The 144,179-nt window shown below is 32.4% G+C and overlaps 1 protein-coding gene and 1 long non-coding RNA gene across 2 annotated transcripts; both read left to right on the forward strand.

Annotated features, from left to right (window-relative positions):
- The first annotated feature begins 2,128 nt into the window (after positions 1-2,128).
- Positions 2,129-4,666, forward strand: LOC126878790 (uncharacterized). Its single transcript, XR_007695783.1, has 2 exons — positions 2,129-2,495; positions 4,476-4,666. It is a non-coding gene; the product is annotated as an uncharacterized LOC126878790 (long non-coding RNA).
- A 2,360-nt stretch (positions 4,667-7,026) lies between these two features.
- LOC126878791 (dnaJ homolog subfamily A member 1) lies at positions 7,027-66,682 on the forward strand. Its single transcript, XM_050641683.1, has 4 exons — positions 7,027-7,544; positions 55,036-55,268; positions 55,324-55,743; positions 64,028-66,682. Exons 1-4 carry the CDS (start codon positions 7,267-7,269, stop codon positions 64,300-64,302), a joined length of 1,206 nt encoding a protein of 401 aa, XP_050497640.1. The 5' UTR covers positions 7,027-7,266; the 3' UTR covers positions 64,303-66,682.
- Positions 66,683-144,179: the final 77,497 nt, after the last annotated feature.

Here is a 144,179-nt window from a genome sequence, read left to right on the forward strand (position 1 = left end):
CACGGTTGCGTGAAGCGTGGCTCGCAATCGTGAAATTTACGAGACTTGCTCGACCTGTAGATTCTTGTCTATGGACTCAACCACGGTACACAGAGAACCGGTATGCCGATTGTCGTCGCTAAATTTGGTTTCGGCCGCGCAGTACGTCACGTGGGAACCTAACAGATATTTTTTGCTTATTGTTTGGATGCATTATTTCGTATGTGGTGGCGTTGAAAGTGAATAGATTGAGCCGGTTTTAAAATATTAAGCTGTTAACGATTGAAGTAATTCTATATTTTAGTTACAAATTGTTGTGTATTTTTAAATACTTTTTAAAACTATTATAATATAACTATTAGTTTTATAGTAATTTATTAAAACCGAGACAATAATGCCATTTGAGGTGATATTATGCATGTGCAGAACACGAACATATATTAGAATGAGGGATATTAACAGAAAAAAGTTTTAAAAACTGCCAGAGATCACTTGACAAAAAGATATCTAAATTTTCTAATTTTAAAAAATGATTTTATTTGTAGATACTTTATAATTCTAATATTATTAATAACATTTTTCCCGCAAATTTGTTTTTTTAATAATATACATAATATGTATTATACATAGTATTAATATAGGTACATAATTGATTTAAAGTTAAACCAGGTTAGAAATCTAAAAGTTTAAAGTGCGAACATTTTATACATACATATACAGAGTGGGCCAAAGAAAACAGTCCACCTCGATATTTGGCAGTATTTATTAGATTCTAAGGAAATGAAGAAACAGGTCGATTTTTAATCTAAGGGGTATGCATTTTTACGGTACATACATCTGTCATTTGTCAACCCCCTCCCTTCCATTTACCCCACCCCTTATTTTTAAATAGGGAATACGGGTCGTGTGCTACCTCATTTGAAATGTTATTAAATTCTTTATTCAGTAATATTAACATTGACATAATTATTTATACAGGGTGTCCAAGAAAAATTATTTTGAATTAAATTAATTGGCACAAAAAGAAGAATGTATGCAATTTATTGAAATCAAAATACATTCTACTACTGACAGAAAACAGAGAAAAATGTTTATTTGATAAATAAATATTGTTTTTCGCTTAAATTCAATATTCAACCTACCAAGAGGCAGATGGGTGGCAGCTTGAATATTGAAATTAAGCGAAGAGCCATGCTTATTTATCAAAAAACATTTTTTTCTGTTTTGTGACAGCAGTAGAATGTATTTTGAATTAAATAAATTACATACATTCTTCTTTTTGTGTCAATTAATTTAATTAAAATATTTTTTTCTTGAACACCCTGTATAAATAATTATGTTTATGTTTATATTGCTGAATAGAGAATCGAGTAACCTTTTAAATGAGCTAGCACACGACCCCTATTCCCTATTTAAAAATAGGGGTGGGGGAGTGGAACGGAGGGGGTTGACAAATGACAAATGTATGTACCGTAAAAATGTGTCCCACTTAGATCAAAAATCGACCTGTTTCGTCATTTCCTTAAAATATAATAAATACTGCCAAATATCGAGGTAGACTCTTTTCTTTGGCCCACTCTGTATATTATGTATGTATATTACAGTCTAATAAAATGTTCGCACTTGAAATTTTTAGATTCCTAACCTGGTTTAACTTAAAATCAACATTTTTCTATTTTGTAAATCAAATTTGAAAGTCATCAAGTAATTGGTTATATTCATCTAAAACTTCAAATTTCTTAATTGATTTGTGGTTAAGTTTTTATTTTTAGTCAAATATTTTCCAACGATCTAGAATAACAGTAAGTAGACACAATTTTATGTGAAACATTTTTACAGACCCAGTAGTAAAGTGAATGTTCATATTATTTCTGTTTTATTTTTTTTAATATACTATGTTGAATGTATATTAGACAACAGATACCTAAAATCTTTATTTTTCAACGGAAATTCATGTTTAAATTAAATGCACATTGGAAAATGACAGTAAAAAGAATATACAATACAATTACTTATTTAAAAAGCAATGATAGGTACATAATTCTAAAATTCGAACAATATTACCGCTTCATTTAGCATTGCCGGATAAAAATTAAGGTTCCCATATGACGTCACGCGTTCGCCTTCCATGCGTGCGAACATACCGGCGGTGGGATCACGATCAGTAGAATGGTAGAATGCTGACGTCACAAAAATAATTCTACAATCGACAATTTTGGTATCACGTTAACACGCTTGGGAAAGTAGAATCGGTGCTCGGCAATGTTCGGATATTCTACTAGCCGTGTTAAAAATATCGCTTCTTCTTCTTAAAAATATTGCTGTTTGACGTGCGGTTGTCTTTATTTTGTGGTGGTTGTATTCAAAAAGCTAACCTAAAGAAAGATTATTATTTGTGATTATTTTCAATTTGTTTATTTTTGTCTTGTGTTGTTTGGAACTATTTTATTAGAAATCACTAAATTTTTGGATTTTACCTGTGACTAGGGAACATTGTTATATTAAGGTATTTTTATGTAGGTATTTTTTCTATAAATTCCTGTTACTGTAAAGGAAAAATAACACATTAATAAGTTGTAGGTTCATATCACTTATTAATTATTATTAATATATTTTGATGTTTATATTAAATACCGATATAGTTCGACGTTCAGATGCTTCCTGCTCGGATACTTGGTCATATACAAAGAAATGAGCAATTAAGAAACGAAATAAATAGGTATAATATAGAGGAGAATAATGAGAAGGGAAAGTGATGCATTTACTTTAGGAGTTTTTAGATCTATTTATATCAACAACAGACATAGTGAACTATTTAATTATCAATTATTAATATATTTTGATGTTTATATTAAATACTGATATAGTTCAATGTTTAGATGCTTCCTGCTCATATACAAAGAAATGAGCAATTAAGAAACGAAATAAATAGGTATAATATAGAGGAGAATAATGAGAAGGGAAAGTGATGCATTTACTTTAGGAGTTTGTAGATTTATTTATATTAACAACAGACATGGTGAACTATTTTTTTGAGAGGCTTATACCTCATAATATGTGATAATCCGTTCATCCAAGCAGTGTTGAGCCTTCACTGTAAATTTTTACCTCACTTATTTTTATGCAATAAGTTCCTATCAAAGAGTAGTCGGTCAGAGCTATCAGTTATTTTCCGTCCGCTATAACTTTTCCCATGTGTAGCGATTCATTTTCAAACAAATTAAGTCAAAACATAAAGTGAAATGAACATTGATGTGTATATACATTTTGTATACTAATATACTAAACACATCGGCGTACGTTTCACTTTATGCCTATATATAACTACTATATCAATTGCCCAAAATACTGTTAGCAACCGTTTAAATGATGTAACAAATTTAACAATTGAACATCTAAGTGAAGAGTCGATTATCTTTAATACTACATTCGTTCAAAAAGAGAATTTTAAAAGAAAATTTATGCAGAAGTTTAACTTTCCTGGCTGTGTAGGGCCATAGTTTGCACACATGTTGCTATAATTGCTCCAACGGAACGGGAACATAACTATCTTAATAGAAAAGTTATCTTTCTAAAAATGTAGAAATTGTAACACTCGTTATATAACACTACTTACTTGTAATATTATATTATGTACTATATGCTGCCAATAATCAATTTATAAAAATAATGTATTATCACATAATATATTATATTGCAAATATCGCAAAAATTTGTAGTATTTGTTGATATTTGTGTTGAAAAAACTTTGACTAACAAAATAAAGAATAAGTAAAAAATTACAATCTTTTAGGCGTGTGATCCAGACTTAAAAATTTTAAACATCGATGCTAGATGGGGAGGTGCAACACATGATGCTTCATATGGAGAAACTCAAATGTAAAACTTTTTTGCAGCAGATCGTTTAAAATAGAGATCAAAGCATTTTCCATTTCTATTCTGGCAAAGATTACTTTCACTTCTTAGTTATCTTTGCTGGACGGTGAAGCTTTATATCTTATTATGAAGTATTTTGAACATAAAACTTTTGTTTTATGGATGCATTGATCAAATATCTTAAAGAAATGTTTATTTAAAGTTTCATAATAATTTTTATAAGTAGTTTAATATTATTACTTATTTTTGCACTAGAAATAATAATTGTAAAGCTTCATTGACTAATGGCCAGTTTCACCAAAGATGAAAAGTAGTTTATTCGATGAATAAAATTATTCAACTGATAAAACTGACACAACTATGTTTCTCTAACGTCAAATACTTAGTACTTATTTTATTTATTTATCAAATAAATATTTACTCTTCAAATGAATTGACAAGTTAATCTAACTTTAAATATCTATAACAAAGAAAATTTGTCAATTTAATTTTAAATTATCAAACTATTCACTGATTTATTTGTTGTTGGTGAAACTGGCCATAGAGAGTAAAATTGCATTATTTTTCAATTTACATAAATTTGTGGTTTATTTGTGATTTATTCTTTGTTCTTATTTTAGTCTTGGTATGAAACAACGTTAAGACAATACTGTGTGCTTTTTCAGTCCTATGAAAGAAAATGTTTTGGATGTAACAGAGAAGTACTACAACTTTGTTATGAAGATTTGTCTTTATGTTATTTTTATAATGTTCATGGATTATATTTGTTTTTATGTTTTCTTCAGTTTAAATAAAGTTTATGTTTTACCCATTATTGATTTTTATTTCAACCTGAAAATTATAATGATAATAGTAAGAGGATTCTGAGGTTTTTCTGCAGAAACAATGCATTTTTTGAGAAAAAATATTTCACAAAAATTAAGGTTAATTTTGTAAAAGTCAGACTGTCCTCTGTAGTTAATTTACATATATTTTATATTGTTCTGAAGCTGCTTCTTGGTGATATCGTATGCAATATACTATTTTATTATGAAATATTCACGATTTAGTTAAAAATAAAATTTATTAACGTTTCAACTTCCAAGTCGGAAATCGTTATTGAAATACAAAATCTTAATTAATATTTTAGTACTCATTAATAAGTTGAATTAAAATTTATTATATTAATTTATATTTTATATTTCGATAACTGCTTCCGAAGTGGAGGTTAAAACGTCAATAAATTTCATTTTTCACTTAAATTGTGGCTTTTTTCCCAATAAAATAGTAAATCATATATTTTTATTAACTAAACTTATGCCTAGTAGCACCAACAAATCTTAAACTCAGCTCAGCTCATAGATATGGCCGCTTTAAGTTTCACTCACGTTGCACCATAATTTTCGATTCTTATCTAAATAAATAAATAAATTAAATAATCCATTGTACCAAGCTGAAAACTGATCTAAGACATGCCATATGATGCCACACGTACATATATTTCGCAATCTGAGCTTAAGGCACCTATAAAGTTGAAGATCTGTTGGTGCAACCAGGCATTAAACATCTTTATATAGGTAAGCTTTCAGAATACAAATAATGTGCAAAAGAATAAGCATTTTAAATTTTAATCAAAAGATTAAATTCAAACAAATTTTTATAAAAAAACTACAAATAATTTAAATAACTTATTAAAAACAATCACAGTGAAGGTCAAACTTTTTTTTATCTGCATCAACCACTAGGGTTATTAGTGGTAGGTTTATTAAACAAGTGGAGAAAATATTATTTATACCTAATGAATAAATTATATTTACTATAAGTATGGGTTGTTAAACAGTATATAAAATCAAAATGTACCTACAATTATGTAGAAAAAAGTTTTATTCATCTAAGAAACATACAGTGTAAGTAGATACATTCACCAATATATTTTGAGAGAAAATTCTATTCTGTAGAGGTTTAAGGTAATAGTATCACGAAGAAATAAAGTTGATGTCTCCAAATAAAGGAAAGCCAAACATGTTATTTAGGTTTGTTGCTTCGTTATCCTGCTATTAGTTATCTCAAAATAAAAACTAATTGTATTTTTGCAAAACAGTCACTATGAAAAACCACGAGAAACTTTCTTTACATGTCTATGAGGAAAACCGTTGATTAAAATATTATGTAAAACATATTAGTGAACATAAACAATAACAATAAACAAGACAAAAAATACGGAAGCGGGAAAAATAAATATCTGTCATATTGCCATATTGGTTCTGTTTTTGTTTATTAACATGAGAAAGAAAGAGATTAACCGTCCTTTCTACAGCTAAGAAGTGGTAGTTTGAGGAGGATTCTTATTCTACAAGGGTGGGGATAAAATTCGACTGGAAACGACCATTCTATTCATCGTGATACCAAATTTACGCTTGCAGGCGATAATCGACGGTTGCTAGGCAACGTGACGTCAGCATTCTACCATTCTACCGATCGTGATCCCACCGCGGTTCTCTGTGTACCGTGGACTCAACCGGGTTCACAACTCACAACCGGTTAGATTTTTAGATTTTATTTAAAAAAAAAGGGCTGTAATACAGTCACCAGAGTATCATCTGTAATATTAAAAAATATATGCTATTCTTTTTCTCATGATCATCTTTCAGTGCGTCACAGTTTTTCGATTTCTCTCTAACGCATTAAATTGTATGTGACAGAAAAAAAGGCACGTCTGGGAATACTTCGGTAATTATTCTAGTTCGGTGATTATTCTAGTTGTCGATAGATGGCGCCATAATCAAAAAAGAATTATTTATTAAATAAAATAATAATATTATCAATATAATCTGTACAATTTATAAGACTATACAAATGAAAGAAAATACCATTTTATAAATTCAATAGACACAATTGATTTGGTTTTATTCCAAATTGAAAATAAAATTTGACAACTGTCAGATTTAACTAAAATGTCACGTTAGAATAAATGTCATAAATGTGTATTATCACGGACTTACCTTTTTTTCTATAATTTGTGACGCACTGAAAAATGTTCATGAAAAGGAGAATATTTCTAAATCTAATGTGTATTTATCTTTGAGTATGTAAATAAATATGGATGGTCAAAAAAACAAACAAAAATATGTAAAATAACCTTGACTGATGTAAAAAGGAAAAAAATGACGTTTCTGACGACAGCGACAGCAGACAGATTATCGATAGTTCTAGAATCGCTCTTTCCCTTTCCTCTTTGTTGTTTCCTTGTTCTCACATTCGACATTAGGATATTTTGTCGATTAGTACAGAAAATTCCAGACTTCCTTAGTCCAATATTTGCAGTTTAATTGCAGTGATCAATTTAGAATCAAATATCTAGTCGAGAACAGTGTTTTTAAAACTATATACATATATTTTAAGTAAGTAGAAAGCGTGCAAGTATTAGGAAGCATGGTGAATGAAACTAAATTTTATGATATTCTGGGTGTCAAACCAGACTGTTCACCTGAGGATTTAAAGAAGGCCTACAGGAAACTAGCCTTAAAGTACCACCCTGATAAAAATCCAAATGAGGGAGAAAAATTCAAGCAGATCTCCCAAGCCTATGAAGTCCTTTCAGACCCGGAAAAAAAGAAAATATATGACTTAGGAGGTGAACAAGCACTCAAGGAACGAGGAGTTGGCGGAGGTTTTTCGAGCCCCATGGATTTATTCGACATGTTTTTCAGGTAACAATACATATATGCAAGGGAAAATTTTATTCTATATTACATGAACACTTCATCTTTAGTTAGGCAGTAAAAAAGTTGGAACCTACTAAATTTATTTAAACTGATCAATGAAATAATTTATGTTAAACTATACCTAATATCTACTCTTATAATAACTTCCTGTTAACTTTTTTTTAGTTATTTTCACAATCTCCCTACAGTTGTTTTTCAGAACAATCAGAATTAAATATTCTATAACTAGGGTTATCATACGTTCGGACAGTCCGGATTTGAAAGACATGTCCGGATTGGCGTCCGGATATGAGAAATGTCAAAAAAAAAACAACAAAAAACAAAACAAACAAAATGTCCGGATTTTTTTCTTTACTAAAAAATATTTAAAAAAACATATTTAACAAATTACTCGCAGATCTCAAAGATACAAATTTTATTACGGTTACAATTGATAGTTCAAACTGAAACGAGATCAAATTGACTCCAGTATGTGTTTGGTATTTTAAGCAAAATGAAGGTGACTACTCTATTGATTCAATTCCAATCCAATATTGACTTGGTGGTACTCTATTGGGTGTCAAAAGGCCAAATCCGAACAGGGGTAGTCCAAGGAAGAAAACATATCCTTGCCCTTGCCTTTTGGGACAACTTACAGTTTAGGGTATTGTACACTAATGAGGTACATCACAACATCACCCAGCGGTTTCACATCAGTTGTGAAGTGTTTGGTTAGAAATACAGTAACACCTTGATTTACGCTACCCCGACTTACGCGAACCCAGTTCACCCAGATTAGTCATTCGAGCGCCACACAATCACTTGATTATCGATGAAATAGAATTATTGCCCACATATTCATATTATTGCTCATCCAATGTAGATATTTGGACTTTTCGCACAAAATCAGCACATTACTAGAATTTATTTTGTACATTTTATGCAGGCTCCACACTCTCGGTGAAGTTACTTCGCCAAAGTTGACCGAAGTTCGAAGTAACTCACTACACACTCGTTCTACTTCATGAGGAAGTGTGATACTGACAAAGAGCGGTGCGATACCGTCAAAGATCCTTTTGATTTTAGATGCGCCAGACCGACAGAGAATGGAAGTAGAACGAAGTGAGGTAAAGTTGCACAAGGTGGTCGTCTACAGTCTCGTATTTAAACAAACGTAGACAAACTTTAACATAAACAAAACGTCTTTAGACAAGGCAAAAACGGCAGGTTCGTTGGAAAAATATTCCCATAAGAAGTCGCCCACGCAAAAATTGGTCCACATTTTTTTTAACATTTTTTTTTAATACAATTTTAAAAATAAATATTCTTGGTCCATACAATTTTTTTTGGTTTTTTGCGTTCTGCGCTCCTTTCAACTTCTCCCATCCATACAGTATGCGCTCCTCTACATATAAACCAACACCAATTGGAACGCCGAGGCAGAGCGCGCACTGTTGCACCGTGCACTGAAAACATAGTCCGGGAGCGCCAACCATTCACTATGTTCACAAACCTCTTGCGCTCCGCACTCCTTGCAACTGGTACCATCGACAAGACATGCGCTCCTCTACATATAAACCGCCACCTATTGTACCGCCAGGGCAGAGCGGGCACTGTTGCAAGGTCCGGGAGCGCCAACCATCCACTATGTTCACAAACCTCTTGTGCTCCGCGCTCCCTGAAACTGCTCCCATCGAGAGGGCATCCGCTCCTCTACATATAAACAGCCACCTATTGGACCATTGAGGCAGAGCACACACTGTTGCACGGTCCGAGAGCCCCACCATCGACTACGTTCACGAACCTCTTGCGATCCGTGCTCCCTGCAACTGCTCCAATCGATAGGGTATGCGCCCCCTTACATATAAACTGCCACAGATTGGAAGCCGAGGCAGAGTGCGCACAATTGCACAGTCTGGGAGCAGCAAATGTATCCACTATGTGGAGCAGTTGCAGGAGATCAGAGCGCAAGCATAGTGGATACGTGCTTTTACACCTTTTACACATAAAAATATCCCAACAAATTACTGCCTGTGCGTCACCTTGAAATTCCTGATCAGACAGGATTATAAGTCGACTTTCGCCAATGGTTCGTTATCGAACCATTATTTTCAAACACGAGATTTGATGACTCGGAATTTTTTTTTTTATTTTTATAACAATTGATGTACAAACAGGTTAAAAAAGTTTAATTTATTTGACCACAAAAATATTATGCCAATAAAATTACTACAGAAAAAATAAAGTTGTGTCGAAGGTTTGAAAATATCGGACATTTCGAAAATATTTTTGTGATAAAAACATGAGTTTGGAAATTAAACAAAATTAAATTTAGTTACACTTATATCTTCTGGTTGCTTAAAAAAATAAAAAGATTTAAAAAAAATTAACAAATTGTCAAAAAAAAAAATTCTACAAAAAAATGGTGCGTTTTCACACCGTTGTTGGCGCTAAATGGGTTAACAGCAATATAAAATTTGAAAAACGTTAATATGGCCATTTTTAAGACTTAATAATAACTCTGTTAAAAATTATTATTATGAAATTCAGAAAGTGACCAAATCAAAGATTAAAGCCTCCACTACATGATCCTGAAGAAATTTGTGTCATTAATTTATTACTAAGCTGTTATTTTTAATTATTAATAATGAGCCGTAAGATCTTATTGACGCAGCTGTAAAAGTGAGTGCGAGTAAGATGCACCATTGACTGTTGGAATGGCATCTCTCTTGCACTCATCATTGCCGGCCGCCTAATATGTGCATGCCTAAAATAACAGTTTAGTGATAAAATAATGACAAAAATTTCTTCAGGATCTTGTAGGGCGGGCTTTAACTTTTATTTGATCACTTTCTGACTTTCATAATAATAACTTTTAACCGAGTTATTAAGCCTTAAAAATCACCCTTTTTCGTTTTTTTTTTTAATTTTAAATTGCTTATAACTCGAAAACGAGCAACTTTAGAGAAAAATTATAAGAGACCTTTTTTGTCCAGAATGGTCCAAGAAACCTAAAAAAAAAATGTGTTCGGGTCGAAAATATTGATTTTTTGCAATTTGATTAAAAAAAATTGAAAAAAAAATTCACCTTTTACGTGGGCGACTTCTTGAACCTTATTCTGGGATGTCTCACGAATAAAAAAATCTCATGGGAATATTTTTTCCAACGAACGCTTGTCTACTCGCCTAATTTTTTCACCTTGTCTACTTATATTTCTTAACAATGTATTTTTCCATAGGTTATGTGATTATTATTGATTAATTGGGTTTTTATGCTCAATAAGTTGATGGTTTTAGCATTGCGCCACTACCATTTCATACAGATTAAGGAAGTATCTTCATTATAGAATAGAAAGATGTTGAATCATTCCAGTTTTGACCCTCAAACTTTACTCATATTCAACAATGGCTCAATCTTTTAAGTTTTTCCAATACAACTTCACTATTCTAGTTTTAATGTCCTTGAGCAAAAACTAATCAAGCTAACTAAGTAACTCTAGTTTGTGATGACCTTGTCTAAGTCCTTATTCATAAATCAATTAAAGTTACTATTAAATATAATATACAACACCGGTTTATAGCGTCCTGCACCTTCTGGTGCCTATTCTCCAGCCGTGTCGATCTGTCCAATCTCCTGGTCGGAGATCTCCCTCAGACATGGCTTTGTGGATTCCACTTATCCAGGTTGTTTTCGGTCTGCCCCTTTTCCTTCTTTCCGGGGGTGCCATTCCATTATTAGTTTTGGGAGTCGATGTTCCTCCATTCTTTGTACATGGCCATACCAACATAGTTGGTATGTATTATTAATACATAATTATTAATAAATAAATTATTAATTATTATTATTATTAATTATTATAATAAATTATACGCGGTATTATTAATAAATAAATAAAATAAAATAAATAAAAAAGTTGTTTTTGTTGGACTTCTTTATGTTTTTCATTTCATAATATGTCGTACCCGTTCATTCGTTATATGTGAGAGTCTGGAGATGCAGGCCGATCTTTGCCAGAAGTCCATTTCTAGTGCAAGCAACTTCTGTCCTGTTCGCTTATTCAGTTGCCAGGTTTCACATCCATACAGTACCACGCTTTTAAAGACGCTATTATAAAGCTATTTTTTTTTTGTTTTGATATGGTTTTTGACCTAAGTAGTGAGTTCAAAGCGCCTATTACCTTCTTTCCTTTCATAATTCTTTCCTCTATTTTGAATTCTGTCCTTCCACTTTGTTGGATTCTCGTTCCAAGGTATACATAATCAGAGCTTGGCTCGATAACCATATCAACCTCTAGTTATAACTCTTACTCTTACGTCTATTACGCCAGATCATCCATTTCATAAGTCCATATTTGGAATAGTTTCATATTTTTTTGCTAATTTTTTGCTAATTTATTACCACAAAAACAAATTTTTTGCTCCACCCCTAACCGAGAAACAATGGTTGATGTAGCGTAATATTACGTCACATCAACGATAGCCATATCTCGCGAACCTAAAGAGCTAGAAAATCGTACTACGCGGCATATTTTTTTGCTAATTTATTGCTGTCGATCTGCATATGCAACATACCCCAACACCACCTCTGCTTCCCTTACAGCTAAACAACACCCCCAAAAAACAAAGAAAAATCTTGAAAAATTATTTTTGTGATATAGTTGACGGTTGATATTTAATTGCTAATTTTTTGCTGCCATTAGCCGCAAAAAACAATTTTTTTGCTCCACCCCTAATCGAGAAACAATGGTTGATGTAGCGTAATATTACGTCACATCAACGATAGCCATATCTCGCGAACCTAAAGAGCTAGAAAATCGTACTACGCGGCGTATTTTTTTGCTAATTTATTGCTGTCGATCTGCATACGCAACATACCCCAAAACCACCCCTGCTTCCCTTACAGCTAAACAACACCCAAAAAACAACGAAAAATCTTGAAAAATGATTTTTGTGATATAGTTGACGGTTGATATTTAATTGCTAATTTTTTGCTGTCATTAGCCGCAAAAAACAATTTTTTTGCTCCACCCCTAACTGAGAAACAATGGTTGATGTAGCTTAATATTACGTCACATCAACGATAGCCATATCTCGCGAACCTAAAGAGCTAGAAAATCGTACTACGCGGCATATTTTTTTGCTAATTTATTGCTGTCGATATGCATATGCAACATACCCCAAAACCACCCCTGCTTCCCTTACAGCTAAACAACACCCCCAAAAAACAACGAAAAATCTTGAAAAATGATTTTTGTGATATAGTTGACGGTTGATATTTAATTGCTAATTTTTTGCTGTCATTAGCCGTAAAAAACAAATTTTTTGCTTCACCCCTAACTGAGAAACAATCGCGAACAGCCATATCTCGCGAACCTAAAGAGCTAGAAAATCGTACGACGCGGCATATTTTTTTGCTAATTTATTGCTGTCGATCTGAATATGCAACATACCCCAAAACGTATTTCCCAAATTATTTCCCATTTAGAATAGTTGATTATAATAATTAACTTACGTATAAAAATTATTTTAACAATATTTTGTACGTGTTATGTCAACTGAATACATATATTTATTTTGCTAACCTAAATATATACTTTTATATATACATTGATTTATTACAATTAAGTTTAAAACATCTGAATAGTTCTGCTTCCCTTCCTTTAACAAATATTTTTATATCAAACAAACACTAAACATATCAAAATATCTTGTACCAAAATATACAGTCACTGCCCACGCTAAATAATGACGTCACTGGCTATCTGAATAGTTCTGCTTCCCTTCCTTCAACAAATATTTTTCTATCAAACAAACACTAAACATATCAAAATATCTTGTACCAAAATATACAGTCACTGCGCACGCTAAATAATGACGTCACTGGCTTGATGAAGTTTAATTCGCGTGTATTTTTTTCATACCTAACTTTTTTTATTGGCGTACACGTTAGCGTGTACCTAGACACAGCGAAATATACCCATAATAATAACTAATGTAAAACTATGTGACGTCACGGGTCGTTTGAACTATTTTATACCGAAGAAGACTTTAAATATGTATTTCTAAGTTATTACGAGTTTTTGAAGCGTGAAATTTTGGAAATCTCATTTTTAAACAAAACTGAACATTATTATGTAATAAAAAAAAATTGTGCAAGTTCCCTATTGTTCGAAAAAATTTTATAACAGATTTCGAAAGCTTGTTGCTTGGAAACAGACCGACGCTGTAGGCGGAGGTCTGTTGCCTGTAAGCAACAAACTTGAGAAAGTTGTTAAAAAATTTTTGAGCATTTATCAATGTTCGAGGGTTATTCGGATAGAAAATTTTTTGCTGGTTATGAAAAAAAAAAAATTAAAATCGACGCCAATTCTTCCACCGTCCGATTTCCATCTAATTCATATTTTCTATCATTGCAAAAGTCCATAAACGCTTTCCATACAAATTTTTTACTGTAAACAGTATTCTTTGGTATATTTTTGATTCGATAATTTCATTAATATTCTCATCAGTATTACAACCAAACCGTGACATTTTATTATTTATTATTATTTATTATTATTTATTTACGGACCGAAGTCCATTAGTACATGATACAATTAAAATTTTTTACAATTAAAATGTCACACAAATTAGAAAAATAAGATCTAGTAGATACAAAATTGGTAAATACATAACAAACAATAATAAAGAATAAACTTACTTGCTCTCATTCAACAATTGAGAGCTAGAACATTTTGAAATTGACAAATACAACTTATCCTAGAACAAAGACAATAACAGTAGTTGACAAATCAGTCTTGAAATTAGAACATTAAGTTAAGTATAAATATAATTGTGGGAACCGTGTTGTTTAGCTGTAAGGGAAGCAGGGGTGGTTTTGGGGTATGTTGCATATTCAGATAGCAATAAATTAGCAAAAAAATATGCCGTGTCGTACGATTTTCTAGCTATTTAGGTTCGCGAGATATGACTATCGATGATGTGACATAATATTAAGCTACATCAACCATTGTTTCTCAGTTAGGGGTGGAGCAAAAAAATTGTTTTTTACGGCTAATGACAGCAAAAAATAAGCAATTAAATATCAATCGTCAACTATATCACAAAAATCATTTTTCAAGATTTTTCGTTGTTTTTTGGGGGTGTTGTTTAGCTGTAAGGGAAGCAGGGGTGGTTTTGGGGTATGTTGCATATTCAGATCGACAGCAATAAATTAGCAAAAAAATATGCCGCGTCGTACGATTTTCTAGCTCTTTAGGTTCGCGAGATATGGCTATCGTTGATGTGACGTAATATTACGCTACATCAACCATTGTTTCTCGGTTAGGGGTGGAGCAAAAAAATTGTTTTTTGCGGCTAATGACAGAAAAAAATTAGCAATTAAATATCAACCGTCAACTATATCACAAAAATCATTTTTCAAGATTTTTCGTTGTTTTTTGGGGGTGTTGTTTAGCTGTAAGGGAAGCAGGGGTGGTGTTGGGGTATGTTGCATATGCAGATCGACAGCAATAAATTAGCAAAAAAATATGCCGCGTAGTACGATTTTCTAGCTCTTTAGGTTCGCGAGATATGGCTATCGTTGATGTGACGTAATATTACGCTACATCAACCATTGTTTCTCGGTTAGGGGTGGAGCAAAAAATTTGTTTTTGTGGTAATAAATTAGCAAAAAAATATGAAACTATTCCAAATATGGACTTATGAAATGGATGATCTGGCGTAATAGACGTCTTACTCTTACTCTTTTGGATATTTTAATAATAATATTTTAATGAATTTTAATATGTAGTGTAATTTTTGACTGCTTTTACAGAAGATTCTTCTTCTTTATGTGCTATCTCCGTGATGGAGGTTCGCAATCATCACAGCTTTTCTGATCTTAGATGCTGCTGCTCTGAGTAGTTTGGTTGATGTGCATCCATACCATTCCCTCAAGTTACACAACCATGAGATTCTTCTCCCTCCTACACTTCTTTTGCCCTGAATTTTCCCTTGTATAATTAACTGAAGTATGTTGTATCTCTCATTACTAGTGTGACCAACTCCAATTTAGCCGAATTCGGGACAAGGCTGAAAAAACTGCCTAAAATCAGGGACTTTTCAATGAAAATGTCATCATATTGATTATTTCACATTTTTATGTTGACAAAAATTTTTTGGTGGAATGGGTTGTAATGATAATTACATTTTTGTTAGTTTTTGACGTTTCAACTTCCAATCCGGAAATCGTTCTCAAAAAATGAAAAATTAGAAAATAAACTATTTAGGTAATTTTGGATTCATGTAAATTGAACCTTGGGTTAAAATATAATTATCATTATTTGATATACATGTTTTTAAATTGTCTTTTCAGAAGACGATAATTAAAATACAGAAACTGAAAAAAGTCCATTTTAGTTCATTTGACTTTTCGTAGAACTATAATACGACGATATAAAATGCATGCGTTTTGGATGTGGTATGAGTATAATGTTGAGACGGTCCTGGTAAAGAGACAGTGAGGTCGATGTGAATCTGCTTCGCAATTTAGCTTCAAAATTACTGAGGTATTGCGAACAGATAAATCACCAAAGTCTTACAAAGTGTAAATAAGTGAATTAAGTAATTTAGAGTGTAAACTAAACAAGAATTTTAAAAGTAAGATCCAACCATTATTAACCTAACCTAGTTTTAATAAAAATATATTTTAAACTACTAACAGTAAAACAATAATTATCATGAAGTTTTTTGGCACTGATAAGAAGTCACGGTCCGCTGGGGCGACTAGCCGTTGCTTCTTTTCGCAGTGTTAATGACTAATAGATAAATTCAAGTTTTTTTGCACCTATCGAAAAATACAGAGTCGAAATATTATTGTTGATATAAATAAATAACCGATAATTAAACAATTTTTAAATAATTTTAAAAGTAAAATAAAAATTTAAAAATTAAATAATTAATAAATAAAATAATAATATTAATACATAGTAATAAGTAAATACAGAATGAGGTCTCTAAATAAAAACACAATGAGTGAGCATAGAAGCGAAACTGGAAGCGAGGTAGAAACAGATGAAGAAACTAAACGGAAGAGAACGGAAGGAAACGATGACAGTTTTGAAAGAAGTAAAAAAGCAAAGAGAACACAACAGAAAAATGAAGCAGACAAAGATACAAATGCAGTCATGATCAGAATGATGAAAGAACTTATGGAGAAAAATAAAGAAATGATGAATGAAATAAAACAGGTCAGGAAGGAACAAGCCGAAAACAATAAGCAATTAATGGAAATGAGGCAAGAGAATCAGAACTTGAAAAGAGAAGTAAAGCAACTACAGGAAAGAATCGAATACATAGAAAAATACAGTAAGAAGAAAAACCTGATAATATCAGGATTAAAAATGGACACAAACGACGATAGAAACATTAGAGAAGAAATGGAAAATTTACTAGTCAGAGAACTGCAAGTTAAAGTGAAATTAAGGAACGCCACAAAAATTGGAGAGAATCTCTGTGTTATCGAAACGGAAACAATGACTGAAAAAATGGAGTTATTGAAAAACAAGAGAAAGTTAAAAAACCACAACGAACGCATTTACATAAACAGTGACCTAACGATGAAAGAAAAAGAAATACAGAAACAATTAAGCAAGGTGGCGAAAGAAGAAAGAGAAAAAGGAAAAATGGCAAGAATTGGATACAAAAAGTTCATAGTAGACGGTAGAGAATGGAGATGGGATGAAGAGAAGGAGCAGCTATATGAAATAAAAAAGTAGAAGCTGCACCAGGGGGGTCAAAAAAGTAAAAAATAATAATCAACATGAGAAAAATGGTAACGACATGGCTACAATAAGGACGATGAATTCGGAAAAAGGAAAAGAAGATAAGAAAGGAAATAAACAAATTGAGAATGTACTGAAAGTGGGCACATGGAATGTAAGAGGGACCTACGATGAAGGAGCATTAAGAAATTTAGATAAAATACGAGAGAAATATAGAATCGAAATAATGGCCTTGCAAGAGACAATGGTGAGATAGTAAAAGTTGGGAAAAGTACCCTTTTTAAAAGCGGCGGGCCAAATAGATACCTGGGGACTGGTTTTATAGTATCAGACAGAATAAGACGAGTAGTAACTGACTTCCAAGCAATATCAGAAAGACTGTGCTATTTAAGATTTCTCGGGAAGTATAGAAAAATTAGCATAATTAATGCACATGCTCCTACAGAAGAAAAAGACATGGAAACAAAAAATGAGTTCTATGAACAACTCAGTGAGCTAATTGGGAAAATACCAAAATATGATATAAAAATAATTGTGGGAGATATGAATGCGAAAGTAGGAAGAGAAGAAATTTATATGAATATAACAGGAGGTAAAAGCCTACATAAAGAAAGTAATGACAATGGCAAAAAACTAATAGAACTTTCAATGGAACATAACCTTAAGATAGTAAGTACACAATTTGATCATAAAGATATACACAAAATAACCTGGATCTCTCCTGATGGAAAAACGAGAAACCAAATAGACCATGTCCTCATTGAAAGAAAACACAACAAATCTGTGACTGATTGTAGAAGTTACAGAGGAGCAGACGCGGATAGCGATCATATATTGACAATAGTCAAACTTAAGCAAGAAATTCCCAAGCTAACAAGAAAAGGAACACAACGGAAAAAATACCAATTAGAGCGACTCCAAGATAAAGAGGTAGCAAAAAGAACAGAGGAAGAGATAAACAAGAGATTGGAAAGAATCACGACCGGGAACCTAGAAGAGGAATGGGAACAAATACAAGCAGCTGTGATAGAAGCGGCAGACCTTAGCATTGGGAAAGCAGAAAAAGAAAATAGAGAACAATGGTTTAATGAGGACTGCAAAAGAATTCTAGAGCAGAGAAACAACGCAAAAATGGAAAATATTAGAAACAACACAGAAAAAAGTAACGAGTATTATAAAGAAAAGAGAAGAGAAACTAAGCGATTATGTAGGCAAAAGAAGAGAAAAGCACTGGAAAAGCAACTAGAAATAATAGAAGAAAACTATGTCCAAAAAGAAGTTAAAAATTTTTATCAAGGAGTAAAAAAAACACGAGGGACTCAAAATAAATGCATAATGTTTTGCAGAAATAAAGATGGTATGTTGCTGGGAGACAAGACAGAAAAATTGAATAGATGGGCAGAATACTTCGGAGAATTATTAAACGATAAAGCCCAAACAGAAACAGAAATGCAACAGCGAGGGCAAGAAATCGAACAACAACAAATACAAGAAGCGGAACCACAACAAACACAAGCACCGACAGAAAGGGAGATAACAGTAATAAAGGACCTAAAAAATAATAAAAGTGCCGGAGAAAGCGGAGTTCCAGCAGAAATATTAAAGGTAGGAGGAAATATACTGCAGCAAAAAATAGCTGGACTTTAAAGAAAATATGGGACAACGAAAAAATGCCGGAGCAATGGAACACAGCACTCATCTGCCCAATTCACAAGAAAGGTGATAAGACCATATGTGAAAATTACAGAGGAATCGCACTGTTAGAAGTGGTGTATAAGGTATTAGCAAAAATTATAAGAACTAGATTGAAAGCTTATGAATCAGAGATAATAGGAGAATACCAGGCTGGTTTCAGACAGGGAAGAGGAACAACCGATCAAATTTTTTTGCTAAAGTTATTGCAAAACAATAGTTATGAACAAAATCTAGGATTACATATGCTTTTTACCGATTTTAAACAGGCTTACGACTCAATCTCACGAAACGGGCTATACGAAGCAATGAGAGCACTAGGAATATCGGAGAAACTGATACGATTAGTTAAAATGACGTTAACCAACACAGTCAATAAAGTCATGATAGAAGGTGTAATGTTATAATGTAACACGTGGTAGGGTTCCTAGGTTAACTTTGGAGGATAGGTTATAATGAAACAACTTGTATCTATCGTGTCTAGATTCAGAATGGTTTTATTTCCGTTTCACTGTCCTTGTCACTGTCACGTCACTCTTACAATATTACCAACTTGAGTGCGTTCCGAATACTACCTATTTACATACATCACATCCCCCTCTTTTTATAATGACAAAATAAACATAACTTTCTTTAACAAATCTTTAAATAAACATTTATAAATTTCCACAATTGTTTCATTCACCCTTTACCCCCTTTTATTTTATAATAAAATTACTTATAAATCTAGTCTATCAGGTTTTTTAACAATTCGACCTGAAGAGGTTTGTGGAAGTAAGTTTATTGGAGAGTGATGATCAGAATGGTTATCAGAGACACTTTCAAAATTTTGTGACTCACTAGTTTCAGATTCGTTATCTGAATGTTCATCGTCAGAAGTTGCAGGAATGCGAACTAAAAATTGTCTATTTCTTGCAATTTCTGACCCAGAATCTCTTAATTTAATCGAGTAGGTTTTATCTCTTAATTTATGTTGATAAGACCTTCTCTCAATTTGTTTTTATCTTTAATATAAACTTTTTCATTATTTTTAAGCGGTTTTAAATTTATTGTCCCTCTATCATAATAAGCTTTTTGACTGTTTTGTCTTTTCTGAAAATCGCTGATTACTATTTTAGAATTACATAATTTTGGTTTTAGAATTTTGTCAGTGGTGGGAATCTGAGTTCTAAGTACTCGTGACATTAAAAGTTGAGATGGTGATGGTAAATTTGAATCAATTGGTGTATTTCTAAGTTGTAGCAATGTTAAATATGTATCTTTACCATCTCTAAGAGATTTTCTTAGCGCTTTTTTGTAGGTTTGAATATATCTTTCACTTAGACCATTAGATCTACGATTTTCTGGGCTTGACTTTATGCTTTTAAATTCCCATTCTTGACAAAATTTAACAAATTCATTGGCTGTGTATTGTGGTCCACCATCAGAGTAAAATATTTTTGGTATTCCATGACGAGCAAATATCGATTTTAAATGTGTAATTATAGTTGAACTGGTTGTATCGTTCAACAGACAAATTTCTGGATATTTACTGTAATAATCTACCACCATTAAATAACTTTTTTGACCTATGTAAAATATATCAGAGCCAACTTCCTCCCAGGGGAGTTCTGGGATATTTTGTGGAGTCAAAGGTTCTCTCTTTGCATTTTCAAATTGTGGGCAAATTGGACAACCTTTAACTTCATTCTCAATGTCAGCTGTCATGGAAGGCCAATATAATGATTGTCTAGCTAACATTTTACATTTATTTATTCCTTGATGGCCATAGTGAATTCTTTTTAACATTTATTTTCTCATTACATGAGGAATTATAATTTGACTATTCCTCATCAACAAACTATCAAAGAAGGTTATTTCATCTTTAATCTTAAAAAATGCTTTTAAATATTTATGTACATTATTTAATTCTTTTGGCCAACCTTTTTTTATGAAAGTCTTTAGATCAATTAAAGTTTTGTCTTTGCTAGTCTCTTCTTTGATTTTTTGCAGTTGATTGTTTGAAACATTAATGTTTAATCTTACTAAACAAATTTGTGATTCTAGTTCAATATCTAAATCATTCTTTATTACAGGCAATTCCGAACAACATCTCGATAGCGTATCAGCTATATATAGTTCTTTACCTTTTTTATACATCAGATTATAGTCATACCTCTGCAATTTAAATAACATTCTTTGAAGTCGTGGTGGCGCATTCATTAAGGGTTTCTTTACTATGGATATCAATGGTTTGTGATCAGTTTCTATATCAAACTTGGAAGCATATATATATTTATGAAATTTCTCACATGCCACCAGAACTCCAAGAAGTTCTTTTTCAATTTGTGCATAATTTTGTTGTGTTAAAGTTAAAGCCTTTGACATGTAAGCTACTGGTTGACCTTTTTGTAAGAGTACAGCTCCTATTGAGTCTTTTGAACAGTCAACCGATATTAAACACTTTTCATTTATATCAAAATGTCTTAATACTGGGCTTTTTGAAATTATTTCCTTAATTTTACTAAAACATTCATCATGTTTATGTGACCAATGCCATTCTACATTTTCTTTAATTAATTCCCTAAGAGGTGCGGTTAAGTCTGACAAATTTTTTATGTGTTTAGACAAATACGTTATCATTCCTAATAATCTCTGTATGTCTTTTTTATTTTCTGGCTTTTTCATATCTTGAATGGCTTTAATTTTATCACTATCAACACTTTGACCATCTTTATTGTAATTAAATCCTAAAAATTTTACATTTTTTACACCAAAACTACATTTTTCATAATTAAATTTGACATTATTTATCCTAGCTCTTTCTAAAACTTGATATAAACATTTATTATGTTGTTGTTTTGATGAGCCATAAACAATTAAATCATCAATATATGTTTCTACACCCTCCATATTAAATATTTTACTGAATCTTTTGTGAAACACTTCACTTGCTGAACTAATGCCATAAGGCAGTCTTAAAAATTTATATCTACCATAGCAAGTGTTAAAAGTACATAATTTACTACTTTCTTCATCAATCTTTATGCTCCAAAATGCTTTTGAGGCATCAAGCTTGCTGAAATAAACGTTACCTTTTAAATTTGCAGCTATTTCATCAATCGTAGGGAGTTGAAAGTGCTCTCTTTTGATAGCTTTATTCAAGTCTCTAGGATCTATACAAACTCTTATGGAATTACTTTTTGGTTTTCTTACCAAGACTATCGAGTTGACCCAATCTGTAGGTTCATCAACCTTCTCAATTATTCCATTTTTCTCCATTTCAGCTAATTCAAGTTTTAGTTTCTCCTTTAATTGTAGTGGAATCTTTCTTGGAGGATGTATAACTGGTTGTGCAGTTTCATTTAGCATGATTTTGTATGGCTCATCCAAGCAGCCTATACCTGAAAAAACTTCTTTAAATATTTTTTTCACATCAGAGTAATCATTTTTAAATGTAACTTCTCTAGAATTCAAATTATTTTCAATTTTTTCTATAGTATTGATTCTTTTTAAAATATTTAAAGCTTTACATGTAGGAAGACCTAATACCGTTGGTGAATTAATTTCTACCACATAAAACATCATGTTGTACATGTTATCTTTATACTTGCATTCTAAACTACATTTTCCAATGACCCTAAGTGTTTCATCCGAAAATGTCGTTAACCTGCAGTTTGTTTTCTGTAGTTCAACATTAACTTCTAGAGAATTTAACTTATTTATTGATATTACGTTTGCCATTGCCCCTGTATCTAATCTACAGCTTAATTTACGCTTGTTAACTTCAAAATTTATCATGAAATCATCATCAAAACTGCTATTTTTAGTATTTACCAAGCCTATAAACAAATCATCTGATTCTGAATCATCTACATCTACATACTTAATTTGTTTTTGAAAACATTTTTTTGCATAATGCCCTATTTTATTACATAAATTACACTTAGCTTTATATGCTTTGCATGGTTGGCCTCTGTGCTCCATTCCGCACCTACTGCACCCTGAACTGCTTCCAGATTTACCATTGAACTGGCCGTCTTGGGACTTTGAATGAGTTGGATTCACTCTTCTGTCTTCCCACTGTTCTCTATTTACATATTTCTTATTGAAGTTTCTTTTCTTTATGTAGTGCACCTCCTCTGACTTCATTTTTTCAGACTGGATTTTCGAACTTTCTATACTTTTACACAGATTGATTGCTTTTTCCAAGCTCATCTCATCTTCTTCTAATAGTCTCTGTCTCATCGTTTCATCTGCTACCCCACAAGTTATGCAAGTCTTAATCAGACTGTCCTCCAAATTCTCTAGCTCACAATTTTTTGCCTTGTTTATAATATCTGTTATAAATTTGTCTACTGACTCACCTTCTTCTTGTTTTCTGGTGAACAGGCAATACCTTGCATTTGACACGTTGCTTTTTGGCTTGAAATGTGCTTCAAATTTTTTTATTAACAGTTCTAACTTGTCTTTTTCTTCTGTTGAGAACTTAAACGTGTTATATATTTTGAACCCTTCGTCCCCTATTAACTGTAATAGCTGTGCACACTGGGTTATTTCAGGTTTCTTTGTTAATTCTGTAGCTTGTAAATAGTTTTTGAATCTTTGTATGAAGAATTTCCAATTTTCATACAAGTTACCTGACATTTGCATCGAGTTTATAGCTGCCTTGAATTCCATTGCACTTATATCTTTTCTTAACGTATTCGATCTAGTTCGGCACCATGTAATGTTATAATGTAACACGTGGTAGGGTTCCTAGGTTAACTTTGGAGGATAGGTTATAATGAAACAACTTGTATCTATCGTGTCTAGATTCAGAATGGTTTTATTTCCGTTTCACTGTCCTTGTCACTGTCACGTCACTCTTACAATATTACCAACTTGAGTGCGTTCCGAATACTACCTATTTACATACATCACAGAAGGCAGCCTTTCAAATCAGTTTAACGTCAACAGAGGATTAAAACAAGGGGACCCCCTGTCAACAGACTTATTCAATCTAGTACTAGAAAATATAATTAGAGGAGCCAATATCCAGACAAGCGGCACGATTCTTAACAGAAGACAACAGTGTATAGGTTTTGCAGATGACTTGGTGTTTCTGACGCGTTCAAGAATAGAACTTCAAAAAATGTTCAAGCAATTTGAAAAAGAAGCAAAAAATATGGCCTGACTATAAACCAAGGAAAAACCAAGTACATATATGGAAATGAGAGGAGAAAATGCTGAAGAAAATAAGTGGATTACTCTAAGGACAAATGACAAAGATTATAAATTTGAGAAGGTAACTGAATTTGAGTACCTTGGAGTCACAGTTACAAATAGAGGAGACGAAGAGAGAGAGATAGATAAACGGTTGTTAAAAGGTAGCAAAGCAGTAGGTTCATTAAACGCACTGTTGAAGGCAAAAAACGTGTCCAGGGCAGCCAATATCCGAGCGTATGAAGCAATAGTGAGACCAACGGTGCTGTATGCATGTGAAACTTGGACAATGAACCAGAAAGTAGAAAAGAAGCTAGAGATTTGGGAGAGAAAAATATTGAGAAAAGTTTTTGGTGGTATAAAGGAGGATAACGGGGAATGGCGCAGAAGAACAAACCACGAGCTAATGGAGATGTATAAGAAACCTAAAATAACTCAGAAAATCAAGGCACAGAGAGTTAGATGGTTGGGCCATGTTTTACGAATGCCACAAGAAAGAAACGTCCTAAGAGTTTTATCAGCAGGAGAACAAGGAAAGAAAAGAAGAGGGAGACCACGAAGGAAGTGGTTTGATGCCGTCCGGACTGACCTAGAAGAAATGGGTACAAGAGACTGGAGAGGACAAGTACAGGACCGCAAAAAGTGGAAGAAATTAGTCAAGACTATCGAAGCCAAGGGCCTCTAAGGCCTGTAGGGCTGTTATATATATGAGTATAACAGTCTAGAAATTGTCGACTTTTTTTCGTCCCACCAATTCAATTTGATGTGAATTCTTAGAAGAATAATGTATTAAAAATTTCAAAATGGAATTTTACCAAAACGTTGAAAATTCGGATGGCCCGGAAACCTTGTCAGGGATGCTGGGACACGACTTCGTAATTCGGGCCATGTCCCGGATTTTTCGGGCTAGTTGGTCACACTACGCATGACATGCCCCAGGTATTGCAGCTTTCATATCTTGATGGTGTCGAATATTTCCATTATTTTGTTGACTCTTCTCATGACTTCATTCTTTGTTACATGCTCGGTCTATGATATCTTCAGGATTCTTCTATGCACCCACAGTGCAAATGCTTCTAACTTTTTAGTAGTCAACGCATTAATTGTCCATGCTTCTATCCCATAAAGCAGAGTCGAGAAAATATAACACCTTGCCAGCCTAACTCTCATACAGAAGATTCTACTTATTTAAAATATTAAAAAAAATGGCGATTGGTGGTCAATAGAACTACCTAAGAATGGATCTAATGATTTTTTGCGCTGCTACATTTTTTACAACTTTGTTTTATGGATCTGAGCTCTGGACATTGAAAAAATTAGAGATTAAGAAATTGGAAGCTTTTGAGCATTGGTGTTATTAAATATTGAAGTCATTGATGGGGTTAACAAGAGGGAAGAAATTATACAAACAATTAAGAGGCGGAAGCTTGAATATTTTGGTCATATAGTAAGAGGTTCTCGTTATAGTCTGCTGTATTTGATTTTGGAGGGCAAATAAAAAAATTAGAGGTAAAAGAGACACAGGAAGAAGACAAACCTCCTGGTTATAAAATCTAAGAGAATTATTGAGTCTGAGCTGTATCCAACTATTTAGAGCTGCTGTAAGTAAAATCAGAGTTACCATGTTGATATTCAACCTTCGATAGAAGATGGAACCTTAAGAAGAAGCATTACCTCTCTGATTTTTTTACATCTTTTGGTGTGCTTCAAGGCCCCATACAATACCGTCGAAAATGGAAGTATTTTATGATTCTGTAATACACTCCTGGCCAAAAAAATCGGGACATCTTAAAAATGGGTCATTTTTGATGTCTCGAATCTCCTAAACCTGTTGTCCGATTTTAGTGATTTTTTCAATATGTTATAGCCTTATTCTCTAAGAATATCGATGTAGTAATAGTGTTGTTAAACAGGTAAATGTCATTTTATACCGGGTGTAACAATATCACTGTGTAATAAATAGTGTGATGTTAATGTCTTTTTGGTCGTAATTAATTAAAACTCTATTGTTTGGTTCAAATACATTATATTTACAATCACCTCCATCAACGACTAACCATAACAATATGTTTACATTTAACAGTAACGACCTACTACAACAATAATTACTAACTGAGTACAATAATCTTTCTCCACCGAGTTAATGTTTATATACACATTTAAATAATAACAAAACATGACAATTCAATGTTACTTGCGGTTATTGATACAAGAACAGATACTACATGGATTAATGACTTTGAATGAGTTTTAAACATATTTTGTACAGGGTGATATTATAATACTACACCTCCCCGTTTTGTTAAAATTACATATTTTTAAAATAAGATTGATTGTCTATCATCGCCGTTTTTAAAAAAAAAAAGAAAGTCCTAAGAAGAGAAGAAGAATATCTGAGTGTATATCCCTCTTTCCCTTTCACAGAGTGTTTATGATTACCTAATACTATTTTCAAAAATTAAATTTCCTAACTATCCTAACTAACTGTAACATGGTACATTTCAGATCAATCGATTTTTCCCTAAACATGTATATTCTTTTTCCTATTTTACACAAAAGTTCATATTTTCCCTATACTAAAACTGGTATGTTATAACCTATTACTAGTTCACGTACTTTCACGTCGTGTCTTTTCGTCCTTTTTTTTTCGTTCACTAATTCACTTCATCAAAACAGTGTCCACAGTGAATGAAATTGATCCTAACTTTTAAATAGTCTTTTAGTGCCTATCAGCCGTAACTAATCTAATTGTAATAAAATCTCGACTTTAATACTTCCTAAGCTAAGCTAAATATTACCTAAACTTCTATTAAATGGTATATAAAAAAAGAATTTAACGTTACTTTACTATTTCATCTTATTATTTCAGTCTTATTTTGATTTATTTATATACGCCTTACTAACTTTAAAATATTGTACCTATAATAAAAATGTAATCTCTCTAAGGGCCGGTACTTTATGTCTCCGTTAACAGCCGGTTAGTTAACCGAGGTTTAATCGGGACATAAATATATGCAAAACATAGACATAAACGCAATTATACTTATTATTATATTCATAAATAATTATAATAATAATTATAATTGCTTTTATTACAACGCAAGAGGCCCTATGGGGTACTTTTCTGTCCCGATTAAACCCCGGTTAGCTAACCGAGGTTTAACCGGGACATAAAGTACCGGCCCTAAAACTTTTAATATGTGTCTCTAAAAAAAACTTCTAATAACTCTCTTGTACCTATAATAAAGATTTAATCTCTCTAAGAACTTCACTTTTTGTGTCCCTTTGCTTACTATCTACTAACACTTATTGTAAGATATTGTCTATCCTTAATTCAAATACTTCCATTTTCCGCGAAAATTTAACCTGAATCCATTATATACATTTAAAAATAAGTTATTTATAATTTACATTACTTTAGAGAAAAAAAATTTACAACTTTAATTCTTAGACATAATTCAATGATTAGCTACTTATTTGATATTATTCTTAATTCTGCTTTATTTTGACATTTCTGACAAATTTTATGTTCCTTCTTCCATTTTTCCCACATATTTTAATAAAATTATTTTTTCTCTCTCTCTTCTTCTTGTCTGGTACTATAACTATATTTCTTCATTTTTCTCCACATAATAACACTTCTACAGTGTACATAATTCATCTTCATATACATATTTCATATAACAATCATATATCATTTATCTCATATATCATTTCATATAACATCATAATCATCACTTCATATACTAGCTCCGATACCTTCGTTTTACCTTAATAAAAGAGGTTTCACTCGGATGTCTTAGTTCTCCGCCAATTACCCCGAATTTTCGCCCTGATCTGTACGCACCATTAAGGTGGTATAGTTAACTCAAAACACGAAATAGGTATTTTATGCGGTTCAAATTCTTCTAAAAATATCACAACCTCAATCCCTTGCTTTGAGGCCGTTGTTTATTCACGAATAATCATGAATAAAATAGGTACTCTCAAAACACAGAGTGGGTCTCCAATAAGCTTTCAAGCTTCTATAAATCACTTAGTACCTTCCCAATTTGACAAGAGCAGTGGGTTTCTTATTGTCTCAAGTTGTCTCATAATATTTAGCTTATACTATTGTTAGTTCTTCTTCTTATCTATATAGTTCTTCTCCAAATTCCTTATCTCGACTCATCAGGTCGGTTCATTAAAAGTATATTTCTTGCTTACAGCAATGTTTATCTTAAGCTCTTATATCAACGTATGTCATCACTAATCATTATTTATTAAAAAAATCATTTATATATCATTAATCACACAAAAATTATTAATTCAGGTTCATATCATACAAAATTTAACACAAAATCGATTAAAATGTATCTATTGAATCAATAAATATCAATAATAAAAACAAAATTGCTAATAAAAATTCAATAATAGTATACATATTCGACAAAAATTCAATAAAATTCAAAAATAGCATATGCAAAAGTTAGATAAAAATATTCAAAATAAGTTTATATCTCAAAATTCGATAGAAATTTTTGAAAAAAAAAAAAATTCGAGATTCCATAATATTCAAAAATAACCGTACTAAAAAAATCGAAATCGGATAGAGATTTTCAAATAAATTCAATAAAGATTCAAAATTCAATAAAAATTCAAGAATAGCATATATAATAAACTTCGATAAAAATATTCAATTCAAAAAATCACTTCATATTTCAAAATTCATAGATATTCTTAAAAAAAAATCGATACTTCATAAATTATTCAAAAATCAGCAAAGATAAATATTCAATTTTCAATAATAATATAAAAACGAGGGAAGCATTTTTAATAAAGATAGACATTCTTACTTACATTTTATCACTTGTGTCTTTTTTCACTGGGTTCTCTGCATTCTTCCTGTCCTGGTCTGGTCCATTTTCCGCCGTCGGTGTTTCCAATTTTTGTCGCCCATTTTCAGAAGATTCTCCCAATTAATTTACAGGAGCGCCATGTAATAAATAGTGTGATGTTAATGTCTTTTTGGTCGTAATTAATTAAAACTCTATTGTTTGGTTCAAATACATTATATTTACAATCACCTCCATCAACGACTAACCATAACAATATGTTTACATTTAACAGTAACGACCTACTACAACAATAATTACTAACTGAGTACAATAATCTTTCTCCACCGAGTTAATGTTTATATACACATTTAAATAATAACAAAACATGACAATTCAATGTTACTTGCGGTTATTGATACAAGAACAGATACTACATGGATTAATGATTTTGAATGAGTTTTAAACATATTTTGTACAGGGTGATATTATAATACCACAACTGTATTTTTCCTGAAAGTTCGTAACACCTTGTGGAATATTCTAGCTTTAAAAAACATTGAAATTAAAACTCAATTGTAGCCTTAGCCTTTCTTAACATTCTACTTTTTGACTCATTCACCTATGTTGGATAATGAAAATGTTAGGTACTTTGACAACTAGCCATGTTCTTCATCAATACAGGGTGTTTCTAAATAAGTGCGACAAACTTAAGGGTTAATTTTTCATGAAAAAATAATGACAGTTTGCTTTATAAACATAAACATATGTCCGCAAATGCTTTGTTTCCGAGATACGGGATGTTGATTTTTTTCTTACAAACTGACGATTTATTTATTGCTCTAAAACCGGTTTAGATCTGCAAATGAAATTTGGTAGGTCTTAAGAGGTAGTTATTTCCCTTTTTTTGACATACAACTAAAATTTTTAAATTCGCCATTGGCGTGCATACAGGTAATATGACCGGGTAATATGACCCGTATGCACACCAATGGTGAATATAAAATACATAATTGTATGTCAAAAAATGCGCAATACCTGCCTCTTAAAACCCACCAAATTTCATTTGCATATCTCAACAGGTTTTAGAGCAATAAATAAATCGTCAGTGTGTAAGAAAAAATTTAACATCCTGTATCTCGGAAACGAAGCATTTGCAGATATATGTTTATGAATCAGACGGTCATTATTTTTTTCATGCAGAATTACCCGTTGAAGTTTGTCACACTTATTTAGAAGCACCCTGTATTGATGAAGAACATGGTTAGTTGTCAAAGTACCTAACTTTTTCATTATCCAACATAAGTGAATGAGTCAAAAAGCAGAATGTTAAGAAAGGCTAATGCTACAATTGAGTTTTAATTTCAATATTTTTTAAATGCTAGAATATTCCACAGGGCGAACTTTCAGGAAAAAACACAGTATTATTGTTACATCCGGTATACAATGACATTTACCTGTTCAGCAACACTATTACTACATCCATATTCTTAGAGAATAAGGCTATAACATATTAAAAAAAAGAATGTGTGTGTACTTTGTACGCACGTAAGAAGATATTCTTCTATTATATAATAGGTAATTTAAACGAAGTAAATATACTTAAAAGGTTATTTCGACACCTGATATGAAAAACATTGTATCTCCACTTACAATGTTTTTCAACTATGGCTTAAATAGCATCTATAACCGATAACCTTCAATTTGGTCTAAGAACTTTTATCCTATCTTATGTAATTATAAAGTTATTTAACAAAATAACCTCATTGTAAGTGCAAATTTTTGATCACTGGGTGGAAAAAACATTGTAACCAATGTTACAATATTAAATTTTTTTATTATTGATGAAAATTTTTTAATAAAACATTGTAACATGGGATACAATGTTTTTCTCGAAACATTTATTGAGTAAGTTTTTATAACTGCATTGTAAGTTGTGATACAAGAAAGCAAGGTAGTGGAATATTACGATGAACAACATTGTAAGTCAATATAGTCAGGAGGTAAATTCTATATTATTAACTGCTGAGCATAGTAAGCATGCCTCAAATCGTAAAAACTCACATAAAAATACTAGTTTAGAATTTCAAACAAAAATAATAACACCTATATCATTCACTGCTGAACTAACTTCTACTGATGAAACTCAGATATCAATGGTCACAGTGGATTGCACGCTCAAGATACATCGACAGTGGAAAATTCTACATGCACCGAAGATACAAGTTCACCATTAGATACGTCTGCTAAGAAAAAACAATACCTCAAGAAGAAAAATCTTGGAAGGAAGAGACAAAGGGATCCTAGTGTTTGGAAAATAAATGTCTTGAAGAAACTGGGGAACTCTGGCCAAGAATATACTGGCAAAACTGGAATATTATCGAAAATTAGAGAACTAGGACCTGGATGTAACGATAAATGTATCAGAAAATGTTAATCGAAATTATCTGAAAATGATAGACTCAATTTATTTAATAATTTTTGGGCAATGGCTGATCATGACCAACAAAGCGAATATTTATGTAGATATGTTCTCGGACAAGAGATTAAAGTTGCAACTAAAAGAGTCCAGAAGACACTGGACATATGAATAAAATTTGCAGTTGGCAGAACACCGACTTCAATTTTGTAAGAAAACATTTTTGGACACTTTTAACATAACAGATATGTGGTTAAGGCCGGCCGTTGTATGAAAGAGAGGTCCCCAAATGCCGGCGCAACAGAGAGAAAAGATTCTTTCCCGAGAGATGCTGCCTCTATCGGAGAAATAACGCAATAGATATCTAAGCGAGGCCTCAAACGGCAGAATTTTTAGTGAGTCGATAGTTTAGTTAAGTACAGAGAGTATGCAGGTGCGGCCTCGCTAAGATGACTCGAAATCGTTTTATATATCAGGTGCGAACTTTTAATTTTTTAGTAGGCGGTTTAAGGACGGGGTCTCGCTGAAAATTTTACTTGGATAAATACTGTGCTCGTATCTCGTGGTAAAATCTAAACCAAAAGTATTGGAGAAATCTATTTTAGTCCATGTGGTGAGACCGCTCCCGTCTGGGAAAATTTCTGATTCGGTTTCTTTGTGGATTCCTATTCAAACATGTCCCCTCTAAACAAATCTGAAGGGTGCCGGGCGGAATTTTTGGGCAGAAACTGTTTAAACAATTTTTATAAACAAATAGAAAAGATCACGTTTTTTTGCCCCGGAACATATATTTTTAAGTTTAGTGGGTCATTCTAAACAAGAAAGGTATCTTGTAATTTTTTTCAAAAATTGGTAGTTTTCGAGTTATAGGCGATTTAAAATCTGAAAAGTGCGAAAATGCTCATTTACGAGGCCTAAAAACTCATATTTAAATTAGAACTTTTGAGGTTGCCAGATTCTTAAATTGAAGTTTAAACATTCAGCTTGAAGATTCTAAAGAGTGATTGTGTCTAACCCTAATTTAAACCGTCGTGTTTTAATTGTTAAATATACATGTCCATCCGATTTTTTTGTCGGTGCGGCGCGCTCTATTTCAAAAATCTCCAGTTTTCCTCCAAAAAATATTTTTTCTAGATTTTTTGGGACATTTTAAATAAAATAAGTTTCTTGACATTTTTCTCAAAAGTTAACAGTTTTAAAGTTATAAGCGATTTAAAATCCAAAAATGCGTTTTGGCATTTTTCGGATTTAAATCGCTTATAACTTTAAAACCATTAACTTTGGAGAAAAATGTCAAGAAACTTATTTTATTTAGAATATCACAAAAAATCTAGAAAAAATATTATTTGGAGGAAACTAGAAGATTTTTGAAATAGAGCTCGCCGTACCGGCAAAAAAATCGGATAAACATGCATATAACAACTAAAAAAAAACGGTATAAATTAAGGTTAGACGCGATCACTCATATGTGGACCATATAGAACAATTTGGTGTTGCAGGAAAACTTTTACTTCGGATGTCTGGGTTAGGCCTTTTTTGGACCAATTATAACATACTACCTCCGTAACTTTGGAACCGTTCATTTTAGAAGGGTTATGCATAGGACCTTTTTTTTTCAAATTTAATGTAGAACAATTTTGTATAGAAGGTTGTTCATGCTAAATCGCATAGTTTTAGAAATATTGACGAAAAACGTAAAAAACTACGAATTTACCGATTTCTCCCCCCCCTCCCCCCCAAACCCGACGCTCAAAATGGTGTGACTTTTTTCTGAACATTATGTGGACCATATAGAACAATTTGGTGTTGGAGGATAACTTTCACTTTGGATGTCTGGGTATGGGTCTAACTATACCATACTATATTCCCTAAAATAAAATGTTTCATCATAACGGCTGACCTGAGTAAAAATCACTTATTTATAAGTTAAATTTGAATTATAGGCTTGGATCTCGCGTACAAAAAAGAAGTTGATTAATAACAAGCTGAAAATTTTTAACTTAACTGTGTCTAGTCGGACAAACTTTGATGTACGGGAACATTGAAACAGGCGAAGTTTTAATTGTGGAACAGGTTAAAAATTTGGAACATCAGACTACGAAAACGTTCCATGTATTTTGTCTGACAGAACTTCCAACTGATTTGTTACGATTTCATTAAACTCTTATGCAAAAATCAGACTGGTATTATCACCAACTGGGCATTTTAATAAGTTTAACACGAAGAACATGTCAAATGGCAGGAATTATATTTTTGATAAATAGCAATATGATTTTTGCATGAGAGTTTAATGAAACAGTAACAAATCAATTGGAAGTTCTGTTCGAAAAAATACATGGAGCGTTTTCGTAATCTGACGTTCCAAATTTTTAAACTGTTCTACAATTAAAACTTCTCCTATTCTTCTCCTGAAAAAACTTCTCCTGAAAACTTAGTGAAAACAGAGAAAATTTAGTGAATTGCAAATATTTAATTCAAAAGAAACTTTTTATTTATTCTAAGGGACTGTCGGCCCTCGGCAATAACGTTTTCTTTCATTCTGCGTTTAATTTTTTTAAAAATACTTATTAGTTTTCTCAGTATTCGAAAAAAATGAACACATTTAAAACACAGGAAAATTTTGAGAGGCGACATTTTGCGTCTTTCCCCTTAAATTTTTTTTGCAACATGAATGAAGCACCCTGTGTATTAAATTAAAAATATACATTCAAGTAAATAAACAATAATATTTTGTTATATCAAAGTTTTCAAACAAATTTTATATAGGGTGTCTGCATAACTAGCAACCATATGGTTTCATATTAATTTTATTAATTATTAATTTTAATTATTATTAATACATTATTAATTTTACGGGAAAAGGTAATACCCAAGTTAAATACATAATCATAATTCATAGAGTATGTGTTTACTTAAGGGTAATTATCATTAGAGTAAAAGATTCACTTTATAGGAGTAAAACTGCTAAGTTGCGTTATGGGTACTAATTTATGTTTCTAGTCGTCAAGGAGTGTGATTTGATGTTTGATTTTCATATGGCAAGCGTAATTCAATCTATCTACATACTTCAAAGAAAAAAATTAGGAAGGGACAATAAAATGTAATATATTTTAGACGGAGTACGTTCAACATTTCAGGACGGGAATAATAATCATTTTTTCAGTAATAACACAATATTTGATTTTTGAGATTTCTCTAGCTGTTCATGAAATAAATAAAATTGTATATAAAAAATGATTATCTCATTTAAAATAAATATTTCTTATTTACCAATCCTTCGGTTTGGCGCCCCATTGGGGTTACGCACGCGTGCACCGCACGCGTTGCACGCCCGGTTACGGGGCCCTGATATTATTCCAAGTACGCAATAATGAACCACCCGCATCCCTCAAAACGGTATTACTCTCTATACAGTACCGAAATTTCCAAAGGAAAGTTTCAAACGGGCCATACCGCTCCTGAATTTTGCACATGTATATAATATTTTTCGTAGCGCCATCTTATACATAATGGCTACATTAACAGAGCTTAGATTCTTACAGATTCCTATACTGTATTCGTATTATATGTCGAATATTTACGTTTCACATGCCAATTTCTATTAATTTCAGAAATTTATTTTAAAAGTACACCACGCAAAAAGTACTTTATTAATTCACATTTTTTTAACGTTATATCCTTCCATTACTTCTACTGTAGTGCTAAACGGAATTTTATCATGAAATTCATTTAAATACTTAAGTAATTTAGATATAAACGCACTTATATTTATTGAGAAAAAAGCAAAACTTTCACATTTTTTTATAAACAATACACAACAGGTAGGATAACAAAAATATGGCTGGAACTAGCGACATATATTGTTAGTAGGTTAAGCATTTTTCGGTATACATATATGCTCTAGATTATGAGTGGTGTACTTTATAAAGGTGATGGGATCGGCTATACTTATAACATTACCAATGGCCGGCCTTAACTACAATATTCAAAAAAATTGATAGTCATGAAGGCGGAGGCCGTATACCTGGAGATATGCGTGGTCGCCACAAGAACAGGGAAAATGCTGTAGACGAAAATATTAAAAATTCTATTCGTGCGCATATTAACTCTGTTCCAGCAAAAGAATCACATTACATAAGGCAAAGAACAAGTAAAATGTATTTTGATGAGTCTTTAACTTTTCCCAAATTGTATTCACTATATAATGAATGGATGTTAGAGAATCACCCATGCGATAAACCAACCACCAAAAGTCAGTACAGAAACATATTCAATACTGAGTTTAATATCGGTTTTTTTGCACCAAAAAAAGATATGTGTCTTACTTGCAATATACATAACACTAAAGCAGAGAAAGACCAAATAGAAAAAAAATATGCTTTACATATTGCAAATAAATGTGTTGCACGTGAAGCCAAAAATCGCGATAAAGAGGTTTCTAAGAAAACAGAAACGGTTGTAACTGCCTGCTTTGATTTGCAAAAAATATTAACTACGCTCCAATCAGAGGTATCATTGTTTTATTATAAAAGGAAGTTTAAAGTGTATAACTTTACTATCCTTGATCTTGGATCTGCCGAAGGCTATTGTTATGCATGGGATGAAACCACAGGTAAAAAGGGGCATAATGAAATAAGTAGTGCGCTATTTGATTTTATTAAGAGAAAAGCTGCTGGTGGAGCATTAGAGATTAGAGTTTATTCAGATTGTTGTGGAGGACAAAATCGAAATCGAATAATATTTTTAATGTATATTTATGCAGCTAAGATCCTGAATATTAATATTACACACACGTTTTTTGAGGTGGGCCACTCTCAATCTGAGGGTAATTCAATGCACGCCCTCATTAAGCGAAGAAAAAAGAACCAAGTTGTTTATGTACCACAACAGTGGTATACACTGATAAGGTGTGCTAAAGTCACAGGAAAACCATACGATTTGAAAGAACTAAGTCAAAATGACATCTTGGACTTTAAATCAATGTTAAAGAAAATGCCGAATTGGGATTTAGATATAGATAAACGCCAAGTTTGCTGGTCGAAAATACAATACGTAAAAATATATAAAGAAAAACCACATATTATTAGTTTTCAGTACGATCTTAGTTCTGATCAATTATCGTTTATAAACTTAGAATGCAAACCAAAATCGAGCAAAAGGACTACCAAATCCAGGAATAAAAATATACACGATTTATGGGAAGTACAAATTCCTTTAGCATATAATGGGTTACTTCCCATAACCACTTCAAAATAAAAAGATCTTGTTGCTTTGTGCTCTGGTAAAGCTACACCAGAGCAATATTGCAGTTTTATTTAAATCTTCCACACTCTCAACAAACGGAATATTCGGATGATGACTCTGAATAAAAGTTTGCAAGGGGTTAATTTTGTTTATTTTTAAATAGAATATAAACTGTTTTATAATTTGTAAATGTTCATTTTGTAATAAATAAATCTAAAAGATATTATTTTACCTACTTCTTGTTAGTATGTATGACGTAAATTCTTAAATACTACTTGTCTGAGCAAAAAAATCACGTTTCAAATAAAACCAATAAAATAAATTAGTCATAATCTCTTTATTTGGATATTTACTGATTAGTTACAATGTATATCCACCTAACCAAAGAAACACACTGTGTTGAAATATCATTGTATGAACCACTTACAATGATTTTCACCTAAAATTCTGAAAAAATTTGCTATTGTAACTCGACCTAAATCAGGACCAGTAATGTTGACAACAATGTGCTATGTAAAAGTGAAAAGCTGAGAAAAAGTTATAAAATATGGATTAAGAACATCACAAAAAAATGTAAAAGCTGACCCAGTAAAAAATAAAATGTTTTAGAAATTTCTTTAAATCGCTCTCCTGTAAACTAAGCAAAAGTGAGTTACAATGTTTTTCATATCAGGTGTCGATTTGTACTTATTTTATTTAAAAATCAAACTAACTTTCTTATCTACGACTTTCAAAAAAGAAGAATATCTTCAAAAATTATATAATAATATACTTACAATCATAAAATCTATAAAAAAAAATAAAAAAATAATAACTTGCTTGGGGCTTGAACCCACTTCACGTCTACCGCGCCGTACGAAAGTTGACGCCATTTCAAACTGCACCAAACTCTCGTATACGTCATGTGGGAATATACACAAACTAAACGTTTACACCATAAATTTATATGAATTTAATAAAATTATTAGTTTGATTTTTGTCGAAATAAAATACAACAAAATATAGAGTAAGAAAACGATATATGAGATGAAGATTTGTAGAAAGTTTGTTCGTAATCAGATTATGTAAATTAAAGCATTGCCTACTAATAGGTAACTATATTATTTTGTTTACATTTTCCAAATAGATAGGTATTGAAACTATTAGGTATTTCCAACTGAAACATTTAGAATTACGTACCTGCAGCTTTTCAAAACTATTTAAAAAGTCACTATAATTATAAATTTGATTTTATTTCTGTCTACACATCAATAAAAACTAATATTATACAATATTTTTGTTTACCGATAACCTCCATATTGAACAATTATTGACAGATCATTTCAAAATTTCAACACCCAATCAGAGCCCGTATAACAACTAATACCATACTGTCGGTGTGCGCATGCGCGCGGATCAATCAAATTTTACCCTCAATTCGCCGCTAAAGAAGAATATCTTCAAAAATCACTAAAATCAGACAATAGGTTTAGTAAATTCGAGACATTAAAAATGACCATTTTTAACGTGTCCCGCTTTTTTTGGCCAGGAGTGTATATGAATCTTATGCTTGGCTTGTAATTAACGACGTTCTACACTTTCGGCAAAGAATTAAGGATTTGCATGAAATTTTAGTATGTTATAGTTTACTTAAAAAAACTAAGACTTGATTTTTTAAAAGTTGTTTTACCGTGCTGTTTAATTACTATTAAGGGTCAAAGTTAAGTTTTAACATGGGCTCTTATGGGAGTTCTTAAAAAGTTAATAACTTTTGACCCAAATTTACAATTTTTAATTATTTGTGCTTAAATTAAAGGTTTTTTTGTAAGGAATAACATATTAAAAAATGAGGATTGTTTACCGTACCAATTATTTTTAATTTATTTATTATAATTAATTCCGTAATTTATTCCGTAATTTATTATAATTTATTTTTATAAAGTATTCAATACTGAAACATATGATTTGAGTATTCTGCTATAAATGCATTGTTACCAACTTTCGCTTGCATATAAGTTTCCCCCCCTTTCCTCTGAGAGGCATACCCCGCAAGGAAGGTGTAGAACGTCGTTAATTTGATTGTCAGTATTGACTACTCTCCTTTGCTAAATTTTTAAACTCTGGCATCAGTAGTTTCATACAATTTACTGAGTAATATATTTTTATGATTATTTCATTCATAGGAGATTCTGACCAATAGAAAGCTACAGAAATACAAATTAAACTGATAATTTTTGATAATTTCCCGTCGTCAAGTATATTACGTCAGATGCCCTTCGTTGCTATGAAAAAATACATTCAGTGACGTTAATGACAATCAGGGCCGGTTGTTCGAACGCTAATCAACAATGATCATTATCAAATATTTAATTACTCTCACCAAAACTGTCAATGTCAACTTTGTTTGGGTTGCTGAAAACATAATTAATTACAGTTATGAGATTTATTATTAATTATGTTAATAATTATTGTTATATTAATTGATTATAGTCTCAGAATTGTAATTAATTATGTTTTTAACAACCCAAACAAAGTTGACATTGACAGTAATTAATTATTTGATAATGATCATTGTTGATTAGCGTTCGAACAACCGGCCCTTAATGTTTTAAAAATTATAAAAGTGATGACTTTCAACCGTCAAATATTTATAATAACTGTGTGTTTAATTGTACTAATTTGTACTTACATAAATAAATTACAATAAAATTTTGGTTTTGAACAGTTTTATTCATGAAATAATCGCAACAAATTGCACTCGATCTCTAAAATTCATATAGAATTTTTTCCCTCGTGACACTTTGACATAATAAATAAAAATTCAATAATTTTAGAGCTCTTGTGCACTTACTACTGATAATTTGTATGTAAGTATAGAATAATTATTAAAAAGAATGATTTTTATTTTAATTACTCATGCATCACAATTGAAGGGTGTCCAATATCAAACATTCATTGTTCATATCAGATATTGAACAGTATATTTTTATCACCCCGTATATCACATGAGCCAATTTGTTATGGTATAATACATGTACGGGTTTCTAATTTAGTTCACGAATTGTAAATTGTAAACAATAATTCGGGCAATTGCATTATTTAATTTAATGATCAAATATATTTCTTTGTTCTCAATATTTGTAAATATACTCAGCGCGTGGCTTGACACCAATACTAAGTGCCACCGCTGAGAAAGAATACACACTTTAGAATCATTCTCAAGAATCACTTCAACCAGGCCAGATGTGCCTTAAACTTCAGTCAATATGTAGCATCATAGAGTCTTCCACTGAAACGCGAATAAGTCATAAGTCAATACTCAAAGTTCTCCCGGGGTGTAGGTCTCATTAATAAATTCTCGCATTACTATTTGGTGTTTCCATTCTCTCTGAAGAACTGAGCTCACTGAGACCCACGAAATTTATACAAAGGGTTTATTTCAAAAACAACCAATGTCAAAAAAGTACATTTTCAGAAATGAATACAAACTGAATAAAATAATAGTACACATATGTCCAAAAGTTTGGAATATTGGAATATTTCGTCTTTTTATTGATTTTTATATATAAACTTTTCTGAATAGTTAAACATCATTTTTGTTTCAATTTTTAACAATAATAAAGACTTAGCTTCCATTCGTCGTGGTAGTCAGACGTGCGTAGGAAAGAAGCTTGTTTTTTAAAACCGGTGTCTATAAATTAGATATTTAAATAAATATTTTGTGAACTTTAAAAGTAAATTAATTACACCAAATAAAAAAGCGAAATCGGAATAAAAACATTAAAAAGTTATGAGTGCAGTTAGCGGGGGCGACGCCCCCGATAAAAATGTTTTAGAAACCCAAATGGATACAGAACATGCAACATCTTCAAAGGAGGAGCTATTAGGATTCCAAAATCTTGTTCCAGTTACACAGATAAGTACCACAAAACTTGTTAATAATAAACCCATTATCGATAATGACTTTGCTAATGTACACACTTCAATAACAAATAACATTAACAAAGAAGTAGGAACAAAAAGGGAGGAATTTCTTTACCGACAAAACGACCTAGGACCTTTTTACGCGTATTTAGAAAATAATTCACCCGATTTTAAAGGCAGATTAAACGCGTTAAGGATAGGTGACATTATTATCACAAATTTTAAAGAAATTGATGAAAAAATTGTAAGCATTGACGCAGTAGGAAGAAATAAAATACGTATAAAATTTAAAGATTATAAATCGGCTAACTATATCATATCTAAAAAAAATGAAGCAATATTTATAAAAAATAATCTAGACATATACATTCCTAAGTTTCTTTTAGTTAGACAGGGCGTAATAAAAGATATTTCCACAGAATTTTCAGTAGAGTATGTTAAAAACAGAATAAAAATGTACGATTTACACTGTAAATTTGAAATCCTTCAAGTCACAAGATTAAATCGAAGACAAGTAGATGAAAACGGTACTCAATACATTCCAACAAAAACATGCGTAGTTAGTTTTAAGTCACAAGTGCTACCAAAATATATAACAATCAACAAGGTACTAAAGGAAGTCGAACCATACAAACAAAAGGTGCTATTATGCTTTAATTGTCTTCGATTTGGACATACAGGTGGGCAGTGTAAGAGCAAGGCTAGGTGCGATAAATGTCAAGAATCCCACAACTCAAAAGATTGTAAAAAGACCGATCTCACTCCAAAATGTTTTAACTGTTCGGGGGATCATTTTACTACAAATTTAAGCGCGTGTCAAGAATTTCAGCGTCAAAAACTTATTAAAGACGCTATGTCTTCCAATAATATTAGTTATCAAGACGCAAACAAACAGTTCCCCAGAAACTCCTATGCAAAAGTAACATCCATAAATACGGAACAAACTACAAACCTCTCCTGCCTCAAAACTTTCCCTCCATTAAATCCCAATAATTATACACCCACCCAATTCCCATCAAATCCAATTAACAAAATGTCAACTAATAATATATTCTACAATAATAATTCAAATAGGACAAATTCTCGAACATTCAAAAGACAGAGACCAAATAGTCCAGATCCAACATTAATTTTGCATAATGAAATTATATCTTCCCCTAGATCTCAATTACCTACGGGAGGAATATTAGACAGCATTAACTATAAGGGAAATATTAATAATAACCCAGTTGCATCTCCTTCAGACTTGAGCATGATAAATTCAATATTAGAATTAGTTATAGAAATTGTCACAAAAGTTTTAGTAACAAAAAGTATAAACATAAATAAGGAAGAACTCGAAAACTTAGTCAAATTAACTATAAATGGAAACACGTCATCACATTCTCAGACCTCAACCATGCAATAAATATCCTTCAATGGAACTGCCGTTCGGCAGTTTCTAATAAAAATAACTTAGAATATCTACTAGATAGGGGCAACTACTCCGTTGCACTTCTATCGGAAACATGGTTTAAAGCAGAAAAATACTATAATTTTAAAGGCTTCAACAATATTCGCTGTGACCGGGACGACGGGTACGGCGGCTCTGCCATTTTATTAAAATCAGACTTAATATACCAAGAAGTCTCAATTCCAACTACAATCAACTTTGAGCATACTTGTATCTCGGTAAATTTTCCATATATACATAAAAAAATTTACTTTGTTTCAATATACCTTAAACCGAGAACTAGAATATCATTACAACAGTGGATTAACTTTTTGGAACAAATTCCAAAACCATTCATAATTGGGGGCGACTTTAACGCACATAGTTTGGCATGGAACGATGGATATGACGATATCTATGGCAAGATTCTTTTGGAAGCTATCGAACAATGCAACCTAGTAATTATAAACGACGGATCACCTACATTAGCAAACAATAAGAAGTCAGCTGTAGACTTGACCCTCTGTACACAGGATCTGACACAACTAATTACGTGGTGTACTTTAGAAGAACCTTATGGCTCTAATCACTTACCAATACACATACAATTTGGAAGGAATATCCCACCTGCGCAAATTAAACAGACAAAACATAATATATGGAGACTCAAGGCTGCTAATTGGGATGTATACACCGCTACCCTTGAAGCAACAGAACCAAAATCATCACTAATGGGCATTATCGACAATATTAACAAAGCTGCCGACAAAGCAATTCCGTTACGAAAATCAAACGCACAAAATAGAAATCATTGCTCAAAGGACTGGTGGAACGAAACCTGTAACATAGCTGCTAAAGCAAGAAAACAAGCTTTCTTAACCTACACACAGGCTCCAAATCTTAATAATCTAACAGAATATAAAAGACTTGATGCAGTAGCTAAAAAAACTTTTAAAGAAACTAAGAAAAAAAGTTGGATAAATTACTGCCAAAATCTAAATCAAAATACACCAATTAAAGAAGTGTGGAACAAAGTAAACCGATATAAAAACCGAAAACAAGCGAATAAACCCCTAATGGACCCCAAAGAAGACTGGATAAGCGAATTCCACACAAAAATCTCACCTCCATGGGTCGAAAACAACATTACTCAACAAATAGCTACTGTAAATAGGAACACTTCTTTCCTACAATCGTTATTTCAATTATGGGAACTCGATCATTGCATTAAATCAACAAATAATAAAACTCCCGGGGCGGATAACATTTCATATAATATGTTGCATAAAATGCCCTTAGACCATAAGAAAGCCCTGTTGGAATTGTTCAATTCGATATGGATAAATAGGATTCCTTTTCCACCGATGTGGAAAGAATACATCATAGTACCTATCAAAAAACCTGGAAAACAGAATGGAAATGCAGATTCATATAGACCCATAGCTTTATCATCGTGTATATTTAAAACCATGGAAAGAATGATAAAGAACAGGCTTGAATATTGGCTAGAAAATGAAAAAATATTACCTGACTCACAATATGCTTTTAGAAAGGGAAGATCTTCCTTGGAACCCCTAACGATACTAGTAAATGACATCTATCTAGGATTCACACACAAATACAGCACTTTGGCCACATTTTTGGATATAACTTCAGCATATGATAATGTTCAAATAAATATACTAGAAGAGAAGCTCATCAATATTGGTCTACCAACCTCCTTTGCCAACTTCATAAAATCAGCTTACTCTAATCGATCAGTTTCCTTAAAGATAAATCAAGAAATTTCGGAATCAAGAATATGTAGATCTGGATTACCACAAGGTAGTATCCTGAGCCCAATCCTCTACAGCCTGTACACAATGGATATAGAAAATGTTATATCACAAAAGTCTAAAATCATTCAATACGCTGATGATGTTGTTATTTACACCAGTAGCAAATCAGAGGACAAATGTATAGAAAATATCAACACTGAATTTATAAAAATCCAAAAATACCTAGACAACATGGGACTTTCCATATCCGAGTCCAAAACCAATATATGTATTTTCTCTAGAAACAGAAACAACTATCAAAGACAATTAACAATAGGAAAATATAAACTCTGTATTAGTAACTCTGTAAAATATCTTGGTCTGCATCTAGATAGAAAACTATTATGGAAGGACTGTATCCACCAAATTATCAAAAAAACAAGTAATTCTATAAATATCCTAAGAGCGTTTTGTAGAGCAAAGTGGGGAGCAGACCCAAATACGGCTTTACTATTCTACAAAACAATGGTACGATCAATAATGGATTATGGAAGTCAACTCTATGGAACAGCAGCAGATACACATCTAAATAAAATCGAGATACAACAAAATAAATGCTTAAGAGTTTGCCTGGGATATCTTAAGTCAACGCCCATAAACATTATACAAGCTGAAGCCGTGGAACCTCCTCTTAAACTAAGAAGACAACTATTGAGCAGAAAATTCATGATAAAAACCATTTCAAAAAAAACTTCTTACCTCAATAGTGTACAGTCACTAACAGTTCAAGTTTTGACCCATAGATACTGGCACTTCAAGAAAACCCCCCTCATAGTAGAATCTTTCTCAGAAATAGCTGACATTACAGATATACTCTATTCCAACCAACTCCCTCCAGTTTTAATTTACTCACCTGAACAAATTTTTTCACGTGAAATTAGAACCTACTATTTTGAAAGTGAAGAAGTAGAAAGTATCAATCAAACAAAGTTCAACGAAACAAAAAACAAGTACTGGCCAAACTATGATTCTATATTCACTGATGGATCAAAGTCAAAAGAATATACCAGTTGTGCCTTTTACCATTTTGAGGAAAATACTGACAAAAAATTTATTTTACCAAAGGAAGCTTCCATATACACTGCAGAACTAACAGCAATAGTGCAAGCTATGAAATACGTACTCGGCTCTAACCACGACAAATTTATAATATGTACGGACAGCAAAAGTGCAGTAGATAAACTTAAAAATGTTAAAATAAATAGATCAGTTAATCATATTGAAGCAAAAATCCTGTATTTACATAATGAGATACACATCAAGAATAAAGTCGTCATATATCTATGGGTAAAGGGACACGCAGGTATAACAGGTAATGAAATGGTGGATGCCTTAGCAAAAACAGCTCCAACATCAGGAGAAGAACTAAATCTTAAACTACCCCCGTCCGATTTATTCTTAAATCAAAGGAACAAAATAAATGAGATGTGGCAAAACCTATACAGTGCATCAACAACTGGAACAAACTTTTGTAAACACCAGCCAAGGATCTCCAGAAAACCATGGTTTCACAAAATACCAAACAGAAACTTTGTCGCCACAATAAATCGAATACGTGCAAACCATGCACTAACACCTTATTATAAGCACAAAATAAAAATTACAGACGATCCACTGTGTAGTTGTGGTAAAATGGGTACATTGGTACATGTTTTACTTGAATGTCCAATAAATATTGTAAACATTAATAATCTATATAAAAACTTAATTCACTACAAGATAAACCTTCCAATAGACCTAAATTGTATTATTTTTTCAGGAAATAATAATATACTTTATGTACTTCATCAACACATCATAAACTGTAAACTAAAATTGTAAAATTACTAACCAATTTTGTAAGCAATTCTGCAAAACAAACTAAATGTAAAGCATTAAAGGAAAAAAAAAAGGTGAATACAAAAAAAAAATAAAAAAAAATAATAAAAAAAATAAACCAAGTAAAAAAAATGAACCAATTAAAAAAAAAAACCAAAAAAAAACAAAAAAAAAACAAAAAAAAAACAAAAAAAAAACAAAAAAAAAACAAAAAAAAACAAAAAAAAAAAAGAAAACAAAAAAAAAAGAAAACAAAAAAAAAAAGAAAACAAAAAAAAATAAAAACACACACAAAGAGGGCTAAAACCTCCGCGGCGTTGAACCGGGTTGATGCTCTAGCGCGGAAGGAAAAAAAATTAAACACCTTACACTTTACTAATGCTACATATTACTAACAAAACAAATGAATACATCATGCTCAGGTTTGATACTATGAAACAATTTACACAAACTATTTATACAATCTAACATAGTCTGGCTAATTGGTCCACACCAAAGCCATAAATTCCACGAAAAAAAAAAAAAAAAAAAAAAAAAAAAAACAATAATAAATAAATCTCAAAACCAGATAAACGATAAATATGCAAAAAAATATTTATTCTCTTGGAGTGAAAAACTTAGAAAGTACAACTTATATTTAAAAATAAATTAGTAAAGAAAAAAATAATTTTCAATATAACTAATAATTAGTATTTCCTCAATTGGCCTTTATGCAGGCCTGTAGGCGATTTGGCATGCTACCGATTAACTGGTCGAGCTGGGCTTGCGGAATTCTCTCCCATTCTTCACGAGCAGCATCGTTTAGTTCGCGAAGTGCAATAGGGGGATTGTTTCGCTTTTTGATGCGTGTTTTGAGAATGTCTTAAGCATGTTCAATAACGTTCATATCGGGGGAATTCGAGGGCCACTGTAATGTAGATATTCCTTCTTCTTTCAGAAAATTTTGTACTGCTGCTGTTCGATGAGGAGGCGCGTTGTCATACATAAACACAAATTCATCACCTACTGCCCCTCGGAATAGACGTATGACAGGATTTAAAACTTCCTCGATGTACACAGCTGCAGTGACAATTCTTTCCAGAACCAGCAGTGGCGTCCGTGTACCACTCATAATACCACCCCAAACCATAGTACTGCCACCTTCAAACGGGACACGCGGTTGGGCTGTTTCTAGTCGGATTTGTCGTCCTGGGGCCCTCCAAACCAGTGTTATTTGCGAATCAGATACCAAGCCAATTTTTGACTCATCAGAGAACATCACCTTATTCCAGTTAGGACCATGTTGCACCATTTCTCTAGCCCATTGCAACTTTACTATTTTGTGTTGGTAGGTTAGTTTAGGAACATGCAAGGGCCTTCTACGATACACATTTACCGCATTTAGTCGGCGTGTTATTGTTTGCCGTGAAATATTCAGTCCTTGCAGCCTAGAAATTTCTCTGGATATACCAATTAATTGTTGATTCCAGACGATTTCTTCGAACTATCAATGTTATTTGCCGATCTTGTGCTGCTGTTGTACATCGACTTCTACCACTTCTGGAACGATCCTTGACGTCATTTGAAACAAAGCAATTACTCTAGATCTGTCAAAGTGAGATATCACGTTTCTAGGCATTTTTAAACGGCTCAATTCAAATTTAAACACAGACTGAAATAATGTGTAAATACGCTAATCAGTTGAATGTGATAAAAATGGGCAAAATGATACAAAAACGATTCAAAGTTTTTATCATTTTCATGTAAAAACGCTCTAAAATGAATATCAACAACAGTTTTGAAACCACCATAGGCGTAGATATATTATTTGTACGTATTCCAAACTTTTGGACATGTGTGTATTTAAGTCAATGTTTAAGTCAAAATAATTTTAGGACTTTAATTTTAGGACTATGGCGGTTTTTGTCACGATAAGTTTCTGACAAATGTAAATGTTAATATGCTATCAAGTAGTGCCAATAATTAAAAATTTCATAAAATTGACATTGGTTGTTTTTTGAAATAAACCATTCAATTGTTTATTTAATAGTTACAAAGATTAAATTAAACTTAATGCATATTTTCATTTCACATGTGAATTTGAAAAAATAAAAAAAAGAAAACAAAAAATGTTGCAAATATATACTAAGTAATTGCAAAGTTGTAAATATTGCAAAGTTGAAATCTGAACATCCGTTTAATTATCTGATACCAGTTATAATTTGCAAAAACACCATATTCAATTTATATTTGCATCAATGAATCAATCAAGGAGCGAAATCGGGAGTAAGTTAAACACATTTTTAAGGGAACTGTAGATCTTGGGGTAAGAGTTCAAGAAAAAATTCTGCTTAAATTTTTTTTATGGGTAGATGCTAACAAAGGCTTATTTTTTTAAACTCTTGAGTAAGGCATGTTGGCAATGGAGATCCGTTGGTTGCATGTAGTGGCCATTCAGATAGAGTATACCTATAAGTCCAAGAGCTGAAAATCATATCTGATTATTTTCCTGTGTTGTTCCGCAGAGTTTATGTATAATGTTTCAGATTCCTAACCTTGCTGCAGTATTCTCCAGATGTTTCTTAAACGAAAGTTCTATGGTTCTATCCAGAATGATGCCTAGGTATTTGGGGTTATAATTGTGATTAAGCAGTTTGTTTACATCTTAAGTTATCTGGAGGCCATTTTGTTGTTTAAGTGAAAACAGCTAACCTTAGTCTTATTGGGATTAGGTTTGTCTCCATTATTTGAAGCACTTAACCAGTTTTTGAAAATCATCTATTAGAATATTCTGAGTTTTAAGTTGCAAGTACCCAGTCAACTGCTTATTCAAATTTTTTAGATCTACGGTCCAAGGAGGAGGATGTTGTTTAAGGTTTTCTGTTTGCTTTTTTGCATTTTCTGTGGTTAGACGAAAGTTTCTACTGCCCAAAATGTTCTTTAAGAGGTCGAGAGGTTGTTCTGCGGGAGATTCTTTTGAGAAACTTTAGACCTTATACTAGACCAACTTTACAGACCATGTCATATGCAACCGATAGGTCAATAAATGCCACAGAGGGTTTTAGATTACTTTGGTAATCCTCTATGTGAGTAGTTATAGAGAGCCCTTGGTCGTTGGTGCTTCATTGTGGTCTGAATCCTATTTGTTGAATTACCATTTCTTAAAATAGCTTTGGATTAATTTGTCTCCATTATTTGAAGTACTTAACCAGTATTTGAAAATCATCCATTAGGATATTCTGAGTTTTAAGTTGCAAGTACCCAGTCAACTGCTTATTCAAATTTTTTAGATCTATGGTCCAAGGAGGAGGATGCCGTTTAAGGTTTTCTGTTTGCTTTTTTACATTTTCTGTGGTTAGGCGAAAGTTTCTACTGCCCAAAACGTTCTTTAAGAGGTCTAGAGGTTGCTCTGCAGTAGAGACCGACCGAATGTGACTTTTTTGGCCGAAGCCGAAGCCGATGCCGAAGTTCGGCCCGAAGGATACCTTCGGCCGAAGCCGAAGCCTAAGCCGAAGGTGACTAAATATTTGCATTTACAGTAGGGATAGTCGATGGTCGATGTTTTGCCATTAATATTTAGGTAGTCAAAACACCAGTATTCTTGAGTTTTAACAAATACAATAAAATTATTATAGTTTCTCAGAATTTTGCTACGTGAGAAATATCCAAATGAAGATCTTTGAGACATCTTGGCCTATTGTTAAAATTTATATTCTACTTACTACCTGAAAGTTTGTAAAACGTTTTGGTTTATTAGGGTATAAAATAGGGTGTAAATATTATTCAAAGTATCAAAGGCTCGCCGAAGCATATTGTTTAGAGATTATTTATATAGTATAGTATACTCGGAGCATTTTATTATTCCACCTTCGGCGAAACCTTCGGCTTCATTTTGGCCGAAGCCGAATTTTGGCCGAAGGTTTAAATATTGGCCGAAGGTGGCCGAAGCCGATGCCGAAGCCGATTAATCGGTCGGTCTCTACTCTGCAGGAGATTCTTTTGAGAAACTTTAGACCTGTTACTAGACCAACTTTACAAACCATGTCATATGCAACCGATAGCTCAATAAACGCCACAGAGGGTTTTAGATTACTTTAGTAATACTCTATGTGAGTAGTTCTAGAGAGCCCTTGGTCATTGGTGCTTCTTTGTGGTCTGAATGGTATTTGTTGAATTATTATTTCTTAAAATAGCTTTGGATCAATTCTAATAAGGATCAGTCTTTCGAGGAGCTTACAAGCTGAGCTACTTATAGTCCAGAGAAATAAGATTTTTCTCGTGACACATCCCCCTCCAGGCCGAAACCAAATTTTTTTAGTAGTATGGACATCTATATTAATAACCTATATGTTTCCTGCAGCCGATTTTGATGATATACATAGTTATAAACAAATGAAGATCAAAAAACGCTAAATTTTCGCTTTTTTCGTCTATTACTAAAAAGTGAAGCATTTTAAACAAATTTGAGAGTAATAAACTGATAAATCATATAAAAAAACTTCAATATGGCGTCCGCTGCATATGTCTATGCTTAATTGTTGCTTAGAAAATTGGAAAATAAGTCATAAATTTTGAGATTTTATAAATGTTCATAACTTATGTAAAAATTAAGGTAGAACTTTCTTATTACACAGAATGCTGTGACTACTGGTGCTTAAATTATATTCTAAATTTCAAAGCAATTGGTCAAATAGTTTAAAAGTTATTTAATTTGTTTATCCCAAATTAATGTTTTTTGCAACACTATAAGTCAGAAAACGATGAGGTTATAGTAATACTTCGGACAGTTTATGAAAGAAGAAGATTTATGCTATTAACCTAATTAAAAAAAAAATGACAAAAAATAATTTTAAATAGTTTAAAATTATTTTGCAAGAACATGTCGATTTTTTGCTTATAAATAATTAGAATAACTTTTGAACCGTAACCTGTAGAAAAATTATTTTTCCATATTTAGAAAGACTGAATTTTTATACACATTTATAAAGAAAAACAATTGTCCTATGACAATTAGGGACGAAGTTAGCACCCTTCTTTTTTTAATTCACAGCAGCTTTGTTAATAACAATTAAGAAATAAAATTAGCCGCATTTGAAAGAACATACATCAAAGTTTCAACTTATCAAGTATACAAAAGATTTCCTTTCAAGAAAATCGTCCACAAAGCTTAAAATTTTGGCCCTTAAAATCGGCCAGCGTTGAAACTTGGGTTAGCGATGAGAGGGGGGAAGGAGCTGTTAACTGTATCTCTGGTTCTCGATTATTTATTTCGTTGTTTCATTTTTTAATTTCTATGTACTTTTTACCTACATTACGAATAGGCGTTATTTAAATAAACTAATTGTTATATACACTATCAAATTTGTTTAAACAATTTTTTTCAATTTTTTAAATAATATTTGATGTAACTTTTATTGTAAAACGTACATATTAGTTTTACAGGGCGTAACAAAAATACAGGTCATAAATTAAATCACATATTCTGGGACCAAAAATAGATCGATTGGACCTAACTTACCTTTATACAAATGTGCACATAAAAAAAGTTATAGCCCTTTGAAGTTACAAAACGAAAATCGATTTTTTCCAATATATCGAAAACTTAGAGATTTTTTATTGAAAATGGACATGTATAATTCTTATGACAGGAACATCTTAAAGAAAAACTATAGTGAAATTTGTGCATCCCATAAAAATTTTATGGGGGTTTTGTTCCCTTAAACCCCCCAAACTTTTGTGTACGTTCCAATTAAATTATAATTGTGGCACCATTAGTTAAACTCACAGTTTTAAAACTTTTTTGCTTCCTAGCATTTTTTCGATAAGGCAGTTTTTATCGAGTTGCGGCTTCTTTTTTAATATGTTTACATAAAGATTTTATGGGGGTTTTGTTCCTTTACACCCCCCCCCCCCAGTGTTTGTGTACGTTCCAATTAAACTATTACTGCGGTACCGCAGTTAAACACAATGTTTCTAAAACTTTTTTGTCTCTTAGTATTTTTTCGATAAGGCACCCCTTATCAAGATTTGGCTTCTTTTTTAATATGGTTCAAAACATGCCTAAAAATGTAAATTATAAATAAATTTTCATACGATTACCAAGTCTCCATAATCGTACTTAACCATATTTAGAAATATGTAGTGGATTTGACTAATATTCAAAATATCTCAATAAAAACTGACTTTTCGAAAAAGTACTGAGAGGCAAAAAAGTTTTAAAAACATTGTGTTTAACTAATGGTACCACAATAATAATTTAATTGGAATGTACACAAAAGTTTGGGGGGTTTAAAAGAACAAAACCTCCATAAAATATTTATGGGGTGTCAAAATTTTACTATAATTTTTTTGTAAGATGCTCCTGCCATAAAAATACCACATGTCTATTTTCAATAAAAAATCTCTCGGAATTTTCGATATATTGCACAAAATCGATTTTCATTTTGTAACTTCAAAGGGCTGTAACTTTTTTTATGTGCATATTTATACAAAGGCAAGTTAGGTTCAATCGAACTATTTTTGGTCCCAGAATATGCGATTAAATTTATGACCTGTATTTTTGTACACCCTGTAATTTGTACACTAATCCTATTCAATTATTCCTAAATCTAACATTGGCTTATAATATTGAATTGAAAATAAAAAAATCTCAAATAAACTAGGTTTTATTTATTGATAAACATGCTACTAGATATAAACGAAAAATTAAATGTAATAAAATTAGAGAGAGGATAAAAAGAACAAAATTATTTTCAGAAATTTTCTACAATATTGTAATAATTGTATCTTACAAGATTGAAAGTTATAATTTTAAGATTAAAAAAAAAAACAAAAATTAAGATATTTCATACATTTTGGTATTATAACAAGACTATTAAAATAAAATTAGAGGAGATTTATTTAGGAATACTTGTATTTTTATGAAAAACGTAGCAATTATCAGTTAACCATTTAATATAAGTTATTGTAAAGTCAAGTGCATATGCAAAATATCGTAAAAGAATTTCCAAAAATTGTTTACACAATTTACATAGTTATTTAAATAACCACTTTATTAAAAAAAAACATATCCGTAACGTACGCAAAGAGTACATACAGATTAAAAAAATAAACTCCAAAATAAATAATAGTGAAAGATAGAGGTTTTGGTTATCGAAGTCCATAAACTATTTATATCTCTGTACTAACAAGTACTCGGTGCAACCAGTTTTGCAAGAGCAGATAGTTTATTTTAATAAAATATCTGGTATAAAGAAGATCTTTTGATCGAATCGGTACTAACGGTTCTTAGCTTAATTTCCAACCCCAATCAATTACGTTTATCTCTTGTTTGGTGGTTCTGTAACTTCAGTTTTTCATTCACCTAATAGCATGTTTACCAAAAAAATAAAACCTAGTTCATTTGAGATTTTCTGATTTCTATAGACCAATACTATTTTTAGAAACAATTGAATGGGATAATTTGGTTTTTCATACTTTAAATTATTACTAAGTTTAATAAAAAAACTATGTATTATTATATTATTCATAAATATACATATTTTGTGATTAAAATTACTTCAAATATTATTAAAAAAAATTGAAAAAAAATTGTTTAAACAAATTTGATGGTGTATATAACAATTAATTTATTTAAATAATGCATACTCGTACTGTACGCAAAAAGTACATATAAATTAAAAAAAAAAAACGTCGAAATCCGTAGGCGAGAACAAGAGATACAGCTAACAGTTCCTTCCCCCTTCTCATCGATCTCCCAAGTTTCCCAAAGCCGGCCGATTTTAAGGGTCACATTTTGAAGCCTTGTGAACGATTTGTTTGAAAGTATATATTTTTTATATTTGGTACATTAAAACTCTGAAGTATGTTCTTTCAAATGTGACTGATTTGATTTCGTAATTGTTATAAAGAAAGCTGCTGTGACTTAAAAAAGGGGGGCGGGCAACTTCGTCCCTAATTTTCCTAGGACAATTTTTTCTTTTTTTTGAATTTGTATAAAAATTCAGTCTTTCTAAATAGGAAAAAATAATTTTTCTACGGGTAAGGGTTAAAAAGTTATTCTAATTGTTTATAAGCAAAAAATCGACATGTTCTTGCAAAATATTTTTGCGATACTTAGAATTATTTTTTGTCATTTTTTTTTAAATTAACTTATTAGCATAAATCTTCTTCTTTCGTAAACTATCCAAAGTATTACTGTAATTTCATCATTTTCTGACTTACAGTGTTGCAAAAAAAATTAATTTGGGATAAACAAATTAAATAACTTTTAAACTATTTGACCAATTATTATGAAATTTAGAGTATAATTTAAGCACCAGAAGTTCCAGCATTCCGTATAATAAGAAGGTTCTAACTTAATTTTTACATAAGTTATGAATATTTATAAAAACTCAAAATTTATGAATTATTCTGCAATTTTCTAAGCAACCAATAAGGATAGACATATTCAGCGGACGCCATATTGAAGTTTTTTATATGATTTATGAGTTCCTTACTTCCAAATTTGTTTAAAATGATTAACCTTTTGGCAATAGTCGAAAAAAGCGAAAATTTAGCGTTTTTTTATCTTCATTTGTTTATAACTACATATGTATATCATCAAAATCGGCTGCAGGAAACATATAGGTTATTATTATAGATGTCCACACTACTCAAAAAATTTGGTTTCGGCCTGGAGGGGGTTGTGTCACCAACATGATATTTTTTTTCCTTATTTCTCTGAACTATTAAAGTGATAAGATGGTAACTGGGACTTATTTGTAGCTTTTCTGGTTTAAGGTTAGCTATGATCTTGGTTTGTTTGTAAAGGTTTGGTGGTTATCTGATTTAAGTATATCTGTATTAAAGTCAGAGAACCAAATTTGTACAGACTTCTAAAAATGGATCATTAATTCTGGGAGTATGCCATCTGTGCTAGGTGCCTTGCCAGGTTTAATGTCTAATAGCATTTGAGTGAAATATTTACATTAAATTTTGTAAAAAAAACTGGTTATTGAAAATATAATGGTAATATCTTTAAGTATACTTCCAGTTTGCCAGGGAATCTGAAATATTGCATTGCTTAATATATCTTGTTGTGTTACACTGTGGTATACTCCTTTAAAATCTACAGATTGTGTTCCTGTAACTACTGAAGGTGTTTTCTCATATTTATAGAGTTTTGTGGGAATTTTATCAGTTCCTGACGCTTTGTTTTTTTTAGTTTTAGGGTTGCTTCACTTCTTTCCTGTACGGTTGGAGGATTGACTTAACTGTACATATTAACATTATACATGCACATGTTGTCCAATTTTTAATAAACAATAAGCAATTAAAAACCTTTATTTTTACTATAATTCCTGATATAACTTTAGGAGTTTCTCTTGTTATCAAGAATTATAAAGACTTGGTCCTTAGAGCTCAATATTATATCAAAAAATTATTTTCAGTGGTGGATTTGGTGGTGGTCGACGGAGGAAAGAACATAGGGGCAAGAATGTCATCCATCAACTTACTGTTACTTTAGAGGAACTTTACAAAGGAGCAGTTAGGAAGTTGGCATTGCAGAAAAATGTTATTTGTGATAAATGTGAGGGTAGAGGAGGCAAAAAAGGAGCAGTTGAACAATGTACAACATGTAGAGGTACAGGTGTACAAGTACAAGTGCAACAAATTGGATTAGGTAGGTTTTAAATTATTTCAAGTTACGCATTTATTCATTACATCTGTTTTTTTAGGCATGCTTCAACAAATTCAAACAGTATGTCCCGATTGTAGAGGACAAGGTGAAAAGATTAATCCTAAAGATCGTTGCAAGCAGTGTAATGGTAAAAAAGTAGTTCGTGAACGCAAAGTATTAGAAGTACACATTGACAAAGGCATGGTTGATGAACAGAAAATAGTATTCACTGGTGAAGGTGATCAAGAACCCGAATTGGAACCTGGTGATATAATTATAGTACTAGATGAAAAAGAACATCCAGTATTTAAGAGATACAATGTGCATGATTTATACATGAGAATGGAAATACAATTAGTGGAAGCTTTGTGCGGTTTTCAGAAAGCTGTCAAAACATTAGATGATAGAGAACTGGTGATTACTGTTTTACCTGGTGAAGTTATTAAAAATGGGGACTACAAATGTATTTTAAATGAAGGTATGTACTTTCAATCGTATATGTTTCAGCCCTTTTTAGTCATAGTTGGTTGTTGGGACATACATATACAGTGCGCTGGAATAAGTGTTACTCCCCTCCCATATTAACTTATTTATTTTTAGCACGTAAGCAAAACGCTCAGACAGGTCGATTTTTAAAATAATAGTATTATATTATTCGCGGTGTGCAAGTACTTGGAGGGGATATAAGAAACGATCGTGCGCGAATAGCAGAGAAATCTTGCAACTTTCTTAAATAATTCATATTGTCAATTGGAATCATCAAATTGACATATATTTCATATCTACCGTCAATGAAGAAGAAAAATAATTTTTTCAACATATAATAATTATTATATGTTGCCCCACAATATTGATATGATATGCAATTGTTTTTTTTTTTTTTTTTATTAATGGCTTTGACAGAGCCAGTTAGCCAGACTATTTGTGTTTTTTTGTATGGTATTACAATAACAATTTTAAGTTAATATCTAAGCCTACTTATTATCTAAATTTACAGAGTGTTATACTATCTTAATGGATACATTTTTCAATTTTGTGTGATATTTTTACAATTTTATAATTTTATTATCTAAGCCTATTTAAAATTTAAATTTACAGGACGTTACATATTCGTAAAGACATTGTAACGTCTGCTTATTTTTTGGAAAAATAATTTCGTTTAAATTGACAGGTAAAGGACAATTTAGATCAATTAACTTTTCATACATTACTTTAATATTTTGTCTGTACAGTCCACACTCCAATATGAGGTGCTGTAGATCTCCCATTCCACCACAGGCGCAATATGGGTTATCACTGATACCTATGCTGTGTTTGTATGCTGGGGTTAGTGCGTGATTTGACCTCATTCTGTTTATTGTTTTTATAAATAGCCTATTTGATTCTTGTTTAAACCATCTCTCATTGGGAATTAGTGGCTGGCAATTTCTAAAATTTATTCCCGTTGTACTTTGGTTATATACACGTTGCCAATTTTGTTTGCAATGGTTTTTACTGATATTATCTATATCGGTTACTGGTAGAAGTATGTTGCTTATGTTTTGTTTGGTTAAAGCTGCAGATTTAGCTAATTTGTCGACTTCTTCATTTCCTAATATTCCAGAATGTCCTTTCACCCAACAAATAATAATTGAACTGCCCGAGGAAGTAAAATCATAATATAGACTCTTAATTTCTATCTCAATGTGGTTTAGATTTTTTGTCGATTGGATAGAAGTGAGTTTGTCCACAATACTTCTACAATCCGTGAAAATGATATAATTGTCCATACCAACAGAGGCTATATATTTTAACGCAAGTAATAAAGCTGATAATTCGGCAGTATATATTGAAGCTTCATTAGGCAAACGGCATGATTCTTTGTATTCAGAATTCCAGTGATATATTGTACATCCGGTTTTATTTTGAATTTTGGAGCCGTCAGTAAAAATATATTGAAACATAGGCCACCTGTCTTTAATTATTTTGTTGATAATATTGCCTGGAAGGTTTGAATCCATGTAGTTTGTTTGTATTACCTTGGAAAAGAGAGTTTCAGGAGGTTTAGTGTAAATTAAAGGTATTTTATTTTTGTACATTTGGTTTTCATTCATTGTCAACTTCCTGTAGCTTTCAACGTATATGGGGGTTTTTTTAGTACACCAATATTTATGGCTTAAATCTAATATATTCAAGTTACGAATAGTCCTTAAGTAGCTGACGTTTTTGGAGATAGCTCTAGCTACAAACTTATCTGTACAAAACTGTCTACGTAGAGTAAGTGGTGGTTCCTTAGCTTCAATCTCAATAATAGTAATAGGAGTAGATTTTAAGTAACCGAGACAGAGTCTCAAACATTTATTCCTTTGGATTTCAACTTTATTAAGATATCCTGTTGACGCAGACCCATATAAATGACAACTATAGTCGAAAATTGGTCGAATCATTGAGCGATAGAATAGCAATGCAATATTCGGGTCAGCTCCCCAACCGGTTCTACAAAAAGCTCTAAGGATATTCATAGAATTTTCTGATTTCTTTATAATAGAATGAATTTGATCCTTCCATAACAATTTACGATCCAAATACGTCCCAAGATATTTAACACAATTTTTTATCGGAAATTCTATTCTACCTAATTTGAAGGTGCCTTGAGGAATTTGGCGTTTTTTGGAGAAAAAACAAATTTCAGTCTTTGTGGTTGATATGGATAAGCCTAGAGAATGGTAATCATTTTTTACACAATCTAATGTAAATTCAAGTTGACGTCTACAAATGTCTAGGGAAGAATGGGAGGTGTACAACACAACATCATCTGCAAATTGTAAAATATTAGAGTGTGGAGGTACTATATGTTCTAAATCTATATTGTACAATGAAAAGAGAAGTGGACTTAAAATACTACCCTGTGGTATACCTATACTCGTTAACCTTGGTGGTAAAAGGTTCTCGTTTATTTTTAAGTAAGTCCATCTATTCTTGTACAAGGATACAATGAAATTTGAAATTTTAAGTGGCATTCCAAGATCTACTAATTTTTTATAAAGAATATCTAAATTTATGTTATCAAACGCTGAAGTTACATCTATAAATGCTGCAGCTGTCGACGCCTGATTTGTAAAATTGACCTGTAAAGAAGAGACTAGGGAAGTGAGAGCATCTTGTGTAGACCTGGATTTTCGGAAGCCGTACTGAGATTTGGGAAGGATATCTTCGGACTCAAGCCAGTATTCAAGCCGATTTTTGATTAATCTCTCTAGAGTTTTTAGTATACAGGAACTTAAAGATATAGGTCTGTAAGATTCAACTTTGTTATCTGGCCTTCCTGGCTTTTTTATAGGTAATACAATATAGTCCTTCCATGCTTTGGGAATTAAATTTTGGTTTTGCCATATAGTGTTAAAAATTTGTAGTAATAATAGTTTATATTCTGTAGGTAGAAAATATAGCATAGAATATGATATACAGTCCATCCCTGGAGATGAACTATTATTTTGCTTGAGTCCATGATTTAATTCCCATAATTCAAATGGTTTCTCTAGATTGAAGTTTTCTCTGGGTACGGTAACTGTAGCTTCATTTATCTGACTTGGAACCCAAGGAGGTGAAATCTTGAAATGGAACTCTTCTATCCATGCAGCTTCGGTGTTTATCGGAAGTTGATTGGACTGCTTTCGGTTTTTGTAGCGATTTACTTTCTTCCAGACGTCGCTGATTGGAGTGTTGGAGTTTAAGCTTTCGCAGTAATTTATCCAAGTTTGTTTTTTTCTAATTTTAAAAGTTTTCTTTGCTAAGGCATCTAATTTTTTGTATTCAATTAGATTGTGAACATTAGGATTTGTTTTATAATGTCTATATGCTGTTTTGCAGTTATTTGCAGCTGATTCGCAGTTATTATCCCACCATGGTTTTGGTATCTTGTTTGTAGGATGTTTGTTATTGTTGTATGATCTTGGAATTGAAATGGTTGCGCATCGGTTTATTTCGGTAATTAATTCTTCATAAGTTTGTGGTTGTTTTCCCGAATAAAAGTTCGATGAATACAAATTCCAATCTGCTTTATGTAAATTCCATCTTTTGTATGTATTGTCACCAGGTTGTATTGCTTGTTCCGAGTTTTCCAAGGCTATGATCAAGGGTAGATGATCAGAACCATGTGGATCTTGAATAACAGACCAAGTTAATTTAGATACAATATCCTGGGTACATATTGTTATATCGATTGCTGATGGGCTGGAAGTTAGTGCAAGGTTGGAGAACCATCATTTAAGTATAATAGATTACATTGTTCTATCGCCTCTAATAAAACTTTACCGTGAGTATCATTATTTTCGCAACCCCATGCCATGTTGTGAGCGTTGAAGTCCCCTCCAATGATGAATGGAGAAGGAATGTTTTGAAAAAAATTGACCCATTCTTCAACCGTTACTCTAATACCTGGTTCTTTATATACGGATATTATATGTATCGGTTTCTTGATACACGAAATTTTAACAGCCATGCAAGTATAAGTAAAATTATAATTATCCAATAAATTTATCTCTTCTGTAATTATTTTATTTTTAATTAAAATTGCTGTGCCTCCGTACCCATCAGGGCGATCAGACCTAAAGCAATTATATCCTGAGAAGTTATAAAATTTTTCTGGTTTAAACCATGTTTCTGATAACATGGCCACATATACATTTTTTTGAATAAGTAAGGCTTCTAAATTTGGTTTATTAGAAACTGCTGAGCGACAGTTCCATTGTAAAAAGTTTAAAGGGTTAGTTGTGTCTGACATGATGTTTGAGATAGTAAGTCTTCTTGTGAGATCGCTGCTGTACTTAAGTATCTATTAATTTGTTGTATAATCTCTGTTTTTGATTTGTCTAAATTTTCAGTGAGTTTTAATGAACTAATTATATTAAGAACCAATTCTAAAATTACATTATTTAATTGTGATGGTACTCCTTGTGTTTTCAAGTTTGTTGTATGTGTATGCTCTGTATATTTAGACGTATTATAAATACCACCTTTTTGTCTAGGAATATTTTCTTGAGAAAGTATTTCTTTTCTAGCTGATTCCAAAGTATTGGGAGAACTTGGCCGGTGTCGCTTAAAATTTATTTTTTCTGGGTTATTACTGCTGAAGAACATTTGTGAGGAGAATTTCTTTGCGGATGAAGCTGATTGATTTGGAGTTACTTGATAAGATTGCTCATTCTGATTAGAATTGGTTGGCAAGGAAGAACTACTATTTCTGGCAGCAATATTGGCATATGAAACTTTCGGAATTTGTTTACATGCATCAAAGAAATTTAGATTTAATGATGACATCGTATTCTTAATTTGTTTCTGTCTAGAAAATTCAGGACATGAACTTAGGTGTGTAGTCAAATGATTACCTTGACAGCTGAAACAAGTTGGAGTATATTCATTTACTGTGCAATCTTTTGTATTATGGAAATCATGACATTTGTTGCACCTGGGACGTGCTTTACAATTAAATCCAAGGTGTCCAAAACGAAGACAAGAGAAACATAATAGAACTTTTTGAACATAGGGTTCAACGTCTTTGATCACTTTATTAATTGTGATATATTTAGGAAGAGTCTGTGCTTTAAAATTAACAATACATGATTTTGTTGGAACTTTGTCTATTATTGTTTTATCTTCGATATGTTTCTCTACCTTTCTATTTATTCTTCTAACCGAAACTACTTCGAACTTACAGTGCATATCGTATTGTTTAATTTTATTTTTGATATATTCTTCTGAAAATTCTATATCTATGACCCTAATTATACCCTGTCTATGGAGTATAAACTTCGGAACGTAAACATCTAAATTGTTGTTTGTAAACAATGAGCAAGTTTTTTGATTGATTAAAAAATTGGCTGATTGATAATCTTTAAATTTAATTCTAATTCTATTCTTGCCTATTGAATCAATACTAGTAATTTTGTTATCTAAATTCGAAAAATTAGAGAGTATAATGTCGCCAATTTTGATAGCATTAATCTGACCTTTAAAGTTCGGAGTATTATTTTCTATATATATATGGAAAGGTCCTACGTCACTGCTTTGATATAGGAAATGTTCTCTTATATTGTCTGTAGAAATATCAGATTTATTACTTACAGTTTCTCCTTTATTTTTTGATTTACCGTCCCATGTGTTATTTATATTGATGTTACTTTTCTCTATATTATCATCTTGATCCATCCTGTTAATATCTGGAGGTTTATCTGGAGGTCTCCCTGCATAGTCCATATTAAATTTTAAAGTTTTTAATAACTGAACACTTTGTCACTTCCAATTATTGACGTCTCCAAACGGAAACCCCAAATGGGGTAAAATAAATTCAAATACAATTAACTTCTAGGTTTTTCTTGGTCACGGGGAATAAAAAACTATTAAGGATGTAATAGATCGAGTTTTACAAGCCCAAAATATATTATTTCACTATTTAAATAGTAATTTTCAGGAGCTGTTTTTTATATGACTGTAATTGACGTCTATAAAAGTCAAAGTCATATGCAATTGTTATATAAAAGTAAATTTAATTAATTGTATTTTGCTTGTAGTAGTGCATTTTAATAATTAATTTTATTTACTACATACAATTGTTTACCTTTTAATAACATAACCTTAATATTACTTTTTCTTCTTATATTTTTTTGGGCTATGGCCTTGACAATTATCCAGTAACCAGGACTAATATAATTGGCCAATATAATTAAAAGTGGTAAAAAAGTTGCTGAGCAATGAAACCAGGTGTAGCTTTTTTGAACTTGCACAGTCCCAATAGCATTAATGTTTCGAACTTTACGTGATTACTCTTCAGATGACAGGCATAACTTTTTTTTAAATGGGAAAGTACATTATGTGACACCTCATTTAAAAGCTTTTGAAATATTGATTACAAAAATTTATACTTGCGCAAAATTTCGGTCAAATGCTTTTTAAATACATTCATTTTTTTCCTGAAAAACTAATGAGTATTTTTGAAAAATTTAATCGCAGAATTAAAGATTACATTATTACCGAGGGCAGAAAGTCCCTTAGAATAAATAAAAAGTTTCTTTTGAATGATATATTTGAAATTAAAAATCATAGATAATTTTCTCTTTTTTTTCACCCCTGTAACTTATTAAGTAAAATAAACATTATAAAAGTTTTCAGGGACTTTCGGCCCTCGGTAATACTTATATTAGTTTTCTCAAGATTAAAAAAAATGAATGCATTTAGAAAACATTGGACCGAAATTTTGCTCAAGTATTACACATTTTGCTTAAGTATTACACATAAGTATTTCAAAAGCTTTTAAATGAGGTGTCACATGATGTACTTTCCCATTTAAACAAATCAAAGTTATAACTGTCACCTGAAGAGGGATCACGGAAAGTTCGAAACGTTGATGCTATAATAGACTATGATTATTTTAAAAATCGACCTGTCCGAGCGTTTTGCTTATGTGCTAAAAATAAATACCATTGTTGATAGATGTAGTGCTTACATGTTGACAGTTATTTTTCAACTATTTTAATTCGGTTACAATGTTCATTAGTTACTTTATATTAAGCATTTACTTTACAAAATTTATATTTGGTTAGACTAAACAAAGATATGTATGTGTATGATTTGTGACTGACAGCTATCTTGGCATCTTTTAAAGGTTCTTCTCCGTCTTTTGCCTATTGGTTTTAAATTTAAGAGGAACGGAGCAAAATGTAAAATTGTGACGCCTGTCAAAATTTTCAATGTGTTTTAAATGTATTCATTTTTTTCGAATCCTGAGAAAACTAAAAAATATTTTTGATAAATTTAAACGCAGAATGAAAGATTACGTTATTACCGAGTGCTGAAAGTCCCTGAAAACTTATGTGATGTTTATTTTGATAAGTTACAGGGGTGAAATTATAAGAGAAAATTTAGTGTGATTTTTAATTGCAAATCTTTCATTAAAAAAACCTTTTATGTATTCTAAGGGACTTTCGGCCCTCGGTAATAAAGTATTCTTTCATCCTGCGTTTAAATTTTTCAAAAATACTTATTAGTTTTCTCAGGATTAAAAAAATGAGTACATGTAAAACACATTAAAAATTTTTGCTCCGAATTCCTTAAATACATTGTTAGGGAACGTTCAAGTATTACGTAACGCAGGGTGGGGGGAAGGGGGTCAAAAATCTTCAAAAATTGCGTTACGTAATAGTTAAACGCCCATTACAGTGCGTTACGTAGGGGGGGGGGTCAAAAATCTTAAAAAATCGCGTTACGTAATACTTGAACGTTCCCTTATACTCTAATTAGTTTCTTACTATCCATTCATGTAACTTGTTAGTTCCACTCCCATCTTCATTGTCTTTTAATTGCGTTTCATATTTTATTTATGTCTTCTAATATTTGCCTTTTTCCTTGTTTATTAACTTCATCTGGAACTCTTCTGTATTATTTACTCTTGTTTTTGTGCTGGGTTTTATGATGCATTTTTCTAGTTGTGTGTAGTTTAAGCGTGCAGTTCATTTGGCAGTTACTGATTGATTAAAAATATACGTATTTATTTTTATAATCTAGATCGGAACAATTTTAACTTTCAAATTCATTGATTTCTTGGCACCTTTTTGCCATTCTTCTACCAGCTTGTAGTGGATACTACTCCTTATAATAAATTCTAACGTTTTAAAATATTTAGAAAATAGAATTATATAACTGTAATGAAATATTGTAGTATTTTATGTTGCAGGGCTTATTTAACATTCCTTATTTTATTCAATTAATATAATTTAATCTTTGTTTAGGCATGCCACAATATAAGAATCCATTTGAAAAAGGACGTTTCATCATTCAGTTCTATGTTAAGTTTCCCGATACACTTCCTCCAGAATTAATTCCTGATTTAGAAAGAGTTCTACCACCCAGAGAAGAATCCATGATCTCTGACCATGCAGAAGAAGTGACATTGGTTGACTTTGATCCAGAAGCTGAAGCCCGGAGAAGATCTCACAGGAATGCATATGATGAAGATGATGACATGCATGGGCAAGGTCAAAGAGTACAATGTGCTACAAATTAAATACAATTTTAAACTACTTTCCAAATTAGAGATATGTTAACAAAGGGGGACAATATATTTTTAGAATAATCAGTCAGCAAATACAGATTTTTACTAATATAAAACCAAAAAATGTTTGGGAGTAATATTCAAGGTTGGCATTATTGTTAAGAAATTGTTATTAGTTTGTTTAAATTTCTAAACATATTGTAAAGCAGTATTAATTGTTTAATTCACTTCGTTTATTGCAGGCTCAATCCATCAAGATGAATTAATGTAATATTGCAATAAGAAGTTTTATCATAGCTCTCAAATGACAATCATATTTGTGAATATGTACTGTGTTGTAATATTTTCAGTCTAATCTTTTTAATTTCGTTATTAATCTCGATTTAATTTGTTCCAATTGAAATATATTTGAATTTATCTTGAATACTTATTTACCAGCTATGCCTGATATGCACTATTGATTGAACTTTTTATTAAAAAAGATAAATTTTTCTTATATTTCTTATCTTTCTCCAATGTAATGTTGTAAAGGGGTTACAGCTTTTTAGTTAAATTTTCAGGTGTTTTCTTATTTAGACTTTTTTGTGGTACAATATCTTCTAGAATATTCCTATAAATTGTGCCAAAAATTTAGAAATGTGACATATGAAGAAGTATCTTGAGCTCTGCAGTTAATATTAAACAAAGATGCGTTATTGTGCCTTTTTTCCTGATTGTATAATTTTTAATAACCAAGGTATAAACTTAATTCCAATAATAACGATTGATTCTAAACTAAATTATGAGATCTTGATTCTAAACCAAATTCCCTATATTAGTTTCATAGTAGTTCATATTATCTGTTAATTTGAGTGTTACTTTACTTCAATAAACTATTAAGATTTCAAGATTTCTTTAGAAGATCTGGCGAGAGAGAAATAGGAAAAAACTTTTTTACATATTTAAGATTCCATTCCTTAATTTACAATCATCTTAAATATGAAATTATATGCGTGCTGTTACTTTATTTTATAGCGGTAGAAATTGTAAAGCATTTATTAATTTGTTATAGCATCACATCACTCTTCATCATAAATAAGTTTATATTTAAATTGTAAGTTTATATTATGAACATAAGTTTTGAAGACTACTTTATTGAGTTTTAGACAATTGAGGGGCTTGGAAGTAAAAGGGTTTAAGTGCACTTTTTTCAAATTCTGATTTAAGTACAGATTCGCATACCTAAATGGTATTATACCTTGGTGGTAAATTGATCTAAGCATATTTCGGGTCGCGGACGTTTCCCCAACTGTCATCAATACGACTAACATCACGCGTAACTTTGATACTAAAATATTTGATACACTTTGATACTAATTATAAAAAAAATATGCATTGAAATCCAGTTCCCGTAATTCGTTAAACGTGATACAAGTGAGTACAAAGACATACATATTTGTTTCTTTGTAATTACAGCTTCAAATTACCGTACACTTCTCGTAGACTCTGCCGATAAGGTAGAATCGTGTTAGGGAAAAGTCGCGCGCCCACATATTTCGCCCTACAGGCGCCATCTATCGCCATTATATTTTGTTCAATGAAAACAATTGCAGTTTGCTTTGGTAGTAAACAGGTTTATCCGTGCTCTTGAACCGTTTTACCACAAAACTATTTTTAGTATTCTGTAAAAACAAATAGTAAGAAACGGGTTTAAGTGAGCTTGAACCATTTTACCACAAAACTATTTTTAGTATTTTGTAATGTGTAAACACATGTTAATACAGGATATTTTAAGTAAATAAATATTAGATTTGTGACCAATTTTGAAGACTAATTAAGTATTATGCAACGTGCCAGTTGTAGTTACACTGTGGATAACAGCTGGAACAAAAATGATTAGTAATATGTAGTTAACATCTGCAATTGAACCGTTTTACCAGTAACATTTATCAACACCATGTACCGATTCAAGTACATTTTTTTAATAATTGAAAAAAGGGAAGGATATAGTAAGTGTAATACCCTTATATTTTTATCACTTTATAGTACATTGTACACTAGACAAAATTTAGTCTAATGACTCCTAGAATTTATAAAACTCAAACAACTTTGAAGATGATTATCTCAGAACTACAAAAACTGCACTTAAACCCTTTTACGTCTGGCCCCCCTCAATTATAATATGGTGTTAACAAATTTAATTTACCTTTCTAACGTGACCTTTCTTATCTACTAAAATCGAAGTGTGTGAGGTAATACCTCTGAAATATATCACAAGTAGACATTCTTCTTATATATTTTGTCCCTCTTTGGTACTGTATGCATTATAATTCCTCAGCAAGTTGTATAACAGGCTGTTTATGTCGTGTTAAATTAGGTAATTTATTTAAATACACACATATATACAGACTAATTATTTATTATTCATTTTAAATACAAGTCAAAAATATGTTTAGCTTTCTGGACGTCTCCACACTCGGACAACCGGACAATTGAGAGATCTATGGAGAATTAAATAACAGAGTTCAAGATTTATGAATCGTAAAAGTGAGAAAGGCATTCTGAAGGGAAAATACATATTCAGCTCATATTAACAACAATATGTATATGAATGGAAGTGTTTACAAGACACTGCCTATGAAGAATCAGCTGGGAATCTTAGTATCTATTGTGTGAAGAAGAATATAACCTCTTTATACAGTGATGAGCGGGCTAATAACCGGAAAATAACGCAAAAAATAGAAAACATTAAGTTGTGAGATAAAAAGAAATAAAACTAGTAAAGGTGGGATGTTTAGCGATAAAAACCTATAAATTTACATTATATTTATTGTTTCCCACTTTTAGATGTATTCGCGGTGTGCAAGTACTTGGAGGGGATACGAGAAACGATCGTGCGAGAATAGCGGAGAAATATTGCAACTTTCTTAAATAATTCATATTGTCAAATTGACGTATATTCCATACCTACTGTCATTGAAGAAGAAAAATTATATATTGCTCCACAATATTGATATTATATGCAATTATTATATAAAGGTAAATTTAATTAATTGTATTTTGCTTGCAGTACTGCATTTTAATAACTAATTTTATTTACTACACATACAATTGTTTACGTTTTAATAACATAACCTGAATCTTATTTTTTCTTCTTATTATTTTTTTGGACTATGGCCTTGACAATTATCCAGTAACCAGGACTAATATAATTGGCCAATATAATCAAAAGTGCGAATAATGTTGCTGAGCGTAGAAACCAGGTGTTGCTTTGCCGAACTTGCACGGTCCCAATCGGACGAGTTTGGCAAATGCCACTGTGAAAGTGACAGTTTTAGTTGACATACTCCTCTGATACTTCTAAAGGTGAAAAACAATAGATATAATGTAAATTTATTCATTTTTATCGCTAAATTTCCCAACTCTACTAGTTTCATTTCTTTTTATCTCACAACTTAATATTTTTTCCATCTTTTGCGTTATTTTGCCGGTTATTAGCGCGCTCATCACTGTATAATCTAAATATCTTGTAACTGCAGTCACAAAATATTCTAAATTGACTGAAAGTTACAGGAGAACAGTTCCTACATAAACAATTAAGTTTTACATTCAACAGAACTATAGCCACACTCATAAATATTACTTGTCACGTTTACGTAAAAAAATATTAGGCACTTACCGGAAGTAACCAAATTAAGAGAGGACGGTAGCTAGTCGTACTAACAAAAATTGTTAAAAAATAAGAAATACAATAACATATTGTATAAAGACTAAAAGACGAATAATTTGAAAATCCAAATAATCAATAAATTGAAATAATATCCAACAAATACGCTAATGTCACTGTCACAATAAGATATCAACTACATGCCATATTGGTGATTCGTGAATAATTCCATGCGTGTTGAAAAGTTAAGAGTGGAAGGATTATATATATATATATATATATATATATATATATATATATATATATATATATATATATATATATATATATATATATATATATAACAAGGAGAGGTTAACGCGAGTTAATAGATATCGGCATGGCTTCCATCTTATGCATATTTTGTATATATATATATATATATATATATATATATATATATATATATATGACCAGTTAAATGTAAAATGTATATAATTTTGGCCATAAAGGAATAAAAGAGACTATCTTTTAAAGCAAAAATGCAAGCAACCGTATAGCTAATAGAATAAGATAGGTTTGCAGGCATACTTATCAGGTTGTTCACTATTAGCTTTTTATAAAATCTATATTCTCTTTCATTCCTTTATATTTAACTTGTCTTTAAAGTAAATAATCTTTTACTTCATTTTACCTAAAATAAATCTGTATTATCAATTAAAGTAATCTGCAACATCATTCGAAGTTTCATTATCCTTAACACAAGACATATCCTTTCAATCATCTGAAAATAAAAATATTTAAAGTACCGGGTGTCCCAATAGGAATGGCTCTCGGCCATATCTCAGGAACCGTTTATAGTACAGCTTTGAGAAAAACATATTTATAACAAAAGTTGCCTGGGGAAAAGCCTGGAAACTATTTTCATAATTGTAGGTTCACCGCTAGAGGGCGTAATTGTATATAAAAAATCCAAATTTTACAAAATTTGCCTAATGAAAGGGCACTGGAAATCCGATCATCGTATTCTTCATAAAATTCTGCGCATATTTGATTTCACAAGTTTAAGTCTACCTTTGCAAATAAGAGGTGGGGTGAGTGGGAACCTTGTTATGAAAAGATGGCTGTAAGTCCGGTTCTGCTAAATCGAATTTTGCAAACTTGGTCTTGTTGAAATCAGCCTATTAAGTTATATGCCAGCTAGGAGGCGTTATTTACTTATTTTCAGAAATCTAGTTTTCTTTGGAAAATATTAAATACAAGTATGCATTTTTAATCCTGTATTACAAAATTGGGTCAAATTAGCAAAAGAATAGCGAAAACCGCATGTCGATACCATTTTTCTGTCTCGAGATATCTTAAGAAACGTGTAAATTTTAAACCTAACCGTTACTGTCACCGGCAAACGAAGTTAAGGAAAGGTAGTGTGCTGTGGAGAAAACAAAGAAACATTTTCCAGATCTCAACGTATATAATTAATTAAAACGACTTAAATGTTCAAATTATTGCCCATCATTTTTGATTCAAGCATTTACTCTTTCAAAAGTAGATTGAACAGCAGTCGTAATTTCTGCTCTCGAAATGCTTTGAATGGGGTTTCGTATTTTATGGTTGTCCCGCGCATTTTTCCAGAGTAGTAAGAGATTTTTTAGAAGAGTCATTCGCTGATATATGGATAGGACGTGGAAGCCTATTTTTGGTTAGCCAGATCACCAGATTTAACTGTTTTAGACTTTTATTTATGGGGACGGATTAAAGACCTTGTTTTTGCCGCTAGACCCACTACTCGAGAAAACATTATCCAGAGAATAGGAAACGCCATGAAATTGAGACTGCTGTTCAATATACTTTTAAAGAGTAAATACTTGCATCAAAAATTATGGGCCATAATTTGAACATTCAAGTCGTCACTAAGTAGTTGTTTTTATTTCTTTGTTATATTTTATAGTGTTGTTTGTCCTATTGCTGTTTTAATTAATACACGTTGACATCTACAACATGTTTCTTTGTTTTTTCCACAGCACACTACCTTTCCTTAACTTCGTTTACTGGTGACAATGACAGTTATATTTAAAATTTACACGTTTGTTAAGATATCTCAAGATAGAAAGAAGTTATCGACATGCGGTTTTCGCTATTCTGTTGCTAATTTGATCTAATTTTGTAATACAGGATTAAAAATGCATACTTGTATTTAAAAACTAGATTTCTGAAAATAATTAAATAACGCCTCCTAGCTGGCATATTACTTAACAGGCTGTTTCCAAATTATATAAGTTTGCAAAATTTGATTTAGCAGAACCGGACTTACAGCCATTTTTTCATAACAAGGTTCCCACTAACCTCCATCTCTTATTTTTTGCAAAGGTAGACTTAAACTTTTTTTTTTTAACATCCAATGTTTATTGCAATCTGTCTCATTACAAACAATAGGGCTTTTCATCGATTGTCATTTGTTTCGAGCTTCTGTCATGTGTCACATAATATTAAGGCCGCGTCTCACCATCAAATAATTTGAGCAAACGTGACGTACTTGAGGAAGTACGTCAAAGTGACGTCACAATTGCAGTTTTTTTGAAATTCTAAAAATCTGTGCTCTCACTATCAGTCTAGTTTGATCAAATTTTTTGTATTGAGTTTCTAACTTGTTTGTACTTTATTTAAAATTAAAATTTTTCATTATTATCCACAATGAACACTCAGGATGTGACGTCACTGTCACTTTCAGTTTGCTCAAACCAGTTTGATCAAATTATTTGATGGTGGGACGCGGCCTTTAATATATCTACGTCATACGTCTTTGGTTTGTATTATTGATATACATATAACGTATGACGTAGGTATATTAATATTATGTGACACATGATAGAAGCTCGAAACAAATGACTGTGAATGAAAAGCCCTATAAGCAGTACATAATAATTATTGAAAAATAACATAGATGGAAGCCGCCCAGTGGCGAGCACCCAGTAAGACATATAAGATTTTAATTTTAAAATAAGACATAACAATTACGTGGCCATAATACATAGATAACATTTTGTATAGTGGACAGTTCAGACAACAAATATGATTATTAAAAGTCTAAGAAACATGAATAAAAATACGAAAGAAGTTTAAAAAATCACTGAAGCTAAAACAAGATTATTTCACTGCACTATGACACTGCACTCTGTTGTTGCATGCTCTCATGTTCAAATATGCTAGAGGTCCAAGGGGTCAGGTCTTTTTAATCTTCTTTCATGAGAAATGTTGAGCAGGTCCGTGGCGAGCGGATTTGGATGGCAAAATAGTCTGGTCTTGTATCTAGAATTTACAGCAGATATTGCTTCGCTAACAGTTGGTAGCTGTAGGTCGTGGTGTAATATCTGGTTCGTAACATATACCAAGGGGCATTGCAGATCTGGCGCAACACTTTTGATTGGAACCGTTGAAGTTTTTGAATGTTTGTATTACTTGCTGTTCCCCATATTTGTGCTGCATATAGCCATACCGGTTTTAAAATACATTTATAAATCATAAGTTTGTTCTCCAGGCAAAGATTTGATTTTCTACTCATGTACCAATTACCAATACATTTTCCTGTAGATTAAGCTGAGGTGAAGACGTTTCTTCCAGATGTGGGTGCCCCAATTAAGTTTACTATCTAAATGAATTCCCAGGTATTTTACGGCGGTATTGACTGGTAGTGGAGTGTTATTTATAGAAACCGGAGGCACGACCAGTGGCGTAGCTAGAGTGGGGCGGAGGGGGCGGTCCGCCCCGGGTGTCACCCGTTCGGGGGTGACACCCGGGAGACACGATCACAAAATCATGAATCGTAAATTTGTAACTTTACTCACTTTACAATCAAAATACAATTCGACATTATTTTGTGAACACACGAAACCGAGAAAAGTCGAGGTGAAAGTGGCATTTTTGGATTTTTTACGTTAAAAGCAAAAAATGTAGTTGATCTAAGTAACGAAATTGTGAAGAAGCTTGAAATTGATCATTTAGATGTTATGAAGTACCGTTCACAGAGATACGATAATGCAATACGATAATTATGAGCAGCGTACATGGAGGAATACGAGCTATTATTAAAGCAAAAAACAAAAAGGTTATTTTCATTGGATGTATTGATCATTTAATTAATTTATGTGGCCAGCACTTTTTTGTACAAAATACATCTAGTGTAACATGTTTCAGAACACTAGAGGCAATTTTTAATTTTTCTTCCGTTTCCACTAGCTGCTGGGAAGTGTTTATTAAACACAGCAAAGCATCTGTTAAGCGACTGTCCACAACGCGTTGGAGTGCTCACTATTCCGCAGTTAAAGTATTGGTAGAACATTTTGATAATGTTGGTGCTTCAATTGAAGAATTATGCATGTCATCAACAAGAAAATTTAGACACCAGAAATGTGGCCCATAACCTTATGCCCGCTGTGTGTAATTTCACATTTCTGTGTTATCTTTTCTTTTGGAATGATGTACTAAGAGAAATCAATTTTTGTCAGATTGAACTGCAAAATAAAGGCATAACCGTTAATCAATCAGCGACCAAAATAGGAGAACTTCGTCTTTATATTGAAGAAAAACGTGGCCATATTATATATGAAGCAATAGATTTTGCTATGAAAAGACAACGAAGACATTCCCACCGAAAAACGACTTCGACGTCAAAAACGAATGAATGGTGAGTTGGCTACGGGTATAGGACTCACACTTCAAACCGAACTTCAAAAGGATGTGTTGGAATCTTTGACCTATCCAATGTTGAACTCGAAACCAAATTAAAGTCCATTCAAGATGTGGCTTCATTGTTCGAGATTGTGCAGACACACACTTTGCTTTTCACGAACAGTGAACAGTTGAAATTAGCTGTTTCAACATTTTGTGATTTTTACCATGAAAAAGTATTAGAAGCAGGTTTGCTGTTAGAAATACCAAGGTTCAGAAGATATTTATAAGCGGCCTCTAATATTTACAGCCTCTAAATGGTTATCTGTAGACTTTTTAAAAATTTATTGTGGAATGGGATTTCATGGAATCCCTCCCATAGTTAATGGTCGCATTAAAATTGTTTATGACCATTTGTGTATTGGTTGCTACATGTGAGAGAAGTTTTAGTAACTAAAATTAATCCAGAATTACTTGCGAGCAACAATAACGCAAACAAGGTCGAATAACCCCGGTGCAACTAATCATTATTTTTTTTTCATTATACAAAACATACATTTATTGGATTATCGTTGATTTTCACAATCTTTATATTTAGAATTTGGGGTGACACCACCGATTACCGCCCCGGGTGTCACCCATGCTAGCTACGCCACTGGGCACGACACCTTTTTTTTTAAGTAAATGTTATTTGTGTGGATTTTAAACTGTTGACTTGTACTCGCCACAGTTTCAGCCAGCTCTCTAGTTTAGTCAGATGATTTTGCAATACCTCGTGCTTCTGTTGCTACGTGCAGGACAGGGCAGGGTATGGTGCTGATAGAAAAGGCATTCAGGCATCAAATATCCAAAAATCTTTTCAGGCCATAATAATGAAAAGACCTTCTCCAAACGAAATAAAAACTTATACTGAAATGATGGCATCTCCTGAGGTAAAATGTTCCGGAAGTAAAATGAGCCTCCATTCGGATCTCCGGGTGAGGACTATCTCAGGGGGAACACCATTGCAGGTTAGAAAAATCAGAATAGGGTCTTGGAATCTTGGTAGTCTTACATGTAAGAGTCTGGAGTTAGTGGATGCGCTCAAACGAAGAAGAGTTCAAATTGCTTGTATTCAAGAAACTAGGTGAAAAGGACAAAGGGCGAAAGAACTAGGTGATGGATATAAATTGTGGTATGTAGGGAGTAGTAACACTAGAAATGGAGTTGGTATAATTGCTGATAGTGAAATGAAAGATAACGTAGTAGAAGTTGTAAGAACGAGTGATAGAATGATGTCAGTGAAATTTGTAATTGATAAAGAGGTATTGAATGTTGTGTGTGTGTGTGTATGCTCCTCAAACAGGTCTGGGTGAGAATGAAAGAAGAGCTTTCTATGATCAATTAGGTGACGTACTGAGTGATATTCCAGCGGAGGAGAAAGTTATAATAGGAGGTGATTTCAACGCACATGTGGGCCAAGCCAAGACAGGATATGAAACAATACATGGGGGATTAGGCTTTGGAACTAGAAATGAAGCTGGAGATGACATGCTAGAATTAGCAACAGCATTGGATATGGCGATTGTTAACACATTCTTTAAAAAGAGAGAAACTCAACGTATTACCTACAAAAGTGGACAACATCAATCCCAAATAGACTACTTCATGATAAGGAAAGAAGACATACGTGAATGCAAGGACTGCAAGGTAATAGTTAGTGAGACAGTAAGCCAACAACATAAGCTGCTTGTTCTGGACATCGAAGTAAAAAGCGAAACTAAACAAAATATCGGAGAGGACCACAAAAAATCAAGTGGTGGATGCTAAAAGATGAGAAGGAAGGTCTATTCAGGGAAAGAATAGTAGAAAAAATATGTTGGAACATGAAAGGAAGCCCTAACACAATTTGGAGAAAAATGGCCAATATTATTAGAGAGACGGCTATTGAAATACTTGGGAAAACGTCAGGAAAGAAGTTTGAGGATAAAGAGACTTGGTGGTGGTCAAATGAAGTACAAGGAAAAATAAAAGAGAAGAGAAAATTATATAAAAAGTGGCAAGACACCAGATCGGACATAGATCTTCAAAACTATATGGTCGCCAAAAAGGAAGCGAAAGTAGCAGTAGCAAAAGCTAAAGCAGAAGCGTATTCAAACCTATACGATCAACTTGATACCATGGAAGGCGAAACGAAGATATATAAAATAGCCAAACAGAGAGCAAAGAAAGCAAAAGATTTTAATCAGATTAGATGTATCCGAGATGAAAATAATAAAATACTAGTTCACGAAAAGGATGTCAAAAAGAGATGGAGAAAGTACTTTGACAGCTTATTAAATGAAGAATTTGACAGACAGCCTGTAGAGTCAACGGAGACAGTAGCAGCAATGGTCACCAAAATAACCAACGAGGAAGTGGCTCAAGCGCTTCAAAAAATAAAGAAAGGAAAAGCGGTAGGACCAGATGATATTCCTGGGGAAGTATGGAGAGCATTGGGAGAGACAGGAACAAGGTGGCTAGCAGGTCTATTTAATAGAATTATGGTAGTTGGACAAATGCCAGACGAATGGAGAAGCAGTATACTGCTGGTACCTGTTTACAAAAACAAGGGAGATATACAACAATGTACAAACTACAGGGCTATAAAACTGCTTAGCCACACCATGAAAATATGGGAAAGAGTAATTGATAGACGGATACGTGAAGAGACCGAAATATCCGAGAATCAATTTGGCTTTATGCAGGGTAGATCAACAACAGATGCAATTTTCATTATAAGGCAGTTGATGGAAAAATACAGGAGTAAAGAAACAAACGCTCATATGGTATTCATTGAACTTGAGAAAGCATATGATAGAGTTCCTCGAGAGATTCTGTGGTGGGCACTCAATAAGAAAGGAGTCCCTGGTGAATATGTAAAGATTGTGAGGGATATGTATGAGGGAGTAACGACTAGTGTTAGGACAGGTGTGGGAGAGACTGATAAATTTCATGTGAAAGTAGGATTGCATCAAGGTTCTGTGCTTAGTCCGTATTTATTCTCATTAGTTTTGGACCAGATAACAGCGAAAATACAGGGTAACATTCCATGGTGCTTAATGTATGCTGATGATGTCGTGTTAGTAGGAAATAGTGAAAGAGACTTAGAACAAAAACTGGAACAGTGGAGACAAGCTCTGGAGGAAAAAGGTTTAAAACTTAGTAGGACAAAAACAGAGTATTTGGAATGTTCATTTAAAGTTGGAGCTACTACAAATAAAGTGGTATCTTTGGATGGTGAAATGATTGTAAAAAGCAATAGTTTTAAGTACCTAGGATCGGTATTACAGAGTAATGGAGAAATAGATGGAGATGCATGCAGTAGAATTAGGGCTGGATGGATGAAGTGGAAAGAAGCGAGTGGTGTGTTGTGTGACAGAAAAATTCCAATGAAGCTGAAGGGAAAATTCTATAAAACAGCCATAAGACCAGCTATGATGTACCGGAACTGAATGTTGGGCAGTGAAAAAGAAAGAGGAACAGCGAATGCATGTGGCGGAAATGAGAATGCTTAGATGGATGAGTGGAGTGACAAAGAAGGATAAAATTAGAAATGAGTATATTAGGGGAAGTCTAGGTGTGGCACCAATTGATGCCAAAATGAGAGAGCATAGGTTAAGATGGTTTGGTCATGTTCAACGTCGAGACGTTAACCACCCAATACGAAGAATAGCTGAAGTGCAGATTCCTGGAAGGAGTAGGACAGGAAGACCAAAGAAGACCTGGGGGGAGACGATAAGGCAGGACATGTTGGTAAAGGGGATTAACATTGATATGGCCCAAGATAGAATTGTGTGGAGAAATGCAATTAGGGAAGCCGACCCCGCATAGGAAAAAGGCAAAGAGAATGATGTACACGTGCAGTTATGCCACCACCGCATTTTTATGTAAATAATTTTTGTTCTTATTTAGGGCTCTGAATTAGATTTCAATTTAAATAATAGGTAATGATAAATGATACCGTGCTTTTAGAGTTCTATTTTTAGAATCGCAAGCCGAAAATAAAAACGCACAGCAAAATAATTATTACAGTCAATATCTGTGTGTCATCATAATTCAGTTTGATTCAAATTCGAACATTCATTGTGTCACTTAGCCGTTTGATCAATTAAGTTTTTTTAATGTTCTGTTAACCGTCTTTTCGATTATCCGTCATACCCTTGGTCCGAAGCCCTGACGGATAATCGAGGTTTCACTGTGATTTATTTTAGACTTAAGGGGATGGGTACGTATTTTCGGCTGCAAGACTATTCAAATGGGGATTTATTTTTTCGAATCCTGAGAAAACTAATAATTATTAAATACTTAAGTATTTTTGAAAAATTTAAACGCGAGGGTTTAAATTATTAGCGAGGGCCGAAAGTCCTTGAGAGCTTCTATAATGTTTATTTTAATAAGTTACAGGGGTGAAAAACTAAGAGAAAATTTAGTGTGATTTTTAATTTCAAATATCTCATTCAAAATAAACTTTTATTTATTCTAAGGGACTTTCGGCCCTCGGTAATAATTTAGTCTTTCATTCTGCGTTTAAATTTTTCAAAAATATTTATTGGTTTTTTCAGGATTCGAAAAAAAAATAAACACAATATCCGTGGTAATATTTTCCAAATCTATCTTTGTTTTACAACGCACTCAGAATAGGGCTTTTCATCGATTGTCATTTGTTTCGAACTTCTGTCATATGTCACGCAATATTAATATATCTACGTCATACGTCTTCGGTTTGTATCATTGGTTATATCAATAACGTATGACGTAGATATATTAATATTATGTGACACGTGTCAGAAGCTCGAAACAAAAATGACTGTGAATGAAAATCCCTATAGAATATTGTCAGCATATTGTCAGTCAGACAGTGACAATCAGTGACATTTGACATGGCATCGAGAATATTTTGAGTTGTTGATTAAATAATATTGATATTAGGTTTGTTCCAACACGACCGAGAACCGTCACGAAACGGTAACGCTCCTGCGCAGTAAACAAAATCCGTTCCAACAAAAATATGATCGTCATCGGATCGTCCTTCCCACTGTTCCAACAAGAATTGTGATCTTTCGGTGACGGTTTCGTGATGATCATTTCAGTAATCGGGCAAATGCATAATGTGCTGGTTGGACTGACTTGCTCACTAGGATTTAATTCTTTATAGTTTTTGAGCCTTTGATCGACTAAAAGTACAGAAGCTGTCACCAACAAAAATGACAAATATATGATTACCGTCATGGGACGATAACTGGGCGATACAATTACGAACATGCGCACAACAAACGGTACAAGTAGTTTCGTGACGGTTTCTGGACCGTCCAAAAGTTCATGTTGGAACAAACCTATTGTGTATTTGATAAATAATTGATTTAAGACGTGAACTTAATAAAAAGTTATATATTTATTGTGTATTATTTCAGGAAGATCCAAGCAGAGAATACATCAGGATAATATATTCTGTGATCCAAGTATTTTGTTGTTAATTGTTCCAACATGAACTTTTGGACGGTCCAGAATCCGTCACGAAACTACTTGTACCGTTTGTTGTGCGCATGTTCGTAATTGTATCGCCCAGTTATCGTCCCATGACGGTAATTTGGAAACCGATGTTGGAACGGTTACCTGACTGATAACTGATTTATCTATCAATATGTATATTGTTGTTGGTATATCCAATGATAAAAAACTAAATACGTATGCCGTAAATATAGGTATATTAATATTATGTGACACATGACAAAAGCTCGAAACAAATGACAATCAATGAAAAACCCTACTTCCCGATTACTGAAATGATCATCACGAAACCGTCAATAAAAGATAACAATTCTTGTTGGAACAGTGGGAAGGACGATCCGATGACGATCATATTTTTGTTGGAACGGATTTTGTTTACTGCGCAGGAGCGTTACCGTTTCGTGACGGTTCTCGGTCGTGTTGGGACAAACCTATTAGGTTTGTACAATTTTACAATGTATAAACTTTGGAAATCATGATTGGGGATTTACCTACATTGTAAATTATGATTCGGGAGTGCTCCTAGTATCATTTAACGTGTCTTGGTTTGTTTATTTCTGCTGCATCTTGATTGTAAATTTAGTAGAGAACATGATTCATTCATTTCAACAGTGGCAAAAATCATAATATCTCGCTAAATGATCTGAATCTTCCGTAGAATCAGCTCTTAGAAGCCTATATAGACCAAGACGCATCTGTAAAAATATTAGTACATTTGGACGTTGAGAGGTGGCTCAATTTTTTTGCAGAAATTGCTTGAAAATAACTCAAATAATAATATTTGATTTCACAATAAAACACTGAAAACTTTTGTTTTCTATACTTCCACAAAATTTATTATTTACAACTATGTGACTACAGCTGTTTCGGCAGAGTGCCTTTCTCAAGTGATATAATTTACAATGTGTTTGCCTTTTTAAGTCTCTAACTGAAGAGGTTGAGGAGTGGGGAGCTGTTTGTCTCGAGTTGGTCATTCAGAATTATATCTGTATTTTTCAGTTTATTAATTTCCATAGATTCTAAAAAAGATAGCTTAAGGCCTTTATTTTGGATATGCAGAATTTGAAACTCTTCATTGAAAGAATGATTATGTTCTAGAAGGTGAAGTGCGTATGTAGAAGTGTCTGTTTTTCTATTGTTGAAAGCCCTTTTGTGTTCTGCTATCCGTTTGTCAAAAGTTCTGAAAGTTTGACCGATGTACGTTTTCGGGCAGTCACCACAAGTTAATTTGTACACACCACTCTGTAGTTGCTTTCTCTTTCCGCTTTTATTGTTCTTAATAACTAACAACTGACTAACAACAACTTAAGCAAATATATTAAAAACAATAACAGCGGAAAGAGAAAGCAACTACAGACTGGTGTGTACAAACTAACTTGTGGTGACTGTCCGTAAACGTACATCGGTCAAACTGGCAGAACTTTTGACAAACGGATAGCAGAACACAAAAGGGCTTTCTTTCAACAATAGAAAAACAGACACTTCTACATACGCACTTCACCTTCTAGATCATAATCATTCTTTCAATGAAGAGTTTCAAATTCTGCATATCCAAAATAAAGGCCTTAAGCTATCTTTTTTAGAATCTATGGAAATTAATAAACTGAAAAATACAGATATAATTCTGAATGACCAACTCGAGACAAACAGCTCCCCACTCCTCAATCTCTTTAGTTAGAGACTTAAAAAGGCAAACACATTGTAAATTATATCACTTGAGAAAGGCACTCTGCCGAAACAGCTGTAGTCACATAGTTGTAAATAATAAATTTTGTGGAAGTATAGAAAACAAAAGTTTTCAGTGTTTTATTGGGAGATAAAATGAACTTCCATCAAGTAACGGTCGAATCCATCAATTATTTAATAATATTTGAGTTATCCTCCCTCTCAAAAAGGTCCGGAACATTGTGTAAATAATAAAAATGTCAAAAATATTAAGGAAAAATTGGATTTTTTTCTTCGTTTTTTGATTATAACTTTAAAAGTATTCATTTCCGGGAAAAGTTGTACTGACATAAAAGTTGCATAATTAAATTTCCTACAATATACAATTGGTTAAAAATTTAAAAAAATAGTCACCCTTGTTGCAAAATAGCAATAATTGCGAAAAAAAAACATACAAAAACAAGTATTCGCATTTTACGTTTTTCAACCATTTATGCTACACTTGGACCTTCATATTTTACCCAGAAAAACTTTATGATACAGTAAAATAATACTGTAAATTTAATTAAGATCGGTTCAATAGATTTTGCAATATAAATTATGCAATCCAGCTTTCGCAAAAAAATTCATTTTTTCAAAATGTTACAGGACTGAAAATAAAGCAGATAGCAAGTTGAATTTTTTTGCTTATAGAAGTGTACTGTACCTTTTATTTGCAATTTGCAAAACTAAAATCGATTAACCACCACGGCGTCAGCAATTTTTTTTAAATAAACATTAATATTGGTGCTACGCGCAGGACAGCGGATAGTTTGCTCTGATTGGGCATTCCAATGACCTTTGATAATGATTGATACATTTAATTTTTATTACATTTTAATATAAATAAATAAATTTGTTTATTGCAAAATAAAAACACATACTCTATCCTTTGAAATAACACTTATTTTAGCAAAAACTTTCTTTGTTTATACAGGGTGTAACGAAAATACAGGTCATAAATTTAATCACATAATCTGGGACCAAAAATAGTTTGATTGAACCTAACTTACCTTAGTACAAATGTGCATATAAAAAAAGTTACAACCCTTTGAAGTTACAAAATGAAAATCGATTTTTTTCAATATATCGAAAACTATTAAAGATTTTTTATTGAAAATGGACACATGGAATTCTTATGACAGTAGCATCTTAAGAAAAAATTATAGTGAAATTTGGACACTCTATAAAAATTTTATGGGGGTTTATTTCCTTTAAACCCCCCCAAACTTTTGTGTACGTTCCAATTAAATTATTACTGTAGTACCATTACTTAAACACAATATTTCTAAAACTTTTTTGGCTCTTAGTACTTTTTCGAAAAGTCAGTTTTTATCAAGATATTTTGAATATTTGTCAAATCCACCACATATTTGTATATGGTTAAGTACGATTATGAAGACTTGGTAATAATATGAAAATTTATGTATGATTTACACTTTTAGATATATTTTGAACCGTATTAAAAAAGAAGCCATATCTCGATAAAAGGTGCCTTCTCGAAAAAATACAAAGAGGCAAAAAAGTTTTAAAAACATTGTGTTTAACTAATGGTATCGCAGTAATAGTTTAATTGGAGCGTACACAAACATTTGGGGGGTTTAAAGGAACAAAACCCCCATAAAATTTTTATGTAAACATATTAAAAAAGAAGCCGCAACTCGATAAAAACTGCCTTATCGAAAAAATTCTAAGAGCCAAAAAAGTTTTAAAAATATTGAATTTAACTAATGGTATCACAATAATAATTTAATTGGAACGTACAGAAAAGTTTGGGGGGGTTTAAGGGAACAAAACCCCCATAAAATTTTTATGGAAAGCACGGATTTCACTATAATTTTTCTTTAAGATGCTCCTGTCATAAGTATACCACATATCCATTTTCAATAAAAAATCTCTAATAGTTTTCAATATATTCGAAAAAATCGATTTTCATTTTGTAACTTCAAAGGACTATAACTTTTTTTTGTGCATATTTGTACTAAGGTAAGTTAGGTTCATTCGAACTATTTTTGGTCCCAGAATATGTGATTTAATTTATGACCTGTATTTTTGTTACACCCTGTATATTTTAACTTAGAGAATAAAAGTTTATTATTTTTAAACATATGAAATTGTTTAAACAATATTTCACAAACAATAATAAAATTAGTTTGATTTTTGTGGAATTAAAATATTAAAATACAACAAAATATAGAGTAAGAAAATAATATATTAGATAAAGATTCGAAGAAATTTTGGTGGAAATCAACTTGTGTGAATAAAACACCGCTGTCCTGCGCGTAGCACCAAAAATTATATTTATTTAAAAAATTTCCTGACGCCGTGGTAATTATTCGATTTTAATTTTGCAAATTGCAAATGAAAGGTACAGTACACTTCTATAAGCAAACAAAAATTAAACTTGCTTTATTTTCAGTCCTGCAACATTAAAAAAATGATTTTTTTTTTGTGAAAGCTGGATTGCAAAATCTATTAAACTGATCTTAATGAAATTTACAGTGTTGTTTTACTATATCATAAGGTTTTTCTGAGTAAAATATGAAGGTCCTAAGTGTAGCATAAATGGTTGAAAAACGTAAAATGCGAATACTTGTTTTTGTATGTTTTTTTTTCGAAATTATTGCTATTTTGCAACAAAGTTGACTATTTTTTAAATTTTTAACCCATTCTGTATTGTAGGAAATTTAATTACGCAACTTTTATGCCAGTACAACTTTTCTCAGAAATGAACAGTTTTAAAGTTATAATCAAAAAACCAATAACAAAATCGAATTTTTCCTTCATATTTTGACATTTTGATTATTTAAACAATGTTCCGGACCATTTTGAGTGGGAGGATAACTCAAATATTATTATTTGAGTTATTTTCAAGCAATTTATGCAAAAAAATTTGAGTCACCTCTCAATGTCCATCTCAAAACACATGCGGCCTGGACTAATATCACAATCCACTAGGAAGAATCCTAGGGCCATATCCTTAGGGATTATATCCATCCTTTGGAATTTGCTATGTTAGCATTTTGATGTGACTTTTAGTCCATTTTTGAAAGGCTTTGACCTTCGTATTTTTTGGTTGGCTCACCATGTTCTTGCAACACTGATGATGCTCTTTTTAGAGCGAAAACGTTCTGTTCGATGTTTGTAGCCCTATAGGGCTTTTTAAAATAATATACCTTTTACCAAGACCAAAATTTTTTATTAAATTTTACTTGTAATATCACAATAACAATACAAAATTTTAAGTTTTGAACGAGAGAGAATCGGTTAGTCTCCAGTACACCGTCTTTTATTGAAAATTATGACAGGTGTCTTAAAAATAGTTTAAACTGCTTCGTTTGAACGAGTCAACCATTTTATGAAAATTTTCATAGTGCAGGTTGGACGCTCTTAAGTTGAACACCTAAACGTGTAGCTCGTTAAATCTGCGTTAAAATAAAATAAATTATTTTTGTCAGACAAAAAAGAGGGAGCGATCGTCGAGTCCGACACCCGCAAAATGTCACTCTAGCGAGGTGCAGTTTTTTGTTAATACAAAACTCTTAATTTTCAATTGAAAGTACTTAAGACGAGTAGATAGGTCACAAAAGATTGTTGATTCCTTGTCCGACAAATTTACAACCTCGTTTCTTTAGTCCGACAACGTAAATATTTTAATTATGACAGGTTATGTTTCGCGATTACAAGAGTCATAATTTTAATTTAACTTTCAAATAAAACATGTTTATTAAAAAACTAAGTGCACCCGTATTAATTGACGCTTACATACATTTTATGTTAAAGGTTCAAACCTCAAATATGCGTAATACTGTGACCGCGCTCGACTATATATATAGTTCCGTAACGTAAACCGCTGTAACTGATGCAATGATTATTGGGAGAGCGTTTAATGGCGAATTGTCGTAAGTCACGCTTACGTTCAGTCGTTTTTCTGTACGAGAAATTACGCTCACGACGCGACGGGCCAAGTTGTGACCATAGATATATTAACAATAGATCAGGCTGGTTATAGGCCGCTCAATGCATCGAGGTGTAACGTCAATAAGGCTTTTCATTCACAGTAATTTGTTTCGAGCTTCTATCATGTGTCGTATAATATTAAGATATCTACGTCCTACGTCTTTGGTTTGTATATATCAATAACGTATGACGTAGATGTATTAAAATTTGATGACACCTGACACAAGCTCGAAACAAATGACAATCGATGAAAAGCCCTATATCAAGTACAGTGGTCTAGCTATCTTTGTCTGTCGTACGAGTGTGAGCGTATCTACCAAAAGAGGTGGGAGTAATGGAACAACACAGCGGTAGCGGACATCACCCAGGTAACCAATTGACGTCAATAACGTCGAGGAAACGTCAGTTTTTGGTTGAATATATACACGTGTGAGGAAAAATTGAGAAGAAAAACTTTAGCATATATTATTCGGGAGAAAACAAATAGGGAACGAATGGTACGGCATTTATGCTGAACAAAAAAAAATGAGGGAAAAAGTGATACAATTCAAAGCAGTTAATAGAAGGATATCTTACATAAGAATAGAAAATAAACAAGCCAACATCTCGCTAGTCAACTTCTATGCACCCACGGAAGAAGCAAACCAAGAAGATAAAGCAGAATTCTAAGACATCCTGGAAGAAACCTGTGAAAATATTCCGAGGAATGACATATATTAATAATATTGGGTGACTTCAATGCAAATATCGGAAAGGAGGACTATAATCCTAATGTAGCGGGCAAAGAAACCATTCATGAAACTACGAATGATAATGGAGGACAAATCTGCAACCTAGCAGCAGCAACAAACACATAAATAGTTAGTACTAGGCATAAACATAAAAGAGAACACAAAATAACATGGATGATACCAGGAAGAATGGATGGAAACCAAATAGATCATATTCTAATTTCGAAAAAGTGGACAAAAATAGTACAAAACGTAAGGTCATATAGACGGGCAAATGCGGACACTGGTCACATCCCAGCAGGCAACCAAATAACGTTTACAAAACATTGAAAAAACGTCATAATTATCACCAAACCACGTCAGTTTATCACGTTTTTTCGACGTCGGAAGTCACGTGAATATGTCCCATCATAATTGACGTTATTTTTATCACCTTTTAAATACGTGATATCAAAAACGTAGTTTTTATGTCGTTAGGTACACAATAATTATTTGTATCGGCATTGTTGATATTGCAATTTTTCTTTAACCGTTTTAAATTTAGCCCATAGGCTAAAAGTCTCTAAAATGTATAGAATTACAATACTCTCAATGCAACATACCTATACGAGTAGGTATAGAATTTTCACTTTTTATATACAATTACTCTGTCAAAATTGAAATAACATATAAACTAATAAATAATTTATTGTTAATTTAATTAAACTCGATAACACATAATTAGTTCATTAACAGAAAATATACACCACACCAAAACAAATTAAAACATAACCTCAAACAGTTTTCAAGATGAATTATTGTATTAACCTTACTCACTTGAGTAAAACTAATGAAAATCTCTTAATTAACACGTTTCTTTATATGACAATTCTTTTTCGTTATTTCAAGATACATTTACCTTATTCTAATTTGATCGTATTATTATTTAGGCATTGACGTTGTTATTCTTCATGCTGGACACCAGATACTCCAGAGGCCTTCTCCTGCATCATATTCGTTTTCAACAACCCCAAAACTCCCGAGTACCTATTCTATTTGCTTTAATTTAGTGTTGGAATTGGAAAGCCTCGAAATTCTAAAAGATGAAGTGCATATCAGACACCTTGGACATCAAGTGCTTCAAGGCTCGGTTCTGCTATTATATTCGTGTTCAGCAACTCCAAAAACCCCGAGTAATCTATAGGCATCAATTTAGTACCGAAAACACTCGAAACTCCAGAAGTTGGCGTGCCTTAGCAGTAACCCTGGGCACTAGGTGCTTCTGGGGTCGGTTCTGATGGTGTATTCGTGTTCAGCGACCCCAAAAAACTCATGAGTAACAAAATCTTGCCCATAATAAACTGATTTTGGCATGTTTGCACTTTTGGATACATTTTATTCACTGTAAATGCAATTATGTATGTGCACATAGTGTTTTTTTGTTTTAAATGCCTTGGTCTATGATGACTGTAGCTATCGAATGTACCTGTCATTTCGAACATGACTGTAAAGAACAAATTTGAATCTGAAGATGATAGCCCAGTAAATGACCGTTTTGGACTGTAATTTTCAGGGTTAACTCCGAATTGCATGAAAATCTGGGTTTAAGTTCTACTTACCCCCCACTTCAAAGTTAAACTTGTGCCTTGGTTGTGTATGTTGATTGCTTTTACCTTGGGACAGTCACCCCTTCTCGGGGCTTAAAAAAGGAGCGTTTAAAATAAGTCCGGAAATGGATAAATTGACTAATTCCAAGCAAATTTTGCTCTATAGAGTTTTTTAATAAATCAATATTATCGAGTTATTTGCGATTGAAAATATTTAATTTTCTAAAAAAAAAAAACGTTTTCAGGCGTTTTTTTGTAAATAACTCAAAAAGTTAATATTTTATCGAAAAGAAATTCTTGGCAAAGATGTAGGCTATAAAAACGAAAAAAAAAAAAAAAAATAAACAAATGGTGTATCAGTTAAACCTAGTAAAAGCAAAGTTGTAGGCTCATGAAAAGTACCTTCTTATTCGCCAAATTCCAATTTGAATATTTCATCGTGAAATAACCAAAAAATGAAGCATTTTTCGGGAAAAACTTATTAAAAATTTAAAAAGTGTTAAAAAGCTTTATTTTGATTTTTTATAAAAGTTTCTATTAAAACTAAATGAGTTAAGCTCAAAATAAAGTTGACCCTTTTTTTTGGTAAAAAAATGGTGAAAATCTACCCCTGTTTTGCACCCTAAAGAAAATTAATCGTTACCGCTTTACCATTTACTTCCGGTTCGAAGTGCTTATTTTTGAAAAAAGAAACTGGTGTTATAGTAAAAAAATTTTTCCAAATGTTTTGGAAAAATACTCTTTTTTCAAAATAACTTAAAAAGTATTAGTAATACGAAAAATCTCAAGGAGTAAAAAAATGTAGGCTTTGCTTTTGTCAATATGCTAGTTTCCCTTTGTTTTTCTGTGAGATAAAAATTGTTTAAGACATCCCACGCCCACGCAACCAAATAAAGTTTACAAAACGTTGAAAAGACGTCATAATGATCACTAAACCACGCCACTTTCACGTTTTTTCGACGTAGAAAATCACGTGAATTTGTCCCACCATAATTCACGTCATTTTCATCACGTTTTAAATACGTGATATCAAAAACGTAGTATTTATGTCGGCTTTTTAGATTATTTTTCATGTTGTGGTTTTAAAATACACAATAATTATTCGTATAAGCATTGTTTGTATTGCAATTTTTCATTTAACTGTTTTAAATTTAGCTTATGGGCTAAAAGCAAAACCAAATGGAAGACTTTCTAAAATGCATATAATTAGGTACAATACCCTCAATGCAACATATAGAATTTTCACTTTTTTATACCTATAGGTACTTACTGTGTAAAAACTGAAACAACATATAAACTAATAAATAATTTATTAACAAATTATCCAGCATAATATCTTAATTTAACGCTGTCCATTGAATCAAAAAGAATCGTGAGCAACACATAATTAGTTCAATAACAGAAAATAAACACCAAAACATAACCTCAAACAGTTTTCAAGAAGAGTTATTGCATTTAACTAACTCACTTGAGAAGAAAAACGAATAAAAATCTCTTAATTAACACGTTTCTTCAACTAAATATCTAATAGGTCTGGATCCCGCGTATGAAAAAAAAAGTTGATTAATAGCAAGCTGAAAATTTGTTAACAGCCTTAAGGTGTGTAGTCGGACAAACTTTGATATATGGGAACACTGGAACAGGGGACGTTTTAATTGTGGAACAGGTTAAAAATTTGAAACGGTCACACCACGAAAACGTCACATGTATTTTGTCCGACAAAACTTCCAATTGATTTGTTACAATTTCATTAAACTCTCATGCAAAAATCAGACTGCTATTTGTCACCTGTCATAATTCCTGCCATTTGACTTTTTCTACGTGTTCCACTCATTATATTGCCCATTTGGTGATAAATAGCAGCCTGATTTTTGCATGAGAGTTTAATGAAAGGGTAACAAATCAATTTGAAGTTCTGTCGGACAAAATACATGTGACGTTTTCGTGGTCTGACCGTTGCAAATTTTTAACCTGTTCAACAATTAAAACTTCCCCTGTTCTAGTGTTCCCATATATCAAAGTTTGTCCGACTAGACACCCTTAAGCTATTAACAAATTTTCAGCTTGCTATTAATCAACTTTTTTTTCATACGCGAGATACAGACCTATAAATGAAAAGTCTTATTTTACCACATAAAGCACGTAAACAATAAATGAAAAATTTCTTATGGCCATTTATTTAAGCTTATACTTAAACGAAATTGTTTTGAGCCAATTGTCAAGTCTTTAAACTCCTACCAATTTTGTGACGTCAGACTTGAGCTATCTGAAATGAAAACGTGTTTTTAAACGTATTTAATGTCATTAATCTTACGTATTTAAAATCACCTACAAACGACGTTTATACGACGTAATGTTCAAACACGTGTATATATTCAACCAAAAACTGACGTTTTCTCGACGTTATTGACGTTACTTGCTTGGTTACCTGGGATGGCTATTTAAAATTTGCTTACATTAGCGATTAGTGACTCGGTCAAGCCCTTTCAAATGTAACCCTTTCAAAAGTAAGCACTATAAACCGGTGAAACTTAGGGACAGATCATATAAAAAAAATACATAAATAAAGTACATTTTTTGTCAAGCGGTAACGACAAACCGGTCATTTGGGGTACATAATAGGGGGATTTTTACAATTTTTTTACCAAACGAGGGACCAACTTTATTTTGAGCGTAATTGGTTTAGTTTTGATATTAGAACCTTTTATGAATAATAAAAATAAATCTATTTTTAAACACTTTAAAAAAGTTTTAATGGGTTTTTCCCGAGAAGTGCTTCATTATTTTTTGGTCATTCCACGTTGAAATATTCAAATTGAAATTTGACAATACGAACTTTTTTCATGAGCTACAACTTTGCTTTTGCTGGGTCTATACCTAGATTACACGAATACATAACTCTTTTCATTTTTTTCTATGCTACATTTTTGCTAAGAATATTTTTTCCGATAAAATACTTAGTCTTTGAGTTATTTGTAGAAAACCGCCTAAAACGTGTTTTTTTTGTCGAAAAATAAACATTTTCAATCGCAAATAACTCAAAAAGTATTGACTTACTCTGTAGAACGAAAGTTGCTTAGAATTAGCCAATTTATTAATTTCCGGGACTATTTTAAACGTACCTACGTTTTTTCACCCCAGAGAAGCGGTGACTGTCAGCCCCCAAGCAAAAGCAACCGACGGTACAAGTTAAACTTTGAAGTAAAGGGTAAGTTGAACCTAAATCCAAATTTTCAGGCAATTCGGAGTTGACCCTGAAAATTACACGGAATAGCCCTATTTCCTGTTCATTTACTGGGCTATGACCTGAAATGTCTAAAAGAATTGATTTTTAGTACCTAAATGAAATTTAAATATATACAGTGTGTCGCATTTAACCCGGGAGCAGTCGCGCCTTTAGAAAAATCTAACATTTTATCCTTTTCCGTCAACGGCGGATACAGCAACCTTGCAAGGAGGGGGCAATGAAATAAAAATTTTCTCGTCACTCGTGTACGCAGGATTCTTTTTCGGTATGGGCTGTTACTTTATTTTTCTTCATGTACCATGTCCTTTCAGAACGTTGGTTACTATCATAGCTATCTTAATTTTATTTACTGCCACCCTAAATCAACCACGAAGTGCTTTTTCGTCCTGGACTGTGTTTGCCTTCTATTTTCACTTGCATAATATTTTGTAGGAATCTATATTTGAAACTTCTCATTACATGTCAAAAATACTCCACTTTTCTCTTCTTAATGCCTTCTATAATCTCAGTAGTCTTGCTAAGACGTTCTAGTATTGTGGAGTTTCGAATCTTCTTTATCCAAGATACTTTTAAAATTCTTTTATAGAACCACATTTCGAAAGCCTCAAGGCGATTTAGGTAAGTAGATTGATGTTATTCACAGTCCAAGATTCGACACCATACAGTAAGACCGAGAACACGTACTTTGGAGAAGGAATTCTGTTTTATGTTTCATTCCGTTATTCAATTGTCAACAGGACACTTTTTTTATGGCTTCGGCAATTTGCCATACAGCCAGTTCCATGATGTTTTAATCTCATTAGGCGCAGTAAAAAGTTTATGAATTATTTGTAATCGAATAGGCTAGAATAGATACATTTAAAGTTGGAAATCAATACAACAATTAGGGAAAAGAAGAGAAAATATATATACAGTATGTCCCTGTAAGTTGTATCCATATGGAAAACTTTTTAATTTTTAATTTTACGAAAAAAAGTTATTCTTCATAAAAAGCTCTGCTTGGTCCAAAACCTAAAATTTATTCACCAAATATCAAATTTTTTGAATATTATACGAGGTATGTCAAAAAGTTTGAATTTCACTCAAGAGTAAAGTAGCTTTATTTTTCACAATATTGAAAATTGCTATTTTGGAAAGTTGTTTGGAATTAAAAACTATATTCTAGTATGCAATTACGTCCTTCTAATTGAAAAAAAAATTTTGAAAAATTTTGGATAATTAAGATTATTTTCAGTTATTTCAATTCAGATAACTCTTTTATTATTAATTTTACGAAAAAAGTGATTATTAATAAAAAGTTCTGCCTGGTCTAAAACCTAAAATACAACCATCTTATGTCAAATTTTATCAATTTTATACGAGGTATGTCAAAAAATATGAATTTCGCTCCAAAGTACAATACGTTTATTTTTCACAATATCGAAAATTGTTATTATGGAAAGTTATTTAGAATTAAAAACTATGTTTCAAGTATATAATTACATCATTTTAATTGAAATATTCTGAACTGTAAAGGTACTTTACTTTTGATCTAAATTTATCTTTTTTGACATACCTCGTATAAAATTGATAAAATTTGATTTAAGATAAATGTATTTTAGGTTTTAGACCATCCATAACTTTTTATTGAGAATCACTTTTTTTCGTAAAATTAATACATAATAAAAGAGTTATCAGAATTGAAATAACTGAAAATAATGTTAGTTATCCATAATTTTTCAAAAAAAATTTTTTCAATTAGAAGGATGTAATTGCATATTAGAATATAGTTTTTAATTCCAAACAACTTTTCCTAATAGCAATTTTCAATATTGTGAAAAATAAAGCTACTTTACTCTTGAGTGACATTCAAACTTTTTTACATACCTCGTATAATATTAAAAAAAAATGATATTTGATGGTTAAATCTTAGGTTTTGGACCATGCAGAGCTTTTTATGAAGAATAACTTTTTTCCGTAAAATTAATAATAAAAAAGTTTTCCATATGGATACAACTTACAGGGACATACTGTATATACACATATTATATACATACACATTAACATTGGTCACTCGCTTCACGTCCAGGGATCCAATCAGGACATTATAATATAAAACATACACAGGAAAACTAGGCCACGGTAAATAGGATTAAACATATAAAGGAGAGAAAACAAAGGTAAAACAAATTATTATTATTATTTTTTTTCCATCTAAAGGAAAATATTACATTTGGTCAAAAAATCGATTATGCAGTCGTAAATTAATCTATTTTGAGTCGCTAGTGCAGATAAAACGTTAAACGGAGATTTACCGGTAATATGAACTATATTATTATATAATAAGGTGGATTCCAGATTATATTTGGCACAACCAAAAATTACATGATCTAGGTCGCCTTCTACTCCATATTCCACACAGTTTTTACTCTCAACCACATGAATTCTTGTAAGATGAGCAGGAAAGCAAGCATGTCCAAATTTTAGCCTAGATATAGTTGTTATATAACGCCTAGGGACATTATAGGTTCTATGCCAATGTGAAACAGGGACAGTTGTGTGTAAAGAAGTGTATCTATTTGGGTTGGTAAAGCAAAACTCAGACCATAGATCACTCCATTTATGTTTCAAGACTGCCTTACGTGTGGCAACCAAATCAGAAATACTTGGTAGATATTCTGTGGTACCCCCTGAATAAATACTTAATTTGGCTTAATGGTCCACATGCTCATTATATTTAATCCCACTGTGTGCTTTGGCCCATATAAATATCACATTTTTTTTTATTTTCTTTAAATTGTTTCACCAATTTTTTAATTAATATTATATAGGGATTGGAGTATGTGGTTGGAAAAATAGGTTGGTTAATAGCTGTGAGAACTGACATCGCATCTGTAACAATAATAACGGAGGATTCCCTGTTAGAAACAAAAACTAGGGCTTGATATATGGCAATTGCTTCCGCACTAAATATGGAAATATTTGCTTTTAATTTGAACATTTTTTCTACCTTTTCCATGGGGATGTAAAAGGCACATCCTTGTACCGTCTTCTGATTTGGAGGCATCCGTGTAGATAGTACTGTAGTAATCCCAATTGGATAAGATGCTTGTTATAATGTTGTTATTTGCTCTTCCAGTGTTTACATAATTTGGTTTAATAAAATTAAAAGTCATAAAAAAATGTTTCAAAATCATTTATATCTGTGTGTGATTTTAAGTTAATAGCTTCATCAGCAGAAACTGTGTTTTCTCTAAGAGCTTCACATAGGGTTGGAGAGTTTTTCTTTATCCAATATTTATTCGTTAAATCATAATTGTTTAAATTTATTAATTCGGTATAAAGGAAAGTGTTCTGGTGTTTAATTTTCAGTAAAAATTTTTCGGCCAGAAAATGTCTTCTAAGAGAAATTGGAGGCTCAATTGCTTCAACATAAAGGGGCTCAATAGGAGGTGTCTTCATGGCACCAATACAGATCCGCAGACACTGGTTTATAAATATGTTTAATTTGTTTAGTAGGTTCTTGCTGGCAGATCCATATAACCAACATCCATAATCTACGATAGAGCTAATTTACGTCCTATAAAAAAGTAAGGAAGTCTGAACATCTGTTCCCCACCAAGTTTTAGTTGTCATTTTCAGAAAGTTTAGGCCTTTTTCACATCTATTTAACATATATTCTATGTGAAATTTCCATGTGAGCTTGTCATCCAGTATAATGCCCAAATATTTAACTACCTACCTTTTTAAAAGGAATTTCTCGCTGTTTTACTATAAATGTTTCTATATTGGGAATATTAGTCTACTGAAAATGGTCATTGCTGATTTTGTGGTCGACAGTTGAAGGTGGTTTTCTTCCAACCATATTTCTACAACATTGTAAGTATCCATTAAAAATCCAAAAGCTTCATCTCTCTTCTTTGTTTCGCAGTACATATATGCTGAAGTCATCTGCATATTGGATAATCTTAAAAGGATATTTTTCCCACTTTAATTTATGTAGGTCAGCTGTGTATAAATTGAAAAGAAAAGGACTTAAGACAGCTCCTTGTGGAATTCCTGTAAAAACATATCTTGGGCCTAATAAATGGTTGTTAAAATCCCTGACATAAACATGTCTTTCTGAATATAATCCAATAATAGCATATACTATTGCCTTAGGAATTTTAAAATCAATAATCATTTTTTTACTCAAAATATTTAAGCTTAAGGTGTCGCATATGCTTTCTCAATATCAATAAAAATTGTTGGAAGATAATTATTTCTAGAGAAATTATTTTGAATATTTGTTACTAAGATTGTAAGTGCATCTAGCGTACCCACTCCTCTTTTGTATGCAAATTGACAGGGCGTAAGCAGGTCTTTTTTATGTAGCCACCATTCCAGCCTATGTTTTATCATACGTTCGAAAGTTTTTTGCACGCATGATAGCAGAGAAATCGGTATATACGAATGGGCCAAATTAGGGTCTTTACCTTGTTTAGGAATCGGTGTGATTATAATTTTTCTAAAGTCTTCAATGCATTCACCTGCAAGCATCTCATCAAAAATTTGTAGAAGAAACCTTTTTGCTATAATTGGTAGGTTCTCTAACATTGGATACTTTATTTGATCAAAACCCGGGGCAGTACATTTTTTATTTATTAAAGCATAATTTAGTTCATTAATGTGAAAATTATTTGCCAAAAAATGATTTTTATCTAAGAACGTTTGTTCGATATTTACAGTGGAAGGAACAGTCTGGGGAGCTACATGATTAAAAAACTCATCTATTAAATCATCATTATGTGACTTACCCAGGTTTATTGTTTTACGGTTCATTTTTTTTGCTTGTTTCCATATCATGCTCGCTGGAGTATTTTTGTTGAGATTGGAACACCATTCAATCCAACTTTTTTTAGCTTTTTCTTTTAATGTTCGTTTAGTAAGTGCCATGCATTTTTGGTATGCAAGAAAATTATCTTTTGTGGGGTTTTCTTTGTATACTTGCAGTACATGTTTTCTTTCAGAAATTATGTTGTCACATTCTGCATCCCACCAAGGTGAAGGTATTCGATTTTTGCACTTAAATGGTCTGTATTCTTTTAAAGTTCTTTGTGCTGCATTATTTATACAATTGATTAAGAATGCATATTTTTCTTTAGTGGTTGGATATTCTGCATCAGTAAAATTATAAAAGTAGTCTTCCACAATCTCTTTATATTGCTCCCAATTAGCTCCTTTAAGGTTCCATCTATATCGCGGAATTGTGATATCCTGCGGAATTTGTTGCATTGCAAGAGTTATTTTTATCATAAAATGATTCGATCCTAGTGTGTCAGAGTAAACTGCCCAATCTATATCACTAGCTACATCCGAGGAACAAAAGGTAACATCTATCATAGAATCATTGCAGTCTGGCCGGGTAATGCACGTAGGTTCGCCCATATTCATAACTACAAAATCACAATTATTAATTGCTTCAATGAGGTGTTTACCAATAGAATCGTTTTATGCGATCCCCAGGTAAAATGATGCGCGTTAAAATCCCCACCAATAATACATGGAGTTGAAAACTGCGAAAAAATATTTTAGGTCTGGATCCCGCGTATGAAAAAAAAGTTGATTAATAGCAAGCTGGAAATTTGTTAATAGCTTAAGGGTGTCTAGTCGGATAAACTTTGATATATGGGAACACTGGAACAGGGGCAGTTTTAATTGTGGAACAGGTTAAAAATTTGGAACGGTCAGACCACGAAAACGGCACATTTATTTTGTCCGACAGAATAGACTTAAACTCTCCGAACAGAGATTAAACTCTCATGCAAAAATTAGACTGCTATTTATCACCTGTCATAATTCCTGGCAGTTGACATATTCTACATGTTCCACTCATTAAAACGCCCATTTGGTGATAAATAGCAGTCTGACTTTTGCATGAGAGTTTAATCTCTGTTCGAAGAGTTTAAGTCTGTTCTGTCGGACAAAATAAATGTGCCGTTTTCGTGGTCTGACCGTTCCAAATTTTTAACCTGTTCCACAATTAAAACTTCCCCTGTTCCAGTGTTCCCATATATCAAAGTTTGTCCGACTAGACACCCTTAAGCTATTAACAAATTTTCAGCTTGCTATTAATCAACTTTTTTTTCATACGCGGGATCCAGACCTATTTACCCAATCCGTCGTGTTGGTTTTAATGTCCGGTGCCCTATAAACGGAAATTATACTTAAAGTTTTATTGTTGAATTTAATATTAATACCGCAAACAAGAAGGTCGACATTAAAATTGGAAACTATGCTTAATTCTAGGTGTGAAATCGATTTTTTGACCAAAATGCAAACTCCAGAAAAACCATCTTGTCTATCTTTACGAATTACATTATAACCTACAAAACTATATACTTTGTTGGGTTTAAACCATGTTTCACTTATTATTGCCACATCGATATTATTATTTACAAGATAATGCATTAAACTATTTTTATTGGAAACAGCAGAACGTGCGTTCCACTGACAAATGTTTAATGTCTTTAGTAATGGAGTGAAGGTTACTTTTTAAATGTGTCCTCCAACACTTTATTTATTCCTGTTTGAATTAAATCAATATTTAAATTTTTTATATCTTCAATAGTATGAATACTTTTTAAAAACTCAATTATAAAATCTGCAATTGACTTTACAATGTTTTTATTATTTAAATCTTGATAAGTTGGTGGATTATTATTTCGAGGCAGTGGTTGGTTAGGGCCAAACTGAAAAGGGAACATCGGTTGTGGAGGAGGAGTGTCATTAGAAATTCGACGTTTTTTATTGCTATTGCCGGTAGGACTACGTGTAGGATGTGTGGGCAAAACATAATTGCTATTTTTCTTAAAATTGGAGTGTAAAAAGGAGTTAGAATTTCCAGACTTGGATTCAACTGCTGGTAAAGGCGGAAAATTTTCGTTGGACAAAATAGAAAAACTATTGTTAACAGATCTTCCCGAATAAGACATTTCATATTTTTCTCTTGCTTCAATAAAGGAAATATTCTCCACAACCATAATATTCTTAATTTTACGTTGTTTCTCATAATGCGGACATTTCCTTGAAATGGAAACATGGTCATTAGTTTTGCAATATATACAGCGAATTTCTGAATCGTTACAAACGTGATTTTCACCTTTTACGTTACTACATTTAATGCACAATTCCTCAACCTTTTTACAGTTCCCGGAAATGTGTCCAAAGCGCAGACACCGGAAGCATTGCGTAATTCTGCTGAAAAACCGCTCTACCAAAAAATAAACACTATTTATTGAAATATAATTGGGTAAAGTATTTCCTTCAAAAGTTACAATAATGGTTTTTTTGGGGACATACTGTATATCACCCATCCTCTTTTATTCTACGATGTGTACGTTTAACATCAACTACTGTTGCGGGAGATGTTATGTTACCTAAAATATATTTCGTATCGTATTGAGTATCGATATCTTTTATCAATACCTTAATTTCCAATAAATGATTTGGTATAAACGCTACAAGATCATTTTCTGATAAAAGAGGATTGTTTACTAAAGCATTGGCATCAGAACATGTTTTTAGACAAACTTTTTTCTATTTTTTCCAACGCTTCGAATTTGAATAATATTCAGTTCTTAACGTTCAATTTCCCATGTAAGAGATCTCCCACAAATAAGGGATGTAAACGACCTGCATTTTGAATATTTTTCCGTTCGATATAAACACAAATATTATTCAAATTATACTTATCTCCATTCCTTAGGTTAAAAAGTTTAGATATTTTGTTTTGTTTATGAATATCCTTTTCATTATCACTAATGAGCTGACGACTGGTTCCAGCTGTTGCTTCAGAACTAGAAGTGGTATCCATATCTTGTACGGGGACCGATAAATAATTTTCCGATTTCGCATCACTTTTAGAGTTATTTACACTCACTGTCTGGTTAATCGTTACACCTAACGGCGTCTTTATTTTTACAGCTTCCTCCATTTAGGGGGAGCTATTTACACTCCGTACACTATATCACAAAAAGAATTTAAACTAGTTTACAAAGTAAAAATTAAATAATTAATAACCGATATCGGTAATTATCACTGGTTTTGTTGATAGAAATACGTCTGGTACCTAGCAAGTCTATCACGATACTGTCGTCAACAGGACACAAAACTCACTATTTATTTTCAATCGTAATTATCTCTTTCTTAAAAAAAGGCGACACCAGGCGAAGTCTCAAGGAGGGGGAATTGGCCCCATTGACCCCCCTTGGGTCCGCGCCTGTTTTCCGTGATAACTTGATGAAAAATTTTGCAGCATAACTTTCCACTCGTAAGTGTCTTGAGGAAGATCGTAGTAATGCGTGGAATTTTTTTAAAAATTTTTTTTTGTGAAATTTATGGCTTTGGTGAGAACCAATTAGCTTTAAAACTGTTAAAAATATATATTTTTAACATAAAAAGTAAATAAAAATATTACAAAATAGAAATTTGTTTTAAATTCGTATTTAAATTTGTGTTGTGAGATTTTTTCTCTACGCGCGACTGCTTATATGACAGAAGTGAGCGCGACTGCTCCCGGGTTAAGATGAAGACAGGCCTATACCTATTTCGTCTATCAAAATAAATACAGATTTCATGTTTTGTACAGTCATACAGAATGATGGTTCACATTTAAGACTTTCTTCATTAAGTGCCGTCTCGTAATCGAAGGTTGAATATCATCATCACTATCTTTACTCTATCCACCGCTGCTCTAAAGAGTTCTAAGGAACTGCATTTAAACCAGTCCGTTAAATTCTTCAACCATGACACTCTCCTTCTTCCTTACTCCTTCCGCCTCTTATCTTTCCCTGTATTATCAGTCTTAGCATTTCATATCGCTGTCCCCTCATTACGTGTCCCAGATATTTTAACTTTCTTATTTTTATTGTGTCTATTATTTCGCATTCTTTACCCATTTCTCGCAATACGTCCGTGTTCGTTTTCTTCTGTGTCCATGCTATTCTAAGCATCCTTCTGTAACACCACATTTCAAATGACTGTAGCTTATTTATGTGTTCTTGCTTTAATGTCCAGCTTTCAAGTCATACTTCAGTATCGAGAACACGTAGCATCTCAAAGCTCTTACTCTCAGTTCTAAGCTAAGGTCTTTGTTGCAGAGAACTGTTTTCATTTTTACAAACGCATTTCTTTCTATTTCTATCCTGGTCCTTATTTCTGTTGTTTGATCATTTTTCTCTGAAATTAGACCAGGCGGATCTGTTTTGAGGTGGATGTGCGAGGTGGCAGTCGGATTTTTGCAGATAAAGTTAGGTGACAACTTCAATAATAATAATTGACTTTATGCTCTTTCTCAAATATGCCCTGTACATTAATAGAAAAATTAAAATATTTAAAAATTTCGAAAAACAATAATTTTTTTCTAATTTCTTTGCTTATAACTTTATAACGATTCTTTTTCGAACTTAAACTATTACCCTTTCCGCAAAATAGCAATAAATACAAAATAAGGGGGCAAAATAAGCTTTTTATAATCTTTTTAATAATCTTTTTATTCAATGTTTTTAACCACTTAGGTTGCAATTAGAACCTTCGTAATTTGCTTAGAAAATTCTTATAACATACTTAAATTGTCCACCAAATTTCATTAAACTAGACCTGATAGATTTTGCATAATAATTTTGTGATAAATTTTTTTTTTAAAAAGTTCAAATTTTTTATAAACTTTCCGAACAAAAAGTAGACCATTAAAAAAGTTTGCTAATTTTTTGCATATAAAGAGACTCTCCGTTTATCTAATACACTTTACAGAATTGAAATCGGATTATCTAAGCGGCTTCAGCACTGTTTTAAAGTTATAAACTAGGGGTGGCCAAGCACCTTGATAGTCCGAGCCATTTTTCAAAATTTGAAATTTTTCGCGAGCCGCAATGAAACAATTATTTAAAAAGTGCAAAAAAGGTTAAATTTTTCTCTCACTGTTTGGACTACACGAATTTTAAAGTGAAATAAAATGGTTCACATCGTTGTTTCAAATGTGCAAACAATTCTACAAGCTGCCTTTAATAATTCAGGTTACTTCAATTCTTCATCATCCATCCATCTTTTTCTGGGACGCGACGGTTTACTGATTCTATACCGTCTCTCAAAAGCGCTGTATTTAACACTCTGTCTTCCTCTGGTCTTAATACATCTTACATGACCTGCCCATCTTATCTTAGCATTTATATGTCTGACAATGTTTTCAGTATCATACACAGTCACCAATTCAGCTTTGCGGTGCCTTCTCCACTATTCTGTCAATTTTTCTCTTTGAGGGCCATATATCATTCTGATTCTGAAACTTTTTCCAAACACCAGCAGCTCATTTCCAACTGAGGTAGAGTCCATGTTTCACTTCCATATGTAACAATTGGGCGAATAATTGGCATGTACAGTCTTAATTTAGATTGCCTTCTAGCAGATTAGATCTTAATAATGATGGAGTATAATGCTTTATTCCACGCAACTATCCTGACACCTCCTTTTATATGTGGTTGTCATTTGTGCTTACCGCCCTTAGATATTTAAACTCTTTTATTACTTCGAAGTTGTGGTCATTAATAGTTATGTTCTGCCTAACTCTTGGTCTTGGATTTTTGGTAACTAGCATGTATTTCGTCTTCTCTTCATTTATTCGAAGGCCCAGACTACCTGTTTCTTGCTCAAATTGTGAAAACCCCTCTCTCATGTCTCTTGTAGAATTAGGCCAAGAATAGTTTTGATCCCTGATTCGCAAATCCCCTAAAGAGTCAGCTCAGATGATATTTTACTTATTACATATTCTAAGGCCAAATTTAACAGCAACGGTGATAAGGGGTCTCCTTGTCGAAGTCCTGATGTTATGTACACTTCGTCTTCTATATTTTTTGTTGTCAGTAATTTAAGACATTTTGAAACACAAAATTAAAAGATATTCAGGTACATTTAATGAGAGCCACAAATGATCCTTCAAAGAACCACATGTCGCTCGCGAGCCACAGTGTGGCCACCCCTGTTATAAACAATTTTTTGGCTTATAAACAAATACAGTGAGGACGTTTGAGTTGAAATAAATTAATTTTCTCGAGAATGGACGTCTCTAGAGATAAATCCCGAAACAGGTCGATTTTTATTCTTAAATACTAATTTTTTGGTATATATATCATATTAGTGACGTCATCAATCTGGGCGTGATGACGTAATCGATGATTTTTTTAAATGAGAATATGGGCCGTGTGATAGCTAATTACAAAGGCTATTCAATATTGTATTCACTAATATAAACATTAACATAATTATTTATACAGGGTGCCCAAAAACATTTTTTTAATTAAATTAATTGAGACAAAAAGAAGAATGTAGGTAATTTATTTAATGCAAAATACATTTCACTGTAATCGCAAAACAGATAAAAAATGTTAATTTGAAAAATAAACATGGCTTTTCGCTTAAATTAAATGTTCAAACTGCTAAGCGGCTTGTGGATGGCAACATTAATATTGAATTTAAGCGAAAAACAATAGTCATTTATCAAATAAACATTTTTTCCTGTTTTAGGACAATAGCAAAATGTATTTCGAATTAAATAAATTATATACAATCTTCTTTTTGTCTCAATTAATTTAATTAAAAATTTTTTTTGGGCACCCTGTAAAAATAATTATGTTGATGTTTATATTAATGAATAGAGAATTGAATAAGCTTTTGAATGAGCTATCCCACGACCCCTATTCTCATTTAAAAAATCATCGATTACGTCATCACACCCAGATGTATGACGTCACTAGTATGATATATATGATAAAAATTAAAATTTAAAAATAAAAATCGACCTGTTTCGGGATTTATCTCCAAAGTCGCCCATTCTCGAGAAAATGAATTTATTCCAACTCAAACCTCCTCACTCCATCTGTTATCTGTTTCATCATCATCATTCTCTTTATGTTGTTCTGAAGCTATTTTCTTGGGCATTTTTATAATAAATTACATTTAATGGGAAATAAGCCACAATTTTAATAAAAAAATGACTTTATTAACGTTTTTTATTTGTCGAAACGTTAATAAAATCATTTTTATTCCTATGCGGGGTCGGCTTCCCTAATTTCATTTCTCCACACAATTCTGTCTTGTGTCATATCAATGTTAATCCCCTTTACCAACATGTCCTGCCTTATCGTCTCCCCCCAGGTCTTTTTTGGTCTTCCTCTCCTACTCCTTCCAGAAATCTGCATTTCGGCTATTCTTCGTATTGGGTGATTAACGACTCGACGTTGAACATGACCAAACTATCTTAACCTATGCTCTCTCATTTTGGCATCAATTGGTGCCACACCTAGACTTCCCCTAATATACTCATTTCTAATATACTCATTTCTATCCTTCTTTGTCACTCCACTCATCCATCTAAGCATTCTCATTTCCGCCACATGCATTCGTTGTTCCTCTTTCTTTTTCACTGCCCAACATTCAGTTCCGTACATCATAGCCGGTCTTATGGCTGTTTTATAGAATTTTCCCTTCAACTTCATTGGAATTTTCCTGTCACACAACACACCACTCGCTTGCTTCCACTTCATCCATCCAGCCCTAATTCTACTGCATGCATCTCCATCTATTTTTCCATTACTCTGTAATACCGATCCTAGGTACTTACCTAAAACTATTGCTTTTCACAATCATTTCACCATCCAAAGATACCATTTTATTTGTAGTAACTCCATCTTTAAATGAACATTCCAAATACTCTGTTTTTGTCCTACTAAGTTTTAAACCTTTTTCCTCCAGAGCTCGTCTCCACTGTTCCAGTTTTTATTCTAAGTCTCTTTCACTATTTCCTATTAACACTACATCATCAGCATACATTAGACACCATGGAATGCTACCCTGTAGTTTCGCTGTTATTTGGTCCAAAACTAATGAGAATAAATAAGGACTAAGCACCGAACCTTGGTGCAATCCTACTTTTACCTGAAATTTATCAGTCTCTCCCACACCTGTCCTAACACTAGTCGTTACTCCCTCATACATATCTCTCATAATCTTTACATATTAGCCAGGGACTCCTTTCTTATTGAGTGCCCACCACAGAATCTCTCGAGGAACTCTATCATATGCTTTCTCAAGATCAATGAATACCATATGAGCGTTGGTCTCTTTATTCCTGTATTTTTCCATCAGTTGCCTTACAATGAAAATTGCATCTGTTGTTGATCTGCCGTGCATAAAGCCAAATTGATTAATTATCGGATATTACGGTTTCTTCACGTATCCGTCTATCAATTACTCTCTCCCATATTTTCATGGTGTGGGTAAGTAGTTTTATAGCCCTGTAGTTTTTACATTGTTGTATCTCTCCCTTGTTTTTGTAGACAGGTACTAATATACTGCTTCTCCATTCGTCTGGCATTTGTCCACTTCCATAATTATATTAAATAGACCTGCTAGCCAACTTATTCCAGCCTCTCCTAATGCTCTCCAAACTTCCCCAGGAATATCGTCTGGTCCGACTGATTTTCATTTCTTTATTTTTTGAAGCGCTTGAGCCACTTCCTCGTTTGTTATTCTGGTAATCATTGCTGTTACTGTCTCCGTTAACTCCACATAGTCCAGAAAACCACTGCGTATCCGCTAGGAAAAATATTTTAATTCGGATTTTTAGCACAATCTTACTCAAAAAGGACTCATTTTAACAAATTTGCGTGTTGCCAGGACCAAAAGGTGGTCAAAAATTTTTTAAACGTTTTTTTTGTTTTTTTTCCTAAAATTATTTTTTTTGCATGGAAAAAAGTTTTTTTAGGTTTTTTGGATCATTCCAAACAGAAAAGGTCTTTAGTGACTTTTCTCTAAAAATGATAGCTTTTGACATATAAGCGATTAAAAATTGAAAAATTGCGAAATCGGCCATTTTTAACCCTCAAAAACTATGTGAAAAACTGAAAATTATTTGAATGTTGCCAAGGCAGGTAGATATTCTTTAAACATCGATTGATGAAATCCCAAAGAGTTTTTTGCAATACAATATTCAAAACTCCTTTGTTCTCTAATTGCTAATCAAGCGTGCGCGACACTATTTTCCACCGACAGTATGGTGCAAATGAAAGGAATAAATTCGTTATTTCGTAAACCGCCGAATTTAAGGAAAAATCCCGAAATAGGTCGATTTTTATTTTTAAGTTATGATATTGGGGCATATATGGTATACTAGTGACGTCATCCATCTGGACGTGGTGACGTAATTGATGATTTTTTTAAAAGAGAATAGGGGTCGTGTGCTAGCTCATTTGAAAGATTCTTCAATTCAATTCTCAGTAATATAAACATTTACATAATTATTTATACAGGGTGTCCAAAATTTTTTTATTAAATTAAATTATTTGACAAAAAAAGAAGTAGAAGGACACCCTTATGTATAGTATATATACATATATGCAAAGTATAAATAATTATGTAAATGTTTACATTACTGAATAGAGAATTGAAGAACATTTCAAATGAGCTACCATACGACCCCTATTCTCATTTAAAAAAATCATCGATTACGTCATCACGCCCATACGGATGACGTCACTAGTATACCATATATGCCACAATATCATAACTTAAAAATAAAAATCGACCGGTTTCGGGATTTTTCCTTAAAGTCGCCGGTTTACGAAATAACGAATTTATTCCTTTCATTTGCACCATACTGTCGGTGGAAAATAGTGTCGCGCACGCTTGATTAGCAATTAAAAAACAAAGGAGTTTTGAATATTGTATTGCAAAAAACTCTTTGGGATTTCATCAAACGATGTTTAAATAATATCAACCTACCTTGGCAACATTAAAATTGTCAGTTTTTCACATAGTTTTTGAGGGTTAAAAATGGCCGATTTCGCAATTTTTCAATTTTTAATCGCTTATATGTCAAAAACTATCATTTTTAGAGAAAAGTCACTAAAGACCTTTTCTGTTTGGAATGATCCAAAAAACATAAAAAAACTTTTTTTAATGCCAAAAAAATTATTTTAGGAAAAAAACAAAAAAAAAAACGTTTAAAAATTTTTTGACCACCTTTTGGTCCTGGCAACATGCAAATTTGTTAAAAGGAGTCCTTTTTGAGTAAGATTGTGCAAAAAATCCGAATTAGAATATTTTTCCTAGCGGATGCGCAGTGACTTTCTGGACTAACAGGCTGTCTGTCAAATTCTTCATTTAATAAACTGTCAAAATACTTTCTCCATCTCTTTTTGACATCCTTTTCGTGAATTAGTATTTTATTATTTTCATCTCGCATACATCTAATCTGATTAAAATCTCTTGCTTTCTTTGCTCTCTGTTTGGCTATTTTAGATATCTTTGCTTCGCCTTCCCTGGTATCAAGTTGATCGTATAGGTTTGAATACGCTTCTGCTTTAGCTTTTGCTATTGCTACTTTCGCTTCCTTTTTGGCGACCATATATTTTTGAAGATCTATGTCCGATCTGGTTTCTTGCCACTTTTTATATAATTTTCCCTTCTCTTTTATTTTTCCTTGTACTTCATTTGACCACCACCAAATCTCTTTATCCTCAAACTTCTTTCCTGACGTTTTCCCAAGTATTTCAATAGCCGTCTCTCTAATAATATTGGCCATTTTTCTCCAAATTGTGTTATGGCTTCCTTTCATGTTCCAACATATTTTTTCTACTATTCTTTCCCTGAATAGATGTTCTTTCTCATCTTTTAGCATCCACCACTTGATTTTTTGTGGTCCTCTCCGATATTTTTGTTTAGTTTCGCTTTTTTACTTCGATGCCAAGAACAAGCAGCTTATGTTGTTGGCTTACTGTCTCACTAACTATTACCTTGTAGTCCTTGCATTCATGTATGTCTTCTTTCCTTATCATATATATATATATATATATATATATATATATATATATATATATATATATACAAACAAGGTTGAAATATTGGGGTAGCAGTATATATATATATATATATATATATATATATATATATATATATATATATATATATATATATATATATATATATATATATATATATAAATATATTGAAATATATATATATAATAATGAAGTGGACAGTGAAAAGGACAAGAAACCCTTTACACTGTGAAACTTGAAGTTGTCAGCCAGAGAAGAGGAGAAAGACAAGCTCGTTGTTCTACTTATCCATATATTTAGGAAACGTTTTGTTTTGTTTTTTCCAAAACATCTTCAGTCCATTATCTGGAAGAACAGCTTCCTTTAGAAGGAAATCAATTTTACTAATAATAGATTGCTGATAAAAATCAGCAACCCATGAAAAGTGGTTGAAGTAGATAGTGAAAAGAAATTTTTTGCAACTTACATGTGAAGTATTACCTATTAAAGTTGGTAAAGACAACAGATCCAGAAAAAATGTTCCTCCAATTGAAAATTACATTAAGGTGATAGTGGTAATTGGTAGACAGCACGAAAAGTTTTTAATCATAACATCTGACATAATATAAAAAATAAGAACATCAGCGGGTTACAGAAAGTGTGCAAAATGCAATTAAACCATAACAGGTGTGTAAAAAGAGATTATATCAACATGTAGGTGAAAGTAGCACGAGAAAATTTGATGAAAAACAATTTTAAACTCCTTTTTTGTGTCTCCAGTAGCAAAAATTTATATCACAGTCACTAACAGTCGATTGCACTTGTTGTTATATGATTGAAGATTATATTATTAGTAGATATAAGCCGGCAAACCACAATATGCAAAATATAAAATTAAAATTAAGACATCACAGACAAATATAGTAAATTAGCACCGGTACAAGTCAATTCATGGCACTTCACGACTGTACGCACGCCATTTTTCCACCTTGTGAAAATAGCCCGCCGAGAGAACCAATGGGATGCAAGAATCGACAGAACCATAGGCACAGTATATAGGTTTATACAACAATCAGTATAGTCACTTGCCGTGAAGTACGTTATGAAAAAATGTTCCATTTTTCCCACTGCGGATCGAGACCTTGCAGCCGGACGCAAGCGCATAACAGCGTGTGTTATACTGCTCAACATTATTTTTGATACACTGCTCGAAAATAAATAGGACAAATTTGAAATAGATTTTTTGAAATAATGAATACTTTTCTACAATTAACGTTTACGAAGCTCTTGACAATTTATCGATAGTTTCACAAAAAATTACTATTGTTGTTCTGAAGACTGTTGTCTGCAAATACTTCTTCATCCATTTGGTGACTTATCTCGTGCTATTCGTACTATCCTATCCTCTCCCATTCTACTAATGTGTTCGTTCCACTCCAGTTTCCGTTTTGTACCTTATTTTACCTCGTAGTGGGTATTTAGATGTCATACATGTGTTTTTTCTGCTGATATTATCATATTGATATTGTATTTCTTGGCTGTTGTATTGAAGATATGTGTTAATCTTTGGAGATTTTCTTCTGTCTTGGCGATTAATGCGGCGTCGTTTGCATAACCTAATATTTGGAGTTTTTTGTTCCCCATTCTGTAACCATGATCTTTACATACTGCTTCTATTATTTCGTCCATTATTAGATACATTAAAGAGCAGTGGGCTTAACGGGTTCCCTTGTCTGACTCGGCTTTGTACTGGTATAAACTGTGTTAGTTTTCCATTTATATTTGCCTGTATTCGATTATGGAAATAGATGTTTTCGATGGTTCGTATAATATTGATTGGCATGTCTCTTCTATACAGTAAGTGTAAGACGTCTTCGACTTGGATGCGATCGAAAGCCTTTGTCAGGTAAAACATAGATATGCTGGTTTATTATACTCGATGGCCTTTTCTGCGATTTGTCTTAGTACAGAAATAAATAGTACAATACTGGCGTCTACGCTACAAACGCATTCAATATGCCAAGGAAAATGTGGTCTTCACATGAGATGACAATTAAAACCGAAAGGCTATTCAACAGCAACGTGAAGACTGTATTACTATATGGAGCAGAAACTTGGAAAGTGTCAAGAAAATGTATTGGACAGATGCAGGTATTGATACATATAAAGTCTGACTTGCTACAAACCTTGTAATTGTGTAATGTAGTTAAATAAATTCATTCATACACTTTATATATTTCGTGACATATTTCAAACATGACAACATAATTGAAGTATTTAAAATTAATTTTTATATGTGCATGATTGTCCTTTTAGTAAAGTTCCTAATTTTTCCAATGTAATCTCACGACTAGTAAGTAATTAAGAAAATTGTAAGTACATAATTTTTATATTTGTATATTTTTGTCAACAGATGTCTTGAAAAAGAATTAAAATAAATTCGAAAGCTTGACAGTAAGTCAAAGAGTTTTCTTTGTCTTGTGGGCCAAAAATTGACTGCATCCTCATGAATTACTGCTTTATATATATATATATATATATATATATATATATATATATATATATATATATATATATATATATATATATATATATATATATATATATATATATATATATTGTTATATTTCTATTTGATATGAAAATTAAATTTTGATAATTATAAACAAAATTCAATTTAATATAAAATATTTTCAATTTTCTCAACCACGGGCATATAAATTTAGAACAACCTGTATACAACAAATTGTTATATTTAATTTTAAGAAGTGATTAGAAGAAGCATACGAAACTCGGGACAATGCGCTTAGAATAAACAAAGTGAATGGCACGTACCATTATCGTTGTTCGCGGAAGGTTCGATCATTAGCCTATGCTAAATAAAACTCAAGTGAAATCGATAATAGGTCATTATCGTTGTTCGCGGAAGGTTCAATCATTAGCCTATGCTAAATAAGACTCAGTTGAAGTAGATAATAGGTCATTAAATTTTGTAAATAGTAGAAAGTAATTTTAGAATGGAAATTAACTATTTCTTTTTTGAAATCCATTAAGCATTTTCAGAAAGATTAAAGATTGGTTTTGAGGAATACTGCGAATGAGAGTTGGTGGTGGAAGGTTGATTTGTGAATCTGGAAGGGATATTTAGAAAGTAGGGGAATGAATGACAAATAGAGATCAGAATGTTTTGAGCTGTCGAGAAGAGAAGTCCAGTAGTAGACGGTAGTGTACGGAGAGTGAGAAAGCCGGTGTAGTTCCGTGAGTGTGGAGTATCTATCGTGGAACGAGAGGTAGGCCAGGTTGAGAGTAAAAGAACCTCCTTGAGCCAAGAGTGTCCCGGTAGCTGATTGCAGTTTCGAAAAAGGTAGAATAAAGCATCACGACAGAAGCAGGAGCGAGAGCTATACGAGCTAGTTTTCAAAGGAGAACATTACTGAAAACCAGGACGAGGTTTTGATCGCAGCCAAGGAGAGCAGGAAACGGGTCTTGTGTGAAGACATTCTCAGTTCACCAGAAAAAGGTCAGTCTCATTTGTTTGGACATGAATGTATGAGTTTTTCGTATTAAATACCACATTATAAATTGAAGAACATAATAAATAATATCAGAAAAGCTTCATCAAACTTAAATAGAATTGTTGCTAATAAATCCTAATAGTAAAATGTTAATAAAAACTTTCAATTGGAAACCAAAAGGAAATAAGATTCCCATTTGTAAATGTTATGTTTAAGAATAATAAGATCTAGCAAATATTAAGCAGTGATTGCCATTTAAATAAAATAAACAATATTTTGATTATAATTGTAACCCATAGGTGTGTATTATTTTACTCTGTTCTTTCCTATCCCGATTAGGAACCATTGAGAAATACTTAGAAGCCACGTAAGTAAGTAATTAATTTTATAAAAAGTCCTGAGATTGAAAACATATTGATATGTGATCTGGTAAATTAATTAGATTATTATTAATGCATTGATTAAATTAAATGACATATAAGGATATTATCTCATATCAATAATCAAGATCACATCAACTGTCGTCCAACGTGGAAAGCATTGTAAAGTATTTCTAGTGGCAAATTTGAAGGATAGAAAGAGTAAAGCCGGTATTGGAAAATTTATATGCCTGTGGTAAAAAGTGATATACTTACATTTGATAACATAAAATTTTAGATCTCTTTAGGTACAAATTTACATAACTGATTTAATATTTTATTTTTACGATATTTACATTTGATATATTTATTGACAATTTATAATATTTGGGTGAGAAAAAGTCGTCTTGGTAACATACTAGTAAAATTTCATATTTGGCGGGGACAGTACTTCTTGAAAACAAATGTCTGTGACAAGAAGCCAAAGCAAAGACAATAAAAAACAAAAAGAACATTCAGATCAAGAGGAAAATTCAGACCAAGAAGATATTTTAGACACAACAATCATGGAAACAGGAATAGATAAACTATTACAACTGATGCAACTCCAGTCACAAAAACTGGATGACAATCAAAGAGAAACAAAACAAGCAATGGATGAAGAAATCATTGGGGAAGGCAACGGGAAACCACTCCAATTATTTCTCCCGAGTAAAGTTAACATGGCGCAATCCAAACATAATCAGAGTATTACTGATCATGGATCTCGGAAACCAAGATCCGGCAGGGAAGGGTGCGCACCAGACTGTAGGGCCTTCCCGGTCGTCACCACACGAAACCCCTACAATTTAAAAAGTACGACAACTTTAAAGATGTCTAGCAGTACAATCAGATTAGGCACATGGAATGTTAAAAGCCTCTATGCAGCAGGCAAGCTCAGTAACTTAGTTCAAGAGGTTAAACGTTTAAAAATTGATATAATGGGCATCAGTGAGCTCCGCTGGCCTGGAGCGGGAACATGTGAACAAAATGAAGGCACACTATACTATTCTGGAAGTGTAGAAGATGACGTACATCATAGGAATGGAGTTGGCATATTTATAACATCTAAATTCAAGAAATATGTAAAAAATTTTGTACCTGTAAATGACAGACTAGCGATACTCCAATTAAATAGTAAACCATTTAATGTCAATGTTATCCAGATATATGCCCCTACTTCAGAAAAGAAATATGACAATGATGTTGAATCATTCTATAGTCAATTAAAACAGACACTTAACAATCTAAAAAGGAACGAAATCACATATATTATTGGAGATTTTAACGCGAAAATTAGTCAAGGACGAAGATCTGACCTGATAGGTGGATATGGACTAGGGGAGAGCAATGAAAGAGGCGATAGATTATACCAGTTCTGTCAAGAACATGACATGATAATCGCAAATACATGGTTCAAATTACACAAAAGAAGATTATATACATGGAAGGGACCAGGAGATAACTCGCTTCATATAATTAGAAATCAGATAGATTATATTCTAGTAAACAAGAGATTTAAGAATGGTGTCAAGAGATCAACGACATATCCTGGTGCAGATATCGGTTCAGACCATAACCCTCTAATAGCTGACATCCAAGTGAAGCTCAAAAAAGTCGAAGAAAACCCCAAAACACCAAAATTACATATATCAGCATCCAACAAAACGCTAATAGAAAATGACCTGAATAAGCAGCTAAAGAATTCAACAAATGAAAACAATACAGAAATATGGAACACGTTTAAAGATCTTACCTGGAAAGTAATGGAAAAATATACGACAACGATGCAGAGGCACAAAAAACAACAATGGATGACTGATGAAATCCTGGAATTGATGGAGCAGAGAAGAAAACTGAAAGATAACAAAACAGAATACAAAGAAAAACAAAAACTAATTAAACAAAAAATAAAGGTAGCTAAAGAAAAATGGATGGAGGATAAATGCAAGGAATTAGAAAAGTTGAATGAAAAACATGATACGTTTAATATGTTTAAAAAAGTTAGAGAAGTAGCTGGTCTTTATTATAAGAAAACTCCACATACTATAACCGATTCGTCGGGAAAAATGATAATAGACGAACACGAAATCCGAACTACCTGGTATAATTATATAAATGAACTGTATAATGATGATAGACCCGAAGAACTGGACACTTTAGATGAAGGTGAAGGACCAGAAATACTAAAATCAGAAATACAACATGCTATAAAATTGGCAAAAAACAATAAAGCCGTTGGTCCCGACAACATACCTACAGAAATGTTAAAGCTCATAAATGAGGAAAACATTGGAATACTAGTCAAACTTTTCAATGATGTTTATTCGACTGGTGATATCCCTGAAGATTGGTTAAAGTCCGAATTCATAACCCTACCAAAAAAACAACGTCCGAAAAACTGTAGCGACTATAGAATGATAAGCCTTATGAGCCACACCTTGAAAATCTTTCTACGTATCATCCACAGTAGAATCAGAGATAAATGTGAAGAAGACCAGGATGAAACACAATTTGGCTTCAGAAATGGACTGGGAACCCGGGACGCACTCTTTGCACTAAATGTGTTATTGCAGAAATGCCGAGATCAAAGGAAAGACGTCTTTGCTGTATTTATTGACTATGAGAAGGCCTTTGATCGAGTACAACATCACAAATTAATTAAAATACTAAAGGATAAAGGAGTTGATAGTCAAGATGTACGAATCATAGAAAAATTATACTGGCGTCAAACAGCGACAGCTTGCATAAATGGAAAATCAACAGAAATATGCAAAATACAAAGAGGCGTCAGACAGGGTTGTATACTGTCCCCACTGTTGTTCAATTTGTATTCAGATAGAATATTTAAGGAAGCGCTGCATAATTTGGAATGGGGTGTGAAGGTTAATGGAATTCTGATAAATACAATCAGATATGCAGACGATACAGTTATTTTAAGTGATGATATGAATGGATTACAACACCTTTTAAATGCCATTGACAGAGTGGGAAGAGAGTTTGGCCTAAATATAAACTGTTCAAAAACAAAGTACATGGTATTTAGCCGTTTGGCCCATCAAGATTCACGGTTATATGTTGATGGTCATATGATTCAAAGAGTACCCAGTTTTAAATATCTTGGTTGCCATATTACTGAACAACTAGATCCAGATAAAGAGATAAAATGTAGAATCGAGATAGCCCGCACGACATTTTTAAAAATGAGGTCATTCTTCTGTAATGATACCTTGCAACTTCAACTTCGAAAGCGCATGATTAAATGCTACATTTGGTCAGTCCTCTTGTATGGTGTCGAAGCATGGACATTAAAAATATCCACCATTAACCGTTTGGAGGCCTTTGAAATGTGGCTGCACAGACGTATTCTAAAAATACCATGGACGGCTATGCTGACAAATGTGGCAGTCCTTAAGAGAGCAAATGCTACCCGTGAGCTGCTTGATAACATCAAATATAGAAAGATGGCCTATTTTGGACACGTAGTAAGGGGAGACCGGTATAATATTCTTCAACTTATTATGATGGGTAAAATCGAAGGACGCAGAGGAATTGGTAGAAAGCAGGCCTCTTGGTTGAAGAATATCCGGGAGTGGACAGGAATAAAGAAAGCAGAACACCTATTTAGAATAGCTCGAGACAGAGACAGTTTCGCCATGTTAATCGCCAACGTCAAGGGGACTTGATAGGGCACGTTAAGAAGAAGAAGGATGAAGCAAAAAGGACAATGGATAAAAATCAGGAGGAAACAAAACTAGCAATGGATGAAGCAAAAAGGACAATGGATAAAAATCAGGAAGAAACATCAAAGTAAAAGGATGTTTAACAACAATGAAAAACGAGATGAAAGAACAAGAAATGAAAATTCAAAATAAGATAGTAGGAGTTGACGAATTGGCAGAAAAACATGTAGTGATAGATTTTAAAAATAATACGATGAATCTAACAGAAGAAAAAGAAGAAGAACAGGACAAGGAACAGGAGAAACAAAATACGGACGAATCAGGTAAAGAACAAACAGTGGAAATGAATTTGGCAACGAAGCAAGGACAAAGAAGAAAAGGGAGAAAAAGTCAGAAAAAGACAAAAGAAAATGAAACCTGTGGCTCCTCAAAAGAAGAGTTGAGCCCAGAAGAAGAAAAATTGAGAGTATCGAAAGCAAAAGAAAACTGGGATTCCTCAAAAGAAGAGATGAGCTCAGGAGAAGAAGAAATAAAGCTAACAAATGAAAGCGAAAAAGATATGATCGAAACAGTGGCATTTGAAGAGGAGGCATATGAAAACGAGGATGCAGAATACACGGTAAAAGTATGTGAAAAATCTGAGGAAAAAGACAGAAGATTGATATGGGAAAAAGGGAAAAACAACATAATAGCCGACACTCTAACACAGGATGAGGACACTGAAAATAAGGAAACAATTACTCTACAGGTGGGACTAATTAGAGTAATACAAGAAGAAGGGGTATAAGACGTAAATTAAAGTAAGGAAATATACAGGGAGTTGATTTTGCCTCGAGAAAATTTATTTAAAAATGCAGATAAATTTTATCGAATACAAGGCGGGGATTTGTTATATTTCTATTTGATATGAAAATTAAATTTTGATAATTATAAACAAAATTAAATTTAATATAAAATATTTTCAATTTTCTCAACCACGGGCATATAAATTTAGAACAACCTGTATACAACAAATTGTTATATTTAATTTTAAGAAGTGATTAGAAGAAGCATACGAAACTCGGGACAATGCGCTTAGAATAAACAAAGTGAATGGCACGTACCATTATCATTGTTCGCGGAAGGTTCGATCATTAGCCTATGCTAAATAAAACTCAAGTGAAATCGATAATAGGTCATTATCGTTGTTCGCGGAAGGTTCAATCATTAGCCTATGCTAAATAAGACTCAGTTGAAGTAGATAATAGGTCATTAAATTTTGTAAATAGTAGAAAGTAATTTTAGAATGGGAATTAACTATTTCTTTTTTGAAATCCATTAAGCATTTTCAGAAAGATTAAAGATTGGTTTTGAGGAATACTGCGAATGAGAGTTGGTGGTGGAAGGTTGATTTGTGAATCTGGAAGGGATATTTAGAAAGTAGGGGAATGAATGACAAATAGAGATCAGAATGTTTTGAGCTGTCGAGAAGAGAAGTCCAGTAGTAGACGGTAGTGTACGGAGAGTGAGAAAGCCGGTGTAGTTCCGTGAGTGTGGAGTATCTATCGTGGAACGAGAGGTAGGCCAGGTTGAGAGTAAAAGAACCTCCTTGAGCCAAGAGTGTCCCGGTAGCTGATTGCAGTTTCGAAAAAGGTAGAATACAGCATCACGACAGAAGCAGGAGCGAGAGCTATACGAGCTAGTTTTCAAAGGAGAACATTACTGAAAACCAGGACGAGGTTTTGGTCGCAGCCAAGGATAGCAGGAAACGGGTCTTGTGTGAAGACATTCTCAGTTCACCAGAAAAAGGTCAGTCTCATTTGTTTGGACATGAATGTATGGGTTTTTCGTATTAAATACCACATTATAAATTGAAGAACATAATAAATAATATCAGAAAAGCTTCATCAAACTTAAATAGAATTGTTGCTAATAAATCCTAATAGTTAAAAGTTAATAAAAACTTTCAATTGGAAACCAAAAGGAAATAAGATTCCCATTTGTAAATGTTATGTTTAAGAATAATAAGATCTAGCAAATATTAAGCAGTGATTGCCATTTAAATAAAATAAACAATATTTTGATTATAATTGTAACCCATATGTGTGTATTATTTTACTCTGTTCTTTCCTATCCCGATTAGGAACCATTGAGAAATACTTAGAAGCCACGTAAGTAAGTAATTAATTTTATAAAAAGCCCTGAGATTGAAAACATATTGATATGTGATCTGGTAAATTAATTAGATTATTATTAATGCATTGATTAAATTAAATGACATATAAGAATATTATCTCATATCAATAATCAAGATCACATCATTATATATATATATATATATATATATATATATATATATATATATATGAAAAGAGAAAATAATTATTCTCTTGGTAGCCCGGCGAATAGCAAAATCAAGCTTTATAACAATAAAGCTATGAAAGGCGATGTAACGGAATCCTTTTTCCGACAATACATCATGCAAACACCGTTTGGGCTAACCAATTCGTCTCTTACTGGAGAATACAGTAAAATGAAAAATAGATAATTGCATTTCAGTTAGATTCGAACCCCACCGGTGCCCCGACTAGTTTCGACTCATGTCAAGTCGTCATCAGGAGACACTAGGTAGGTGTTCGAAGCTAACTGATTTGCGGCTATTACTTCGTGAATTTATAAACTAAATCCACCAGAGTATACTTAGTACGACCTCTATATGTGAAAAGAGAAAATAATTATTCTCTTGGTAGCCCGGCGAATAGCAAAATCAAGCTTTATAACAATAAAGCTATGAAAGGCGATGTAACGGAATCCTTTTTCCGACAATACATCATGCAAACACCGTTTGGGCTAACCAATTCGTCTCTTACTGGAGAATACAGTAAAATGAAAAATAGATAATTGCATTTCAGTTAGATTCGAACCCCACCGGTGCCCCGTTAAACTAAATCCACCAGAGTATACTTAGTACGACCTCTATATGTGAAAAGAGAAAATAATTATTCTCTTGGTAGCCCGGCGAATAGCAAAATCAAGCTTTATAACAATAAAGCTATGAAAGGCGATGTAACGGAATCCTTTTTCCGACAATACATCATGCAAACACCGTTTGGGCTAACCAATTCGTCTCTTACTGGAGAATACAGTAAAATGAAAAATAGATAATTGCATTTCAGTTAGATTCGAACCCCACCGGTGCCCCGTGTTTGCAAACGGTGTTTGCATGATGTATTGTCGGAAAAAGGATTCCGTTACATCGCCTTTCATAGCTTTATTGTTATAAAGCTTGATTTTGCTATTCGCCGGGCTACCAAGAGAATAATTATTTTCTCTTTTCACATATAGAGGTCGTACTAAGTATACTCTGGTGGATTTAGTTTATAAATTCACGAAGTAATAGCCGCAAATCAGTTAGCTTCGAACACCTACCTAGTGTCTCCTGATGACGACTTGACATGAGTCGAAACTAGTCGGGGCACCGGTGGGGTTCGAATCTAACTGAAATGCAATTATCTATTTTTCATATATATATATATATATATATATATATATATATATATATATATATATATATATATATATATATATAAAGGTGTTTTATATCAGGTTTTGCCGTCAAAATTAAAAACGATTCTATTTACTCGAAAACTCTATATTTCGCCAATGGTTATTGGCTTCTTCAGGAGTACACTAAAATATTAATTAGAAACAATTAATAATTAAAAAATACTTACAAAAAAAATCAAAACTTACAGAGCGGAATCGTTAAACTGCATGCCAACACATTATATGATTAATTTGGGAAACTATTAACTATTTTTCTGGATGTTATTGATTAAATTTATTAGAGGTATTTTTTGACGTTATTTTGAAAATTATTTTTGATGTTACTTTGAAGTTTTTAGAATATTGCAATATATGTTACTAAGGTTACTCGTGTCAGTTTTATAGTTAATAGAATTTTGACTTAGATTAATATGACACATCTCGAGAAACAGCCTATCTTTGTAATTTGTTAATGATTCTAATATTTTTACGTTTTCATAATCAAACTGGTGGCCTGTTTGTATAAAATGTTCGACAACAGCGCATGTGTTATTTCTTCTTTTGCAGTCGCTTTTATGTTGACTGATACGCTGTTTTAACCACTGACTTGTTTTCCCAATATAACATCCTTGGCAACCTAAACATTGTAATTGATATATAACATTGCTATTATATGTTTAGGTTGCCAAGGATGTTATATTGGGCAAACAAGTCAGTGGTTAAAACAGCGTATCAGTCAACAAAAAAGCGACTGCAAAAGAAGAAATAACACATGCGCTGTTGTCGAACATTTTATACAAACAGGCCACCAGTTTGATTATGAAAACGTAAAAATATTAGAATCATTAACAAATTACAAAGATAGGCTGTTTCTCGAGATGTGTCATATTAATCTAAGTCAAAATTCTATCAACTATAAAACTGACACGAGTAACCTTAGTAACATATATTGCAATATTCTAAAAACTTCAAAGTAACATCAAAAATAATTTTCAAAATAACGTCAAAAAATATCTCTAATAAATTTAATCAATAACATCCAGAAAAATAGTTAATAGTTTCCCAAATTAATCATATAATGTGTTGGCATGTAGTTTAACGATTCCGCTCTGTAAGTTTTGATTTTTTTTTTGTAAGTATTTTTTAATTATTAATTGTTTTTAATTAAAATTTTAGTGTACTCCTGAAGAAGCCAATAACCATTGGCGAAATAAAGAGTTTCGAGAAAATAGAATCGTTTTTAATTTTGACCGCAAAACCTGATATAAAACACCTTTTTTACTAACTAAACGGTCGATAAGATATATAAAAAAAATACTATATATATATATATATATATATATATATATATATATATATATATATATATATATATATATATATATAGTATTTTTTTTTTGTTATTTTTTTTATATCTTATCGACCGTTTAGTTAGTAAAAAAGGTGTTTTATATCAGGTTTTGCGGTCAAAATTAAAAACGATTCTATTTTCTCGAAAACTCTATATTTCGCCAATGGTTATTGGCTTCTTCAGGAGTACACTAAAATTTTAATTAGAAACAATTAATAATTAAAAAATACTTACAAAAAAAATCAAAACTTACAGAGCGGAATCGTTAAACTACATGCCAATATTATATATATTTATATATATATATATATATATATATATATATATATATATATATATATATATATATATATAAAATGAATAATTTTGGGGAATGCAGTCAATGTGTTTTGGGCTGATTAGAAGAGAAACACTTTGAACTTTTGTCGAGCTTTCGGACAATTTATTTCCTTTATCAAGACAATTGCTCGTGGTTTACAAAATAACTAACATACTTATAAAAAACATAAAAATTCTTTCTAAAAAATATAAATTGTAAACGTAAATTAATTTTGAAATATGTCAAAAGGACTTATAAAGGAAATAAATTGTCCGAAAGCTCGACAAAAGTTCAAAGTGTTTCTCTTCTAATCAGCCCAAAACACATTGACTGCATTCCCCAAAATTATTCATTTTGTATTATTAACAGTCACTACATATTAATAATCATATATATGTAATGATATTTATAGGAATAAGGACAGCTGTGTTGCTCTAGAATAAAGTATTTTATTAAAACATGTTTTAATACAACATTTACAATATTTACCTAGAATAAAGAAACGACATTTAATGTCAATATTCCCAATCTATGATTATTTCTACAAATAAGTGAAAATAAAAGTTTCATAAATGCTTGACATTTCATAAATGACGACGTCTGTCAATCCAATCTCTTCTCAGCTAGTGACGGTTCGGCAGGCCAGGAGTGTGTTCCGAATTTCTAACGTTGGCTGACTGCGTTCCAATTTGAAATTCCAATTTGAGATGACATCTTGGAGCACAGCAATATTAAAATGATGAAAGTATAATATGTAGTTTCATTACATCATCCTTCCCAAAGGTGAAAATATTCAAATATTTTCGTTACCATCTTCATCTTGACCTTCTTCCTGTATAGGGAATGGAACCAGCTTCGAGATATGGAATAGATTAGAGTCTGACTTCTTCCGATTCATATTTACTTTATAAATGGAATTTGATAGTTTTTCTGTTATTTCATATGGTCCAATTTTTAATTCGTCCAATTTTTTTCGGTTTAACCTGTTTCCATTTTCGACAAACACCAAATCACCTATGTTGAAGTCCACATGTTTACGGTTCTTGTCATAAATTTGTTTATTATATTTGTGAGATCTTTTCGTTCTTTCTAAAGCAAGATTTTTGTTTCTTATCCAATCTTTTTCTGAATCTACTTCTTTCAGTTCAGATGGCAGTGTTGTTACTTTTTTGCCATACATTAAATATGATGGTGAGAAACCAGTTACAGTATGTTCGGTATCATTGTATTTGCCCACACATTCTTGTGCTATTGTTGTCCAAGCTTTTTTTTCTTTTGTCTCGTTAATTCTACACCTAATTTTATTAACCAGGGTTTGATTTAGTCTCTCATTGAGACCATTAGAAAAAGGAGAGTTAGCAGCAGTGAATATTAGTTTCGTAAACTTTTTCTCTAAAAACTTTTTAAAATCATTTGAATTTATTCCTGGATATTGGTCTGATAGAATCATTTCGATTTGATCATTTTCTGGAATACTATTTACAAGTTTAATGAAATCATTTGCAATTTGAGTTTTCGATGTCAATATATATGCATATCGTGTGAAGTGGTCTACTAGAATATGTAAATATTTTTTTGTAGAACGGGAACCTCCAAAACCTCCTACTGTGTCTATACTGACAATGCTGAAAGGCTTTGTGGCTGGTCCCAAATGTGACATTAATCCGAATTTTTCTAATCCCCTTGATTTATTTCTAATGCATACTGAGCATTTTTGGCAGGTTTCTCTAATGTTTTTTGTTAAGTTTTTTGCTGTATAATATGTTCCAATCATATTATGCATTTGTTTCACTCCTATGTGACACAAGTTTCTATGAACGTTTTTTAAAAATTCTCTACTAAAGTCTTCAGTCAAAAGGATTTTTTCTCTTCCTTTTATATTTTTGTAATAAACATTATGTTTATTTATTAATTTATACTTATTTTCCTGTATGTCTCTATTTTTTTCTTGATCTTCCAGTATATCTTGGATAGTTATTGAATTTACAATTTTTAACTGTTCCTCAGTATTTTTATCTGGGCCTAGGACAGGATTTCTGCTAAGGCAATCAGCTTCTAAGTTATGTTTCCCAGGACAATATTTAACATCAAAATCATATTGTGATAAATAATATGTTAGATCTCCTAGTTCCTCATCAGTCCTAGATTTTATATTCATATTTTCTAATGGTTTATGATCAGAAAAAACAGTAAATTTCTTACCAATTAAGTAATGTTGCCAATACCTAACACATTCTTTAATGGCCAAACACTCCAAGTATATGGCCTTTTTTCTTTTTTGAACTTCATTTAATTTTTTTGAAAAATAAGCCACTGGTTTTTCTTCTTTGTTTTCCTGTGGTTGTTTTAATACCCCTGCTACTCCCAATAAGCTGGCATCAGTATAAATATGTATTGGTAGATTTGGATCAAATATAGTTAATACAGGTTGAGTTAACAATATGTTTTTTAATTTGTCAAACGAATTTTGGCATTCTGTAGTCCAAATAAATGGTTGTCCTTTTCTCAACAGGTTGTGTAATGGGTTCAATGTTATTGCAATGTTTGGCACATATTTGTGGTATAAATTTATCTTTCCTAGAAATTGTCTTACATGTTTTTGTGTTCTAGGTATTGGAAATTCCTTTATTGAAATTAAGTTGTCCTTCAGTGGTCGTACACTATTATTTTGTATTATATGACCCAAGTATTTTACAGATTCCGCAGCAAATGTGCATTTTGTAAGCTTTAATCTGAATCCTTCACTTTTGATAGCTGTAAATAGTTGTGTTAGATGTCTGATATGTTCTGAGAATGATTTTGAAAAAACTAGTATGTCATCTATGTAGCTCACTGCAAAGTCAGCAAGTTTGTGTTTTCTTATTATATTACACATTATTCGCTGAAATATAGCTGGGGATGTTTTCAGCCCAAATGGTAAACAAGTCCACTGAAAATGTCCCTCTTGTGTAACAAATCCTGTTTTGTATCTATCTGTAATACGCATAGGAATTGACCAAAATGCAGAATTGATATCAAGGGTTGAGAAAAATTTACAGTTTCTCGTCTTTTGCATTAAATCTTCAATATGAGGAAATGGTTGTGATTGTGGCACAACAATTTTATTCAGGTCTCTAAAATCAATGCATAATCGTGATTTTGTATTTTCCTCTCTCTTGTAAGCTAATGTAACTGGTGCTGCGAAGGGGCTGTATGATTCTTCGATTAGCTTTTTGTCTAATAGCATTGCAATTTGCTTTTCAATTTCCTTTCTATCCTCAATTGAGTTTCTATATGGCCTTCTGCTGCAATATTTTTCTTCTAATAAATCAATGTGTGCTTCATAATCCTTTACTGTTCCTACATCATACTTATCTTTGGCAAATATGGATTTGTTTTCATTTATTAATTCATCTATTCTGAATTGTTGATAGCGATCTAAATGGTTTACATAAATTTCAAAAATTTGATTTTCAAAGTGTTCATTAAAATTTATTAAATGTTTATTTCCCATTTCATTTGACATATCAGATACCTTTGAATTATCATTTGTTTCCTTAGAAGCAAATATTATTTCTTCATTAATTTCCTTAGAAATTTTAGCATTTGTTTGAAAAGTTTTTTCTATTTCCTTAGAAATAGTATCTATATGTATAGGTGGTTTTTGACTTATTTTCAGGTTTTCATCTTGACATAAATAAAAATTTTTTATACAGTCTAAACCAATTAGAAAATCATAATCAAAATTATCCTTGTCAATCACAAAGACTTCAGTTTCTTTTTCTACGTCAAAAATTTTTATACTTAATGTGACCATTCCATTTGTTTTTTTAAGGCCATTAATAGTTTTTAAATTAGTAGCTCTAGGATTAATTAGTCTTTCATTATTTATTTTCAACAATTTTGAATTTATTAATGAGACATTTGAACCTGAATCATATATTCCAAAAATCTCAAAATTGCTATTCAGTACTAATTTTACTTTTATTAATGGCAACACTAGCAGTTTTTTTGATTTTCATTTTGTAGTTCACATTCTATTTCTGAGTTGTTGATAAGTTGAATTTGACTATCTTTGTCATTGTGATTATCTGTTGCCTTATACCAACATGCTGATTCTAAGTGGTAACGTGTTCCTTTTTTAAGCTTTTCACAAATACTGCATATGTGTTTTTGTTCTTTGTATAATCTTTGGCTGGTTTTGTATTGTTTTTCTTCAACTTTTTCTTTAAAATCTAAGAATACTTTCTGTCTTTTACCTTGCTTGTTTACCAAGTATTCATTCTTGTTCAACTCACTAAATAGATGAGTAGTTGAAATCAATGAATATTTATCAAGTTTATTCATTATGTCGTCTGGCAAACCTAATACAATAAGGTTTATTAATGTGTCATTGTCGATTGTTTTATTTACTTCCAATAATAATCTTTCTTTTTTTGTTGCATATTCTATAAGAGAACCACTTTGATATTTGAATGTCAATGCGTATTTGATTTGAGACCAACCTTTCTTTTCATATGCATCACAAAAGTTTGTTTTCCAAATTTTCCAATCTGATTGTACTGTGTATTTAATTATCATGCTACTGTACCAATCTAAACATTGTTTTTCAAGTAAGTATTTTAATGACTCTATTTTCTGTTCATCATCTATGATTTCAAATCGTTCGCACTCTCTCTCAAAGTCTTCCATCCACTGACAAGCATTCGGTATTTTTATAGAAAATTTTTCAATCAAAAAACTTTCAGTTACTCTGCTTAAATTTTTTATTGATGGTATTTCTTTTTCATAAGTAGCAACTACAGATTGTGTTTTCTCATCTAAATACTGTTCCCCAAATTGTAAATTCTCACCATCATCTAAATATATCTTTCTCATTTCAATATCTAATGGTACCCATAAATTTCTTTTTTGACCTCTTTTTTTCAAAGAATTTTTTACTTTCATAAATACATTAGATTTCGCTAGGTATGTATGTTTATTTACCTGCTTGAATTCTTCTGGGAGCTCAAAAACACGTCCATCTGGAGTTTCAATTGCTGTTATACATATTTCATTCGTTTTTCCATCTGCGGATCCCTGTATTGTAAACTGGAACTTTAATTTCTCCATTTTTTTGACTAGTAATGTCGTTTTGTAATGATATTTATAGGAATAAGGACAGCTGTGTTGCTCTAGAATAAAGTATTTTATTAAAACATGTTTTAATACAACATTTACAATATTTACCTAGAATAAAGAAACGACATTTAATGTCAATATTCCCAATCTATGATTATTTCTACAAATAAGTGAAAATAAAAGTTTCATAAATGCTTGATATTTCATAAATGACGACGTCTGTCAATCCAATCTCTTCTCAGCTAGTGACGGTTCGGCAGGCCAGGAGTGTGTTCCGAATTTCTAAGGTTGGCTGACTGCGTTCCAATTTGAAATTCCAATTTGAGATGACATCTTGGAGCACAGCAATATTAAAATGATGAAAGTATAATATGTAGTTTCATTACATATATATATATATATATATATATATATATATATATATATATATATATATATATATATATATATATATATATATATATATATATATATATATATATATATATATATATATATATATATATATATATATATATATATATATATATATATATACATGTTACACCCTGTATATATATATATATATATGTATATATATATTGATGTGATCTTGATTATTGATATGAGATAATATTCTTATATGTTACTTAATTTAATCAATGTATTAATACTAATCCAATTAATTAACCAGATCACATATCAATATGTTTTCAATCTCAGGGCGAATTATAAATTAATTACTTACTTCCGTGGCTTCTAAATATTTCTTAATGGTTCCTAATCGGGATAGAAAAGAAAAGAGTAAAAAAAATACACATATGGGTTACAATTATAATCAAAATATTTTTTATTTTATTTAAAAGGCAACCAATGCTTAATATTTGCTATTTCTTATTATTCTTAAACATAACATTTACAAATGGGAATCTTATTTCCTTTTGGTTTTCAATTGAAAGTTTTTATTAACATTTAACTATTAGGAGTTATTAGGAACAACTCTATTTAAGTTTGATGAAGCTTTTCTGATATTATTGATTATGTTATTCAATTTTTTTATGTGGAATTTAATACGAAAAACCCATACATTCATGTCCAAACAAATGAGACTGACCTTTTCCTGGTGAACTGAAAATGTCCTCACACAAAACCCTTTCCTGCTATCCTTGGCTGCGATCAAACCTCGTCCTGGCTTCCAGTGATGTTCTCCTTTGAAAAACTAGCTCGAATAGCTCTCGTTCCTGCTTTTGTCGTGATGCTGTGTTCTACCTTTTTCGAAACTGCTATCAGCTACCGGGACACTCTGGGCTCAAGGAGGTTCTTTTACTCTCGACCTGGCCTACTTCTCGTTCCACGATAGATACTCCACACTCACGGAACTACACCGGCTTTCTCACTCCTCGAACACTACCGTCTACTACTCGACTTCACTTCTCGACAGCTCTAAACATTCTGCTCTCACTTTGTCATTCATTCCCCTACTTTCTAAATATCCCTTCCAAATTCACAAATCAATCTTCCACCACCAACTCTCATTCGTAATATTCCTCAAAACCAATTTTTAATCTTTCTAAATATGCTTAATGGATTTTAAAAGAAAATATTTAATTCCCATTCTAAAATACTTTCTAACTATTTACAAATTTTAATGACCTATTCTCTCTTTCAAATGAGTCTTATTTAGCATAGGCTAATGATCGAAACCTTCCGCGAAAAACGATAATGAACTATCATCTATTTCACTGAGTTTTATTTAGCATAGGCTAATGATCGACCTTCCGCGAAGAAACGATAATGGTACGCGTCATTCACTTTGTTTATTCTAAGCACATTGTTCCGAGTTTCGTACGCTTATTCTAATCACTTCTTAAAATTACATATAACAATTTGTTGTATACAGGTTGTTTTAAATTTATATGCCCGTGGTTGAGAAAATTGAAAATATTTTATATTGAATTGAATTTTGTTTATAATTATCAAAATTTAATTTTCATATCAAATAGAAATATAACAAATCCCCGCCTTGTATTCGATAAAATTTATCTGCATTTTTAAATAAATTTTCTCGAGGCAAAACCAACTCCCTGTATATTTCCTTACTTTAATCTACGTCTTATATCCTAACTTACTATCTACTTCATGTAATTCTGTCTTTTATTCGTGATATTTGTATACATCGTGAATATTATAAATTCCTCGGATCTTTTCCGAGTTCCTGTGCCTCAACTCATAACTATTTATCCCATTTTCATTATTCACGATGTACGGGCCTTCGAAAACAGGCATCAACTTTGCGCAAATGCCCCCAGGAAGATTTGATACTCGTAATGCCCTCACGAGTACTTTTTCACCCTTTTGGAAAGTCACTGGTCTTCTTTTTCTCTTTTGTTCCTGTCTTTGGATATATTTTTCGTTGCTTCGCCGTAATCTTCTCTGTACGGTTTCAATCACCTGTTGATATTCTTTTGGCTCTTGGTCTTCCCATGGCCTTATCGGCAATACACCCTTCATGATGTATTCTGGGGTCTCTTTTGTTACTGTGCTCGGAATTGTATTTAGATACCTTTCTATTTCCGCCATTTTCCTGTCCCAGTGGCGATGTTGACCATCTGTTGCAATGCGAAGAAATTTCGTCACTTCCTGTATGAATCGTTCCGAAGGATTACTCTGTGGATGCCTGATGCTGACAAAATTTGTCTCTATTCCTCGTTCTCGAAGTTGTCCCTTGAAACGATCATTTCGGAAATACGTTGCATTGTCCAGTAGGATCTTTTTTGGTGTTCCTACTATGGCTATAAAATTGTCGATTTTTCTTAATATTTCCTCCCCCTTTGTGGTGCGGCAACTATATAATTTTACGTATTTTGAAAACACATCCACCATTACCAGAATATGTTTGTTCCTTTTAGTGGTCATAATTAGATCGCTTAACATATCTATTGCTACAATGTCTAGTTTGTTTCGGGCTTCAATATTTTTGGCAACATTTTCGTTTTTGAAATTCCGACTCTTATATTTTTGACATACATCGCACTTCTGGGTAATTTCCTTTGCAATGCGGTAATCCTGTCGGCTGATGTAATTTTCCCTAAAAACGAGCCAAACTTTTCTGCTACCGATATGCCCATTGTCCTCATGTAATTTCTTTATTATCTTTTCGGCCAATGTCTGTGTCACTAAATATAGTTCCTTTCCGTCTATTCTCTTAAAATATATGTCATTTTCTACTTCCGCTCTTCTTTTCTCTCTTTCCTCTAGGTCTTCTTGGTTTGTCCTTTTCTCATTTAACGAATATATCCCTTCTTCTTGTAATAATCTATTTAGTCCCACCTGTAGAGTAATTGTTTCCTTTTTTCCCGTGTCCTCATCCCGTGTTAGAGCGTCGGCTATTATGTTGTCTTTTCCTTTTATATATCGGAACTCAAAATCATACTCCTGTAATAATAGAATACCTCTATGTATTCTATTATTTACTAATCTATTCTTCATGATATGTACTAAAGCTGCATGGTCTGTTTCGATTGTGAATTTTGCTCCCAATAAGTAAAACCTCAATTTGTTCACGCAATATAGTACACTGGCAAACTCCAATTCTGTAACACTATATTTTCTCTCATGTGTTTTAGTCACTCGCGATATAAAACATATCGGCACTTCTTGGTCGTTTTGTATTTGAGACAGAACTCCTGCAAATTTTTGTATGGACGCATCAGTTCGGAGTATAAAAGGTAAATTGTAAATGGGGTGGTATATTTTCGTTCCTTTTGCGAATTCTCGTTTTAATGTTTCGAAAGCTTCCTCCTGTTCTTCTTTCCAATTCCATTTTATTCCTTTTTTAAGCAACTTTATCAGAGGGATTTCCTTTTGGCTCAAATCGGGAATCAGTTTTTTAAAATAATTAATCGTGCCAAGAAAACCTCTCAATGTTTTCAAATTCGTTGGTCTTGGGTATTCATCTATGAGCTTGACTCTGTCTTCGGATAATCTTACTGTTTTGGTGTCCAATTGAAAACCCAAATAAATGACTTCTTTTTGAAAAAATTGACATTTTTCAATGTTTAATTTCAATCCCGCTGTGTCCAATTCTTCCAGAATTATTTCTATGTGTTTCAGATGACTCTGAGTATCTTGTGAAAAAATTAATAAATCATCGATATAATGAACTATGAAATCTTCGTGGCGATTCAAAATGGTATGTAGAGCTCGGACGAGTGCAGCACAAGCACTCTGCAATCCAAACGGCACTACCTTAAACCGGTAGACAATACCATCAATAGAAAAAGCGGTGTAGTTTCTACACTTTTCAGCTAACGGTATCAACCAAAAACTGTGTTTTAAGTCAATTTTCGAAAATATGTGTGACCCGGTGATTCTTCCAAAAATGGCCTCGATGTTTAGAGGTGATTCATATTGTGATACAGTGTGCTGGTTGATATTCCTGGCATCTAAACATAATCTCAATTCTCCACTGCTTTTCTTTACTATCACAATCGGGTTAACATACGGTGAATCACATCTTTCGATGATTTGATCTTCCAACATTTTATTTATTTCTTCTTTCACCTCTTGTCGATACTTGTATGGAATCGGGTAAGTCTTTGATCGAAAATTTCCCAAGTTTTTCACCTCAAATGAATGTTCGTACTTTTTAGCCACTCTGTTTTCCTCATTGATCAAATTTTCGTAGTTTCTTAACATCAACCGCAATTCTTTTTCTTTCCCTTCTCCACATATCAATTTTCTGTCTTTTTTCTCAGATTCTTCACACATGTTTACCGTGCATTCTGCATCCTCGTTTGCATATACCTCCTCTTCAAATACCACTGTTTCAATCATATTCTTTTCACTTTCATTTTTTAGCTTTATTTCTTCTTCTCCTGAGCCCGTCTCTTCTTTTGAGGAATCCCAGGTTTCCTTTGTTTCTGATACTCTCAAATTTTCTTCTTCTGGGCTCAACTCTTCTTTTGAGGAGCCACAGGTTTCATTTTCTTTTATCTTTTTCTGACCTTTTCTCCTTTTTCTTCTTTGTCCTTGCTTCGCTGCCAAATTCATTTCCACTGTTTGTTCTTTACCTGATTCGTCCGTATTTTGTTTCTCATGTTCCTTGTCCTGTTCTTTTTCTTTTTCTTCTGTTAGTTTCATCGTATTATTTTTAAAATCTATCACTACATGTTTTTCTGCCAATTCGTCCACTCCTACTATCATGTCATGTGACATGTTTGGCATTATTACACATTGTAGTGCATACATATTCTTGCCCAGTCGTACCATTACTCGTATGCCTTCATTTATAGTTGCCAATGTCCGTTTGTTTGCGCCCACTAAATTTACCCTAGGTATTTTATAAATTAAATTTGTTAAGTTAACTTCTTCTATTAGTTTTCTGTTGACCAATGTTATTTCAGATCCAGTGTCTATCATAATTTTAATTGGTTTCTCGTTGATAAATACATCCACAAATTTTAAATTAACTCCATTTTTCTTTTCGTTGTTTCCTGCCAATTTAATAAACTCCTTGGGGTGACAAAAGATTCCTGTTTGATTTTTGGTTTTTAGTGAGCGCCGTCGTGAAAAGACGCCGGTTGCTCATCGTTGTTTATATTTTCGTCATAATGTCTCTCTCCGTCATATTCATCTGTCTGGGTATTATTCACTTCTCTTCTATTTTCTCTTGGTCTGTCGGATCTGTTTCGGTTTTCTCGATATCCCTGTTCATTTTGTCTACCATTATTTCTGTTTTCTTGATTTGAGCGTGTGGTGTTTCTATTCTGGTATTCTCGATTTCTGTCCTCATTCCATTGCCTATTTCTTTGTTCATAATTTCCTCTTCCGTTGTCTCTATTTTCGTTTTCCCTTCTGGGATTAAAATCTCGTCTTGTATAGTCCCTCCTATTTTGATTTCTATCTCTGTAATCTTGTGTTTCTCGGGGCCTGTAATCTTCTCACGACCTTCTTGATTTTCTTTCTCTTAGACGTGATTCTCTTATTTGTAGGAATTGGCATAAACTATCTATGTCTTTGTAATTTTGCAATGTGATATGGTCTTCCAGCATTTCCTCGAAATGTCTTGCAATCAGTTCGACTAATTGTTCCGATGAGTAATTATATTGTAAATGTTTTGCATTATTGTAAATTTGCAAAGCATATGTCCTTTCTGATACACCCATCCTATCATTGTATTTCCCATTTTGCAATTCCTTGTTAATTTCCAATTGTTGGACCTTTCCCCAGAAATAATTCAAAAATTTTTGTTCAAATTGTTGCCAATTGCCGAATTCTTCTTCTTTACTATCGAACCATAGGCTTGCTTCATATTTGAGATGGTTTCTGATAGTTTCTTTTGCTGTATCGAAATTTCCGATGTGTTGTATTTTCTTTTTCAGGCTATTAATGAACGGCACTGGGTGTAATCTTCTTACATCCCCGCCAAACCTTATCTTCACGTCATCTGTGCTATGTATAACCATTTCTCTTCTTTCTCCGACATTTTGTTGCGTATTGATTTCCGCAATCTTTCTTTCCACTTCTTCTATGTCTGCTTGAATAGCGTTTTGCAACTTGTTTTCCAAACTTTCCATTTCTTTTTTCTGGCAATTCGTTAACTCCTTCATTTTATTTTGAATTTTCATTTCTTGTTCTTTCATGTGGTCCTTCATTCTCATTTCTTGTTTTTGCATGTGATCTTTAATTTTCATTTCATACTTTTCTATGCGTTCCTCTATTTTCTTATTGTTCTCTTCTATCGCTTGTTTTGTTTCCTGTTGATTGTCATCCATTTTTTTCTCCACTTTATCCATTTTCTGTTCCATTTTTTGTTGTGTTTCCTCCATTTTTTGATCCACTTTATCCATTTTCTTTGATGTTTCTTCCTGATTTTTATCCATTGTCCTTTTTGCTTCATCCATTGCTAGTTTTGTTTCCTCCTGATTTTTATCCATTGTCCTTTTTGATTCATCCATTTTTTGTGACTGGAGTTGCATCAGTTGTAATAGTTTATCTATTCCTGATAATTCTTGCTGTTCTGATGCCATGATTGTCTTGTCTAAAATATCTTCTTGGTCTGAATGTTCTTTTTGTTTTTTGTTGTCCTTGCTTTGGCTTCTTGTCACAGACATTTGTTTTCAAGAAGTACTGTCCCCGCCAAATATGAAATTTTACTAGTATGTTACCAAGACGACTTTTTCTCACCCAAATATTATAAATTGTAAATAAATATATCAAATGTAAATATCGTAAAAATAAAATATTAAATCAGTTATGTAAAATTTGTACCTAAAGAGATCTAAAATTTTATGTTATCAAATGTAAGTATCTCACTTTTTACCACAGGCATATAAATTTTCAAATACCGGCTTTACTCTTTCTATCCTTCAAATTTGCCACTAGAAATACTTTACAATGCTTTCCACGTTGGACGACAGTTGATGTGATCTTGATTATTGATATGAGATAATATTCTTATATGTTACTTAATTTAATCAATGTATTAATACTAATCCAATTAATTAACCAGATCACATATCAATATGTTTTCAATCTCAGGGCGAATTATAAATTAATTACTTACTTCCGTGGCTTCTAAATATTTCTTAATGGTTCCTAATCGGGATAGAAAAGAAAAGAGTAAAAAAAATACACATATGGGTTACAATTATAATCAAAATATTTTTTATTTTATTTAAAAGGCAACCAATGCTTAATATTTGCTATTTCTTATTATTCTTAAACATAACATTTACAAATGGGAATCTTATTTCCTTTTGGTTTTCAATTGAAAGTTTTTATTAACATTTAACTATTAGGAGTTATTAGGAACAACTCTATTTAAGTTTGATGAAGCTTTTCTGATATTATTGATTATGTTATTCAATTTTTTTATGTGGAATTTAATACGAAAAACCCATACATTCATGTCCAAACAAATGAGACTGACCTTTTCCTGGTGAACTGAAAATGTCCTCACACAAAACCCTTTCCTGCTATCCTTGGCTGCGATCAAACCTCGTCCTGGCTTCCAGTGATGTTCTCCTTTGAAAAACTAGCTCGAATAGCTCTCGTTCCTGCTTTTGTCGTGATGCTGTGTTCTACCTTTTTCGAAACTGCTATCAGCTACCGGGACACTCTGGGCTCAAGGAGGTTCTTTTACTCTCGACCTGGCCTACTTCTCGTTCCACGATAGATACTCCACACTCACGGAACTACACCGGCTTTCTCACTCCTCGAACACTACCGTCTACTACTCGACTTCACTTCTCGACAGCTCAAAACATTCTGCTCTCACTTTGTCATTCATTCCCCTACTTTCTAAATATCCCTTCCAAATTCACAAATCAATCTTCCACCACCAACTCTCATTCGTAATATTCCTCAAAACCAATTTTTAATCTTTCTAAATATGCTTAATGGATTTCAAAAGAAAATATTTAATTCCCATTCTAAAATACTTTCTAACTATTTACAAATTTTAATGACCTATTCTCTCTTTCAAATGAGTCTTATTTAGCATAGGCTAATGATCGAAACCTTCCGCGAAAAACGATAATGAACTATCATCTATTTCACTGAGTTTTATTTAGCATAGGCTAATGATCGACCTTCCGCGAAGAAACGATAATGGTACGCGTCATTCACTTTGTTTATTCTAAGCACATTGTTCCGAGTTTCGTACGCTTATTCTAATCACTTCTTAAAATTACATATAACAATTTGTTGTATACAGGTTGTTTTAAATTTATATGCCCGTGGTTGAGAAAATTGAAAATATTTTATATTGAATTGAATTTTGTTTATAATTATCAAAATTTAATTTTCATATCAAATAGAAATATAACAATATATATATGGATTCCGACTTTAGGAAGCCAAAAACGCTATATCGTACCGGTCATACGAAGCCCGACACCTCCTTACGAAGCCCGGATTCGGACTTCGTAATTCTTTAATGTTATTTCCCCAAAAAACGTACTTTACACCATCTCTCGATATTTTAACCAAGCTCAGAACATGTAAATACGCTTGGGCTTCATATATATTCGGACAAATTTTAGAAATGTACCATAGGTAGCTCTGAAATCATGATTAACAATACGAAGCCCGGGCTTCTTATGCCTGGAATTATTATCAAAACATACACTCGTAGTTCATGGTATCTACCACCAGTTTGCGCTGCGAAAAAAAGTATATACTCTGTAGAAGTTCAGCAGCGTTAGGAAGCCCACATTGAGCTACCGATTATAAGAAGCCCTGAAGTTTGGCAACGCTTTTGCTTATTCCTCAAAGTACTATTAGGTTGTAAACATTTTTATTATTACCTGGCAATGCACATTTTTCGTATTTTTGGGTCGTTCATCGTCATTAATCTTGTGTACTAAGACTCCCGAGAACAGATTATGGTAATTCTTAGCATTACCTGTACACAGTAAGATACCGACAGAAAAAAGATTTAAAAATTGAATCGCAAAAGAATTATTTATTTTAATTGATACAATTAATACAAATTAATACTTTGTATTACTAATTTACTTAGTTTGTAATAAGCCACAAAGTTTGCTACCAAATAGGAAATTAATATGACAAATTAAATTACTGTTTTTTTTTTATTTAAAAAAGGTTAATGCCTCGACAACTAATGGCCATTGGCATGGTAGGTACGGTAATTTTTAACAGTTAGGTACCTAGTGTAATGTGTAGTGTGTGTGTGTGTGTGTGTTGAGTAAGTGTCTTGTTACTTTGCAAAGTTGACGTCATTGTCTTTGCAAAGAGACGCTAACTGTATCCGAACGTCTGCGGTCCCTCCGGTGAGTACCGATCCCACAAGGACAGAAACTATTTTCATTTATTAATTTATAATAAATAAAACATTTCTGACCCTGGTGAGATTCGAACTCACAACCATTCGGATTTTTCGATCCAAAGGTAGGCGCTCTTACCACTCAGTCAAGGATGGGGTTAAAGTTATTATTATTAAATATTACTTTATAAAATTAAAAATAGTCATTCTTATGAATTATGCGTATTATTCTGATTCTGATAAGATGAACACTTGTTTGTTGGATCTGAGCCACACAATTGAGGGTTAGGCCACTGTTTCATCCGTATTTTTAGTATTTGTCAAGGCAACAATACATTATGTAGTGCCATCTTGCCAAATATAGAGCTAGATTGTGTAGACCACTGTTGAACCATATATCCAATTTTTCTGCTTTTATTGATGTATTAATCTAAAAATGCTCAATTTGTGGACTGTGCCACTGTTGCTCTGAGCGCCTCATTTAATACAAATACAAAATATTTAATACAAATGCATATAGATTTTCCCTTCGAAAAAAATCAAACAATATAGATGTTTTTTAATTTCATTAAGGGGATGGGTACGTAGTTTCTGCTGAAATGCTACTCAAATGGAATTCATTTTTTTTTCGAATTCTGAGAAAACTAATAAGTATTTTTGAAAATTTTAAACTCAGAATAAGAGATTACGTTATTAACGAGGGCCGAAAGTCCCTGAGAACTTTTATGTTTATTTTAATAAGTTACAGGGCTAAAACAAAATTTAGTGTGATTTTTAATTTCAAAATATCTCATTCAAAATAAACTTTTTATTTATTGTAAGAGACTTTCGGCCCTCGGTAATAATTTAGTCTTTCATTTTGCGTTTAAATTTTTCAAAAATATTTATTGTTTTTTTTTCAGGATTTGAAAAAAAAAATGAACACAATGTCCGTGGTAATATTTTCCAAATATTTGTCAGTAGTAAATAGAATATTGCCAGCATATTGTCAGTCAGACAGTGAGAATTTTAAATATTTGACCTGGCATCGGGAATATTTTCAGTTGTTGATTAAATAATATTGATAATGTGTTTGATAAATAATTGATTTAAGACGTGAACTTAATAAAAAGTTATTTATTGTTTATTATTTATGGAAGATCCAAAGCAGAGAATACACCAGGGTATATTCAGTGATCCAAGTATTGTGTTGTTACAGATGTTCAAAATTGTAAGCGTTTCATAGTAACAATATATTATTAAAAAATCACTTTATCACTTTTCCTCTTTTCTCGATTGATTATTAGCTTTTGTTGTACAGTAGATAAATTATTACTGAATACATAGGTAGTGAAAAAATTATCAGTAGTAATTGCACAAGAGCTCTGAAATTATCGAATTTTTCCCGAGTAACACTTTGACAGTATTAATTTCACGACCCGAAGGGGAGTGAAATTACGTCAAGTGGCACGAGGGAAACAATTCGATAATAATTTCAGAGATCGAGCTGCAATTTGCTGCGATTATTTCATGAATAAAACTGTTTAAAACCAAAATTTTATTGTAATTTATTTATGTAAGTACAAATTAGTACAATTAAACACACAGTTGTTATAAATATTTGACGATTGAAAGTCATCACTTTTATAAGTTTTAAAACAGTAATTGTCATTAATGTCACTGAATGTATTTTTTCACAGCAACGAAGGGCGTCTGACGTAATATACTTGACGATGGGATATTATCAAAAATGATCAATTTAATTTGTATTTTTGTAGCTTTCTATTGGTCGGAAATATGAAATAATCATATTAATTAACTGAATTAACAATTAAGGCAATTAATTATACTAGTAAAAGTTATCCAAGAACATTCAAAAGCCATCTTTACAGTTAATGATGAAATTGTCAAGTTAAGTTTACATATCCATACCAGTGACAATTTTATTACACGTAATTTGCCGTGTAAAGACAGAAAAAGTAGGGATAGCCTTAAAATATTTGCGAATTATGTACCGATGGCCCTAAGAAATGTTTAATAAACAACATATTAAAAAGTTCTACTCTAGAAGTGGGCACTTAATTTTTTATTAAACAAATGAACTGCGAAATTAGATGTTTCTTTAAATAACCCAATATAAAAAGAAATAAAATGTATGGGCATAAATACGGTGTGGGCTGAATTTTGTTTAAACATTATTTAAAAATGTGTAACTAATAAAATTGTTCTTATAAAGCTCTCAAATTTGCACAACTTACCTTTCAAACATCTTACTAAACAATGTTTCATTCAAAAAAATGCCAAAAATTTAATTCAAATGATATGACGCAAAAAATGCAATTTTTGAAAACTTTTACGTAAGTTTTAAGTAAAAACGTAGTTTACAGAATTACCAGCACTTTAAAACGGTATTACTCAAGTTTGAAAATATTTTTTACAATTTTATAGGTGATTTTTTAAAGCATTTGATGTATTTTTTAAAATTCACTCAATAATTTTATTTTAGAAATGAAATAAACTATTCATCTTTGACAAAAATTAAGAAATATAACAAAAATGTAATACAAAAACCGAAAATTACCAACTAAAAAATTGTTTATAAAAAGTGATCAAAAATGTTTTCTCTAAAACTTACCTAAAATAAATTTAATAATAAGCTTGAACAATAATACATTTTCAACAAAAAAATATTTTTAGCTCTTAAACATTATGTCTGCGTAACTTCGAACCTATTAATAACTTTTTTATTACCAGTTTTACGAAAAAAGTTATTCTTTATAAAATACTCTGCATCGTATATGATCTCAGATGCAACCATCAAATATCAAATTTTATTAATTTTACATACGAGGTTTTACATACGATTTTACATTTTGACATACGAGGTATATAAAAAAATATGAATTTCACTCAAGGGTAGAGTACCTTTAGATTTCACAATATCGAAAATTGTTATTAAAAAAAGTTGTTTGGAATTACAAAATATGTTTCACTGTTCAATTACATTCTTCTAAATGAGATATTGTGAACTATAAAGGTATGGTATGTTTAACAGTAAATAGTCGAGTTCAATTAGTTACCACTATAAACATCCTGGAATAACCGATAATAGTATAAAAGGTCCGGTTTCAGGTAAAATTTAAATATGTTTTCTGGTACAATTTCTTTGCTTTATTATGCGATTACCGTCTAGTCAGTGTTAATTGTCAAAAGACCAACTCTGTCTACCTCGGTTGCTTATCGCTCCGGGTGGGTCTTAACAATGGGCCAGGTCAGATAAATTTAATAATATTTACGACCGCACTAATTGAACTCAACCATTTACTGTTGAACAAACCATACTGAACTGTTAAGCAAAAGTCATATTTTTTACATACCTCGTATAAAATTGAAAAAGTTTAATATCTGATGGTTGTTTTTTGGACTTTAGACCAGAATAGAGTATTTTATGAAGAATAACTTTTTTTCGTAAAATTATTAATAAAATAGTTGAAATAATTGAAATAAAATAATGATGATGGGTATTCGTAATTTGAGAAAACATTGAATTTTTTTTTCAATTAGAATGATGTAATTATAATAAAACATAGTTTTTAATTCCAAACAACTTTTTATAATACCCATATTTTGATATTCTGGAATATAAAGGTACTTTACTCTTTAACAAAATTCGTATTTTTGACATACCTCGTATAAAATTGATAAAACTTGATATCTGATGATTGGGTTTTAGATTTTAGACTATGCAGAGTAATTTATGAAGAATAAACTTTTTTTCGATGGTTCCTTGCTACGCAGACATAGTGTAGAAGAGCTCCTTTATAAGCATTTTCAAATTGTAATGCCATATTCGGATTCAGCATAATCAAAAACAAAATAGAAACAAAATTCAACGATATTTTTAAAATTATTTTAAATTATATAATTTAACATGATTGTTTGGAATTAAGAACTATATTCTGATATGCAATTTCATCCTTCTAATGGAAAAAAAAATTGAAAATTTTTCTAATCAACATTATTTTTAGTTGTTTATTTAAATTATGATACATATAGCTATTTGTATAACAAGGGAGGAAAGTGCTACTTTTCCTCCCGAGAATGAAGTTTACTGTAGTAATCATTCAAGGGAGGAAAGGCACTTTACTTGGAACCTTCCTAATTCGCTTAGAAAATTTTTGTAATGTGCTAAAACCGTACACCAATAATTTTGCAATCTAAACTTTTTTTAAAAATTAAATTTTTTTAAAATCTTGCACAACAAAAACTAGTACAGACAAAGATTTGTCAATTTTTTTACATATAAAGAAGCACTCCACCTATCTAACGCACTTTACAGAATTGAAATCGGATTGTTTAAGCAGCCTCAGCAATGTTTTAAAGTTATAAACAATTTTTTGGCTTATAAACAAATTAGTCCTGTGGCCAGGAGGGGGTGCTGCGGGCTCCTTTATTTAGATGGACTTACCCAAGATCGTGGAACACGATTTTTTTGGGTAGCAGTTGATCCGGATGTCGATAAAATTGTTATAAACAAAGAACTTGAGGAATTACATAACATCGATTTTTCGCAAAATAAAACATTTTTTGAAGATATTCTTCTTTAGCGGCGAATCGATTGAGGGTAAAATTGTACATTTACCGCGCGCCTGCGCACACTGACAGTATGTAGTTCATTGCTAATCTTTCAAGATAGGTATGTATGTATCTGTAACCGTGCAAATAAGTCATTAAAAGAATATATTAGTGGTTTTATTAAATGTATTATTTATTATAATTCTTGTGTTTTTGGATTAATAAAATATTATGTAAGCATAACATTTTTACACTATATGTCGCCGTGTTGTGTAATTATATCCGAAACTTACATGTTTATTTCTAGTGCCTCCATGGAGATTGGAAGGTTGCGGGTTCAATTCCCGGCGATTCATATTTTTTTTTATTTTTGGTTGTTTTAATAAAATTTTTTTGAAAGTGGTAGATAAGAAGGTTAGTTTGATTTTTAAATAAAATACAAATAACCATTTAAGTATATTTACTTCGTTTAAATTACCTATTATATAATAGAAGAATATCTTCTTACGTGCGTACATAGTACACACACATTCTTTTTTTATATTTCTTGGGTAAGTCTAAGCAAAAAATGTTCTTACAAGTTTTTTCGTAGGATGCATAGTTTTCGAGATAAACGAAGTGGAACTTTCAATAAATCGAAAAAGTGCAATTTTTGAACGCGAATAACTTTTGATTAAAAAATAAAATAGCAATTCTGCTGACAGCATTTGAAAGTTTAAATCAAATTATACCAGTTTTAATTATTTGCATTGCTAAAAATTGATTTTTTATTATTAAACAAAGCTATTTGTTTATAAGCCAAAAAATTGTTTATAAGTGTAAAACATTGCTGAGGCCCCTTAAATAATCCGATTTTAACTCTGTAAAGTGTATTGGATAGGTAAAGCACCTCTTTATATGTAAAAAAATTAGACAACTTCTAAATGGTCTACTTTTTGTTCAGAAAGATTTTAAAAAATTTGAACTTTTTTAAAAACATTTAAATTGCAAATTTATTATGCAAAATCTATTAGGTCGATTTTAAAGAAATTTGGTACACGGTTTAAGTATGTTACAAATAATTTCCTAAGTGAATTACTAAGGTTCTAAGTACCACCAAAGTGGTTAAAAACATAGAATAACAACAGGCATATTTTGCCCCCTTATTTTGTATTTATTGCTATATTGCAGAAAAGGTAATAAGTTAAGACATTTTTGACCAGTCGGATATCATACAAAATTCAATTATCTTTATTTTATTTCTGTACGACTTTGTTCCAAAACGAATCGTTTTAAAGTTATAAGCAAAGAAAGCAGAAAAAAATCGACGTTTTTCGAAATTTTTAAATATTTTATTTTTTTTATTAATGTTCCGGGCATATTTGAGAAGGAGCATAAGTCAATTATTATTAACGAAGTTATCACCTAACTTTATCTGCAAAAATCCGAATGCCACCTTTCACATCCAAAAATAGACGTTTTTTCACAAATCCTTACTGGTCTATAATAAAAGAGTTATCATAATTGAAATAACTGAAAATAATGTTGTATATCCATAATTAAAAAAAAAATTAACTTTTTTTTAATTAGAAAGATGAAATGGCATATTAGAATATAGTTCTTAATTCCAAACAACTTTTCATTATAACAATTTTCAATATTTTGAATAATAAAGCTACTTTACTCTTGAGTAAAATTCATATTTGTTGACATAATGTCTCGTATACGGCTTAAAAAAAATGAATTGATGGTTCTATTTTTAATTTAGACCATGCACAACTTTTCACGTTGACGAACAGAACGTCTATAGTCGTCTAATTTCCATTGATGTAATGTGACACAACGTCTATATACGTTGAATTTTTCCCTATTCTACTTTGCAAAATACATATAGTGTCACAACACTTGCTTGTACATTTGACGCAGTGTCCGTCAACGTGTTAATTGGACACACTGTACAAAACAATTATTGTTATTGTTTAAACAAATAATAAACAATTAGCGGCAAAATCTGTGAGTAGAACTTTTTACTTTAACATGTATATAAACTAACAAAAACAGTTTTAGAAAAAGATAATCTTGTTTGAATTGCTCCGAAACAATGCATCTTTTCGTTCTATCTTGACTCTTCTAAAATGCTTCGTATAGATTGCTGAATAGAATTGGGCTTCTTATAACAGGCAATATGACGACTTATATACACATATAAGGATCTCGTAGAACAGTCGTATTATTTAAACGTAAATTAAAACATGGCAACATCGTCGGGCTTTATATAATGCGTAATCCATATATACTGTGAACGCGTTTATACGAGTGGGCTTCGTAAGACTGTAGGAATAAGACAGTGCTACAATCCCCTTACCCCGTAAACCGCGGGCTTCCATTCATCTGCAGGTTGTACCGGGCTTCCTATCATTTGTGAGCCATATATATATATATATATATATATATATATATATATATATATATATATATATATATATATATGTTCGGAAAGATTTCCGCGGTCAGGTAAATGAAAATTACTAAGTTCTCGGGAAGAACCGCGTTGAGAATTTATAACTCGACGTTTCGGCACCCTTTTTGGAGCCATTATCAAGAGGGGTATGGTTCCGTTCGAGTTCGGGGTCTCAATCTGCCTACTCCCCTCACTCGTGACGTACCAGTAGTGTCTTGTTCTCTAGGAGAACGGTCAAGCGGCACTGAGGTCTCAATCTGCCTACTCCTCAGTGTCGAGTGACGACCTGTCTTCGCCTGTGTAGCTCCTTTTATACTCTCAGTGCGCGCGGGAACTGTATGCGCGGGAGAGGCCTGAGTGGGATCGACTGACGTGGGGATTCGCCGAAGCAGCGGTCGCCATGTTGCCGGCAGTCTTTTGGCGTCATCGCGTGTGTTTAGGCTGTGAGGGCGTTTTTCAATTTCGATGGCTTCACGGATGATTCTCGATTTTAAGGAGCGGACATGGGCGATGGTTTTTGCTTTCTCGAAATCTATTTGGTGACCTGTCTGAATATGATGTTGGGCAAGGGCTGAAGTAGTGTCGGAATGTTTTACAGATATGGAATGTTCGTAGATACGGTTTTGGATTCGTCGGTTTGTCTGTCCTATGTATGTCCGTGGGCAACTGGAACAAGGTATCTCGTAGACACCATGGTCTTCATTGGGGATTTGGTCTTTTACGGATCTGACAAGATTGCACAACTTGGAGTGAGTAGTGAAGACGGTTTTGATATTTAGAGGGGTAAGAATTCTACTAATCTTGTCAGTGACACCTTTGATAAAAGGTAGAAAGATTTTGGGTTGATCGGGCGGCAAGTTTTCTTTATTAGATGGAATGGGATTTAGATGTTTCTGAATGCTCCTATTGATTTGGGTTTTATGGTAGCCGTTTTGTAAGAGTGTTTGCCTTATTGAATTTATTTCAGATGGTCTGTGATTGTCGTCACTAAGCCTTATAGAGCGAGAAACAAGAGTGTTGACAACTGAACTGAGTTGGGCGGGGTGATGATGTGACTGGGCATTGAGATACCGATTTGTATGGGTGGGTTTTCGGTACACGGAATAGGAAAAACTGTGAGGTGGCTGTTTTTGAATAAGTACATCAAGGAATGGTAAAGACTCCTCAGACTCAACTTCCATCGTGAATTGAATACTGGGGTGTATTCCATTCAGGTGGGAGAGGAAGAGATCTAACGTATCTTTACCATGGGGCCAAATGACAAAAGTGTCATCAACGTACCGTAACCAGCAAGTGGGTTTGAGATTTGATGATGACAGTGCTATTGTTTCGAAATGCTCCATGTATATATCAGCTATTACGGGAGAGAGAGGGGATCCCATTGGGGCACCTTTGATTTGACGGTAGAATTGATTTTGGAATGAAAAGTATGTGTTAGACATGCAATGTTTTATAAGAGATAATGTGTCTTGGGGGATTTGATGTTTGGAATCCAAGATGGAAATGGTTTCATCAATAGGAATGTTGGTGAATAAAGAAACAATTATTATGGGACACTTTCGATCGCCTTTCTCATCAAAAAGCTCAACACATTTCTGACACCAAAACCCAAACCCAGAAACGCAAACTAGCCACACTCATCGCTCATCAAAATCCACAGCCACCTTCAAATCAACAACCTTCTACTGTTGTACGCAATTTCTCAGATGTTAACATATCCGATTCAGCTACCAAAGCTCTGTCTAAAGGCTTCAATTTTTCTGTCACTCCTCTTTCAATCCCAACGGAGAAAATTATTTGTCAAACTGAAGAAGCTATTTCTCATCTTCCTTCCGACCAAGCCGAAATTGCCAGACAAGATGTCGCCAGAATTCTCCGTACTTCCAAACCCCCACCGACAAATATCAGTCTTTCAGAAAGACGTGCCCTTAAAGAACTCTACAACAACCCTGACATCGTCATCCTTCCGGCAGACAAAGGTAATGCCACCGTCATTCTCAACACTTCTAATTATTTCGACAAAATGTCCGAACTTCTTAATTCTACAGAATACAAACGAGTCCCAAACGATCCCACTACCTATCTAGAAAAAACGACCAAATCTATCATAAATAAGTCCACTCTACCTCCAGACATCAAAAAATCTCTTACACCCAGAGAAAAATCGTCCCGAATTCCAAGAATATACGGACTTCCAAAAATTCATAAGCCCAACGTTCCTCTAAGACCCATCGTCAGTGCATACAATTGCCCCACTCAGAAATTGGCAAAACATCTCGCCTCATCCCTACAACCACTAGCCGAAAACGCCTTGTCATTCGTCAAAAATTCTTTCCATTTCATTGATCTTCTGAAAAATATTTCTATCTCATCCTCAGATATTCTAGTCAGTTTTGACATTGTCTCTTTATTCACCAACATTCCTATTGATGAAACCATTTCCATCTTCGATTCCAAACATCAAATCCCCCAAGACACATTATCTCTTATAAAACATTGCATGTCTAACACATACTTTTCATTCCAAAATCAATTCTACCGTCAAATCAAAGGTGCCCCAATGGGATCCCCTCTCTCTCCCGTAATAGCTGATATCTACATGGAGCATTTCGAAACAATAGCACTGTCATCATCAAATCTCAAACCCACTTGCTGGTTACGGTACGTTGATGACACTTTTGTCATTTGGCCCCATGGTAAAGATACGTTAGATCTCTTCCTCTCCCACCTGAATGGAATACACCCCAGTATTCAATTCACGATGGAAGTTGAGTCTGAGGAGTCTTTACCATTCCTTGATGTACTTATTCAAAAACAGCCACCTCACAGTTTTTCCTATTCCGTGTACCGAAAACCCACCCATACAAATCGGTATCTCAATGCCCAGTCACATCATCACCCCGCCCAACTCAGTTCAGTTGTCAACACTCTTGTTTCTCGCTCTATAAGGCTTAGTGACGACAATCACAGACCATCTGAAATAAATTCAATAAGGCAAACACTCTTACAAAACGGCTACCATAAAACCCAAATCAATAGGAGCATTCAGAAACATCTAAATCCCATTCCATCTAATAAAGAAAACTTGCCGCCCGATCAACCCAAAATCTTTCTACCTTTTATCAAAGGTGTCACTGACAAGATTAGTAGAATTCTTACCCCTCTAAATATCAAAACCGTCTTCACTACTCACTCCAAGTTGTGCAATCTTGTCAGATCCGTAAAAGACCAAATCCCCAATGAAGACCATGGTGTCTACGAGATACCTTGTTCCAGTTGCCCACGGACATACATAGGACAGACAAACCGACGAATCCAAAACCGTATCTACGAACATTCCATATCTGTAAAACATTCCGACACTACTTCAGCCCTTGCCCAACATCATATTCAGACAGGTCACCAAATAGATTTCGAGAAAGCAAAAACCATCGCCCATGTCCGCTCCTTAAAATCGAGAATCATCCGTGAAGCCATCGAAATTGAAAAACGCCCTCACAGCCTAAACACACGCGATGACGCCAAAAGACTGCCGGCAACATGGCGACCGCTGCTTCGGCGAATCCCCACGTCAGTCGATCCCACTCAGGCCTCTCCCGCGCATACAGTTCCCGCGCGCACTGAGAGTATAAAAGGAGCTACACAGGCGAAGACAGGTCGTCACTCGACACTGAGGAGTAGGCAGATTGAGACCTCAGTGCCGCTTGACCGTTCTCCTAGAGAACAAGACACTACTGGTACGTCACGAGTGAGGGGAGTAGGCAGATTGAGACCCCGAACTCGAACGGAACCATACCCCTCTTGATAATGGCTCCAAAAAGGGTGCCGAAACGTCGAGTTATAAATTCTCAACGCGGTTCTTCCCGAGAACTTAGTAATTTTCATATATATATATATATATATATACAGGGTGGTTCACCTTATTCGCCTCGGTCTCTGTACGGAAAACCACTTGATATTTAAAAAAAATTTCTTCACAGAAATATACAGGGCCTTTAATACTACAACCTAAAAATAATGTAAATTATACAGGGTGCTCCAAAAAAGAGTGGTATATCAAAGTTATATTTTTTCTTATGGAATGCACTATATCTGATGACATTACTGAATTGACCTTAAAAAATAAGCTATACTTTTATAAGAGTTCCCTATACCTAAATACAGGGTGTTTTGATTTATTTCTATTTTTATGAAAATGTAAGGTTTTAGAAAAAAATAAATATCTACGAATCTAAGAACCAGTAACAAATTCCTTCTTGGATCTTAATAATAGACTATTTAGCATACTTAAACAGATGCTTGCTGCAACAAAATTTCTTACAGGGTGGTCAAAATATGAGATTGTTCTATTAACAAAT

This window comes from Diabrotica virgifera, chromosome 1 (assembly GCF_917563875.1).
Source record: "Diabrotica virgifera virgifera chromosome 1, PGI_DIABVI_V3a".
NCBI classification, from domain to species: Eukaryota; Metazoa; Arthropoda; class Insecta; order Coleoptera; family Chrysomelidae; genus Diabrotica; species Diabrotica virgifera.

Bases quoted from the DNA above. Each gene is read 5' to 3' on its own strand.
- LOC126878791 (XM_050641683.1), top strand. From the start codon at position 7,267: ATGGTGAATGAAACTAAATTTTATGATATTCTGGGTGTCAAACCAGAC. The intron at 7,545-55,035 runs GTAACAATACAT...AATTATTTTCAG, and splicing joins TTATTCGACATGTTTTTCAG to TGGTGGATTTGGTGGTGGTC. The intron at 55,744-64,027 runs GTATGTACTTTC...ATCTTTGTTTAG, and splicing joins CAAATGTATTTTAAATGAAG to GCATGCCACAATATAAGAAT.